This window comes from Mastacembelus armatus, chromosome 14, assembly GCF_900324485.2.
Source record: "Mastacembelus armatus chromosome 14, fMasArm1.2, whole genome shotgun sequence".
NCBI classification, from domain to species: Eukaryota; Metazoa; Chordata; class Actinopteri; order Synbranchiformes; family Mastacembelidae; genus Mastacembelus; species Mastacembelus armatus.
The window spans coordinates 4762488-4871615 of NC_046646.1; the positions used below are offsets into that span (position 1 = coordinate 4762488).

General features: G+C 40.5%; 1 protein-coding gene across 3 annotated transcripts; it reads left to right on the plus strand.

The window, feature by feature from the left end:
- The first annotated feature begins 34802 nt into the window (after positions 1–34802).
- On the plus strand, positions 34803–108631 carry dscama (Down syndrome cell adhesion molecule a). 3 transcript variants are annotated; one of them, XM_026328335.1, is made up of 35 exons: positions 34803–34822; positions 37144–37158; positions 37866–37873; positions 43605–43922; positions 44045–44194; positions 75105–75251; positions 76406–76684; positions 76835–77110; positions 77858–78154; positions 79358–79633; positions 80815–81093; positions 81375–81494; positions 82520–82699; positions 94496–94692; positions 95281–95377; positions 95483–95611; positions 96181–96348; positions 97339–97409; positions 98509–98752; positions 99127–99273; positions 100643–100798; positions 101242–101375; positions 102543–102696; positions 103122–103239; positions 103398–103561; positions 103776–103874; positions 103966–104154; positions 104327–104617; positions 105493–105669; positions 105768–105798; positions 105917–106032; positions 106130–106288; positions 107020–107217; positions 107371–107673; positions 108252–108631. In XM_026328335.1, exons 1-35 carry the CDS (start codon positions 34803–34805, stop codon positions 108629–108631), a joined length of 6087 nt encoding a protein of 2028 aa, XP_026184120.1. The 3 variants fall into 3 exon arrangements, with proteins under 3 accessions (XP_026184120.1, XP_033181436.1, XP_033181435.1); XM_033325545.1 differs by lacking the exons at positions 34803–34822; positions 37144–37158; positions 37866–37873; positions 43605–43922 and having other exon boundaries at positions 44074–44194; positions 106130–106279; positions 107371–107700; positions 108357–108631; XM_033325544.1 differs by lacking the exons at positions 34803–34822; positions 37144–37158; positions 37866–37873; positions 43605–43922 and having other exon boundaries at positions 44074–44194; positions 106130–106279; positions 107371–107678; positions 108260–108631.
- The last annotated feature ends 497 nt before the right edge of the window (positions 108632–109128 follow it).

Here is a 109128-nt window from a genome sequence, read left to right on the forward strand (position 1 = left end):
ATGCACTCTCAGATCAGCATGAGTCTTTACAACACACCAGGGTCCTGCGGTTCTCTTGCTCGTTTTGTAGGTCAACCAGTATTCAGCTACGGGTGCAGTCCAGCTTATAACACATGTACTGGTGTGCATTGCTTTCATTCACAGAGCAAAGGTCATACAGGATTTTATTTCAAAAGTCCAGATTATTGGCTGTGTGGTGCATAAAAATGTCTGACTAATAGAGTCTAGTTTCTCTAATTTTGTTATAATCAGATAATCAGCACCTTTACTCTTGGAATACAGTTCACTGACCTTTTGCAGGGTGACATAACATATATAACATACCATGACATAAACTCTATGCTTCTTAAAAGATAATTTGTTAGCATTGTCTTATGATTATCACTGGATACAAATTAGTTTATGCACATTTGTATTTACCATATTTACATTTACACCTTGCATACATTAAAATACAAAATTGTCTTTAGCATACACTGCCAGGGAAGGATGACGTATTGAAATCTTTTCTTGAGTAACAGTATAGAAACAGCATTATGTTCTTATTTTACTGACTGAATGAACCAAAGCTTATTTGAGCTACTGCTGGGTAGTCTGAAACGGTGTGTCATATTTAATAAGCTGACAATGTAGTTTGTAGAGCTCAGTCCATTGATTGCCAGAAAAGCATTTGCCAGTTATTGTGATAATTATTTATTCATCATAATCATAATAGTTTTTTAAAAAAATGTGCAAACTCCTGCTTGTCTGTGATAAATAGCTTTGTAAAACTGAGTTCTTTGTTTTTTTTTTGTTGCAGTTCTCATATTATAAAGAATAAAATATTGTGCCGTTTCTCAAAAAGGAGGCTACAGTGACTTTGGTGAACAGTACAGAGGCTACTGTCAGCTGGAGCCAACTCCAAAAACACAACACCAGAGAGATAGTAGAACATTCCCACACCCCAAAACCGAGATCTCTCCCTCCCACTGTGGCGGAGGATATTTTTTGTGTATGTAATGTTCAAATGTCTTTGATGTCTTCACATTATTCAATACATGCTCAAGATTACTTTTACAGTTTTGTTCATCCTTTAGAGAAGACAGACAGTCACTAAGAATTTCTTACAAAATTGCAGTCAATAATAATAACTCTTCAAACTCGAACCACTCAAACAGCTTTGCAAAGGTAGTGTAGGCTATGAAAGCTGTTTTAATATAAAAATATTGCTAATATTACAACAGTAAAGTTCATACAGTATATGACAATGAATTACCAGAGTTTGTGTCCAGTCTCCCTGCCTATATTTAAGAATCTAAAGTTATGGTGTAAATATTCTAAATCACATGTCATCAGAACATATCAGTGAAGGCAAGACTGGGTCCTCCCAAGATTATCCATTGTAAAGAATGTAAAAGAACCATAAACATACAGCTTGATGTTTTCAATCTTTACTTTGTACTCCACCAGCAACACCGGCCCTGACCACATGGTGGCATCACCCTCACTGACTCAGCTGAATGTAGAAATATCCCCTTTACTGGAAGGGTCATAATTTAATCTTAGCAATCTCTTTTTATCCTTAATGTAAAAACCATATATCAATAAACAATAAGGCAAAAACATCTGTCTGAACCCCTTAGACAAGTAAACCAGAGGAACAACAAAGTTATTTACATGTGAGGCAGCCAGTTACTTAAAATCTGATCTTTTATATTAATGTGTTCCACTTATTTACTGAGGATGGATGACATGTGCTTTGCATGTAGTTTCATGCAACATTAGTTTGTGTACTGGTCCTTCAAAGTCACATATTTGTCCTGTGAAACAGCCTTTGGACACTCCCAGGTGAGGTATCTTAACTGAAGTTGTCTTTGCAGCATTAAATGTTTATTTCCTCAGTGTTCTCTTTTGGTCGGTCAGTGTAGGCTTTCTGTTGACAATTTTGTATTTAGGTCAGTGTGGCCCCCTCAGGGTCTGACAAACCACTTTCTTCCCGAGTCCCCATGATTGACGTATTTTCTTATAGCAAATGAAGCCTTACTCCTGCGGTTCTAAATTCTTGATGAGTAACATGTTATAAATACAACACTAAATGCTGCTGCACTCTATTTCAGATAACACTTAATGCCATTTTTTTTATCCCCTGGATACCACTGATAATAGGCTATTATCAATGAGTATGTAACTCTGTCTGCATATTGTTTCTTATGTGAATGTAATCCCATCACTTTGCTGTATACTGCAAAGAGACGTGTGTCCCTTCTGGGTGTTGAAGATGTTATTTTGCATGGACTGCAGCACCATGTGACCCAGCGGATACGGCTACCTGTTGTCTTCTGCACTGCTGCTCATTCTCTCCATTTCTAAACAACAAGGCAGTAATCACCAGCATGGCAAAAGCCAGAATTACCAGGACATCCTCTAAGAACATAATGCCTGTCTTAGACACTGGGCATCTGTTGGCATTTACTGGCGTAGCAATACGCTATATACGGGAGGGGGTGAAGTTGGGAGGTGGAGCTCCAGGCTGGGATTAGGGGGGGAGCTGTGAAGGACATGAGGGGAGAGAAGGGGACGCAATGACCTGACCACATGCTTCATCCGTAAAGCAGTTTTCTTCAATTCTGGCCCTCTGCCCTGGACAGTAAGTCCAGGTCACACCCAGAGCCCCCACTGAGCAATGTCCCATTCTGCAGTCAACAGCCATTGTGATCTGTCATCTCTTCTGCGCCAGAATCTCCAGTCTAATGTGAAGGTCTTTAGAGGTCTGCAGCTTAACTCCTTGCTCAGTGCTAAAACATTGTTGGTGTGTCAAAGAGGGCAGAAGATTAACCCAGGAGCATGCTCTACATCACTTACTGTAGAGTACCACTACACTTTCAGTCATATCTTCTTCTTTAAACATATTCAGACATGTGGTGCTTCGCTATCTTCATGAACTTCATGATATACTTCATACTGGTTTATTAGCTTGATACTTGATGGCTTAATATAGGGAGAATTTCATGTTTTTGGACTGATAACATGTTTCACTACAGATCACTACAGAAAATGAGCTGAATATTTCCGTTGTCAAACATGGTTAAATTGAATGAATTCACATATGCTCTTTATGTGTTTAATATGTTTACACAGCTCCATTGGGGCTGGCTTGAGCTCTACATCTGTTATGCACACTACTGATCTTTTTACATTCTACAATGTGTGACACATTTTCCACAAAACTGTGTTTGTTTGCAGGAACTTGGTGCACACCATGAAGGTGTCAGCAATTTAGAAGAATCATGGTTCTTCGATCAAGCTGGACTGCTTTATACATTTATATAGGTGTTTTACTATCTAGCTTATATTGTATTTATAACTGCACCTTAAGTCTTAGCAGTGACTGCTACGCATGACGACATGCTACATTTTCTTTGGCTTCTGCCTCAAAATTTGCTAAACACAGCTAATTAGGTTAAACTCTCATGGTTACTGTGAGATTGTAACACATAAACTGACCAGAATTAGGCTAACAATATGAGTAACTCTGCCATCAGATCATTTAGCTATTTCCCATTCGCTTCCTTCCACTCTGTGGGCTACAACATTTCATTTCCCCCCACCCAGTCTCAACGTTTTGCACAAGGTGACTTCTAACTCCTGACAGGCTTTCTGTCGAGTAAACATTGAAGATGCCCCAGGGCAGATTGCCAGTACCAAGTACAGATGGGAGCCCCAGTGTCTACCTGCCAACCCTCCTGCCCCTACCCTGTGCCAGTCCCCTGACACCCTCTCCTACCATCTGGGCCAACCTGCCCCTAGCTGTCTCCAGTGCACAAGTGGTTTGTGGCATTCCTGCCTGTGTGGCAGCTGACAACCCAGCTGTGCATATGTTGGCAGGGCGGAAAGATGCAATGGTGGCGATGGCAAGCTTAACATCTGTGCTCCCTGTGGGAACAACAGAGCAGCACTTTGCAGGAAAGCAGATCTCTCTGATATTGTGTCAGTGAGCTGACAGACATGATGCCGACTTGGGCTGATGAGCCCACTCATGTTTCTCAAAGTCTCATCAGCTCTGCTCTTGGCTTCTAAAGGCCTTCAAAAACCCTGGATTGCTGTACACAGGGACAACACATTACTTTTGTCCTATAAAGTTCTCTGAATGAAAGTAGATTAAGACACACTAAACTTGACTGATTTACCTCAACTAAGTAGTGATGTGTTATTGAAAGACCAGGGCCTGTTTTTATCAAGCCTCTCAGAACAGGCAATCACTTCTAACTGGCAAATGACAGAATGACACATTTTTAAATCCTATTGCTAGGAGTAGAAGAGCAATTTATCAACATTTGACAGACTCCATGGGAATCCACTAACAGGTAATGACATTACGCTCTTGGAAACATACAGTATGGACAAAAATTGAGTAGTTTATTGACAGATTTTGTGCAGGAACTCCATGAAGAACACATGATGTCACGATACAAACAACTTTAGAAAATGTAATTATTATTAATAGGATGAGACATAGCCTTACAAAATTCAGGATTTGTTACAACTAACAATTTGAGCATTCTCACAGCTCTACAGGCAATGCACAGCTTTCTTTGCCATGCTGTGTCATCAAAATTTAAAGAAAGCTGCTTTCACACATTCAAATCATCACCCTGAGAATTGAAGGCACTAACATTAACACTCATGTGACTAAGGATTAGAACTACTGTACATTATCTTTTAGTGGCCACATTGTCCAGATCCACACACATCAAGGATCCCTAAAGACAGCTGAGTTAAACTTTTTTTAAAATTTTATTTATTTAGTTATTTTTGAAGTAATTATGTTCCCACTGGACAGAGCGCTTTAGGCATTTAAAAAAAAAATTTACTGATGAGGATCATTACACAGCAGAGTCACATAACAGGTGGTTTCTCCAGGAAGAGAATTGGTATAAACCAATAAACCATATTACTAAAATCTTTAATGATCGCATCTTCACTTAGTTATTTTGGCATTTCAGTTTTCCTACTGTCAAAAACTATAAACCTTCCCTGTCAGAAATAGTACAACACATCTATAATATACTTTGCACACCTTAGGGTCCTAAACAGTGATGTTGCTCTTAGGTGTAGGATTTCACCCTGCTGTTCTACTGTGAGGTAGTGTTTTTAGTCTAAGGTCACTTTCAGCTTGATTCCTGTTTCTGATAGCCCTTAAAGAGCCCCGGACTCCATCATGACCTCCCACAGGATGTCATGATGGACGCGGTCAAATGACTTCTCCAAGTCCACAAAACACATGTGAACTGGTTGGGAAAACTCCTACGAACCCTGAAGAGGGTATAGAGCTGGTCCAGTGTTCCACGACCAGGGCAAAAAGCACATTGTTCTTCCTGTATCCGAGGTTCTACCATCGGCATCCTCCTCTCCAGCACCAGGCACTGTTAAAAAACGGTAAATGACTGGTAGCTACGGCTGCCAAACAAAAACCATAAAATGAAAGTAGAATATCCTAATTTAAATAATGCGCAAAAACAATAAATTTACAAAAATGGGCGATTAGGCGACGCACCACCAAAGGGTTAAAGAGAGGATTTTTACAAAAATTACATTAAGATTTTTAATCACATTAACATTATCTGTCACTGTTGTAGAAAGTTAATCCTGCCTGTCTCTGAATATGGTCCAATCAGCGTCAAGGCTTGTTCTGTGGAGTGCTGCTCCCACCCCATTTGGGCCGATTTCAGTCTGGGTGAAAATCGCCCAGATAGTTCTCATAGACTGTCATATTAATTCTTTTTTTCAAACTTTAGACGCTGCAATGTGTTCTGTATGGATTCCGGAAGGGCTTGCACTAATGTGCTTTCGTCATATGTAACCTGGTGTTACAATTCGCGGGAGAGGCAAGCTAGCGGGATTCACGCTCAACATGGCTAACATTACCTCAACTCAGAGCAAATCAAATCTTAAGAGAAATACCATTCAGTCGTCGTAGTAATCAGGATAAATTGGCAACTAAAGAATCAGGAACACCCTGACCAAATTTAAACATAAAACAAGTATCTACAAAGGGGGGGGGGTATAATTGGGGTTTTTCGCAGAGCTGGTATGAGCGGAAAACATGGCTAGCGGGCTGTGTGAAGTAGCTAACACTTTGTTTTGCTACCCCTGCATTCTGTTTCATCCTGATGGAGGCACCGGCATGGACACCACATGGACAACGACAGGTGTCACCGACATGCTTCATCTTTCAGAGAAGGTGAAAAAGCATGAAACATCTAAGATGCATTTGGACAGTTGCCTTAAACTTTCAGCTTTTGGGCGGGTCAACATTGCCACACAGTTGGATGAGAGCTACAGGCTAGCTGTGCGCCGTCACAATGATGATGTGAGCAAGAACCGTCACATTCTAGAACCGTCTTATTGACTGTGTGAAGTTTTGTGGCGTGTTCGAGTTAGCCTTCAGAGGCAGTGAAAACAGAATTTTAAAAATGTTGCAAATTAATTATATAAACATGTCTCTGAGGGTGAACCAATAAATGTCAACCCACTGCTGATGATCACTGGTATGTTCATTCATTGTAGAGCCGAATTATTATTCAAGATATTGACAGTGAACTCCAGGATGTAGCTGTCCACAAATACTGTAGATTTGATGGAGAAAATTTTGGGTTGATTTCTTCTAGCGGTTACTCTGGTTGTATTCATATATGCAGGGATCAGAAAAAACAAATTGTTCAATGCAGTGTGACAATGTCTAGTTTGCTAGCTGTTCATTTACCCATTTAATGGTTCACCCTAGCCATAGGGTGACCCAGCCCAGACCCAGCCCCCCCCCCCGAGAGATTTGTCAGGAGCCGCCACTGATGAATACCTTCAAATAAGTGAAAATGCTCAAAGTATTACTGAAAACTGTCAGGTTTCAGGGTTTTATTATTAAAGTTAGGACCAATGATTCACCCACTCTGGTACTCAGGTGCAAAGGGAAGCTTTATTCAAGAACCAAGGTAAAACAGAAACAAGAAAACAGGGTGAGACATGAAGTCTATGGCTTGACACTGGTGGACTAAACAGGAAACTAGGGGACATGGGCACATGAACAAAAGGGAAAAAGACATGAGGGTCTGGGTCACATGCACACTAGGGGACTCACCAGACCACAAGGGAAACATGAACAAAGGAACAAGCATGAAGCCTGGGTCACACACGCAATCAGGGACTCACCAGACTACAAAGGAACAAGCATGAAAGCCTGGGTCACACATGCATTCGAGGACTCACCAGACTACAAGGGAACATGAACATGGGAATAAGGCTTGAAGGTCTGGGTCACACACACATTAGGGGACTCACCAGACCACAGGGAAACATGAACAAGAAAAGATGAGTTGGGAAAAACATGAACTAGGGGAACAAGACATATCCACTTGGAAACAGGGAAACATGAACACAAGACAGGGTGAGGGATCTAGAGAACACACACAAAGAAAAACAGCTACTTAGCTTAGCCTAACGAAAACAAGGCAGTCCATGAACAAAAAAGGGAACTCCAATAGCATGGGGAAGAACAAAAACAAACTTGGAATCTCTTGGCAGGCATTTGAGTCAGACAACCTGGCAGCTTGTCTATGGCAGACTCAGGGTATATAAACACGAAACAAAAATGAGGCACAGGTGAAAAACAATTAACTAATCAGGTCAAACTAAAAGGGGACAAAACAGAACAAAACTAGATCCTATATGATCCACCAAAGTAAAAGCACAACCGGAAGTCCAAATGTGGATCATGACAGAAAACTATCAATTATTACTTAATTTTACAGATTTTTATTAAAATAACACAAACACCTTCAAATAAGTGACAATGCTAAAGGTTCTTTTAAAGGTTATTTTACTAATTTTTCCTAAAGTACTACAATCAAGCACCTTCAATAAAGTGACACTGCCAAGAGGTCTACAGGAAAACACCACCATTTTTCAGATAATTCCTAAATTATTGTAATCAAACACCTTCAATAAACATTAAAAAACCATTTAGGTTATTTCAAATTCTCATAAAATAAAACCTAACCAAGATTAATGTGAAATATCCTCAGCTAACTTCCATCCATCCATTTTCTATACCCGCTTATTCCTTAACCAGGGTCACAGGGATCTGCTGGAGCCTATCCCAGCTGTCTTTGGGTGTGGAAGGCAGGGGTACACCCTGGACAAGTCACCAGTCCATCACAGGGCCACATAGAGACAACCAACCTCACACACTCACACTCACTCCTATGGGCAATTTAGAGTCACCAATCAACCTGACATACATGTTTTTGGACTTTGGGAGGAAACCAGAGTACCTGGAGAAAACGCACACAAGCACAGGGAGAAAATGCAAACTCCACATAGAAAGGCCGGGTTGCAAACCCAAAACCTTCTTGCTGTGAGGCAACAGTGCTAACCACTCATCCACTGTGCTGCCCTCAACTAACTTTAAAACACAAAATAGATTGATTGCTTCAATTAAAGTGGAGTGTGGAACTTGATACTTACAAATTACACACCACTACTGATTCTAAAATCATTAAATTTAATGTATTCAGATGTATATTAACAATGTTGTCATGTTTGAAACCATTTAAATTTCTTGCATAAGACATGTGTTACTGTCAGTTTTTAGAGTGCTAGTTTGTATAAACATGCAACTTAAGCAGGTCTTAGCACTGCCATCAGAAAAATGTGGAAGAAAATGGGAAGGCAAAAAAGGAAGGCATATATTCACAACATGTTTCACCAATGTATCAGAGCAAAGTAATCAAAGTTACCTGTAGAATATCATCTGCAGGATTAGCACACAGCTGGGGCTTGGTGGGGAGTTTGTATGTTCTTTCTCTGTATTCACATGGGTTGCCTCCACCAAAGGGTAATTGTAAGTTCTTGGGAAAACAAATAACAATTAAACATGTTGACAAACTGGCAGAATTATGGCCAACACAGTGCAACTGTGCATATTATCCATTAATTAATGTATTTATAATGTATTTATATCAGGATAACATTAATACTTGTATATATAAACAATATACTGTATATAATATAATGTTAATATATGTAATCGAGAACTATGAACTGTAGTGACGGGCTTTTATTTTGAGAAAATGCTATAAAAAGTCTTTTATTTTGGAAGGACAAAGTGCTGCAGGAGACTCATGGGACCTTACACTAGAATCTGGACTTTATTGTGAATATTCCTTATACTTTACAAAAATGTAATATCTTTCTATAAATAACTGTAGACTTTTATTGTGAAAGTCTTGACCATGTCCTGGTAGCAGAAACCATGGCTGACATTAAAAATGGCCTCAATTGGTGCCTGAAGCTGTATGCCAATAGCCAATGTACATTTTAAAATCGTGGTGCTGTTTCAGGGCTTTTATTTTGAGAAAATGCTATTTCTGGGCTTTTAGCTTGAAAGGACAAAGTGCTGCAGGAGACACATGGGATATTATTATAGAATTTGGACTTTATTGTGAATGTTCCTTATACATACATGGAATATCTTCCTATAAATGACTGTACACTTTTAAGGTGAAAGTCTGAACCTTGCCTGCTGGGAGACGACACCATGGCTGACATTTAAAACAGCCTGAGTCGGCGCCTAAAGCTGTATGCCAATAGTCAAAGTTTATTTTACGCTCTTTTTATTATGTCTTGGCTGTTATTTTGAAAGAATCCTAAAGAAAGGCTTTTATTTTGAAACATGCTGCGTGGCATTGAGATGCCCCTCTGGGGTTTGAGGGGGTTTTGGGGCCCTGGACAAGTTTTGACATGCCCTGACATTTGTGCTTTTTTCAGTTGCTTTTAAACATATTAATGGCTAAATACTGTAATCAGCACAAAATGGGCTACAATAATATGTGAGCAGCAAGTTTATACATGATTGTGTTTTTGAGAAAACAGTGTATATGCATGGTTAGTGAAAACAGGTTAGAGAAAATTTTTAAGTTATAAGTTTTAAGTTACTGAAATAAGGCCATACAACATATACAGAACATTGGTTCCATAAGACTTTTGAGAAATGCATCTCGTAGTGTAAATTTTTGCTTCACAATGATGTGAAAGTCATCTTGTTCACTCATTCACAGAAAACAATACACTGATTTAAATTTTCTAAGACATTTTTTGTTTAGAAGGGGCATATGCAGGAAGGTGTGTCTCACCATAAATAGTCATGTGATTTACCTGAGAAGACAAAAGGCGCACTCAAAGACCCGCACAAAGACCTGCATAATGAGCCTTTCAGTCAATTTGGCTGAGAGGGAATTAGTGCAATACAATACAATACAATGCGGAGCCAAACGTTCGTCATTTGAGTCATGTTTTTCCTCTGAGAAGAAAGTAAACTCTTCATCTCTGTGTGGAACATACGAAGTGCTTCTTCACCTGCATAGCGTGCCATCATCCAAACGCACAGAAAAAGTGTGTAAATTCTATGATGAAGTTTAACATTTTATGTAATTTCTCTGAGGAACAGTGAAGAACAGTGCACTCAGCGCGAGGCGGAATCACATTAGCTTCATTTCAAAGAAAACATTTCAAGCTTTCTGGACATATATTGCTTATTTTTATAAGACAAGTATTCGCTGAGATACTGATTGTTTTATTTACGTGTCTGTGAAGAGATATGAAGAGATTTATTTTACAAAAGCACAGTGTTTTGTTGTTGTTATGCGGGTATACAACTAGAACTAGACCCTTTACAGATTCGAATGATATATTGCTTTTAACTGTACTATCAAAATTTACGGAGTAACTTAAGTTTGTTTCGGCGTTATCAGGAGAAGATGCCACAAAATGCGCCAGCGCATTCGTCAACCCCTGAGGGTTAAAGCTAAGTCTTAAGTTTAAATAGTCACTTTGGAATGGTATTTGAGTGTTCATTATACTTTAGAAAGGTGCAGTCACTTGCTTCAAATAACTGTAGAATCTTATTGTGAAAGTGCTGTCATGTCCTGCTTGGAGAAGACAACATGGTCCACACTGAGAATGGTCCCTATGTATAACAGCAGTGGACATTAGGCAGCCAGTCAGTCTAATTACCAACCACAGGCAGCTGTGGTCCCTGCTACTGCTGTGTGAGCTGTTGCTATGGTGACCTGAGCCCAGAGTGGGAGGGGGAGTGGCAGTGACACAGCACTTTAAGCAGGCACAGTACAGGAGAAGCTGAGAAAATGTCTCCTCACAAAATGGAGGACTACAGAAAACTATAAGACCTATCAAAATAATTCCTTCACTAACAGAGCCAGGAGGTTTCAACAAAGAGATTGGACAATTTGTGAAGATATTCCAAAAGATGAAGGATTGCTGGCGAGTTAGAAACAGCCTTCATTTGTGTTTTTCACCAGAACTCCTGGACCTCCTGGACCTATTTTATAATGGGAGTGAATGAGAGATTGAGCAGTCACTCTTTGTGGGTTTGACCACCTGGTGGAAAAACCATAGGTCCTATCAAAATGAGAATAGCTTTACCTGAAAGAAGACAAAAATCTCTACTACTTTTGAGAAAATGGTGTATGAAGAGGCAAAATTGCGGCAGTGACGTCAAGTTAGAGAGAAAATTTTTCAATAAACTTAACAGCTTCTCCCACTCCAGCTGATGATGTCACCAGTCTAGGTGTGAACATTCCGCTCCCATAGACACCAATGTAAAATTCACAAAAGGCCTAACAACACTATAAAATGTAAATGCTGTGATTAATGAAAAACCATAAAAAATATCAAAAAGCTGAATACAACGCTAATAGATTAATGCCTTCTGACCGAATGGTGCTTCTAGCTGAAAGTATACTGGCACAGTTAAAGCTAAAAGAGGACAAAGTTGAAGAGGATTTGAATGTTCTCACCATTCATTTCTATGGGAAAATTTTCCGACAAAACCTGGAATATCTCAGAAAATATAAAAGATATCGCCAAATAAAGTTGAAGCAACACTCTCGTCATCGAGCTGAACACGGCGGTGCTTGAATGACGTTTCTACGTCCAACGGTGTAGGAGGAGATAGGTGCCAAAAAATGGCGGAATAATAATAAAGAGACCCTGATTCGGCTGCTGCCCCCGCAACCCGCTTATCCGGGGCCGGGTCATGGGGGCAGTAGCCGAATCAGGGATACCCAGACTTCCTTCTCCCTGGACACTTCCTCCAGCTCTTCCGGGGGGACACCGAGGCGTTCCCAGGCCAGCCGGGAGACATAGTCCCTCCAGCGTGTCCTGGGTCTTCCCCGGGGCCTCCTCCCGGTGGGACATGCCCGGAACACCTCCCCAGGAAGGCGCCCAGGAGGCATCCGAAACAGATGCCCGAGCCACCTCAACTGACTCCTCTCGATGTGGAGGAGCAGTCACTCCTTCCGGGTGACCGAGCCCCTCACCCTATTTCGAAGGGAGCGCCCGGCCTCCCTGCGGAGGAAGCTCATTTCAGCCGCTTGTATCCACGATCTTGTTCTTTTGGTCATGACCCAGAGCTCATGACCATAGGTGAGAGTAGGAACGTAGATTGACCGGTAAATCCTTCTTCACCATGACGGACCGGTACACCGACCGCATTACTGCTGCCGATGCCCCGATCCGTCTGTCAATCTCTCGTTCCGTCCTTCCCTCACTCGTGAACAAGATCCCGAGATACTTAAACTCCTGGCCTGGAGATGGCAGGCCACCTTTTTCCGGTTGAGTACCATGGCCTCGGACTTGGAGGTGCTGATTCTCATCCCAGCCGCTTCACACTCGGTTGCAAACCGCCCCAGCGCACGCTGGAGATCCTGGCTCGATGGAGCCAACAGGACAACATCATCTGCAAAAAGCAGAGATGAACTCCTGTCCTGTGGTCCCCGAACTGGACTCCCTCCGGGCCCCTGGCTGCGCCTAGAAATTCTGTCCATAAAAGTAATGAACAGAACAAAGGGCAGCCCTGCCGGAGTCCAACGTGCACTGGGAATAGGTCTGACTTACTACCGGCAATGCGAACCAAGCTCCTTCTCCGTTTGTACAGAGACCGTATAGCCCTCAGCAAAGGGCCCCGGACCCCATACTCCTGGAGCACCTCCCACAGGATGTCACAAGGGACCCGGTCAAATGCCTTCTCCAAGTCCACAAAACACATGTGGACTGGTTGGGCAAACTCCCATGAACCCTCGAGCACCCTTGAGAGTGTGTAGAGCTGGTCCAGTGTTCCACGCCCAGTACGGAAACCGCATTGTTCCTCCTGGATCCGAGGTTCAACCACCGGCCGAATCCTCCTCTCCAGCACCCTGGCATAGACCTTCCTCGGGAGGCTGAGGAGTGTGATCCCTCTGTAGTTGGAACACACCCTCTGGTCCCCCTTCTAAAAAAGAGGAACCACCACCCCGGTCTGCCATTCCAGGGGTACTGTCACCGAACGCCACGCGATGTTGCACAGGCGTGTCAGCCATGACAGCCCAACAACATCCAGAGACTTGAGGTACTCGGGACAGATCTCATCCACCCCCGGTGCTTTGCCACTGAGGAGCTGCCGAACTACCTCAGTGACTTCAGCTTGGGTGATGGATGGATCAGCCTCCGAATCCCGAGCCCCTGCTTCCCTTATGGAAGACGTGTTGACGGGATTGAGGAGATCCTCAAAGTATTTCTTCCACCGTCCGACAATATCCCCAGTCGAGGTCAGCAGCTCCCCACTTCCACTGTAAACAGTGTTGGTAGAGCACTGCTTCCCCCTCCTGAGGCGCTGGACGGTTTGCCAGAATTTCTTCGGGGCCGACAGGTAGTCCTTCTCCATGGCCTCACCGAACTCCTCCCATACCCGAGTTTTTGCCGCCGTCACCGCCTGGGCTGCAGCACGCTTGGCCCTGCGGTACCTGTCAGCTGCTTCGGGAGTCCCACAAGCCAACCAAGCTCAGTAGGACTCCTTCTTCAGCTTGACGGCATCCCTTACCTCCGGTGTCCACCACCGGGTTCGGGGATTGCCGCCACAAAAGGGCACCCGAAACCTTACGGCCACAGCTCCTAGCTGCCGCGTTAACAATGGATTTGGAACATGGTCCATTCGGACTCAATGTCCCCAGCCTCCCCCAGGATCTGGTAGAAGCTCTCTCGGAGGTGTGAGTTAAAGACCTCTCTGACAGTGGGTTCGGCCAAACATTCCCAACAGACCCTCACAGTACGTTTGGGCCTGCCAAGTCTGTCCCACTTCCTCCTCCGCCAGTGGATCCAACTCACCACCAGGTTATGATCAGTTGACAGCTCTGCCCCTCTCTTCACCCGAGTGTCCAAGACATAAGGCCGAAGGTCAGATAACACGACTACAAAGTCGATCATTGACCTCCGACCTAGGGTGTCCTGGTGCCATGTGCACTGATGGACACCCTTATGCTTGAACATGGTGTTCGTTATGGACAAACTGTGACTAGCACAGAAGTCCAGCAACAGAACACTACTCGGGTTCGTATCGGGGAGGCCGTTCCTCCCAATCACGCCCCTCCAGGTTTCACTGTCGCTGTCCACGTGAGCATTGAAGTCCCCCAATAGAATTATGGAGTCCCCGGTAGGAGCACCTTTCAGCACCCCCCCCCCCCCCCGAGAGACTCCAAAAAGGCCGGGTACTCTGCACTGCTGTTCGGCCCATAGGCCAAAACAACAGTGAGAAACCTATCCCCGACCCAAAGGCGCAGGGAAACGACCCTTTCACTCTGGGGGGAAAACTCCAACACGTGGCGGCTGAGCTGGGGAGCTATGAGCAAGCCCACATCAGCTCGCTGCTGCTCACCACGAACAACTCCAGAGTAGAAGAGAGTTCAGCCCCACTCAAGGCGCTGGGTTCCAGAGCCCAGGCTGTGCGTGGAGGTGAGCCCGACTATCTCTAGTCGGTACCACTCGACCACCCGCACAAGCTCAGGCTCCTTCCCCCCCAGTGAGGTGACATTCCATGTCCCTAGAACCAGTTTCAGCATCCAGGGATCGGGTCGCCGAGGTCCCCGTCCTCGACCACTGCCCGATCCACTATGCACCGGCCCCTTATGGATCCTCCGGCGGGTGGTGGGTCCACAGAAGGGTGGCCCCACGTCGCTCTTCCGGGCTTTGCCCGGCTGGGCCCCATGGGGGGAGACCCAGCCACCAGGCGCTCGCCTACGGGCCCGAACCCCAGGCCTGGCTCCAGGGTGGGGCCCCCGCTTCGCCATGCCGGGCGACGTCACGGTCCTCAATTGTCGCTCCATAAGAGGTCACTGAACCGCTCTTAGTCTGGTCTGTCACCTAGGACCTGTTTGCCTTGGGAGACCCTGCCAGGGGCATATAGCCCCAGACAACATAGCTCCTAGGATCATACGGGCACTCAAACCCCTCCACCACGATAAGGTGGCGGTTCAAGGAGGGGTCAACATTCAATTAGGAGTTAGTATAAAGAGCACTGAGCACACTGACTGTATGACACATGACAAAATAATCTGATTTATGAAAAAATATATATTAATTGTTTTTTAATGGTAAAAATGATACGATAAAGTGTATGAATTGGTGAAGAGTAATCAATATTAATCTCTTTTCTGTTCTTTCGCCTAAAATAAAAAACATAAATTGGGCTAAAAGAATTCTACCCTGCTTGACTAGTGTAAGCCTCAAAATGATTGGCATCATTTTTCACACACTCTTCCTCAGGGGATCGATGTGTTGTATCCATGTTTGTGTATAGAATCTAAATACATAATTACAAACACATACTGAAAGTTTGCTGTATCTGACCCGTGCTCCCCCTGACCTGTTTGGGTTGTCAGGGAGTTTAGGTGGACTTATGTCATCAACATGGCGACTGCTGTAAGCCATCTCATGCAGTGCAAAATTATACAGATACTCAAATATAAATAAAAAATGAATAACAAAAAACTATAGAGAAAAATAAATATCAAATTAATGAAATTTACCTTAAAATTACAGAGAAAACCTTTAGATTGTTAGTGTCAAATACTGAATTACGGTTTCAATGTAAAATTACACATGAATGTGAAATAAATGAGATTTACCTTACAGAAAACAACTTTGGATGTTTAGTATGGATATGAACTGTTATATAATGTCCAGCATATTTAATTACCGTTAATCATCTTAATTTTACATACATTTTTCTGTAATTCAAGAAAATGGAAAATATGATATAAAATAAATATAGTAAATTTATTGTTAAAAAACTTGACTTAACTTTTTTTGTCATTATTGAATTAATACCTAAAATAAAATGTTGTTAATTTGCAGATAATATAAGGTAAATTAACAGTTTTGTATACTATTAAAAAAAAAAAAAAAAACAGAAAACTGCTGTAAAAATTTACACTCATTCACTGTAAAATTAGGATTTTTTTTGTGTGGTGTGGCATAGGCTGAAGAGTGTGATCCCTCTATAGTTGGAACACACCCTCAGGTCCCCATTCTTAAAAAGAAGGACCACCACCCTGGTCTGCCAATCCAGGGGTACAGAGTAGAAGAGAGTCCAGCCCCTCTCAAGGAGTTAGGTTCCAGAGCCCAGGCTGTGGAGGTGACCCCCACTATTTCTAGTCGGTACCACTCAATCTCCCGCACAAGCTCAGGCTCCTTCCCCCCCAGCGAGGAGACATTCCATGTCCCAAGAGCCCAGCCGCTTGTGGATCCTCCTGCGGGTGGTGGACCCACAGAATGGCGGCTCCACCGCGCCTTTTCGGGCTTTGTCCGGCTGGGCCCCATGGGGAGGGAGACCCAGCCACCAGGCACTCGCCTAAAAGCCCCAACCCCAGGCCTGGCTCCAGGGTGGGGCCACGGCTTCACCATACCGGCGACGTCACAGTCCTTGTTTTCTTCTTCATAAGGGGACAATTATATCAATGATATCTAAATTACATTTATGCACATAGTTCAATAACTGCAAGATCTGAGGATTTACAAAAATTAGAAAATCCCTTTTTAATGTTCAGTATTAATTAAACAAGTTGCTGCTTGTTAAAAAAAATGCAAAAGTATATTACATTCAGCATGTTAAAGTCAAATCCTCCTGAAAATTGTTGATGTTTTTGATTGTTTGTTTAACTTATTATACCTGAGAAATGAGAGGGGTTAAAGTATAAGTTAAATAAGTATAAGTTACATGAAAATTAGCTCAGGCACCTCCCATTTCTCTTGATCTTAGCTGAGATGTTTCTACACCTTGATTTGAGTCCACCTGTGGTAAATTAAATTGATTGGTATGAATTGGAAAGGCACACACCTCTCTATAGAAGGCATCACAGATGGCAGTGCATATCAGTCAAACTCAAACCATGAGGTCACAGGAACTGCCTACAGAGTTCAGAGACAGGATTGTTGATAGACAGAGATGGGGAAGCCTACAAAAAAAATTCTGCCGCACTGAAGGTTCCCAGGAGCTCAGTGGCCTCCATAATACTTTAATGGAAAAAGTTTGGCACAGCCAGGACTCTTCCAAGAGCTGGTTGCCTGATCAAACTGAGCAATCGTGGGAGAAGGAGCTTTACCTGTTAGGCCCTGGGTCATTTTTAAGACTACTGCTCAAAAGTGACAGAACCAAAATCATTGTTTATATTAAAACAACTTATGATCAGAAAACAGCAAAGGTAAGACAACATTCATAAACATGGCTTAATAGTTTGACATTTATTTCTGCAATTCCTTGGCTGGTCTTTCAGTGAGTTTTAGAGGGAGAGAAATAGGACTTGTATTGTTGGAATCTGCTTAGTGTTAGCTTTCGAACTGTGCATGTCTCATTAGCATGTGTTTTATGGGATTTTTCATGATATGTTTTAGGTCTTGCACCTTAAACTTATTTTTGACATGTGGCCATCTAACTGCTTGTTGTTTAAATTGTGTTTAGTTTTCCTAAAATCGGTTTTGATGAGCTTTTAGCGGACTTTCTGTTGATTATGTAGATGGATAGAATGTGTATTGCTAGAAACTGCTCGCTTCTAGTGTTGTAAAAACACAGACGCAACAGGTTAACAGGTTTTTAAATAAGAAAAGTGACCAAGAACCAGATGGTCATTCTGACTGAGCTCCATAGATCCTGTGTGGAGATGGGACAAAGTTACAGAAGTACAACCATCACTGCAGCCTTCTACCGATCTGGGCTTTATGGCAGAGTGGCTATAAGCCTCTCCTCGGTGCAAAACACATGAAAGCTGCTTGGAGTTTGCAAAAACACACCTGAAGGACTCTCAGATGCTGAGGAATTAGATTCTCTGGTCTGATGAAACCAAGATTGAACTGTGTGGCCTTAATTCTAAATGTTATGTCTGGAGGAAACCAGAAACCTCTCATCAGCTGCCCAATACCATCCCAAGAGTGAAGCATGGTGATGGCAGCATCTTGCTGTGGGGGTGTTTTTCAGCAGCAGGGACTGGGAGACTGGTCAGGGTTGAGGGAAACCTGAATGGAGGAAAGTACAGAAATATCCTCAGTGAAACCCTGCTCTCCAGCGCTCAGGACCTCAGACTGGGCTGAAGGTTCACCTTCCAACATGACAACGACCCCAAGCACACAGCCAAGACAACACGTGAGTGGCTTAGGGAAAACTCTTTGAATGTCCTAGAGTGGCCCAGCCAGAGCCCTGACTTCAACCCTGTCAAACATTTTTGGAGAGACTTGAAACCGACGGTCCCCATCCAACCAGACCAAGTTTAAGAGGATTTGCAAAGGGAATGGAAGAAAATCCTCCAGTCCAGGTATGCATCATACCCCAAAAAGATTTGAGGCTGTAATTGCTGCCAAAGGTGCTTCAACAAAGTTCTGAGTAAAGGGTCTGAATTCTTATGTAAATGTAGCTTCTTTTCAGTTTTTCCTTTTTAATAAATTTACAGACATTTCTAAAATTCTGTTTTCACTTTGTCATTATGTGGGACTGAGTGTATTAATGACAAACAAAAATGAATGTAAACAATTGTAGCATTAGGCTGCAACATAAAATTAAAAAAAGCAAAGAAGGTCTGAATACTTTCTGAATGCATTGTATATAGACAATGGGGGCCTAAGTGATACGCTAAAATATGTTTCTGGTGCATACTTAATCTGGTCTATATTGTGTGCTATCTGAACGTAGTCTGTCTGTAATCTATTTTGTCCAGGTCTCAACAGATGTGTCTTTTTGGGTTCTCATATTACAATATGCTGTTACATAAATAACGTACACCCTGTTATTCCAGTCAGCAACAGTAGATATTTCTCATGTCAGTCATGGATTTCTTACCAATCCACCAATAGTATTCTGAAACAATATTTATTCTTTCAAAAGTCTTTTAGCTACATTCTCTCAGTGATGAAAATAAGGTTGTTTTCCACTGTTTAAATATTTCCTCCTACTTAATTGATTTTGAAATAATTACCCTCCTGGTGGTCAGTTTAGTTAGTAACTTTTTCTTTTGGCATACCTTCAGATGACCCCTCTTTCAGCACCAGCTGTCATTGCATATGGTTTCATCTGAAGGAATGTTAAAAAGTAAAAGTACTATTAATTACCGTGTAACAACTTTGTTGCTCTACTTTTGAGAGCAGAATATTGTTTCTTGTTTAACCTGCAGTGGCAAGACTGTGGCACATAGCTTCTTTTCAAGCAGACACAGCACTTTCCTCCCTCTAATGGCAAGGAATTACTCTCAAAGGGAACACAGTTTCACCTGTTCTTTATTCTGCAGGCATGTCGACTCATTAAACTTGAATTGTGACTTTGTCGCATGTTCCGTTCAGAATTTATGGTCAGAGTGAAGGATTCAAAGATGATCTAATAAAATGAGGGTCTCAGGATGTACGTTAGACTACTGTTGCTACATTTCAAACCTCATAAGGTAGTCTGAATTATTCAGTGGTCTGACCCAGGCAGCATAGCACCCTTATTCCTTATGAGGTGCAGATTGAGATGTAGTTGCCATCATTAGACATTATCACATATATATTTTATTGGGCTGTTTGAATATAATCAAAGTACTTGAGAGTATTTTGTTAATAAGAACCATAAAAGTTTCCCTTGGGGATTGTGGCTCTTAAAGATGAATGGATATTGTTATTCCCCACTGCACATTGGCTTCTTTCTGATCTCATTTACATAAATGATGTTGTAAGTGGCAACATAAACGCAACACTGATGTAGAAATATCTTAATGTAACTTAATTATTAAAATCTATAATATATAAAGCTTTATTTGAGGAATTTAAATCTGCATCCCAACTACAGTTATACCAGTGGGAATAAGCTGTAGTGTTTTTGGTTGAGTCTGGATACTTACTATCACCAAGTGTTTGTCACAATACATGCTGTGGGATATTTTTAGGCCTTGGTCATTGTGTCCAAACTGCACAATGCTAATGTTTGGTGGGATCTGTAACATCCACTGATAATGCCCTCTTTTAGTGCAGTGTTTTTACATCTGGTGTGGCTGTGTATTCTAGACTGAAATAACTCAAGAACTGTTGACCTCATGCTAAGAAGTGTCCAACTCTGCAGCTTTGTCTTAATGTCCTGTCTGCGCTGGGCATGTGTAGACAGATGTGTCTCCATGTGTAGATGTACACCCTGGACAGGTCCCCAGTCCATCACAGGGCCACATAGAGACAGACAACCTCACACACTCACACTCACTCCTATGGGCAATTTAGAGTCACCAATCAACCTGACATACATGTTTTTGGACTGTGGGAGGAAACCAGAGTACCTGGAGAAAACCCACACAAGCACAGGGAGAACATGCTGACTCCACACAGAAAGGCCCCTGACAGGTTTTGAATAAGGAATCTTTGTGAGGCAACAATGCTAACCACTTACCCGCCGTGCTGGCCACGTTTCATCTCTATTCGAGCAATTATCATTGCAGTTTTATAATGTGAAATATAGAGACTGCATATGGCTCACTGAATGGATTGGTGTGGCATTTAGTACAGACATTTTTGGCCCACAGAAAATTAATCCTACTGACTTTGGTTTATGACCAAATATCAGCAAACTAATTACGTTCCCATCAGCCCCAGCTGTAACATTTGCTAATTATCTAGAACTCTAAACTAAGATGGGTATTATAGTAAGCATTACACCTACTAAATATCAGCATGCTTCCACTGTCATTATGAGCATGGTCGCAGATTGATATTCACATGCAATTAAAGCAATCCTGGTCCTAGGTACAACCTCACAGAGCTGCTACTGTAGCAGGCTGTATTTAATTCCCAATCTAATGTCCAGTGCTTATATGAAAAAGGAAGCAAACCAGAAAACAAGCAAAGGTCATGATTCAAATTCAGACTGACTGACTAGTTCTTCATACAAGAGACAAAAATTGTGCTCAGTAAACTGCAGCATCATAAGCACACGACGTCACCTAAATGCTTGGGTACACGCTCAATGACTGTTTGACACAGATTTTGTAGATGCCATTTGCAAACTTTTTACTTTTCTGTAGCATGAAAAACTTTTTGTTAGTGTTGTAGCAAAGTGCATTGCTTGATAAGTGCAAAGTCCCGGAGCTGTCAGTGCAGGTTACCATGTAAATAATGGAAAGGTTTAAAGAGGATAATACCTTCCATTACATAACCTCACAACCTATCATCGAGTTAACGCAGGGATTTTCAGAAATAGGGATTGAGCTCTTTATGACCATACAATCAATGATTTTAATAATGTACTCAAACAGTCCAGTGAGATGACACCATATGGTTGAATGACTGGACACTATCAGACAAAATAAAAAGAGAAAAAGGATAAAGGCAGTGCATCAACATGGCTGGTGAAGAAATGGGTCAGCTCCAAGTTAATTGGCACTGATGTTTAAGTGCATATCGTGTTTAAGTGCAACACCAAACAGTTGGGACTGGTTGCTTGGATTTTGGCGTGTCTCTATTAAATATGTGGATTTCGTTGATTTGTATTTTTCAACTAAAAACTAGATGAGATAAAGGAAAACTGTGACAATACAAGTGTACAAACAAGCATAAGAAATTCAAATATTTGTAGGTGTTGATGTGTTAGCCAGTTTATCCAAGGTGTTACCTTGTGTTTTGCAGACAGTCTAAATTGGTAACTGCCTCCAGCTGGAGCGTATGTACAGTATTCTAATACTAATCCATTTGAATAAGGTTAGTAAGGTGTTAAGAGTGACAGACTGTAGAGGAAATTGTACAGACTGCCTCTGTACAGACCAGTGCTGTACAGAGGCAGGTAGATTACAGTGAACACAACAACAGTAAACACAAAACCATAACTCGAAGAACAAATACACCCCCCCCCCCCCCTTTTTTTTTTTTTTTTTTTTTTTGCTGCTGGGAGCCAAGGACACTGACAGAGAGAGGGATTAGGCAAAATCAACACAAACAAAGACATACTTTGTATACAATGTGTCTGGAATAGCATGTTTTCCTCCCTGCCGTCTCAGTATGGGAGGTTGGAGTCAGGGATAATGATCTGCTTTATTTTGGGGATGCCTGGCTGGAGGCACAGGCTGGGCGGCGGTGACAGGTCCTGTATTCCTGGTGCAGAAAATGTTCATGTGCTGGTCTGATGTGGATGCTAAGTCTAAGAGACAGACACTGTGTCTGGGAGGAGGGCTACAGCCCGACTTGCCTGCTATTTGAACATAAATGGGCCACGCTAAATTCAAACAGTCACATGGCAGTGGATGCCACTGCAGTTATTCTGTCAGTACCTGCAAAATAATTTCAGATTCAATGTATAATACAAATGTTATCATAAGACTATACCTAAGAAACACCACATGGATGTTTGCTGACTAAAAAGATTAATTTTCTGTCTGTTCTCTTCCTGTCATTTCAAAAGTTGATATTTTCCATCCGTTTTTAGTCAAATTCATAATGTTCATTTTAGTATTGTATCATTAGTCACCTAATTATTTCACATAAAATATATTTACACTACCAAGGCTTCTTCTTCCATTAGCAGTGAAAGCTTTAGCTTCCACATATTAATCTACAGGCTCCTGTGTGGTTTGAATGGAGGTGTACTCATGCAGGGGGCTGGGGGCTGTGGATGTCTGACATGGCCGCCGTTTGATGCCCCCTGGTGCATTTTGGGGGGGTGGGGTCGCTGCCTATATTTGTCAAGGTCAATTAATGAATGCAGGGGTAAGGCAAGGGAAGTCCCCCCACCCCATACCCCCAGGACTCATAAATTATCCAGAAAACGTATTAAAAGACAGAGTCTGGTCTCCTTCAATTAAGATAATTTTACATTTCCTACAAATGTCCACATAGTATCCAGTCAGGTGTAGCCTACATCACAGCCTCTCCCAGCCTTCCTGCCTTCCTCCCTCCCTAGCATCCATCCTCCAGCCTGCTACAACCCAGCCTTGCCAGCAAAACAGAAGGATGTCTTGCATGGGCTAATTCACTTTTGCTTATGTTAATGCACAGTTCTCCCTGTCTGAGTGGGACACCTTGATCCGTCTTCTCAGTGGTAAAACAAAAGAAAGATGGGTTTTGATGCTCCTTCAGAGTCTCAGCTATGCCTCTCCCACCCTGCACCTTTAAGGCAATGGAGAGGGAGAAAAGCGACTACGGAGAAGGAGGCGAGGGTTTATTCCACAGTGCTCTGAGGTTATAAGCGCAGCGACCAGTGTGCGCAGTTTGTGTGTGCGGCTGCGGGGGGAAGATGCGTGTGCTTGTTGCTCATCGGACGGAGAGAGGTGGCGAAGAGAGAATGAGTTTTCAGCGCAGCTAACAATCAACTCCATGCGCTTTTTAATCCTCGAAAAGATCCAACTTTTACGCATTTTTTCCTCACACCTGAGATGACATGTCCTGTTCTTTTCCGTATATAGGTTTATAATTTATTTATTGATTGCTTGATTCTTTTCTTTTTTCGATTTTGGAGCCTTTTTGTTTTTGCTTTTGTATGTGTGTTTGAGTGTTTTGTTTGTTTGTTTTCGTTATTTCAATTGTTTAATCGTGGAGTTGGGTGTGCGCATAGGCAGTTTGTTCTATGCGTCTACAGCCTCTGACTCAGCAGCAGCAGCAGCGGCACAGCTCACCTGGACCGGAGCGCACCGAGCCGAGCTCCCTCATGTTCCAGGCAGAGCAGCGCTCCGACACGGCGGGACGGCTGAACTGAGGCCCGGCGCGGTGCGCTGCGGTCTGTCCGAAAAAGGAGGCAAACGCACAGTTGTGGATCTTATACCATCCTTCCCTGTACCAAGAGACAATCAGCAGGCAGGAAGAAGCTCAAACCTCCTCCTCTTCATCTTCCTCCCAACGTGAAGGATTGAGAGAGAGGGAGAGAGAGAGAGAGAGAGAGAGAGAGAGAGAGAGAGAGAGCGAGGGAGAAAGAGAGAGACAGAGAGAAGAGAGAGATTTGCAAGCTTCTTTTTCTTTCATTACAATTGACTTGTTGAAGAAATAAAAGGAAGGAATTACAAGAAGAAAGAGTGCGGAGAGAAGAAGAAAACGCATAAGCTTGGATATTGAACGGAGCGGGGCATGTGGATATTGGCTCTTATCTTTTCCCAGTGCATCTTGAATGGTAGGTGATGCATTAGTGCACGTTAAAATACAAGTTTATGATAATTTTTCCAGAAGACTGAGTGTACAAATAATAATCCTTAATAGCCTGCAAGCATTTAGTGAAGATATTGATTCCCTTTTTTTTCCTGGAAAATTGAACAGAGGAACAGGCTGTTGCTATGTCCTGACACAGGCGGTGCAATGGCTTTTTGGGGTTGGATACATTCACATTAACCTTTACCGAGATTAAAAACGTTTAACCAGTCATGCATTTTCAAGATTTTGCATTAACCTTTTCTCAAATACACATGGAGATACACATACACACACACACATAGAGAAAGAGAGAGAGGGCAGAAATAAAGGTTGAGTGAAAGGTGCAGCCTATAGCCTACTGCACTAGGAACAAGACAATATAATGTATTTTCAGTTTAGCTTTTGTACAGTTCATTTTTTTAGGGGATTTTAGGCCTAAAATAAAATCAAATAGTTATTCTGTTTCATTCTCAGCTGCTACTATAAATGATCATTTATTCTCTCTCATCAAACTGCACTGGGCCTTAGTCTGGGTGCATTTTCCTACCTCCTTCCTATTTGCTTAATGTGCATATTAACAGTATTCAATCATATTTTCTTGCATATAGCTTATGAAAAAAAAATCTTCTAGTAAATAATTTTGTTGTAACACATATGAATGTTTACCTGGTGTAGTCACCATCTGTTTAAATCTGAACCTAACTATAAATTACATTCAAACAGCACTATTCTTTACTTAATAAAACTGAAAATATTTCCTCATAGACATTATAGAAATTTTGAATTCAGATATCTTCTTATAGACCAAGATGTATTATGATGAAAGTATGGTGTATTTCGATACATGCTATAATTTAAGTAAAGATTTTTAAGTATTAAATAACCTGCAATTATGATGCGATGTTTGTATGCTTTCTGTTAGATCTATCAAATGTCCTCTAGAAAGGGATTAAATAGGTTGGCTGTGCTTTTTCTGGCATTGCACCCGCCATATTAGAGGCACAGACATGGAGTCATTTTGGATTTGAAAAAAAAAAAAAAAAATAGAGACAAGCCCTTATCACCCTTGCCCAAGTGTCAAAAAATGCATCCACATCCTTTTTGTGCACAGGAAATTCCTCAAAAAATAGGTTAAAGTGGCAATATTTTCTTTTTTTTTTTTTTGGTGGGGGTGGGCTGAGGGTGACTGATTTATACAGCGAATATAAGAAGGGCGTGTAAGGAAGGGGGATATGAGGAGGTAGGGGGTGGGATGAGTGCATGTTGGGGGGCAGAAAAAAGCTTAAAAGAAAATTGGGCTATTTTTGGGGGCATCTTTTGAAAGGTGTGTAGATGGAAAAGGGTTAAAAAATCAGAAGTGGACACAACGTGAACTGAGAGTGCACAGTGATGCGTCAAGCAAAGATGACAAGAAAACCATTTTGTGGCCATGCTATAGGGTTCAATGAAGGCAATGAAGGCAGTTGTTATTTATAGGAGAGGAGGTAATAAAAACAGTGAAGGTGGTGTGGCAAACACTATTTGGCTAGACAATTTCAAGGCACACAGAGGACACTGGTGTCCATTTCAAACCTCCTTCAATGATGTGATGAAATCTCTATTTGCTGAGAACGATCTATTGCTTTGCTTGTGAATAGCTTTTTCAGTCTCTTTGGTCCAGGCAACAGCGTTGCAAAATGGCTGCTGCTACAGAAATCTACATGGAAACTTTGAATGGCAGCAACAGCGCTTGTAATTGTGATGAATGCTACATCTATGCTTGCTACAGATGCAGTGCCATTCACAATGACAGACTTGGTTTCTTTGACACTGATCTTTTCTATTGATTCGAAGATTGAAATAATGGTTTTATGGAAATTAGAATTATCCAGAGGATAATGTCTTTGTGTTTGGTTTGCATGTGTACCATACTAAATTGACTGTAGGCAGAATAAAAAAGGTGTAATTGGTGATTTTAAATGTTATTCTTTTTGTTGCACATTTTTTACCTGAACAGACCTGCAAAGATTAGTCTTAATGAGCTGCTTCCATCAAAATCGTACATTTTGCACCTCTTTTGTACAGAGAGATGTAGCTTCCTGAAATAAAGGCTTTTAGGGCTCTGGTCCAGTACAGGCTGCTGAGGTTGTCTCTATGGAGACCTGCGTAATGAGTGCTGCTGCAGTGTGGGCTCTGGGCTTGAGCAAAACTGCACTTTGTTCAGGTGACCCTGGCAGTGCTTCCGGATAACAGTTACGAGAGGAACATTTGAATGTTGATTGTTCAAGCACTCAAATAGATTTTGGTTTAATTTACTATATCTTTTATAAATTCATGTAGATTTTGGAATATGCATTGTTTGTTAGTAGAAACTATATTTAAAAAAATATAACTTCAGTCCACCTATCTGCACTGCAGCTCTGGCTTGCAGTGGTCATTTATGAATTGTACTTACTGTACAAACTCCATTTTGCTCAGAATTGCTGTTTTCTAAATTGAGTACACATTTGCAAGCTCATCTTCAGTAGATATAAACAATTCACTGCTGTAGAGAGTAAAATCTGCTGTAGAGTTCACTTCAGTGATGCTTGAGCTTTTAAAGTGCTCTTGCAAAAGTGTCTATTAAAACCTAAATGGAATAGGAACAACATATTCCAGTTATGAAGAGGTGGAACTGGGGAAATGGCATAATGTTGTTTTTCCTCAGCCACGCCAGGGGGGGAAATCTGATACATGCTCAATTGGACACTAATAAGCTGTGTAAATATACAGCAAAGCACCTCAATTGGCTCTTACTATCACTCTGCGTGTGTGTATTTTTAGCTTTCAGTTTAGGATGACAAGAAGCTGCTGAAGGAAAAGTACCTGAGCTTATTTAAACATAAGCATTTTCAGTATGACTTAATCCAGACATCAAACATGATTAATGTAGAAGCAGAATTCAGTTTTCCTCTAGATTTTTTTCCCCTTCACATCAGGATGAGCACAGGAAACTGTCTCCCAGCTCCTTCATGCTGAGCAGCAATTTTGGAGGATTAAAGATATTTTGATCAGGAGTAGCTCACGTACAATATTCACCCTAAGGAGGACAGTGATTATTATTAACCAAGCTCAGAGACCTGGGTTTGCAATGAAGATAGTAAATATGTACACATCATTTAGTTATGTGTAGCATATCATTTGACCAATTAAGAGAAACTGATTTATCATTTTTAACACTATAGTGAGGAAATGCTTTAACTAAATGTATTTCTTACTCTTAGCTATAAATGTAAAATATCACTCACCAGGTTCTGTTTTCTTTATTTACTCTTTTAATGTACAAAATACAACAAATGTAACCAATGGTCAATGTCACTAATTTGTTAAGTAATTACCCTTCCTTAGTTTTTAGCCAAAGCCAAAAAAGAATGTGAGTTCATGCAAAGGAGAATAGTGTGTTCTGTTGATTAGTGAGATTATGTTCTTTACTTCTTTAATACTGTTTTAAATATTTTGTATTCTCACCTTAATTTTAGATGGGAGATTTGATCTTTATGTACATGGGTGACACCAGTCTTACATAAATCTGTAGAAAGATAATTCTGTCATTCTTCACAGATGATTTCTTTCAGCTGCACTTTACTGGATGGGTTTTGTGGCTCTTCCTTCAGCTTTAAAATATTCCAGAGGGGGGACAGTCTTGGTCAGATCACTGTTTTCACATCTGTCTTCTCGAGATGGGAGTCATCATTTCATCCAGTATTTGGATTCAAAATTGGGCCATCTATAAATGTCCTACACCTTTGCACTCATACAACCACACATCATCTTAATCCCACCACCATGTTTCACGTCCAGCACTATATGCAGTCACCATGGTAGTCCTGGTCAAGTCCTTACCAAACATGCTGGACCTCGTCTGATCCAAACTCATTTATTTTGGTTTATATGACTGAACAGTGTGGTTCCAGTATTCATCTGGCTTGAATTCATGTTCTTTGGCTTAGTTTGAAAATTGTACTTTGTAAATCCTGTCGTTTTGTGTGGATTTGGGAGCGATGGTTTTCTCCTTAGATGGTTCTCCATTGTTGATTTCATGCAACGTTCTTCAAACTGTGTAATCAATCAGTGAAGCATCAATTTCCTCACAAGTGTTCTGACTTCCTCTAAGTCAGAACACTTACCTGTAAAAAGTGAACTGTGCATGGCATTTCATGCACTTTTATTGCATGCTGCAGTATCTGCCTGTGGCAACTGCAGCAGGAGAAACATTTCTAGTGTAGCTGTTGTTTACTCACATAGTCAAAGATGGTTGTATAGTTAAATGTGCAAAAGCCAAAATTGACTTAATGCACAATAAAGCGCAAGTTTAGTCTACTGACCTTTAACCAAAACCATTAACTAAGTGCTTTTGTTGCCTATACTGACCACTGACCATGTGATTGTGGGTGTCCAGTTTCTTATGTCTACTCCAACCCCCTCACCACAAATTGCACTATTACAGTACAGTACTTCGTTCAGTCAAACATTTCAAACATTTATAGATATTCTATCCAGATGCAGCTTTTTACCATTTTTACCCACAAACTAGTGTCTCATTATCTTTCTTGATCCTAAAACATTTGGCCAGTCTTAACAAGCAGCTTAGAAATTTGATGTTGTATACTATGTTTGGTGCCAGTGCACTGTTTTGACAAATTATCAAAATAAAAAACAGTCAAAACAGTGTTGCTATAGAGGTCACATTAAGGTTAGTGGGAATGTAGGGCTGTGCAGGCGAGTGTCTTTTGGTATACATCTGTCACTTCACATAGGGTGAGAATGGGTTGACAGAGTCACAGCAACACACATCAGCAAACAACAACTGATTTCAGCTCCTCAGCTGTACATTATTATTAGCCCACCAGTCAACACAGTGTAGGCCACTGGGAATGTGTTTATGCTCTGATTATTCTTTGTGAGTATGATTTTAGTCCTGACATGTTTTAGAGCTGAACAGGGCTACAGTATTTACTGATGCTACAGTATAGTCGTCACATTAGGAGGTTTGACAGTGGTAGATTATTCATATTTATTTAACTCACATTTTTAAGATTTATGATAATTCTGTCATCACCATAATAGATGTACTATGCAATCATGAAAAGCAAATTTTAACTTGACTGAAACAAAATTGAAATCCAAATAAAATTGTTAATGTTCTATTCTTTTTCTGATCACTAAGCAATCTGTATTCCTGTGTCCTTGATTCCTTGATTCTTCTTTGACTCCACATTTTGGGGACCACTTAAAGGTGGGCAAGTCAGGTTTAGGAAAATTTTTTCATCAGTTGTTTTAATTATGTCTGATGCACAATATGAGAAGGTATTAGTGACAGGCTGTTTTGTGGATGCACTAATCACTTTGGCAGTGCCATCAGGTCAAGATTTTTGTGCCACTCCACCGTGTGTGCCCGCGCCTTAGCTTGGCTGTTCAGATGAGAATAGACTCAAGCATATGTTAATGGATGCACATTGAACTGTTAAAGGTTTCATTTAACCCAGACCAGAATCCTTAAAGAGTTGATAGTGTGTAGTGAGGCAGAAAAAGAGGAGGAAGAGAGTGGGGGAAGAGGCACACACAGTCAGTTTGTTTTATGTGGTATCTAAAACTCAGAGATTCCTTTTAAATTAGCCTGGTTTTCCAAGCAGAAACAGGGCTGTTTTAGGCACTTTGCCATATATCACATAGTTATATTGTTGGACACTGATGAAGGCAAACAATTCACTATATATTCAATAAGAAATAGACAAAGCATTCACTTTATCATTTTATTTAATTATAGTTCACAGTTTCTTGCATATCAATTGCCACATTTCACATTTATTGGTGTAAGTGATAAAAGATGCTTTATCCCTTTGTATGGTACAGTATGTTATAAATAATGTTAAAACAGTGCTCTCTACTATTGCTGGTGATATGTAGAACAGTGTGATGATTTATTAAATGTCAGCAAAATATGAAGTTGAATTTAATAAGGTCAAGGCAAATGTGGTAGAAAAATCATTAGAAAGCCAGATACTCCACCTGCTATTAATACATTTTCAAGCTTGCAAGGGTTTAATAAATAAAATGATCATTGTTACAGAATTAGTTTTATATTTTATTAATGGCTGTAGAATTATCTACATTATGTTGATATAACAAAGCTTATGACTAAAGTCCCTTTGAGATGCTATGTTTTGTTTTTTATAATGGCATTTAATGAATATATAATAGTACAATAAGACAGCAACACAGTATTGGTGGACCATAAGCTCCATTCTACAATTAGCTGTGTTGCTTGAGTCTGTAGGCTTCATTATAAAATAGGGCAGTAGGTTAATGCTGTGGCTACGCAGGTACAGTAAGATGCAAGCTAACTTGAGCTAAGGCTGTTATCTAAATGGAGGGCCTGACCTGTGCTCTTTGCTCTTTGTTTAAGATGCAGCAGACTATTTGGCTTAGTAAAACTAAAAAAATATATATAGGGTTACATGATATACACAATATATAGATGGTTACATGGTTCATTTCTATTCAGACCAAAACAGTTTGGGACTGACTGGCAGGTAGAACTCAGCTAATTGTTACCATTTACATGTTTCCCTGCTGTGATCATGGCCTTTTCAGCGATCAGGATAAATGCAGGAATGGACACAGCCTAATTATGTACAGTATGACTGCTGTCAGGTATGAAAATATTAAATGTGGGAAGAATGATGTGGCTCTTTTAAATGTTTTCCCCACATTCTATTCATTCAGGAATTTATGTTTAGCAGTTACATTTAATGAAATGCAGGATGACGTTCATAAAGTGCTGCATGATTTGGGTTCATTCTTATACTGGAGGTCAGTACTGACATTTAAATATTTAACCAAAAGCATAATTTTGTCTTTTGTCTTTGCCTAAAGCCATATCATGCTTTATCTGCCTCAGTGGGATTTTCTGGTAAATCTAAGTTACAGAGATGTTGGTGTGATGGCAGAGGGCGATGCTGAACCTTTTTGTCTTTTGAATATATGTGCAAAATACATCCACACTGCAATATAGGTAGCATTGTATTATACAACATATGTTTTTACTGTATTTGCATTATGAATGTTATTCTTAAGGGAAAAGGTAGGTTATTGTAGTGATGGAACTGTTGCCAAACAACCTGTGCATTGACTCTGCTTGTTGGGGATTCTTTGTGTCGTTGTTACACCTTTAATATATATTATTATATTTAATAGTATTTATGTGTATCCCTGAGAGGAAGAATGAATAAAGTTTGCTTACACAGACACAACCTTCATTTTCTTTATATACAACTACATTTAAATTAGCTAAAGACGGTATGTACAGTACCTGAGAAATAACTGTGTGAGCAGGTAAAAAGTATAGCTACCTTATGTACACTACAAACATTTGAAGCCAGTGATATCTCATTTTGTAGTGTTTCTCATATCCTGTACAGTGTGTGCTAGTGAGGCCAAAGTCAGACCCATATTCTTACTGGAGTCTGAATGTTTTAGCATGAATCAGAGAACCTGTGTGACTATTGTGGCAAGTCTCTTTTTATGCCAAATTCAAAACACATTAAAGGTGCAGTACAGTGGCTATAACAAAAGACAATTGCCTAGCCAGTATTTGATTTGTCCATTCTGGGCTACTGTAGAAACATTGCGGTACAACATGGCTGCCTCTTTCACAGGGGACCCACTACCTACAGAGATTTAAAAGGCTTATTCTGGGATTAAGATGCATGGGTTACTACTGGCATTCTTGAATTTCCCTTAATGGATTAATACCACTTATCTTATTATTTTCAGTTGTCACACACTAATATCAACATATTTAGGAACAGTATATTCAATTTCTGTTAATAGATTGCTCTAAATATTACACATTGAACGCCTAATGTGGTTTATGTTTCAGACTAAATTGTGGTATGCATTTGCATTTGTTAGATGAAAAATGTGAATATTTCATTATTGGTAAGGTTTCATATTGTCAGTTGAGCTGTTTACAATATTATTGTATCAAGAATGAAATGTGAATTCTATGTATAATAAACAAGAACGCAAAGCATCATTTAAGAATTGACAATCCAATTAATGAATGCACAGTACATTTTGAACCTGAAACTCTCAGGTGGTCATGTCCCTCTGCTACAGTCTTTTTAACAACATAGGTAGAAGTGACCTGGGACTGCTACTGTAACAAAACATTCCTTGAAATATCCATAATATGGTGCTCTACAGGAGAAGTTTGTGGCTTTTTATTACCTTTCAATGAATACAGTGGCTAGAGCAGGAGTTTTTTTTTTTAAATTAAAGCAGAAGAAATAAAAATAAAACTAAATATAATATTAATTTTACACTGTTTTAAAAATTATATTTATAATTATATATATTTTTTTAATTAATTATTTTAGAAATAAAATATTTTGCCATTGTATTGAATTCTAGTGACAAAAGACTGAATGTTAAATTGTAAAATACATTATCAACAATTACATCCCTTGTGGCAGACTACTGGACGTATTCATTAGGCATAACCAAACTGTGCTGATTAGCATTCAAAATCCAGCTCTGTTCCTGCAGCCCTGAAATGTGTAACATTTTCAAACATTCTGGTAAATGTTTCATTAAAATGTTTCTAGCACCCAGCTCCATTCTGCTTCAGTCCCCACTCTATCAGGCCTTCCCCAGAAGTGATTATGCTAATTGCTGTTTGATCAGATGATTAAATTATAATTTGATTAATCCCAGGCACTAAATGCTCTGAATACATTGATGTGTATTTTGCTGCCTGGCAGTGTTTGCAGAGCCCCTCTGTCACCAGGCAGGCAGTCTGATACTCATTATCCAGGTGGAGGACACAGTGAGCTATGCTGTGTGTAAGGCTGCATTGGGAGGATGGTAGAAGTAGTAGAACATGAATGAACACTACATTTGATGTACTGCACTGTGGTCTAGCAATCACAGAAAATGTGATGATTAATAAAGGATGGCTCTCCTCTGTGTATAGATTGAGTGCAGCTCTAATGCAGATAGCTGCCATTTTCTCAGCCATTGCCTGTGTCTGTTGCTCTCAATTGACCATGTATCCATCAAGGTGATTTATAACAGTGCTATATAGACAGCCTACTGCAGGGCTGAATGAGTGGTTCCTTTATTGTACACACGCTATTGGGTTCAATGCCACTCTTTCACAAGGTACACTTTTAAGAAGACCACTGCGTAACTTTTGTCTTGTTATAGTTCTCAATTAAAGGTAACGAGTTGAAGCAATGCAGTATACACCAAAACATCAAGCTATGCTGAGACATAGACACATACTTAACATATTGGTTTGCTATGTATTTGCAGGGTAGGAATAAGGGCGGTCTCTCTCCTTCAGTCGGGTTAGCGAAGATGAAATATTTCCCCTTTAAGGCAAATGGAGAGCTGTTGATGGGAGGAGAGGCAGGGGTGAGGGAGAGTGTGTTTGTGAGTGGATGGGGAGGGGGGGGAGTGGGACTTTGAGCAGAAAGGCAACAATGTCTAGTCATCTGACCCACAATCCCATTTAACCCTAGGACTTTGATTTGCCCTCCGCTGTCAACTGCCAGCTTATTTCACCTCTTTATTTCTCTCCTGCAAATGGCTTTCATTTTTACCACCCACAGAAAATGCCAAACAACATAGCTGTAAAATTTTGTCCTGATGCAGTTCATTAAAGAGAGAGAGAGAGACAGAAAACCATACTATGGTCTCTCTAATGTTTTATTGTGATAAGTAGTTCTACTAAATACTAAATATAAAATCCTTTTTATTTGGGTTTCTTTGCAAAGTGGCTTGAGATGATTTTATTGTGATTTGGTGCTACTCAAATAAACTGAATTAAATTTTTATCCATTTTGATGAAATTAAACCATATTTTTTTATTAATTGCTAATACATTGTATATTAAATACCATGATTAAGATGTAAGTAAATGTATTCTATGCAGTGAGAGTAACACAAAGGCAACACTTGCAAACGTATTATACACCTGTACAGCATCTCACTCAGCATCTTCCCTCATTATTGATGACTGACTAATCAAAAGAGGCCCAGGGAAGTGATATGTGTGTTTGTTACATAAGCAAATATATATGACACTGACTTGTATTAGTGGATCGGCTTTGCAAGACATGTTCAGTGAACCTATTGGTAAAACCACACTGATATAAGAAATGAGTGTAAACATTTGTTGTCTGTTTCCTTTGAGGTACCAAACTTGTATTGAACAAAACCGCAAAAATTTTTCTCTTACTGTGTTTGTTTTCACAGTGCAATATGAGAAAATATGTAGTGTGTTCTTATGAAGTGGATATGATATGTATATTCTGGCAATAATGTAGGCCCCTGTGCTGAGATAGTATAATACTGTATGAAGATGATCTTCAAGCTGTCAGCCTTCCTCCTTCAGCTAATCTTCTCATTCATCCCTTCCTGCTGGGTTTAATGTCCTCCCTCTCAGCTCACCTGAGATCCAGCCCTCTCTCCCACTCTCTTCTGTCTATCAGCTCAGGCAGAGTTACACTTGACAGTAAAGAAAGCAGAGGTGGGAAGAATTTTACTGAAATAGAAATAATGACACTTTCCCCCTTTCTTAAAAGCATGCACGGTGTGTACATCGTGCTTCAATATATGACATACAAATTTGAGTCAATTACTGTAGAACTGTTCAGGCAAGAAAGTCCATAACAACTCTAAATTTTTCTTACTAGAAATATACTGCAGCACTTTGGTTAATAAAGATGAGAACTAAAATTTGACATCACCAGTTTCAGCATGCTGGAGAGTCTACATTTTTGCTCCTGTTAACATTCTTGTGATGTGCAAGACAGTTAATCCATCAGTGACTGAGTGACTGATGCATTGAACTATAAATACAACTAAATGGAGAAGGGAGTGCTGACAAATTCTCAACTTAAAGGAATATTTCATCATTTCTTGAAATATCTCTTGAAATATTTCTTTCTAAGAGTCAGAAGAGTCCCTCTCATATCTTTCCTTTAAATGTAAAGTCATACATAGCAGCTGTTAATAACATAGCACAAAGACTGGAGTCAGAGGGTATGTGTCTGACTATTTCTTAGGTCCTGTCAAGACTGTGATGTTGCCAGGCAACCAGAGGAGTCTCTACGAAGTGTCTGTGTCTTATAGACCATGTCCAGCACATAACCTCCCATAATGCACTTGTTGCTTTTGCACTTTTTTTCTATGTATTAAAGAAACAAGATACAGCATTAATGAGCTTTAGATGTCCTGGTAGGCTGAGTCTATTCTCTCTTCCTACAAAGCTAGGCTAACTGTTTCCCTCTGTTTCTAAGCCAGCTTCAGTGGTATTGAGCTTATAATGTAACTTGAAGAAGGCAAATAAATAGAAATGTTTCCCACAACATTAAACTGTTTCTTCAGGATGCAGTTTTATGCAAACAGACAGTTCTCAAAGCTATAAATGTCTACAAATGCTAAAGGTGCCAGAGAAAAAGTCTAGAGATCACCAAAGTCAGTATGTTTCATCCTCTGGGGACTATGACTGTGTGGAAAAAAAACTTCATGGCAATCCAGTCAACAGAAATATTTGAGTCTGGAATATTTTAAAATGGTTGTAATCCATAGAGCCATGCTGTGAGTGCTGTATTTAGATTATGATTTAGAAAGTTGTTCTGGCCTAGAGTAATTAGAGAACATTTGGATTTTATGGCTAAAGTTTCTCACTTAATGTGAAGTTTCAGAGGACAGCCATACATGATGACTGCATGTTAGTTTTACTTTGTGATGCAGTATGTGAGATAACGTCTGTGGCTGCAGAGTTCTGGGAGGTAACCAGCATCTACACCAAACTCTGAGTCAAACTTGGATATTCATGTTGAATAATATTAGAAGCTGCTTCACTGGCTGCGTGCTGTCGTTTGAGTGTTGTGGGATTTAGGAAGGGTAATAGAGTATTATAAATTTCTCATATTGTTATTTTCACCTCCCTGTCTTCTTTCTCATGGTGCCTCTTTGCATATTAGCTTTAGTGGCAGCAGATATAACTTGTTTACTGACTCAGTTTCTCTTCTTTTTACTCCTTTAGCCCTGTCTCTTTTTTATTTCTCTCTCTCTCCCTCCATCTCAGTTGATTTTCAGTATTTGTCCATTTCCACCTTGGTGATGTAGCTGATTAAGGTCTTCATTGTACCCAGTACATGAGAACTCCCTCTTCTCCTGTGGCTACATATTTAAATGAGCATTCATATGCATCAGTTAACTCATTCCACAGTGTCTCCCAAGTTGCCCTCCAGAGAGTTGCCATCAGAGGAGGTATCAATGGTTTCAACATAGTGGCTGCATGGCACTAAGCACACCACTCAACATTATTCATGAAGGCAAATTGGGAGTCAGAGATTTAGGAGAGGGGACCCTGTTCTCCAATTTGTGTATCTCAACTCAATGCAGCACTTCTCTTTTCTACCGATTGTGTAAGCCCCTAGGGGAGGAGAGGAGGGGTGGAGGTTATAGGGGTGGGGGTTGATGCTTACTCACTGTCATCATGAGGCCCTGCTGTCCTCTACCCCTCCCTACACCTCCCCTTTTTCCGATCCCACAGCTCCCACTCTCCCCTCCCTAGGCAGTATTTGCAGAGCTGTGCCTTAATTACCTGCATTGCCTACCATGAGCTGTCAGTGTGGCTCAGTGCCTGTTTGCCCCAGTGGAGCTGCCCTAACGTCTAGATACCCTGGTGCCAACTGTAGCACCACAGAGCTCTCTGACCTGGTGACAGCCTCACTGTGGCTGAGCCAACTGGACTCTAACATTTAAATACATTACAGACTGGGGCTGTTGTTAATAACAAACTCTGTGTGGTAAAGTCATGAGAGAAAGGGTGAATATTAGACTCCTGTTGCAGAAAGCCAATTAATGAATAAGGATAACATGAAATAAAACAAAGCACCAACGTGTTTTCTGTCATTTCAACAAGAAAAGAAGAGGCCTTTGTGCACATTCATCTAAGGTTGATTAATGGTGTTTGGTTGAGGTAAACACAGGCCAAGCAAAAAGCCCCTGACACATCAGTGGGCTAATGCACAGGCCTATTTATGTTGTGTGTTACTGGGACCTGCATTGATCAGACATGTACTTAAATAAATTGCCTGGGTTATTTGGAAGGAACCACTGATGGGCATTGTCAGAGTGGAACTTCATGGCTCTTACTAGCACACATAACAGGGAAAATAAAAGGCTTGGTATGGTTTGCAATGGAGAAATATTGACAGAAGGAATATTCTACTCAAGCAAAATAACTACGTGCATTGAGTCCTCACTGTCTCACTGGTCAACCAAGCCCTCATTCTCCTCTGTATTCATGGACTCCCAGACATTAATGTGTGCACTCCCCTTGACCAAAGACTGTCTGGTGTACTTGAGCTCTAAACACAGTAGTAGGTTCTCCACAATCAGAGAACTGCATTAGAAGGGATGCACTTGACTAACCCAAAAGGATCCACCTCCTGCCTTAAAAAAAGAGAGAGAGAGAGAGAAAACAGAAAAAAAGAGAAAGTCCATTTATTATAGATGTGTGACATTCATAATTGAACAATATCACTTTTTCCTCTTTATGGTTTTGGTTCATGGAAAACTAATGTCGATTAAGATCTGGCACAGGCTAGCATATGGTGGCTCTAGTGAGAGTAATTGTGTGTGTGTGGGCATGATAGGCAGGGGAGTGGGTTGGTGTTCCTGCAACATAATATTGTAATGGCATGTGTGTGATGTTAAAGCCAAATATAGGAAATGGAGATAGAAATACTGTGGATTTGTAGAGTTTACTGAAGCAACCTAGGCTGAATCATTGACATGTTCCACACAGATATTTCCTCTTCCATGTCAAGATTCAGCCTTCTCTTGTTCTGACTCTTATGTTTCCAGTATTATCAATAGATCCTGAAAACTGTACCACGTCCCTCTGCATAACTTGTGTGTTACATATCTTTGAGATGTGCATTTGTATGTGTTACATCTTGCTATTTTATGACAGCTGGTAATGAGATTATTATTTAACGGCACTGTACACAAACACACTTGATGACAGCCAACAGCCACCCACATACTGTCTCCTTTGGTTGAAAGCAAACATTCTGATAAATTGGGATGGTTTGTCTTGAGGTATTAATTTACATTAAATATTCTAATAACCCCCCCCCCCTCCACCAGCCCCAAAACAGAAATTATGTTTATGTAATTTCTGCTTTATATCTGTTACTGAACAGTGATAGGGAATAAGTAGTAAAGAATGTATTGCGTTAACTTGATTCTGATGCATTTTAGGATGAGTAGTTCATTGTGTTTTTTTTAACCCAGGTGAACACAGCAGACTGAGTGTACGTATGTTCTACACTGTACATTTCCTACAGAACTTTGATTTTCTGCTGTGGGTTTTCCAGTTGCAGGGACTTGTGAAGGTCCAGTGGATGATAAATACAGATCAGGAGAGTCAGTGGACAGCTGGGTTCAGTGTGATCACACACTTTGTAGTCTCTGTCCTTGTACTTTTTTTTTTTTTGCACCTGTATCCTTGTGCAAAGGTGGAACAGGCCTGAATGTCTGAATGTGAGAGACAGGGTCAGAGCAGTGTGAAGGAGAGATGAAGGTTAGAGAGGAATATAAACAGACAAAGCAGAGCATGGAGAAGGAAGAATGCAGAACCAAAACAGAGATGGAGCATATGTTTGACCTGCAATGGCATTTCTCCTAATCTTCTCCCTTATCTTTACATTTTTCTTTCAGTCTCTCTCAATTGTCGCTATCTGAGTGCTTTCCCTCCTCCCCACTCAATCCCCATCCTCACTGTTCTCCTTGGCACGCTGCTGAAAAATAAATGCCCTCCTACAGGATCTATATGACCTGCTGGGATCAGGCAGTGTTTTGCAGAGTTCCCATCTTAAGAAATCAGCCACCATGAAGTAGGTTGTGGTCATAATATTTTATGAGTTGGTGCAAAGCAGATTGAGACAAAAACAGTTATGAGGCAATGTCTCTTCACATAGTCACCTTTCAAACACGCTCAACCCTGAGGCTGTTTGTTCTCATTCAGACCACTGCAGTGGCCATCACACTGCAGGAGTCACTGGTGGATTTTTACAGTAAAATGTAGCAGCTGCTCATAGTTCATGAGTCAGTACTGTAGTAGAGGTGTAAACAAATACAAGTACATTATCTGAATATGATCAGAGAACATGCTCTGAACAGACACAACACCATTCAAAGTCCAGGAACACATTTTTCACTCTGACTTATCACCAGACAACCACAATTTCCTACAAACATCATTCCACTTCATCTCAGAGTCATAACTCATTCACATTGAACATATGGACATCATACACACTATGGTATAATTGGCCAAACCAATGTTGGCAGGATTTCTGCTGTCAGGAAGAACAGACATCCATAAATCAGTTTAGTAATCAAATAAAAACTGTATAACTTCATGTCCTGGCTCCTCATCAGATTCAAAATGTAAAAACAGAAATGTAGATACTGGAACTTAAAGATTCATGCTCAGACATTTAGCAGGTCTGCAACATGTGATTAAAGTGATATACCTGAAAACTCGCAGATGCACGTGCATGAATGCCAAACAATGTGTTTGAGGCTGTGTTTAAAATAGGTGCCATGTACTGTATATTCTGAATAAACAGGGAGCGTGCACTTCACAGGTTTAAATTGTGCTCCACAGTCCCTTTCTTAAATCAGTGTTACAGTATAGTGCAGCGCATTGTAAATTACCTGAAACTACAAGGTGTCTAACACTAGCAGAGGTGTGTGTGTGTGTGTGTGTGTGTGTGTGTGCGTGCGTGCGTGCGTGTGTGTGCGTGCGTGCGTGCATGTGTGTGTGCGTGTGTGTGTGCGCATGCATGCGTGCGTGTGTACAATAAGGACTCTGATGTTTGGGAGATCATCATTAGAAATGTATTCAAATGATGAGAGCACGTGTTTCTGTTTTGCAGCCAAATTAAGTAAATTGTGGTGAAACAGTCACTCCACTGATCATTCACACACAGTAGCTCCCTGCTGTTCATAACAGATGCTGTGATTTTATGATCATCTTGATGACAGATTTTCCTACCTGTGAAAACCACTGACAAGCTGTTACTCTGGGTGATTACATGACTGTAAATTAACCCCTGAGAATTTTCCCCTTTATGACTATGGATACTATGGATAGAGAGCAATTTTGAATGAGTTATCATGCTACTTTGTTGTTTAGGTACTTGTGCTGTATTACTGAAGCAATTTTAAAGCCTTTTTTAAAGCAAACACAATGTCATATTATTTTGAGGCAATACAAAATGGCAATAAAAGCAGTGATATAATCTGTGTTTATTATGGGCTCATGCTTAATCTTTGCAGCAAGATTCTCTGTGAACACCAAACAATCAGTGATTTCCAGGTAATTAATGTTTATGTTTCAGGGAGTCTCTTAAAATGATCACAGAACTGTCTCATGTCATGGCTCCTCTGCCCTTTCTTGCCAGCTCTCGGATAAGAAACCGTAGTCGTGCAGCTGTTGACAGATAGAGCTATTCACTTTTTAACACCTGCTGGCCTGGCCCTCTGAGTCCTGAATGTGTGAAGTGAGTGTAGCTAGAAATGTGCAGAAACATGTGTACACCACAATGTTTGTTTGTCAGGTTGAACAACCAGTGGGTGGAAGTGGTCGGTGATTTGAGTGCGCTCATTAGGAATTTATGAAGCGCTAAAATGTTTGGTCTCCGGGGAGGGGGGATTGGCAGCTGTCGCACAGGCAAGCAGGCTGGCGACAGAAGGGGAAACCCACCTTTATGGAGACTACAGACTGTTGAGATACACTGTACAACACAGATGCCAGAAACATTTACAGTCTGTGACCCACAGTGGCTGTTCACACAATAGACAACTAAAGAGTGGCTTTATTCTCTGCTTCTTTTTGTTGCATATTGTTGTTCAGTGAATTATGAACTTTTGCATTTTGCCAACACTTTTTACTTGAAAAACACTTTTTTAGTTTTCCCTGGAGATATAGTTCATTTCAACTAAACAACTCTAGTTAACAGCCCTTACTTTGTTTATACATAACACTGTAGGTATTGCACATACTGCTGTTCAGCCCACTCAGCCACAGTTTGTAGTATTTCATCAGCTACCAGACAAAAATGTATTTCTAAAATGTGATTCCTTTGACTTGCCTCTTTTCTATTTTTACTGTAGTGCCAATCCACCATTATCCTTATAGGGCATGTAAAAGCTTAATGCATTTAGTGCAAATCCAAAAACATCTTCAATAGGTAACAGCACATATGCAGCCTAGAAAACAGTGTTTTGTCTCTTTGCTGTTTGTTTTGTTATGCTGCAGTCAAATAGAGTTTGTCTATTTGCATAATGTCTTCAGCTGCACTGTTAATTGTTACAGTATCATGACTAATACTCTTGGAAAACCTTACAAACATCATACACAGGTTGTAGAAATTAGGTCAGATCAGTAGTTTGCACAGACAGAAAATAAATAAATAAATTTATAAATAAATAAATTACCCTTCAGCAATGCAAGTGTTGTGTTACATTTAAGGTTCTGCTCAACATGAACATGTTTTTTTCTGTAAATGTGAGATTTTATTGAAAACCAATAAAAAGGTGACTTTAGCAAGTAGTAGATAGTGTTTGTCTAAATATATATATTAATGCATTGTTGACAGCCATGTTTGCACAACAATGAATAAATATATTTATTTAATTATTTTATTTAAAAAAAAAAAACAGAAACCTGTATTCTGCAGGTTCTTGTTTCCTCTGACAGTGCAGAGATAATCCAGATTATCCAGAAGGCAGATGCAGATATTAACTAAATTGTAAATGAAGCAGACAGAGAAGTGGTACTATAATGTATGATACGTATTTATTTATTTCCCCAGAAACTGCAGATTCTTAGAAAAGTGCTCCAAATGAGGTTCTACAGTTTTTCACGTTATGACTGTTTATTTTTTTCATAGTTAAATACGTCAAACTTTTAAAAGGCACAGGATGCATTAAACAGTCTTGCTTGGATTGCAGCCAGTATACATATCCTGGCTTCATGCCCACATTGTGGGTTGTCTATTACAGCAAAGAGTTTTATTCAGCAGAGTAACTTAGTACAATGGAAGTGCATCACATTACACTGACATGCTTCATTAATTAAGATGACTTGGAACCATCTTCTGCTGCACACTGTGTAGACAAACATGACAAACTGCCCATGTACAAGATTTTAGAGCTTTTTTGATTTTTTGTTTTTTTTTTTGCCAACACCTGAATTGTAACTGCACAGACTGATTTCTACTGACTGACACCCCATCAACAGTTTAGTTGTTATAGTGATAGATGTCTTATATACAACAAAGATGAAACAAAGCTGTTTTCATTTTAATTCTGATGAAAGCATGGAAGCAAAATCAATCAAAAGATGATATATGATTGTTTGCTTGCAAATACCAATATGATCTTCATCATCTTTGCTTACACAATAAATGTGATGTATGTATGTAGTGTTCAGCAGGTTACTAAGCTTTTCTTCTACGTAGTTATAAAGAAATGCTCCTATTTCCCCTGAAGGCACTGACAAATGAACAGTCTTGAGTTGTGTTTGCCTTTGAAGCTTGTTTAAAGTGGTTTGTGATAAAAAGGTATGTGTATTTCATTGGTGTATGTCATGTACACAGGTGTGCATGTTTTAGGTAAAGGGTGTGGCTACTGATGTGCATTTTCTGTAAGCAGGTGTGGTGACCTGCTGGCTTTGTTATTTCACATTCGCTGCTGCTCTACCAGAGCTTTGCCGCAATGTCTCTTTTTAGACAACAAGAGGCAGACTTCCTGCACTGCAGTGAACACAAACACAACTGCCATCCAGGGAAATACACACTTGGCCTAAATTAAAAGAAAAAAAAAAAAAAAAAACAGATGCATGATACATTCTTTTTAAAAAGAATTATTGTGTTACTGTACAAATATGCTGAGATTTAAGTGTAGAAGGGACAGTTTAATTAAAAACATGAGCAAGATTTTATAGGAAGTAAAAAAAACGGCAATCGTTTGTCTAAAACGTATGTTTGTAATCTCATTTCTCTCTGCAGTTTTCTGTGAAGATCTACGTTCCAGCTTATATTTTGTCAATGCATCTGTGCAAGAGGTAGTGTTTGCCAGCACCACAGGGACATCGGTGCCCTGTCCCGCCGCAGGTGTGCCCCCTGTCTCACTACGCTGGTATCTGGCCACAGGTGAGGAGATCTATGATGTGCCAGGGATCCGCCATGTGCACCCCAATGGCACCCTTCAGATCTTCCACATACCTCCTTCCAGCTTCAGCAAACTCATCCACGACAACACCTACTATTGCACAGCGGAGAACCCCTCAGGGAGAATCAGGAGCCAAGATGTTCACATTAAGGCTGGTCAGTTTCTCTGCTCATGAATGTCTACACTTCACAATCATGGTCTATTATCAGGATTAGCATGTTTTTGCTCAGTATTATCCATCTTATGCACAATCCACCTCTCTTTACCCTCGTCATAGTCCTACGAGAGCCCTACACTGTCCGGGTGGAGGACCAGAAAGCCATGAGGGGCAATGTGGCGGTCTTCAAGTGCATTATCCCTGCCTCAGTGGAGGCCTACATCACTGTTGTGTCCTGGGAGAAAGACACAATGTCAATCAACGCTGAAAGTAAGTCCTGGTGTCTTTCTTTACTGAAGGAAGTGTTACAGAATGTCTGAAATAGACACTATTTGACAGTTTCATACTTGGCATTAGTATTTACTTACTGATGAAGAGCTTGTTTTCCTCTTTGCTGAACTATTATTGTAAGATTCTCATTGCTTCTAAAGCTAATGGAATGAGAGACTATCCTAATAAACACAGTCTGAATGCTTAACACACATTTCTGCCACATTTACATATAAACAGGCTAGCAACAAATGAGACCAACTCACTGCTTGGTCAGGTAGAAACCTGCTGAATGGTTTTGAGGTACTAAATGGTCTCCTAGATGAACCCTTATATGGTGTTCAGGTTTCCATTTTTTCTTACATATGCAACATACACACAGTAACACTCCACCTCTCATGTGTTGTATAGGCTGGTATGAAAAGGCAGTGTGTCAGTTGGGCTAACGTGTTGTCTAGACTGACAAAAAAGGGCAAATATTAACCATATATGCTGTTTATATTGCTTGTAATTGGGATGAAGTAAACATCTCTTGAGTATTTTAACATACAGTGGGTACAGAAAGTATTCAGACCCCTTTAAATTTTTCACTGTTTGTGTCATTGCAGCCATTTGCCAAAATCAAAAAAGTTCATTTTATTTCTCATTAATGTACACTCAGCACCCCATCTTGACAGAAAAAAACAGAAATGTAGAAATTTTAGCAAATTTATTAAAAAAGAAAAACTGAAATATCACATGGTCATAAGTATTCAGACCCTGTGCTCAGTATTGAGTAGAAGCACCCTTTTGAGCTAGTACAGCCATGAGTCTTCTTGGGAATGATACAAGTTTTTCACACCTGGATTTGGGGATCCTCTGCCATTCTTCCTTGCAGATCCTCTCCAGTTCTGTCAGGTTGGATGGTGAACGTTGGTGGACAGCCATTTTCAGGTCTCTCCAGAGATGCTCAATTGGGTTTAGGTCAGGGCTCTGGCTGGGCCAGTCAAGAACGGTCACAGAGTTGTTCCGAAGCCACTCCTTTGTTATTTTAGCTGTGTGCTTAGGTTCACTGTCCTGTTGAAAGGTGAACCTTCGGCCCAGTCTGAGGTCCTGAGCACTCTGGAAGAGGTTTTCTTCCAGGATATCTCTGTACTTGGCCGCATTCATCTTTCCTTCAATTGCAACCAGTCGTCCTGTCCCTGCAGCTGAAAAACACCCCCACAACATGATGCTCCCACCACCATGTTTCACTGTAGGGATTGTATTGGGCAGGTGATGAGCAGTGCCTGGTTTTCTCCACACATACCGCTTAGAATTAACGCCAAAAAGTTCAATCTTGGTCTCATCAGACCAGAGAATCTTATTTCTCATAGTCTGGGAGTCCTTCATGTGTTTTTTGGCAAACTCTATGCGGGCTTTCATGTGTCTTGCACTGAGGAGAGGCTTCCGTCGGGCCCCTCTGCCATAAAGCCCAGACTGGTGGAGGGCTGCAGTGATAGTTGACTTTATGGAACTTTCTTCCATCTCCCTACTGCATCTCTGGAGCTCAGCCACAGTGATCTTTGGGTTCTTCTTTACCTCTCTCACCAAGGCTCTTCTCCCACGATCGCTCAGTTTGGCTGGACGGCCAGGTCTAGGAAGAGTTCTGGTCGTCCCAAACTTCTTCCATTTGAGGATTATGGAGGCCACTGTGCTCTAGGAACCTTCAGTGCTGCAGAAATTCTTTTGTAACCTTAGCCAGAGCTGTGCCTTGCCACAATTCTGTCTCTGAGCTCCTTGGGCAGTTCCTTCGACCTCATGATTCTCATTTGCTCTGACATGCACTGTGAGCTGTAAGGTCTTATATAGACAGGTGTGTGCCTTTCCTAATCAAGTCCAATCAGTTTAATTAAACACAGCTGGACTCCAATGAAGGAGCAGAACCATCTCAAGGAGGATCAGAAGAAATGGACAGCATGTGAGTTAAATATGAGTGTCACTGCAAAGGGTCTGAATACTTATGACCATGTGATATTTCAGTTTTTCTTTTTTAATAAATTTGCAAACATTTCTACATTTCTGTTTTTTTCTCTCAAGATGGGGTGCTGAGTGTACATTAATGAGAAATAAAATGAACTTTTTTGATTTTGGCAAATGGCTGCAATGACACAAAGAGTGAAAAATTTAAAGGGGTCTGAATACTTTCCGTACCCACTGTAAATTTGTTTGGCTGCGCTGAATTAAAATCCCAAAAATGAAGTGTATCCACCAGACCCTTGTACATTGGCTGAATAACAAAAATATAAACGCCACACAAGGGTTAAGCTTTCTTGCCCTGGTTACAGTGGAATTAGTGAAAAGCAGGTGGAAAAAAGAGAAACACATGAACCAGCCGTGGAAAGAAAGATGAGATAACGCTACATATTCTTTAGCTTAAAGGAACAAAACTACCTTAGTTACACCTTAACATTAGTTTATTATATTTGGATAAAGTGGCGTTGTCCTATGAGGAGCACAGTGTTTACTGTGCAAATCTTCTGACATGAGCCTAGACAAAAGGCCTAGCTTGTGCCAGCTAGCCAGGCTTACTCTGTGTGTGTGTGTGTGTGTGTGTGTGTGTATTCTCGTCTGTCTGACCCAGTGACTGAGGTCCTGCTCCTCTTCCTCTGCCTGGTCTTCCACGCAAGCTGCCAGCCGTGTCACTTAGTCTTAGTGTATTGACCCATTTCTCTGGCTGATAGGACACACTGCAGTGCTCTGATCATTCAAATCACTTAAATGGAACGCTTGCCTGCGTGATTGTTTCCCAGTCCTGGGGGGCAAATTCACTTTATGTGGGGCATTTAGCAAACTCAATAGACATGCGCTAATGTCATTTTGCTTTTGGATGGAGGGCAAATGCTGGCTAGCAACTTTTTTTTGACCTTTTACATTTATCTGGTGTGGTGAAATCAGCCATGTTGAAATATATTGCGATCTCTTAATTGTCTATAAGTGGATTTGCCCTAAGGATGCTATATGGTGCTGATGCAAGCTATACTGTAGGTTTTCTCATTCTGATTACATTTATATTTGGATTTTCTGAAGTTATCACCAACTCGTCAGATATGTTGGATTTTTTGAAATCCTGCAACTTTTTCACTTGTTATCTTTATAGAAAGAGGTTTTTGAACCTTTGCTGTCAAAGCAAAGTGTTTATCTTGAACCATAAAAATCATCATGTCTGTAGCTGTCAGCCATGTAAACACTGTCAGAAAAATCATCCAGCCACCAATTCACTACTCTTCTCCATGTTAAATAATGGATGACGGAAGCCTATGAATGCATGAGCAAATGGTCTTTATTCACATCTCAATGAACACACCCTACTGACACACCGTCCACCCCCCTTATCCTCTACTACACTCGTTTTAAGTGCACTTTGTGTGTGTGTGTGTGTATTTATCCACATCTGTGAGCCTATATGCAGACCAACTGACAGCTCAAAGAACGATGGCTCAACCCCTCTTCTAAATAACCAAGCTTCAATATTTTATTTTTAATGAATAAAAACAATATCAACACTTTAAGCAAAAATAAACTTTGTGAAATATAGGTTTTCTGTCTGCGACATGAATAATTGAAATGGTTTAGCAGATGTGCAGTTACCGTCAGACACGCCCACTCTAAGTCTCACTGGATGCAGACCTTTTCTGAGTTGTTGCAGGGTAGACTAACAAAACACCACTTAAAGAACCCTGGTGGCCCTTAGAATAGAATGAAAAATTATGATGAAAAATGCATTCAGTCTGAACATCCAACAAATGCAACAGTGCTCTGTGATATAGTGGTTTTATAGTGGCCTGGGTTTTAACAGAAGGGTTGCAGGAAATGTCCATCTCATGCTTCTGTCCTGACTTTTAAACTTAAACTCTTTTTACTTACTTGACCTTTTCACTTACTGTATATCAAGATTTATTTTTTTTTTCATTCTCATTCCACTTTAAAAGCATATCATTAAACTAAATCCCTTCCTGAAATAAGTCAGAAATCTGAGTTTACAAATGTTTTGTGTTTAAGCAGTGACCAGTTTTGCTGATCTATTACCAGTTTGACTTAGCTTAACCTTGACTGTGTGAAATTTGCTACTTGCAAATGGGTGTATCAATAAAACTTTGGGACTACAACCAAGGTTTCCTAACTAAGGGGATTTCAGTTATTGTTTACAAGGGAGAACCAATCAGGGCCAAGTCTGAATGTGATGGGTTTAATGGATTTTTATGATTTATGGCCATGGCCAAAAGTAGATATACAGCATATATTGCCAATATAAATTTGTTTCCATCAAAAGCATTCCATTGTGATAAATGTATTGTTTCTATGTGTGCTAGTACACAATATTTTTAAATCCACACACATTCAAATTGCATATTAACACAATAATTTCCTTACATTAATTATGCTGTGCACAGACCGTTGCCCTCTGCTTACCCAGCACAGATAATTCTTGTTAAGATGCCAAATAATCACAAGTTAGATAAGAAATGAAACAACAAGAGCTGGCTTGTTTTGCATGCATTTCACAACTGCATATAAAATTACATTGTCTTTTGAAACTTATGCTGTCTTTTACTCGTATCTAAATGCATTTATTCTTATCATTTGTAGTAATATAGTGTGACAGCCAATACAGTGGTACAAATGCAAATTTAAGGCAACAGTAAATGTATATTTATTGGTTGTGTAAAAAAGTAATATTAGTTGATGTATGAGTGTATGACTATATTAAAGTCAAATGTATTCATTTAGGCCTCAGAAATCCTGCACCAGTCAGACTACTAAAATACTGTGGCACTCTGCACATTAAAGTGACAAGTCAGATAAGAAGACCTCTTTGATTAGATTTTATATTTACATCACCAAGAAGCCATTAAAATATCACCTTAAATGCAAACTAAATCTTTGTACATTTGTTATGGACTGTATCTGCTTGACACATATAGTATGTACCTGTAGGGTTACCTTTTGTGATGTGTTGTGATGGTCTGTGTGTGGCTGCGGTTGTGTTGCTGTGCAGTGCCATTCCCCAGGTGCAGCCTGTGCTGCAGTCACTGAGGAGGCCTTGTAGTCATTTGCTGTGGCCTGATGCTGCGTGCTCTGCATTCAGTGCCAGTGAGGCCGAGAGGGGGCCGACCCCCCAGCGTTACTGCAGAGAGTCACTCACACGCACATTGGGGCTTTTTTTCATTCAGCACACGAGCTAAGCACAAGGTCTGTCTGCCATCACACCACAGATTCTCTACGCTTTGCTCCCTCATTTCTCCTCTGTTTCATTCTATACTTGTTTTACTCATTTTTCTTCTTGTCACTCTTTCCGTCACTACCTCATCCACACAAATGTGAACTATTATGTGTGTAATCAATACTTAGTTATTTCTTTCTGAACAACACAGAATGAGCACTATTTCATTCACACCATCACTGCTGAGTGCTGCTGAGATTGGTAGCATGTGGAGATGTTGGCTCTTTGCAGACTGGGCTAACACTTGCAGTCTGGCCTTTTGCTGAGCCATCTTGTATGTTTCACAGTTTCTTTCATGTTTGTTGACATTTGGGATGTGTGTTGGAGGTATTTCTGCAGCCAGCCTCCATCCCTACAGCCACTGCCTTGAGGAAGACGAGCCAGCCGCATTGTTGGTTTAATTGGCTGTGTATAATGGGCCTTTGAAATAAATATCAAGAGCTACTATCAAAAGGCTGCTGGATATTATCATGTGTTTCCACACTGCCCACTGTTTCTCCTCCACTTCTCCTCCTCTATTTTCAAACTGGGCTGGTGTGGAAGCATGCCAATTACAGTGAGTTTAGGGTTGCACCATTGATGGCAGCTGAATCAAACAAAACTAAGTTGACCTGTGTGTTTTTAACTTATCCTGGTCACTATGGATACACTCAGTTTAAACTTCAAGCCTGTGAGGGCTGTGTAGGCAGGTATGTTCAGACAGAGGATGTTAACACAGGTTACGCAAATGTATCATTAACATGTAAATATAGAATAAATGAAGATTAAAGGAAGCTGTGTAAAAAGTGTACACATTTTTAGAAGGATTGTGACTTGTCTGTACCACCGTTGTGCCACCCACTGCAGACATTTGTCCTGAGAGTGGAATGGGAGTTAATCATTTGCCATATACTGTGTAGCCTGCAGGTACCATGGTGTAATGAATGTCTTTTGTCAGAAGAAGCCGTGCTTGCTTGTTGTTGGTTTTCCCCTTCTCTTAAATGCTACATAGAAAGCGTAGCAACTGGCTCAGCACAACCTTGAGCTGGAGGCTGGGGTGGGTGGGTAATGGTCCCTGTGTGGTAGAGATGTAAAAGAAGGAGGGGAGAGAAGAAAGAGGAAAAGTCTCTCTATTTTTCCCTCTGTCGCTCTGTCGACAGGCAGGGTTGGGACACTGACGTGTGACAGGCTGGCTGTAGAGTCTTTCTCCAACATTCGTCATTCTATCTGCTCATGATTGGCTAGAGTATTCTTATTCACACACAAACAAACACACACACAAATGGGTTAGGTGGCCTGTGGAGAATGGAGAGAATGAACTGTTTGTATGGATGGACCGTTGCAAACATACATGCATATGTATACATGCATACCTATATGTGCATCCCACACAGAGCAGGATTATACTCTGCAGCAGAGCAGGGCTGTCAGATAAAAAACAGATAAATGAAAATAAATCCAGGTTATGTGGTAAGCATCTCTCATGTTGAATTCGCTGTGTCTTCTCTCTGGTTCTTTCCCTGCACCCTGTGGCAGGGGTTTAGCAAGATAAATAAAGGGCTGCACTGAAAAAAAAGCTGGGAAGAAAATCAATACCTGTGCATGAATCTGGCTGCAGCTGCCACAAAGAATTATGGGAACATGACGTGTAGATACACTTGGGCTGGGCAGTGTGCAGGCAGCATGATAAGCTAAAAGAGTAAAAAAAAAAAAAAAACAGAAACCCATGAAGACCTAAATAAGAAACAAGGCATTTGGTGCATAGACAGATACTGTAAGTAGACTGATAGTTAGATAGGCAGCTGCAGTAATGAATATAAATAATTATTCTCTCCTTTTTGTCTTATTGACTTTGTGGGACAGAATAGAAATTTTTATCTATATATACTTTATTAAAAATGCATGTGGTGCTTTTCTAAGGGACCAAAAATCAAGAAAATTTACCATATAAATTAAACTAAAAAAAGATAACACAAGATGTTATATTGTAGTCTTATTGGCAGTCTGTGCATGTGTAAAGATGAGAGTCAATTATGTAATATCTCAATATGCTTCATATTGTATGACGGTACCATGATTGTGTCAGAAATTACTAGGTTGCAGTGCTGTGGATTGATTGCATCATTACAGGTAGAAACTCTACCATATATTTGCAGTTCTAATAGCATTTCAGTCTGTTACAAATGTGTCATAAGAATCCAGTGGCACTGTGAAACATCACCATCAGATTACACTCTGTGTGCTCACTACATCCCTTGTCTGCAGCTCCAGTCTTAGCCTGAGACTGACAGAGATATTAATTAAATTGGCTAATGTCCTTTCTGTCTCTTTACTGCACTGGCGCTGCAATGATCACGCTCCCACCTCTGTACTGTGCTGTTTGCTCACCAATAACTGCAATTTGTTCTTTATTAAACTCTCGGGGCTGGGAACAATTAGGGTGTGAGCTGGAGGTGATGATGCGTATGTGTGTATATACGTGCGCATACATGCATATATTTTAGCACAGGCAAGAGGAGGAGGAGGGTCGAGGGAGAAATACTAAACCTGCTTAATCTTTGATAAACACTGAGGTCTCCTTTGTGCCGCTGCAGTTTGGCACATCTTCTCCAGGCTGCTCAGCGTTGTGCTGGGCTTTCTCATGGCTGCTGCCTCCACGCCTCCCAGACCTGGATGGATGCCAGGTCATGCGTGGCTTCTTGCCAAGATACAGATTAGCTATAAGCGCAACATGAACTAATCGTGGAAGGAACCACCAATTAATTGGCACTTAGACATTCTGTAGACTGTATGGATTTGAGGTTCAATGTTACCAGTAGATCAGAGTGATTGGCATGTATGTTACTGGCATTTTTATATATTAACATGACACATATATTGAATAAAATTCCATTTGTTGTCTAGGTTCATCTGTGTTAAATCTTTTTTATGCAAAGATGCTGAAGATCTAGTTGTATGTAAGACACAAGCCTTAAACTGTTTGTTGAACTGCTGAGAAGGTTGGGCTGGCAATCTGCCGGTTGTATATATTTGCGTGTGTGTTGCTTGGAGGGATATTATTCCACAGAGATCACTTCCTGTCTGGGTTGGACAAAGGGAACATGACATGGATGATGCATTCAGGCCTGGACATCTTGGGAATGCACGGTGACACTTGCAAGTCGCAATTTTGGTGCAGGATAATGAGCATCATAACCAGTTCACACACACTAGGCAGATAGCAGAACTTCAGCACACCAATAGTAATATATCATTAAGGGGCAATTTCATTTGTAAGTAACAACATCAGACAAAGTGAGATGAAAACATCTGACATCAGACTGACTGGTAGATGTGGACAGTTAGAGGATTGTCAGTCACAGTGTTCTGTCTGTGTTCTGTAGCTGTCTGCCAAGTGCTACGTGATTACTCTCTGTCAGCAATAAAAAAGAAATGTGCCCCCCCATCTTTGCATCTTATCCATGTTTAACCCTGCTGCATTTTGACATCACAGAGAAAATAGAACAAAATGATTTACAGGGAAGGCCTTTGACTGGCAACAAAGGGTACTCGAAATTTCAGCATCTGTGGAGGAAACTGTATAGAGGTTGATGTGCATGTAAACGTCTATATGTTTGTGTGTGTGGTTAGGGAGACAGAAAGAGAGGAGGAAATTGTGTTAGTGTGCGTGTTTGTGTGTAAGAGGAGAAAAAGGGGGAGCTAGCTGTCAATGGTTGCTCTTATCGCGTGCATGCAGCTGCTGCAGTGTCTCTGAAAGACAGAGGGGCCGTCCATGCATGGCACACACAGCCTCCCTCCCTCTATAGCCATCTCTCCCTCTCTCTGTCCGTGCCTGCAATGCATTTTATGGTAAGCGAGCAAAAAAAGAAAAGGGGAAAAATATCACGACTTGAGCCTCAATGAAGACTCATGACAGCAAGCCCTCAGTTTCACATCTTCTAATAATAACACACATGCAAGAAATTAAATGTCACTGGCCATCACCACCTCGCCCTAATGGATGTCATTGTTTCCAACTTCAGTTTTGTTTAAATAACTCATGTCATGTTTGTCATATTATTAAAAGGTGACCTGCAGCAAAAGGTGTTTTTAAGATGAGCTGCCATGGGAAATCACCTTGGTAGATAGACAGCTCAGGCAGCTGAAGATGTGATATCCTCAAATAATGCATGTTACATGCAAAGTTCATTATGTTGTCTGTAGACCCCCCCATCCCACCTTGTCTTTACCTGCAAGATCTGGGAGAACTGCAGAAAGATACTTCATGTGTTTATTCAGGTGATTTTGAAGCAGGTTTTTTTTGTTTGTTTTGTTTTTTATTTCTAACATGAATCCATTTCATTTAGTCACTAAACTACCTGAACAAATTAGGTGCTTTATGTTACATGATTTAGAAATAAAATGAAAACTGAATTATTGTTAAATAGATAATGATTTTTAAATAAACATCCTTAATATTTTTATTAATAAATAAATTATTGTATTAATAAATAATACAATAATAAAAACACATACATATTTATACAAAAAATATATAAAAAGCAATTTGTTACATATTCAAGACCAAGAAGGATTTCCACACCATTTTTTAATGGTACATAAATTACTTTTAGTGTGTAATGAACATTTGAATTTTTTGTTTACTAAAATAACCTGAAACAGGCACATTGGTATTTATTGTAACATTATTTAATGTAACAATAACTGTTACACTGTTTTTGAAATGCAAACTTTAAAATAATTGCAGCCTGCAGTATTTGGTTCAAGATACATTTATATGTTTGAACTGATTTGCTTGAAACAATTTTATTTTGTTTGCAAACTCTGTGTCGTGCAAACATTAAAACAAAACCAACCAACAGTTTACATTATCTTGTCTTAGGTGAGAAAACCAAATTTTTTTCGAAATGCTTGCATAATCCTTTAGTTCCACTTGGCGACTATAGAGAGAGCTACAATAGCGAGGGAGTCTGTAAAAATAATTCAGGGGACAAAGAAATTAACTGATATGTGAACACATGAAGGTCTTGTGCATAATCTGTGTTAATCCATAATGCAGAATTCAGAAAGAAGTCTAAAAATATCTGACTGCCTTCAGAAAGAAAATGAAAGATGTTGAATTGGCATGCTACATACTACTGCTTTTTCTGCAGCAGTTGATGACAATATGACTATTAGAGTTTTCCTTTAGCCTTGCATTGTCCCAAGGTTATTGACAATGAGTGCAGAAAAATGTGAAGCTGAATTGAAACACTTTCAGTACATTTTTGTATAAAGATGGGTCAATTTAATGTTTCTGTTTGTGTTATTTGTTGGCCAAGCAGTGATGAACCCCAAATAGATTTTCCTCTTGCATACAGTAAATAGTCATGTTGTTGCTGAGGGCCTGAATTGACGCTGCCAGCACCAGCTGATTGGCTGGAGCTTGCTGTGACTCATCATGGTTTTGGCCAATACGGTTTGCTCCAGCTCTGTCCCCCCCCCCCCCAAATAAACTGCCTGGAGAAATTGAACAAAAAATTAAAGAAAGGGAGAGGGCCTTTCATCTAATTGAGAAGCTCATATTAGCTGTGGTGGGAAGATAAGCTCTTCTCTCTCAGCAGCTATTAAGCTTATTGTATGTTAGCCAGATTCTTCCTTTTTCACTATAGCTGTCACGTCTTGTGTTAGTGAGGTGCAAGTTAAAAATTGTGTAGTGTGTCTCTGACAAACCTACTGCATCTATTCACACCATTCCAAATATCCAGATCATGTGAATAGACAAAAACACAATCAATCAACCATGAAATAAATAAATTCTGACATTGTTTTCTAAATAAAGAAAAGAATAATTATATAAAAGAAAAGAAAAAGAAAAAATTATAGACATGTGACTTTAAAATTCATTAAGTTTCAAAATGTGGGTGTGTTGTCTGCCTGAGTGACCGACACTCATTGTGTCCTACATCAATTAATGTGACCCACCATATGTTGTAATTGACATTGTGGATAAATCTGTACTTGGATTTATCTTGTGATCTGATTCTTGGGGTGTAGACATTCTTCCTGATTATACTGTCTTCTGGTGCCTTGATCCTTTCACCCTTCCATCCCCACCCCCCTCCACCAAACCAGGATTACATTTCCACAATGTAATCCTGGTTTTGGCGGCCTTTGGGGGACAGGGTCACACTGTGTTGTCTTGGTGTGATGATGATATGGTGGAAGTTGTGGGAGGGAAACCAATCGAGTGTTTTCTGGTGAGTTTTTTCTCAATAAGAGTGAGTAGGTAGAAGGACGTGTAAGAGGTTTGCTCTGTCTAGGCTGCTGCTGCTGCTCTGGCTTACTGCCTCTTTCAGTCCAAGGCAGCCATTTTGTGTCAGCCAGTCTGTGATGCTAGAACAGTGGTGGTTCTCAGTTCATGGTGAAAAGCTGTGATGAACTGAAAAGCATAGCCCAAATCTTTTACTTTTTGTGTGGTTTAAATTTCAATTTGTTTTTTGTTACATTATTGAGCCTGTATTTTGAGCAGGAACTGGAGATACATTACTCACGTCCCATCTCCATATACACACCCCACTATCCTCTCTAGTGGCAGGTGCACTGCTCTTCAGCCACAGTCTTTATCCTGAAGCGCAAATAATTCCTTATCTGTTTGGAAATAGCAGCGCTGTAGTAGGAGCATTGTGTGTCAGTGCAGGGCCTGAGCAAACACACAGTCTATGTAAGTGATCAGTCGGCCCATTATAAGAGGCCCCATAATGGCCGTCTTCTTGCAGTCTTGTTTGCTCTGTGTTTTGTGGTTTTGGCAGATGGGCCATCAGAGATTATACCTGGGATCGGGGGCATTACAGGCTATATTGTGACCATGCCATTAACAGTGCCACAGGTCCTCTTATTAAACGTCTTGTCCAACTGGATGTGATTGTTGGAGTTAACAGTGGGAACAGTTGAATTTTGGTCTTTGTCTGACAGAGTTTATTTATGGCTTACAGGCTGTTGAATGTAGAGCTCATAGCTTTTGTGATGGAAAGAACTTTCTTGTATTAGCAAATATCAACAAAATATTTTCCAAACTTCCAATAACACTTCTTAGAGTTATTACAGTAGTTTTATTTACTAAATGTACTTTATCTTGATCTATTGTGCATTTTAATATGTGTGTGGTTTCTTTTTTTTAATTTTTTTTATGGTCATTGAGGTTATGACTGGATATCCTGGGACCCACAGACCCATACTGGACACAGCACAATGACCAGCTCTTCCAGCATGATTACACAAGGCATATGTCCAGACAGGGTAGCCTAATCCTTTACACACAAACACACACACCCCACCCCTCGCTCATACACACGCACCCCTCAGCCCCCAAACCCCCCCCCCCCCATCCTGCAGCCTTTAACATATGGAGATAGGAAGGAATTAGTGCACTACAAGTAAATAAATGAGTTAAAGCGGCCAGCAGCTTAGATGCTGCAATATTTTTTCTTGGGTGACCCATCTGTGAGTTTCCTGGAAGTGATGCAGTCGTAGAAGAAAGCCTTCTTATTTTTTCTTCTTTCCCTTCAGGAACATGTAACAACAAAATGCAATGTTGTACATATAGGTGTACACTTTAGTGTGATCATGTCATTCATACAGTATAGAGACAGGCAGAGAGGTGTGGCTCCCTTTGTTTTATGGTACCTAATTTTTCAGCTCAAACCATCCACAAAGCCACAGCCTGACCCCAACGGGCTCCTTATGTGACCCCACCATCACGCCTCACCCCAGATTCAGCTCAGATCTTGTTAAATAGGATTATGTTGGCTACCTGCCATTCAGTGGCTTGGACACAACCTCTTATCTCCAGTCTTGATATGGCTGCCAAGAACAACATAATGCACAATGACCTACATTAAACAATGCCACATGCACGTTTTGTACTAGGTTTAAATCTTATGGGCAGTGTAGGTATTGTCTTACCTTAATGCTGATGTGCACGGCTAAGTGTAGGCTACCAAGCCACCTCCATGCTTAATTGAGATTTAATGAACAGTCTCATGCTAACAGCCATTCAGGCTCATGTAAATTAAATGTTTTGATGTGAGCCACGGCCCATCGTGTGGATGTAAGTTTGTGTGTGTAGATGGTTGATCTTGTTTGTGCCCTAAGCCCACAGAGCTGTGGGCATAGGGCACACCTATTCCTTCTGTTCCCCACCCTTGCCTTCCACCCATTACTCTAATACACAGGCTTTCTGTAAGAATCTAGCAGGATGCTATCCTCCAAAGCACATGTGAGATGTGTCAAGCATCCTCCCATACTCTCCCTCGAAGCAGGGACAGCAATTCAGTGGCCTAAGAGGCTTTGTGGTCAAATCCCCAGTTGATCTTCATAAAGTTTGTGTCTTACAATTAAGTACAGATGGTTTGCAGCTGGTTGTAAGGCTAGTAAATAACTTGTGCCTCTATTTTCGCGAGGGATTTGGTGGAGTAATCCCTCTCTCTGACAGTTTACCAGATTCAAATCAGTATAGGCTTTGCTTTTCTTCCTCCACTTCTTTAACCTTTTTTTTCTCTCCTCCTAGTGCCCTCATCCCATCAAAAGCTCCTTATCCTCATTTGAATACATGATCATATAGTGGGAGCACTCAGTTAACATGACTGTATCTACATGGATGTAGGGGATGCAAGGATCTTGCACACTTCCATTACTTACCCCTTTAATCAATCCAAGTGGTTGATAGTGTAGGTTGGAATCAGTGTTTATGGGACTTTGGACAGTGAGACAGCTTACATATACCAAATGTAAACTACATTATATAAACTGGTAATTAGCACATTTTTGACATTATTTCTTGCAAAGGCTGTGTGGCTGATTTTAGAGATTGTCTGTTAGTCACTGTTCACGCTCACTTTTAGCTGTAATTCTGTTCTTCCTCAGGAAGCCCAGTGTTTAGGCTAAAAAATGGAAATAGTTTCCTTCCTTACTTACAGGGGGTTGTATTCTTTATATTGATACCTTGGAAACTGCCTGTCTTGGAGTGTTCTGGTATTTCTGTATCCTAACACTGATATTGCCCGAGTGCAAAAGAACTCATTGGCATTATCAGTGTAGTTAATCATTCCCCTGTATCTTCATAGCTCATATAATGACTGTCAGTGAGTATAGAGGACACCTGTTAAGCGCATTGCTCTCCTGGGACAGAGTCGGGTCACACAGGAAGGAAAACCCTAATGAGGACATAGTTACGGCATTCACACATCCTGAAGGAGCTGTGATCAAATGGTAAAAAAGCAAAAGCTCCCTATGAAACAGCTTGACCCTGCTGCTCCTTGTTTCCCCATCCTGCCATTCCTATTATTCAAATATATTTGTATATTTATATTACTATGTATTCACAGTAAGTGGAAGGAGCTGGCGCAGCAGCACCTCATCTGCATAAGACTGCAGCTAACTGCCTCGGGATATGAACAGATGGGAGAGTTTAGCAACATCACCCATCTACCCCACTCCCACACCCTTCTCCTCCACTTCTTCTTCCCCACCTTCCCTCTACCCTTTATCTCCCTGTGCCCCCCTACTGCTTGCTACTCTACCCTCACCCCTGTCAGTTCTCATTGCCCAAAATTCAAGATGCCATATGCCTTGCTCTGACTTCTAACCCTCCGCTGTCGCCTTCATGGTGACATGAAAGTCCCCCTTGAAACACGAGGAAGTCTCTCCTCTGCTGTTTGATTCAAAATGCCTCAGCTGAGATCACAACGATCGCAGGCGTAGCTTGTCTTGTATAATAAAAGCAGTCACTTTGCATTACACAACACAGTAGGTGTACAGCATGGATGAAACTTTTGATGATCTACCTGAGTGAATACAACAAACAGCTCATGATGAAAATAATGCCATGCCATCCCCAGCTTGTAATCTGCATTGTCATGAAGGGTAAAAATGACTGATGCGTGCAGCATCCATCACAGAGCACATGTGATCTCATCAGCTGCTTAATGAGTGAATTTGAAAGCTGAGATTGACTGATTGTTAAAACGAGTGCACAATAAACCTCAACACCAAAAGAGCTTGTCCTCTATTATAACATCTACAGTAATGGGAGTCACTTCTGCAAGCTTTGGCAGTTCTGTCCAGTGAATTCCATGCCATTTGCCCTTGCACAGAGGGCAGCTCCCAGCAGGCCTGGCCAAAGTGACAGTTTGTTGTTGTTTATAAGGTCATCCCCACCATAGGGGGCAGCATATTCATTACACCCACCCCATGGCTCTGTTTGTCTCTAGCAGTCTGTTTCTCTGTGGGCTCCTGTCAGAGGGTCAGAGGGTACTTACGATCATCCTCTTGTCTTCACAACAGGCCAGAAAAGTCATAATGCCTCTGGAAAGAGTTGTAAGGTTAATTGGCCTCATTTAAACAAAAATAGTAACCTTTATATTTAGATACAAGGGTAACACCTCTTATAATCAAGTTGAGCTGCAATGTAACTTAATCATTTACTAGATCAGCAAAAAAAAATCAGCTGCTATATTAATAATACATTAATCACTCATTTAAAGTGATACTAAATAGTTTTAGATGGAAGAATAGTTGAATTGACAATAAATCAAATGCATCCTTTCTGAGTTCAGTGTATGGACCCCATACAGAAATTCAGTTATGCAAATATTACACTGTTTTAAGAATAATTCCACCATAACCATATTCTAATCATACTAGACTACATAAGACAGCAAAACCTTTGAACTTAATGAACTTATCTATGAATATTTCATCATTTCATATTTAACAGGCATTATGTTTTTTTCAAACATTATAGCCTTGTATTAAGTAATTTCTCATGCAAAAACACTAAATATATGATTGTTCCAGCCTCTCAGACTTGAGGATTTGCAGGGTTTTTTTTCTGTCTTAAAATTACAATAAACTGAGTAACTTTTTGGATGAAGCCACATTGGGTTGTTGCAAAATGTAAGGGTAATTTTCAGTTATCAGTTATGAAAATAAACATTGGTTGGAACCCTAATTGAAATTCTTTGCAATCAAGTCGTGAGGGTGAAGTATGTTTTGCATATTTTAATCCAGTGGTTGAACTTCAACAGCTACCATATATTTTCCAGTGGTAAAATTCAATCTGAGAATCACCTGCAATAGAATCAAGCATGTAGTCTAGAGAAACAGAGAGAGAGGCACAGAGTAAGGAAGTGCCTGGGAGTGGGAGCAGCAAGCTAAGTGAGGTTGTTAGGAGGAAGCGCTGACAGTCCAATCCAGCACAGAGACCATTCAAAAGACAGCTTCTTTTGTTTCTGCCTCGCTTTCTTCTGCCAGGGTAGAAAAAGAGGGTGAATCTCTCTGTGTGCAGTAACCCACTGACACCTCCCTCTGATCTGCCTCCTGCACTCTAACTCCTCCACCACCACCTCCCCTACCCTCCCCACCATCTACTACTTCTCCACACCAGCGCCCTCCACACACACACACACACACACACACACGCTCTCTCTCTCTCTTCTTCCCTATGCATATGCCATTGCCTAAGAGTCACTCTCCTGGTTGCCAGAGTAACCAGCTCACCTCTCTCTCCTCTCTCTCCATCTTTCTCTATCTCTCAAAATGCACTTAAATAGGAGAATCAGTCTGAGTCTGAGAGACAGAGAGAAGGGGAACTGGGGGGAGGCATATTTCAGAAAGATTGCTGTTGCACAATTGTCTTCCTTTATGTGGTTCTTATTTATGCACGCACCACAGGGCAGGCGAGGTAAGAGAAAAACAATGAGGGGGAAAAACAAACAGGAGGGAATAAAAAAGAAGTCTGAATAAGAATAGTGGAGTCCAAGCAGACCGAGACTGACAACCTTTTTTCCCCTTACATTTACAGCACCAGTAGCACCAACATTCCCCACCTGCTCCAGCCATGTTTCCCCATCCCCCTTCCTCCATATCAGTCCTCCCGCCTCCTTCATCCCCTCTCCATACAGCATTGTCTTTAGACAAGTCATTTAGCACTTGAGCACACTCCCTGTCTGCCTGTCTGTCTGTCTCCCTGTCTATCTATCTCTGTCTGTCACTGTCTCTCTGTCTCTAAATGTGCCCAGTAACACTATCCTTACCTTCTAATTACCTTGGACACAACAGCAACTGGTAGCACAATCACAGAGAGAGCACAATGTAAATCAGTTATATTCGTTCTGGCATTATTTGTGGGACTTTTTTTCCACTGGGTGGTGGCATGTTAACTGCTCCCCTGGTGATTGTGGTAATTTAGAGCAATATGGTAATAGGATGGTGCTGATGGCTATTTCTCCTCTCACCAGCCTCTGTTTTTGTCCTTTCATGAGCTGTTGTTGGTTAAATTACATTGAAGGTTTAATTGGGTATTTTAGATCACTGGCATCACAGTTGATGAATAATAAAAATCAGCTCAATGATCACTGATTATTACTTTTTACAGCATGCACCATAAATTAGACCCTCATGCTTATTTGTTCATATAAGCCAAATAGAATAGCAGGGCACAGTCTGTGAACTGTGTGCTATCACTGCCAAACTGATTGAATTTCTTTATTGTCTCTTTTCCTTTCTATTAGCTATGAAAAGGTCTCTGTTTGTAATTATAATCTTTGCTTTTAATAGCCTAATTATTAATCTTCATTTATAATTCAAACATATGAACTGCTACATATATGATGAAATATATTTATGTCATAAATGACATAAATATATTATGTCAATTCTGAGCCTTTAATGTTAGTTACAAAATTATGTCATCTGTACATAATAACTTAGGCCATGAAATGCAGGACAGTGTCTTCCTGTACATCTTTCTGTAGTCTCAGAAGACCTTCCTTTCTACGTACATTTATTTGACAGGTTTTTTATTAAAACAGTGCAGCCACTCCAGCCACATGTTAATGCTTTAATTGCACAGATGATCTTTTGCCAGACATTACTCTCTTCTTCGAAAAATACCTGGACAAGGACTCAATAGTCATTTTTGCCTGATGGTTCCATCTTTTTTTTTCATGGGTAACAAATACAAGCCGTAAATTGTTTACAAAAGTCAAACACAGGCACTTGTTCCTGTTTCTGTCATTGGTTTCATGTTACAAGAGAGGACACTTGTGCCAGGTTCCACAGATTCTCCAAAGTCCAAGTGGTAGTAGATTTGGGATTTCATAGTGCCAGTTATTTGTAATTGCAATATTTTAGCCATGTTGCATTAGATTTAGGTTCTCCTTTTCTGGAATATTGTCTGTGACAGTCCGTAGACATTATAGAGTTCTTAGTCTTGCTACAAGCATAGGGGAGGGATGTTCTGTCGGCCCAGCATTTTGGTCCAGTCTAAGATGTCTTGATCTCTATAGAATCTCTACTGTTTGTCCAGTTGCTGCAGCTATTCATGGTTCTCATGAGGATTTTTCTCAGCAGTAATATCTAAAAACCACTCAATTAATTGCAATGAAATTTGGTACAAATGTACATGATGGCCAGACAATGTTTCCTAATCACTTTGGTGCTTCTCACTTTCTCTGTTGTTTTATCATTAGGTCAGTTTTTCAATTTTTCCAGTACTTTGCATCAGAACACCATTTAGAGTTGTTCACATGGCTGTAGACCTAGTGTTGTTTAAGCGTTAGTGACAAGTGTGAGCAAAGTACAAAGGTTACATGGTTTACTGTAAAAGTATTGGTTCAAAAAGTCAACTGAGTCCAGAATACAATGATCCTCTTGAGTGTCTATTCATCTATGCAATCATTATCTCTCCTTCCTCCACCCATGCAGGCTGGTAGCTGCTGTTTATAGGCTTCTTCAGCAGGCGTGACTGTTTAACGAGGGCAGGGGGACAGCGTGGCTCTAATTGCTGTGTGTGATTTATACCAGGCTGGGACCAAGCAAGAACACAGGCAGACGATGGTACTCTGAGAGCAGCTGCTTTGCCCAATATTTACTTAACCCTCTGCTGGCGGCCCTGGCACTAGTGCCACTGACGATGTGTCTTTGGGGAGTCATTTCACTGTTTAGTATTATGTATAGCAGTAGTGCTGGGGCCATGACTGGAGACTGGCTCTAAGTGGTAGTGGGAGCCGTATAGGAAGGTAGAATAGAGCAATTAGAGGGAAGAATGTGATTGGTCTCCAGATAATTTCTAGGAAGAATTGTTGCTTGCTGATATAATCCCAAGTTATTTTCAAAATAGTAAAATTTATTTTTCTAAGAAATGTCAGCCTCTCGATTTAGAAAATATTATGTTATTTTAAAATTGTTTTTAGTAATGTTATTCTAGATACATATGAAATATAGAATAGATACTGTATAGACCAAAAATATTTTAGTTTTTTTTTCCTGCACAGACCAAGAGAGGAGTCCTTAATGGTGATTAGTAGCGCTTTGAGTGTGGTCCTATGTTAAGCAACATGATTTGTACAGTGCTCACTCTCCTGCCATGTGTTAGCGGTGATAGGCATTTCCATCACATGCCTGTCTGCCTGGTTCATCTCATCTCAAGTGATAGCCTGAGACATCTCGGGCCTTGGCTCTGCAACTCAATTAGTCACACCTCAAGGAAATTCGAAGCAAAAGTTGCCAGAGTATGCTGCTGTAACAGATCAGCTTAAGTTAAACATCTAAATCATTGCACTTTGTATGAACTTAATGATCATCACTCTGAAGAAACAAGCAACGACCAGTGGGTCACGTTCAGTCCATGAAAAGCCAAATGCAAAAGAGAAAGAAAGAAGGGAAGCTGATTCTGTCTCCACAGCAACATTGATTGATATTCTTCAGGTGGAGCAGCTGTCAAGCGGCCTGACCACTGCAAGCTAATGCTCTGCAGAGAGAGGGTGGCGGGAGGAAGAGGAGGGGGAGGAGGGAAGGGAAACACCAAGGAAAAGCAAGGAGACAGTGGGGACAATGTCACAAAAGGAGAAGGGGAAAGAGAGAGATGAAATTGAAAATCAGTGATATCAAAGAAAGGAGAGATACTTTTTTATTGTGATTTTGAGCCCTTGTTGGAAAGGTGGAGGCTGCTATGAGAATTTGATTACATGGTAGGCAAGTCATCTTTTAAGCGAGGGGTGTGTCTCCCTTTTTAGCACTGGAGATGTAAAGGGGAAAAATGGCGTGTGGAGTCAGGTTGTTAAAGTATTCTCACATCACGGATGTCTGTCAGCTGATATGAGTTCAGTATGTGCTCCTCTTTTTGAATATGGTTAAAGTGATGCAAATGATTAAACTGCATATAATGTAATAATGTCCTTGTGCCCTGTGATGGACTGGTGACCTGTCCAGGGTGTACCCCTGCCTTTCACCCAAACAGAGCTGGGATAGGCTCCAGCAGATCCCTGTGACCCTAATTAGGAATAAGCGAGTATAGATAATGGATGGATGGATGGATGGATGTCCTTGTGCTATAAATAATGATGGTTCCATTGAGCCTTCGGCCTAAATTGACTGTAATTTGACAAATGAGACAAAGTATACACATGCTCAACACAAAACATGATCTGCTCACAGCTTTTAACCAACACATATAGGTCACTGAATGCTAAAATGCTTCATATTGTAATCATGTGCAAATGTACCAGTGTGTCAGTGGGTAGATTCTTCTAATTGTGCAAAGTTTGTACTGGACTTATAAATGAAATGACATTGTAATCTAATTATGGATACAGCATATTATGAAACCTTAACAAGGAAGATGGTCAACATGGTTTTACCCTGCTGAAAGAGGATCTACCCACAGGCCTGCAGGAAACATTCCCCATCCTTTTCTTTGTGTCCATGGTGAAAACCCTTGTTTAGTGCCTTGTTTTCTGTCAACAATTGTTTACATCCAATACTGTGATTACTCCAATATGTGCAATAAAATATAATGTCCTGATAGATCCTCATAAACATTGTCCGCTTTTGCAGTTTCAGGTTTTATCTTCTTTAATTAGAAGCATGTTGAAGCAGGTAAAGCAGGCAGCAGTTTGGATAAACATCTTTAATAAGCTTGATAATCAGTGGTTACGATGTAGTGAGGGGATGCCTACTTAGTACTCCTTCTTCTCTCTGTCTCTCCTCATCTTTTTCTCTCGTGTTTACAGTACATCACCATTCATTCTACCAAAATTATAGAAAACACACTTGTTTAGTTTTATACCAGCTTTACATTGATACAGGATTACGAGTTTTATCACTGTAAGTCTTTGTGTGTGAGTCAGTTACAAGTGTGTATCATGGTTCACCAGTGGTGGAATGTAAGTAAATATATTTACTTTAGTACTATAATTATTTAGTGTTCTGAAGTATTTTACTTGAGAATTTTAATGTCCTGTTACTGAATGTTTGTTTCTGTTGTATATACATACAGACATATACACACACATATACATACACATATACACATATATAATTTATTTATTTATATATGTCATTTCTGCAGTTTTCTGGATGCAGTGTGTAGCTCTGGGTCATGATCAGACAGTGTGACTCATTAGACAGCTGCACTCTGTCTCTTCACTTCCTTCAACATACCCACTTTGTCTGGTTTTCAGGCTTTTCATTTGCAGACTTTCATACTCATAGCATGGTATAGTAGCTTTAACCTGTCAGGATTACTTTGTTAAATTTTAGTTTACTTCCATTAGTAAATAAAAGTACAATTTGAGCCATTAATACATTAGTACTGCCAGGCTGATAGAGAGTAGGAATGAATTGCGCTTTAAACAACTGGTGTTTAATAAACAGTCTATAGTTCTAAATTTAAATCACTTTCATTAAGAGTAAAAGCCCTGTTTTCCACTGAGAGATGGGTTTTATGGTGGAAATAAATCCAAATGTTTTATGTTATTTTATATATTTATTTATTTTGTCTGCAGTTCAGGACCATGGAGAGCTCCACTCACAATCTCCTTCATGCTCAAACTAAAACCAAAACCATGTCCTTTACTCTTTGACAATGCAACTTGATTAACACTTTTTTCCTGCACAGTGCAGTACCCTAACTTTCAATGCTACTATTGGAGTTGTTGTTCCTTGTGATATTCATATTTGATATTTTGGCTATGTCTATAGCATTTGTTATTTGTTTTACAATTTACATTCTTGTTTTACATTTGTCTTTTTTCTGGCTGATGCGTTTTGCACTATTATGTACTGTTAAATGTTTATGCTGCTCTAATGACTTAATTTCAATATAGTCTTATTTTACATTATCTTATTTATATACATTGTTTCAAATGCTAAATAGGGAACTTAAATTAAATGATAACTTGTCATTCACAAACTAACAGATATTATATGTAGCCTATAAATAATGTCAATATCGTAATGACACATACTATAAAACCTTCTGATCTACATTTGAACAGGGGGGAGTGTGAGTGATGGTAATTATGACTATACACGTTACTGATGTCAAAGATGATTTTTGCTGTTATAAATACAACCTGATATCCATCATCTTTTGTTTGTTCATTTCTGGAGGTATTTGTTTTTATATGTCAAAATAAAAATGCTGATTGACAACTTGCTATTCCATGAATTCTAATACATATACAATATATATTTCTATTACATCCTTTATCAAGCAGTGAACAATATGTCTCATCTTTCCATGACTTCCTACTCTTTCTCTCAATCCTCTCCTGCTGCCCCTTCCTCTCCTCCCCTGCACAGTGTGGGTCCTGAATATTTAATAAGCCTGAATTACTGAGGCCCTCAACAGTAATGACAGGAAAATCAGACAATTAAAGTAGAAGGGCTCCAGCTTTAAGTCTCACCTCCCCCAGAGGAGCCAGAGATTATTTAAAGTGGCACACTGTTTGATTATCTAATCCTCCTCTTGCCCCCTCTGCTTTACTCACAGAGCAGCATTGCCTGCTCCACTTGCCACCGCAAATTACCATGAAACACCAATGAGCACTGTATTTAAGTCCTTTTCCATAAGCAGGAATATGGGGCCATGAAGTCTCAGGGGAACTCTTTCAGGTTATCACAGTTTAGCAAGGGGTTGGAGGGTCATCATGTTGTTACTTAGGAGATGTAATTAATAACCGTGTTGTTGAAATGTGCACATTTACACAATTCCACATTGCGGCACTTTGTTTTTAAAAATGTTTCTTGTGCTCAAATATATTGTGATTGTGATTTGAAGGGAATGTTATTGGTTGCAGTTGATATGTCTCTTCCTCAGGTGGCAATAAGTGTATTGAAGCTTTTCCTTTTTTTCTTCAGAGCTGAGCTTTCATCAAGCATGAGTGAAAAGGGAGTGAGAAGACATTGTGTGGAACCCACTGAGATAACCCTGACCTGGTGCATTTCTCTTTGTAGTGAAAAGCTACAGGACTGGAAAGAGGCTCTGTGCTTTCTAGCTCCCAAAACAAAGCCTGTTCTGTTGGGGCTTTGGGGATAAGTAGAATTGTTGTCAGCTTGACTTATTATCCAGACAAAGTGACGGATTGTGATTGAGTAGATAGTAATAGCTTCCCTAATGCCCGTCCATGCAGCACACACAGAGGTTCTCACAGACAGACAGATGAATATTCATGATTATACAGCTGAGGCTCGACACTGGCTCATTTAGTGTTGGCCAGAGAGAGGCCAATGATAGCATTGTAAACACACAATCATCAGGGATTTAATAGCTCGGCTCCAATACTGGCTAATTATGGCACACACACAGCCACACACACACATACATCCTCACTGCAAATAGAAACACACAGGCACAGATTTGAAAACTATTGTGTTGAGATTTCCCTTCTCAGTTTTGACTTCAGCAGACAAACATTTGTCTGATAGAAAAAAAGTGCTCACGCAGCTGCCTCAAAACAGTCTGCTGGAGAATAGAGACATCCTGTCATAGTATGTCAGTGTCTGCCAAATGAATCCTGCACAGATAAGCTCCATTCTTACATGGCACATTGTTTGTATTTGATGAGATAGAATTTCATTGGTCTGTCTATATAGACAGTTGTGCCTGCATTTAGATGAGCATGTTAGCTGTGGTTTATTAAGGACAAATGGCTGCCACTGTTGCACTTTGGGTTGAAATGATGGGTCTTCTGTGATGGACTGGTGACCTGTCCAGGGTGTACCCCTGTCTTTCACCCAAAGAGAGCTGGGACAGGCTCCAGCAGATCCCTGTGAGCCTAAATATGCTCTTACACTCATATACAATATATTCACAATAACAACAAACCAAAAAAATTACCAGTGGCAGGTGAAGTCCCGAGATCCTTTATAAGCAAAAGTACAAATACCAGAGTGTAAAAACTCTGTTACAAGTAAAGGTCTGCATTCAAAATTTTAATTAAGTACAAAAGTATTACCAGTCTTGAAATATCAAAAATAAAACCACTCAATAGCACATCTCACATTAATGTACTTCATTTTATTGGATAACATTTATTGATGCTTTGTTGTGTTCATCACTTTAATCTTGCAGCTGGTAAAGGTGAAGCTAATGTTAACATATATTCTTATCATTTGAAGTACTCTACTTTACATACTGCTGGGTAACTTGTGAATTTAGTTTTATTAAAAGTTTTATTATTATAATACTATATTTAGTTTTATATATCTGATTCTAGTAAATAATGCTTTAAAATAAATATAGTGGAGTAAAAGTACAATATTATCCTCTTAATTGTAGTAGCAGAAAATCAAAATGTTCAAGTAAAATGTAAATACCTCTAAAATATACTCAAGTACAGTACTTTAATAAAAGTGCTTAGTGCACTGCAAATTACTAATACTGTTCAGAATATCTGCAACATTAACAGTTGCTATCTCAACTATTATAACATGATATTTCACCAGATTACTGCAGCTGTCTTGTGGAACATCACTCTGAACACAGGCAAAATCTAAAATCTCTCTTCCTTCTAACACAACGAAGGAATGTGGGGCAATGACGAGCCCAGGCGCCTCAGGGTTTAAGCTTTCCCATCGCCTCCTGATTTGAATATCGCTCAACGTCCATTTGCATCTAGACTTAATAGCAGTTTATTCAGTCAAGCAGAAGATGACATCTTTATCTGTGGTTGACATATGAGGCGTTTGCCTCAGGCTAGCATGTGTCTAGTTAATGAGCAGAGGGAAGCTGCTACTGATTAGAAGCGGCAATAAAAGGATCAGCCTCCCACTCTGACTTAACTCTGTAGCAAGCAGATACTGTTGGTTCTAGCCAAATTAGGCTACACAAAGTTTGTAGTCTACAGTGTGAGGAGAAATCCATACAGGTGCTTGGTCTGTGTGCATGTGTTCCTGTACTCTTGTACTTCTGTACCTATAAAGGCCAAATCCACTTCAAACTCTTTATAAAAGCGAGAGATTTAATCTTTGTACTAATTAAATTAAACCAATTTATGTATACTTTTTACACAGATATGCAGATTCTACAGTATCATAGTCTGGTTTGGCTCATTTCTTGAATTAAGTCAGTAGTAGCTTGTCACAAAAGCAGAGATACACACCTTCAGATCATTGTTTTTATATGTGGGGAAAAAAATCCATGCTGATGTCTTCAAAGCCAAGGATATTCAGATTACTAACAAATAAAACAAAGGAAAACAAGAATTACTTACATGTGAAAAGCCAGGGCCAAATGATGTTTGGCATTTTTGCCTTTAACTCCTGAAAGAAACCCTTTAATGGGAAAAAAAGGAAGAAAGTTCAAAAACAGAGAAAAGGTTCCTCTTCCAGGATGGAGATATATACAGTATGTTGTGTGTCCAGGGAAGACAGAAAGAGCAATAGAAAAAAATCTAAATAATTATAAAACAGCTGGGTAGGTAGATTCCATAAGTGAAGTGAGACATGATGATGAGGTTTGAGATTATGTGCTGTACTGTCTGATATTCTTGCATATGTCTGAGCATTGAAATACGAAACATTTGACTGGATATGTGTGTCTGTGTATGTATGTGTGTTACCATCTCTCCACCATTTACAGTACTGGGAATATTGCTTGCTAAGCGAATGGTGGCCAGTGTGTTGCTATAGCAACCCCAGCAGCTGTCAGCGTGCCTCCTGTAAGAATGACAAATAATTTTTATTAGGTGGGCTCTAAAGCGGTGGGATCCCCATCGCACAATGAGATGCTTATCCCAGCCTGATCAAACCGGAGCCACTCTGCCAATAACTCTGACCAGGCCTAATTACAACACAGGCCCTCCCGGACTCATCATACACTCATTATTACTCAGACTAGACCAACAATTCTGGCGCCAGTCACATTCTCATAGTGGAAAACAATGTGGTATCATACTGCCATATTACATATGGCAGTATGATGGCTGCAGTTTCAGGTTATTAAAAACACTCTTATTTTACTCATTTTAGGGATGATTTACTTAAGAATTAAATTTACCATAGTTTTTCTTGTCATTGGAGAGATGAGTGTTACATTTTTTACACAAACTAAACAAAAAATATCATCTACTAGTCAAAATTATTTGTGTTTCTCTATGTGGCATATTTGTTTTTCTGCAAATTACAGTGGATTTTTTTTGTTGGATTGTGTGTGCAAACACAAAATGTATGTTAATAATTTGTTTGCTGTCTTGCAGGAAATGCACCTGTGCAACATCTTTGGTTAAATGTACATTCAATTACCTCAGCAACAACATTCTCCAGAACAGTCTCTTGTTTAATTACAGCTCTCCATCATATAAAAGCTTTTTAAACATTTTCAGAAAGAACATATTTGACATGAACAAAATCAAAAAGATTTTTCCTAACCCTAGATATAGATGGTTGATGGTTTGTTAGTGTGCAACTGCAGCCTGGATTTTTATTTATTTATTTATTTTTGTCAAGCTGCATAACTTTGAATGGTCAAGGTTACAGTGACACGAAGGCTCCAGCTGTCTCCAGGGACCAGGCTCCACTCACTAATACACTCTAAGACAGTTGCACAGTGGGAGACACTGCCAGCAGAGTGATGAGGAAGCAGTTTTTAGCTGCATTGTTTAGCTGACTCCATGGCTCTCCCAGACTGTTGGTGTTGAGAAGTTAGACCATTCAGAGTCAGAGGACTGCAGGTTCAGGTGTTCAAGGACATGGGAAAAAATTATCTTTCAGCTGGTGATGAATAAATTCTTTATTGCTAAAATTGTGTACTTCTGCTGTACTATATCTGTCCATGTATACATGTGTATATAAAGATAGATAGATAGATAGATAGATAGATAGATAGATAGATAGATAGATAGATAGATAGATAGATAGATAGATGGATAGATGGATAGATAGATAGATAGATAGATAGATAGATAGATAATATGCTAATAAGCTAGATTTTGATTTGAAGGCAGACAGAGGGACTGGGCTCCTCCTCCTCTGTCAGACAGAGCTGACATTTTTTTGATAACTGCTCTGCTTTGCCATAATCTGAATTAGCATATGAAAGTTGTGCCTTTTTTTTCCTTCACTGGGAGCGCATAGCTGTAAGCTAATTTGTAAGTCATTTTAGATGACAGAGAATGGTTGTATCCCAGAGGTGCTCTTTCCTTCTTGATCTTTGATTCTTTTTTCTCTCATGTTTGCTCTCTCTATCTGTTCTCCCTCTCTTCCCATCTCATCTTTCCTCCACTCATGTCTCAATTATAGACTATTGAAATGACTCAGTGAGCCAGACTAACTTCAGTTAAAGCACATTTTTTGGGGCAGGTGGTTTCCCAGCAAGCATAGGTCACAGTGCTCATTGCGTTCCACCTTACTGGAAATCCTTCTCTTTTAGGCCTTGTCACATGTTAACTTGTGATGACACATTCACGCTGGAGCAAACTTGGTGTGATAACAACATTCTAACAAGAGTTTGTCTCAGCAGTTTCTCACTCTTTCTGTCATGTCTCACAAGCAGTTTCAGTGAAAAACTGCAAAGCCTTTCATACTGAATGAACAAAGGGTCAGTGTAGCTTATTTGGCAATTAAGTGAGTCTATTGAGTGTGGATCCACAGAAAGGGGTCTGTGTTTGTGGCACCGTTTTTGCCAAAGCAGCTGGACGATCCAAGAAGGGGAAGAGGAGATGGCTGATAGTCCAGCAAGCCACCTGGGGTGAAGTGAAGCCATAGTTTTAGAAAAATATAGCCAGGGCTCAAGCACATGGTCATATGTCCAGCAACGCTCACACACACACCGCAAGATCAGTGGAGGTTGTCTCTCAGAGGCTTAGTAGGCAGCAGGTGAAGTAGAGAGGAGCAGAAAAAGGTGTAATAAAGTATTATTACTGACCATTTCTTCTTACAGCTGTATGCTGCATAAACACATTCATACTCACTGGAATGTACACATGCACAGAAACACAAATGTTCACATGCAAAGATGTAATATACAGACACACAAGCCAGTGGGTTAGGGTGTGTGATAACTGTAGTGGTACATATTCACAGAGATGCCCTCAGCTAACAAGGACATGCACAGACAATACAGTACTGTTGGCCTGCAGCATGTTGCAGTCAGCTGTGTTTGTTGGGAGTCAAACTGGGGCTGAAGTAAGAAATGAAATCTAACCATCTGGAAAATCTTTGAAATAACAAAAGACATCAGGATAGCTCTTTTTAAAACCTAGTCACTGGAGTCACTGGATATTTTGGAAAAATGTACATTCTCTGATGTTTTGCTTTAGATAAGAAGATTGATACCATTCTCATATCTTTATGTACAAATTGTGTTTTGAGTTTGATCAGGTGGGCATATTTAAGCTAACCATATCCTGGCTCCAAGTTTAACTTAAAGTTTTAGGAGAAACACTGTCTTCTCATCTAACGTCCAACAAGGAAGGCAATTAGCACAACTCTTAAAATGTCTATTTTTTAAAGCACATTACTCAGGTGTACATGTAAGATGTGAGAATAACAATCATTCAGAGCTGATTTGTTTCACCACACTTGTTCACACTTGAAAACACAAGTGAGAGTGTGTGTGTATGTGTGTGTCTGTTTTAACATGCGTTTAAAACACAGACATACTCCCCTCTTCTAGGCCCAGCCTTTTGTTACAGTCTGTTGCAGTCTGTTCTGATGAAAACTTCTCTCATTCATAAGAATGCCTTGTCTACTTTTGATGCCAGACAACCTTTAGAAGGAAAGGGAAGGAGAATAAAGAGGAGAAGAAAGACACCCTGCGTTTTGATTTTCTTCTGAAGTGTTTCTTTCTATGAAAGTCAACCACAACCAGCAAAACTCAGATTTGATTTGGTGGCTTGTCTCTGTGGTTAAGTGATCAGGAACTACAGGCATACACCTATGAATGTCTGCTACATCTCCTGCCCACATCATTTTTGCCTTTAGTTGTCTGTCCCACATGGGAGTATCTCGACCACAAGCTACAAAAAAATCGTTCAAGATAATGAATCCATTGCCTCTGATTTCTAACTGGGTCAAAACTCACAATAGCATCCAAGATACCCTCCTCTGAGTATTCCTTCCTCTCCTTGTATGTTTTCAGCCCCTTATTTTTCTTGTCTTCACAGTCATTCCTTTTTTATTGGACCATTTCTGTAATCTGTAAACATGTGAGAAGTAATTCCCTCCTTTCACTTTCTGTAATGTGAAATGCTACAGAAAATGTTTTTGTCTCTAAAGTGAAAAGTCATATTTCTTGTCATATTAAAAGCACTAATAAATGCACTTTAACATCTCTTTCCATTATTTTAACATGCCTACACAAGCAGACTTAATCTATTATAAACTGTTATGACAGGACTAAGTGAGAGTGATTCAGCACTCCATAAAGTGTGCCTTATGGTATCTCTATTGACAGAATCCAACTCTGCACAGCAGGCCAATTTGATCCCCATCTCAGATAAGCTTTTCCATCGTCAATGTCATGAAATACCCTGGCAGCCACCAGCTACAGCACACATTACCCCTCATAAACACTGACTACCTCTCTCTTCTTCCATGTGTTCACACAATTTAGCATAACATTAACATGATATTAGCACATCTGACTTCCGCAGCCATGCTTTATCAAAGTGCTCTGTGATCCTGCCTCCCTGCGCTTTAGTCTGGAGCTGAGAAAGAAACTGAGAGACAGAGAGTTCCCCCTGAGAGAGAGAGAGAGAGACAGAGAGAGAGAGAGGAGAGCGATGAGGTACATGATAACGAGCTTTTTTACATTGCTCCACAACACACAGCCTTGTCACAGCGCCTCAGAGCTCTTCTGAGCTAAATGGGCTGCAGCAGATGTTTGGTGACTACAATCACACAGCGCTGCGTACCTCACTTGACTTGCAAATATTTGCTAAGAGACTTCAATATTGAAAGTTCTGTATTTTTTTTCCTTTAGAATGTGTAAGGTAGTGATTCAAGTGCATAGCAATCATAGCAAGGAACACACATGGTTCTTCCCCACATCATATTATTTCCTGTGATGAAATCCAAAGAATATTTATCCTTTGTTTTAATGTGTCATAGGCAGTGTTTGAGACACCACCAGTTAGATTTGGAGTAAACATAAATAAACTGTGCATTTCATCATGTAGATGTTTCCTACAAGGATTTGTTGCAGAGGCTGTTTCATTCTTTTTTATCTTCAGAGTGTGTATCGTGCTGGTAATTCTGTTGTATAAAAGTAAATATTCACATTGCACTTTACCATTTTTTATGTGAAACTGTTGTTGCTCCACACAATTGACCAGAGTATTATAGAATCCTGAGGATTCTGTGATGGCTCCTGCACTCCGTTTAAAGCAGTGACTTAATATTTTTTATTTATCTTTTTATTTCCAGTGTCTCGGTTTCTCATCACATCCACGGGAGCCCTGTATATCCTAGATGTACAAATGGAAGACGGGCTGTATAACTACAGATGTATGACACGTCATCGGTACACAGGAGAGACCCGACAGAGCAATAGCGCCCGCCTCATTGTCTCAGGTGAGGAGAACACCAAAATATCCAGTATTATAATTATATAAATACTTATAATAATACAACAGATCTGGTGTGGGCTTGCATGTGGTATTACATGGACTTGTATGTGGGCTTGTATCTTGTCATATAGTGTAGCTATTCATCAGTTTATGAAACTAAAGTTATTGAAGTTATACTGTATACTTAAATGACATGATGCAGGTAAACTAATGCAAAAACTAAAAGGGCATCTATTTATTTATTTTCTATCTACAATCTCTGTCTGCAAAACCAATCACAGTAAGTAGAGTACTGTACATGGAACCTTGTTCTCTTCTTCTCTATCATTTTATTTATACAAAAATGTGCAAAATGGGAGGACCACATGGAAATATTTTTTTCCTTGCAAAAAAAAAGGATCTAGATGATGTGAAGAGAATAGACAGTGACAAGAAAAGACGTGAATTAAAGAGGGAGAGAATGACTGGTGATAAAGGTCATCAGAACTGGGCCAACCCAGTCTGGAAAGGGGTTTTAGGATATGAAATGCCTCCCCTTACCCTTAACATTACAGTATCATTTGCCTCACCATTTAAAGGGATGCACCAGGTTCACACATGAAGATCAGTTTACCAGCCTACTACTGATTACTATGATAAATAGCTACTGAGCTGCATTATGGGAGGTGCAGGATCCATTATTTTGGGATCTTTGAACCATAATAAGGACAAAAAGTCAAGAAATCAGCCTCTGCAGTTTAAATTGTAACAGACTTTTTGTACAGTGTAAAATTTTAGGAGTTCTCCCTTCACAACAGCTGATTTGTCTGATTTTGTGTTTTGCACAGTTAAGTCTTTGATCAAAATTAGAATTGATTCACAATTCAGCTAATCTAAGGGTACACTTTTCATTGTCATGGTTTCCAGGTTACCATGCACAGCCATGAAACACATCAAAACTCACAAAAATTGTATCCACCTCAATCATCAATATAACAGCGAAACATAAGGCACACACTTAGACACATGGTATTAACCTTTAGCCATAAAGGGGATAAACAAATGAATAGACTTAAATCCTCATAATGATCCTGTGGTCTTTGTTACACGATATGTATCAGAACACAATTGGAAATAATTTAAACCTCTATAATCTATTTAAACTATGCCTTCTTCCAGACCCAACCAACTCAGCACCCCATATCTTGGACAGCTTTGAACGTCGTGAGGTGATGTCATCTCATCGAGTGGAGTTGCCCTGCAAGGCCTCTGGTCATCCTGCACCCAAATATCGCTGGCTAAAGGACAACCGGCCGCTGGAGCCTGACACACGCTTCAGACAGAGTGTGACAGGCCTGCTGATAGAGAGAGCCCAACCCAGTGATACAGGGACATATGTGTGTGAGGTGTGGAATGGCTATGGCAATGCTGAGGTGGTTGGCAGGCTGCTGGTAAAAGGTCAGTGCCAATGGGCAGGTTCTAAGACACTGCGGTTGATATTTAACCTGTCACTGGCAGACTCATTTTTATTCCTTCATAAAAAAAATAAGAGAAAATTCAATTTTCTGCTTAAAGCACTCACTGAACCTATAAATCCTTAACCTACAGAGCCCTTGAAGGTCATGGTGAGCCCACGGAAGGTGAAAGGTAGCGTGGGAAGCCAAGTTTCACTGACCTGCAGTGTAACTGGTTCTGAGGAGTACCAACTGTCCTGGTACCGCAATGGAGAGCTCATCTACCCAAGTAACAGTGTCCGCATGACAGGTCAGAACAGAGAGAACCTGGTCATGGCTGGTATGGCCAAAAGCGACGGAGGAGCCTATCAGTGTTTCGCCAGACATGGAAAGATGTCTGCCCAGGACTTTGTTCAAGTCATACTGGAAGGTCAGCAATCACCCTGTCCTAAGTGGAATCACAAAGTATTTCAAAAGGATAAGTAGCCAAATTAACATGTTATCTGTTTTCGTTTTGCATGTACAGGTGTGCATACACCTCAATGTGAATATGTGTCTGTACACTCATGCGCTTATCTAGATTGTGCATGTGTTATTGAGTGCTTCAGTGCAGCTGAGGCCCAGCTCATTTTATTAGATTTTCTGAAAGAGTATTGCATACTGTTACATGAGCTGGAGTTGCCGCAGTATTCGTTTCATGAAAACACCAACATAAGAAAAATATTGATAATCAGTGATGCTGTGGATCCAGATAAAGGATCTGTATCAACATGTTTTTTATGCTGATTCTGCAGATCAGATTCACGTCACAGTGAAGACAAATCAGTCTGGATACAGTAGCCTTTAATAATTATATATCATATATATGATAAGGCCAATGATAGGCTGTCTTTGTGAATCCCACACGATGCTAAAATCAAAAATGAATTTCATTTACTCCACACATTTTGTGGGGAACAATAACGTCAGCAGTTCGGTTCACTGGTGTGTTTTTAATAGTGGAGGTCTATCTAACAATGGAGGTCAATGACAGTGGAATAAGCTAACCCATGGTCAGTGAGGACCCAAATTCATTGATAGATTTAATGGGTAGATGGGATTAGTGGACAATAGAGACTAATATGTTTAGAATAATAAAATGTACCTTGCCATGTGTGAATCTCCCTCCACTGTCCAGATGGCACCCCAAAGATTCTGGCTTCATTCAGCGAGAAGGTCTACAACATCAACGAGTTTGTGTCGTTGTCATGTACGGTAAAGGGAACACCAGAGCCCCGGGTAACATGGACTCTTGATGATGAGCCCGTGGTACGAGATAGCCGCCACCGTATCTCCCACTACACCAACACTGAAGGTCATGTGGTCAGCCACCTCAACATCAGCCACACCCAAGTGCCGGACGGAGGGGTATATCGCTGCATCTGCAACAACTCGGCCGGAACTGTTTCCTACCAGGCGCGAATAAACGTAAGAGGTGCTTGTCAGATCAACTCTTCCAATCATCACATATACACATCGACATGTCTTGATTCATTCTCCTTTGATACATTTTCATTTGACTGTGTTTAAACTGCATGGATGTGTAGTTGCCTAAGTTTATCAAAAGATCTGAAATCTCTTACACTTTGATACCTGATAGTGCAGTGTTAGTCCATTTTTTTGCACAGAATAGGAAGGGCACTTCTAAAGCATCCTATCATTAGTCAGTGGTGTCAGCCTTAACTTTTCTAATGCCTCCGCTTCCTACTCAACACCTGCTCATAGCTTTATACTGGGACACTATTACGATGACTTACTGTTACCTCCAGTCTATGACTCTAGTGCTATCTGTTATCCATAGGGACATGGTTGCTGGATTGCTGCTGTCATACAGTGGTAATATTGGGGCACTCAAGCATTTTGTGCTTGGTGCAAAACCATTAGTATTGCTTTATTGCATAGAGAGAAGGGTCATTTCTGTATACTGATTGGTTTAATTTGATTGTGTTCATTCTTGCATGTTGTGGGGCTAAACAGAGCAATCCTGTAGCCCTTAAGTGAGGGTCCATGGATGCTGAATGCAGCCAAGCAATGAAGATAACTCTCCGCAGGTGCCATAGCAGAGAAAGTGTAATGACTGTTTCTCACGTCGTTGGCTCCTTAATCGTGCTAAAGAGAGTAGCAACCCAGAATATGCTTACGCTCAAAGTACACTACAGAGCCTACTTAAACTGTCTTCTTTGGTGGCTTAAAGAGAAGCCTAATAGTCCATTTACCTCATAGACACAGAGCTACAGAAGCCTGTTGGTTATTTTGTTGGTTTTCTCAAGTGTGTGTGAAAGCTGGCAACATGAGTAATGGTTTTGATAATAGCTTCACTCAGCAACATGAGTCTGGTTCTGACGAGGCAAAAGGCAGATTTGATATGAGGGAAAGATGGTAATGAGTCTGATTTGTTTTTTTGAGTTACCTGGATGCCTTTCTTTAACTTACTACAAGGATACATGTACTTATGCACTCCAGTACCCCCTTAATAAATCTTGATAATGTTTTTATTTATATCTAGAATGAATCAAGGCCTATAAATCTTGTGGTGTCTTGAAAATGCACACAACACAGTACAGCTATCCTTTATACCACCCCCCACCCTGCCTCAAAATCATTTTAAGAGAGTGGTCTCTCCAATGTGTCCTTCAAGGGCCTGCCAGCATCAGACCAATGAAAAACCTCACTGCCATCGCTGGGCGGGACATGTACATCCACTGTCGTGTCATTGGCTACCCATACTACTCGATCAAATGGTACAAGGACTCCAATTTGCTGCCTTACAACCACCGGCAGCGGGCCTTCGAGAACAACGGCACCCTGAAGCTGTTTGATGTGCAAAAGGATGTGGATGAAGGAGAATATACATGTAATGTGCTGGTGCAACCTCAGCTGTCCACACACCAGAGTGTCTATGTTACAGTGAAAGGTATGAGCTGTCTTCACTTACAGCATATGACTCAACACTGGATAGTAAACCTAGGCCTTTTGTTTCATTTTTTTTAGAAAAACAGCATGAGCTTTAGTTGCTGTAGCTGTGTGTAATCATAGGGATCTCCATCACGATCATTACCAATCTCAAGTGTCACATAAGCAGCTTAGGCCATTTGTTTTTGGTGGGGTGTAACACTTCATACTGCGTTTCAGTATTTATTGAAATACATTCATGGGTAGTCCATTATTCACTCAGTCAGTAAATAATAAGACTTAATGACTTTATCAGTCAGCACACTGACCCTGATGTTTCTGTCCATCTGGCATACATGCTGTATATCACATGTAAAATGCACATTAAATGATGACTTTAGTATCTACTTTTTCTTGCCACAGAAAGCCCAGATATGCAGAGGGATATTTGTATATCACAACCTATAAAAAAGTACTCACATCACTGATAGCACAGCACCATCTCCATCATCCTTCCCAGCGTATCCAAAGCTCATCTGAATATGCAGCTGCACCGAACTGAGCCAGATGATGATAACCTCAAATGGGTCTCTTTCTTCAATGACGCTGCATAATTTGAAATGTCGGATGGGCAAACGCTTCCCCTGCCCCCACCTCTCTCTCTGTGGCGGGTCTTGACGTGCTAACGAGTGTGTGAGGAAGAAATCACACAGCGTAGACAAAGCTATGCCACCATTCTGCCTCGGCTAATTTGCCTCTCAGCTGCTTAGCATTTCACTGCTGCACAGAGAGAATCCCCTGGAGCCTATTATGCCTATTTTGTTGTGAATTAAATAAGCGCTGAAGTGCCGCTTATTCCAATGTTATTTTAAATCATTAATTTCCCAAAGAATCTGGCTCTCATGATGACTATAGGCTCCCCAGAGAGCCTATAGTCAGTTTCTCGTTTCTGCAAAATCACAGCACAATATTATAATATGCAGAACAAGGTGACAAACACAGAAATGTGACTAATAAGTTGCTGTGGGATTTTCACTTCAGCCATGACATCTGAAGCCATTGTTACAGACTTGTTTGTTTAAATGTTTATAAATAGTGACTGAGCAATGATTTGCTGAAGTTAAAGCTAAATTATAGGAATGTAAGACATGGGCCTGCAGTAAAACTCCTGAGAAGAAATTTCATTTCATGTTTCTTCTGTAGTCCCACCAACCATCCACCCATTTGAGTTCCCTCGGTTTTCCATTGGCCAAAGGGTTTTTGTCCCCTGTGTGGTCATGTCTGGCGACCAGCCTGTCTTCATCACCTGGCAGAAGGATGGTCGGCCAATCCCAGCAAGCCTGGGGGTCACCATAGACAACATAGACTTTACCAGCTCCCTACGTATCTCTAACCTCACACTGATGCACAATGGCAACTACACCTGCATTGCACGCAATCAGGCTGCCGCCGTGGAGCACCAGAGCCAGCTCATTGTCCGAGGTAAGGGGGGGGGTTTCAAACAAGCAGGAGACTAAGGCAGAAATAGTTGAGTCTTCTCTCATTTGCCACCAAGTGTAAATGTTTTATAGAGAAGGAAGAAATGCTGATGATGGATAAGATATTGGTGATTGTCAGTGTCAGATTTCTGAATGACTAGAAGCTGTTCATCCACCTATTTTTTAAGGGAATACTGGTTCTGAATATGTACTTGCTTTTTCTGTCTGCATACAATAATACAGTATAACTGATGGCTATAACTATAATGGCTATTTAATGTGCAGTTCCTCCCAAGTTTGTGGTACAACCCAAGGACCAGGATGGGATTTATGGAAAGGCAGTGATACTAAACTGCTCAGCAGAGGGCTATCCTGTTCCTACCATCCAGTGGGAGTATTCGAAAGGTAACTTCACGACATGGTGCATATATGCATTTTCATCACATACAGACAGGTTTTCCAAACTTTTGAATCATTCTTTTTTGACAGTCCTGTCATTCTTTTTTTGACAATCCTGTCAAGATTTTGGGCAGCATGGTGGTTTAGTGGTTAGCCTCACAGCAAGAAGGTTCCTGGTTTGAAACCCAGCAGGGGCCTTTCTCTGTGGAGTTTGTATGTTCTCCCCGTGCTTGTGTGGGCTTACTCCAGTCCAAAAACATGTATGTCAGGTTGATTGGTGACTCTAAATTGCCCATAGGAGTGAGTGTGAGTGTGTGAGGTTGTTTGTCTCTATGTGGCCCTGTGATGGACTGGTGACCTGTCCAGGGTGTACCCCTGCCTTTCACCCAAAGAGAGCTGGGATAGGCTCCAGCTGATCCACGTGACCCTAAACAGGAATAAGCAGGTATAGATAATAGATGGTTGTCAAGATTTTTTTGTCCTACACCAAGCTCAACCTGCTGTAGATTTTTTTTTTTTTTTTTTTTTTTGTGAATGCCAACATAGCAATCATAATATTCACAGGCCTTGGGAATAAATGCATTAAAGCACCTACTTCAAGTCAAAACAAGCTCTCTGTGTTAATAAACATCAATGGTTCAAGGAAGAGCTTTTCATTCGATTTTACTCTACATTATGCCATTCTGGATGGACACAGCAGCAATATTTCTTGAAAACAAAAGACTGCTCTTAAAGTGAGGAGTCAGTTCTTGTCAGTACAAGCCCTGCTTACTACCCTACTTCCTGATACATGAGGCTCATGTGCAAGGACACTCTTGTTCGATTGATATACCCCACAATGACCTCTCTGGTAAGGTCATGAATTTTTTTATTGCTGACATATTAGGGTTTATATCTCAGTGATTGGATTAGGACTCACTTTAAACATTTCTTTGAAAAGGGAGTAAAAAAGTAGTGACTGTATTCTTTCTTGTATATTCCCTGCATATTGCTCTAACACTGATAAATACTTACAATGTGTTCTGTGACAGGTGCTGGGGTCCCTCAGTTTAGACCCATTGCCCTGAACTCAGGCTTTCGGATCGAGGTGCTGGTCAACGGCTCTCTGCTTATCAAGCATGTGTTGGAAGAAGACAGCGGCTTCTACCTGTGTAGAGTCAGCAACGATGTTGGTGCTGATGTCAGCAAGTCCATGTATCTCAATGTCAAAAGTAAGTCAAGGCAAATTTGAAACATGCATTTGAGTGTTGAAAGATGCTATAGATAATCATTCTAGATTAGATTGTCTCTGTATCTGGGATTATATATGTAGTATATTCTTGAATATTCTTTTGCCCCAATCAGCATCAGTCAAACTTCACCTTACGTGACCTACTCTATATTACACACTCTGTGCTGTTGGTAACATTAAAGTAAAACACTAACACTAAAGCACAAGTTGAGTTCAAATGGAGCTGGCTTTGTCTGTGACAGGCCACTAGCAAGATGCCGTTATGATGCATGTTCTGTGCTTCTGCTTGAATGAATCCCACTAAAGCAATGCATGCAGCATTCAACACTGTATGTCTTGGAGAAAGTACATCATTTATCTGCTGTGTGGCCAAAGAGTCAGCTTCCCTCCATTAAGCCTTGAATTCTGGATGCAGCCAGGAGCTGCCATGTGCAGAAAAGGGCTGAGGGATGGAAGAGAAGTGAAAAAGGAATATGTCTGGTCCCCTTGTCCCTGTGTCCACCTGTCTTCTCTCTTTACATTAAACTTTCACCTACAACTTCACTAACTTGGCGGAAGGTGTATCGTCACATGTAGAATCAAGATGGCTGCTGGGCACACACACAGTTGGCCAGGTGCTGTGTGCTCCATCTATTTAATGCAGCCATCTAAATGCCTTATACCAAGCTGGGCTATAATATTCTATATTGCGACACTATCAATTTCATGTGTGAAGCATTGTTTTCTGCTGGAGAACTACAATTGCTTATACACCCAAGCTGATAGGAGCCATCACTTTCTTTATTCCAAACTCAACAATGGATTTCTCAAAATACCACCCAATACGCAATGGAAATCTTTACCGACCAACACCAATGCGACTTCTACTCAGTTGGTGCTCGTGCTACTTTCTGCTGGAGAGAAGTCCCTCTACAGATCACATTACAGATGGCAATGCAGCCATCAAACTCCTGATCATCAGCAGACTTAGTCTCCCCTGCTAACAGGTGCCTTGACAAAGCGTCAGCTGCTGGTTTTTCTGCCTGGGCGATACTGAACATCAAAATCAAAAGCAGCCAACTGGGCCACCCATCATTGCTCAATAGCTCCAAGGTGGACACTCCTGAGATGACACAAGGGGTTATTATCAGTGATTACTGTAAATTTTGAGCGAAGTAAGTAACGCCTAAACTTCTCAACAATAGCCCATTCGAGTGCTAGCAGCTCTAATTTCATGCTACTATAATTTTGGTTGTTCCTCTCTGAACTTCTGAGTCGTCTGCTTGCATAGGCAATCACTTGCTTTTTGTCACCTTGCTGCTTGTACAGTATAGCTCCTAAACCCTGACCACTCACATCAGTTTCCAGAATGAAAGGGTGGGTGAAGTCTGCATACCCTAAAACTGGCAAGCATTTTGGCAACTAGCATCCCACAAGTTGCTCATCTTCTGGCTCATTTTGACAGAACTTCTAGGACCATGACACTGATTTACTACGTCATGCAAGGGGGCTGCAATTTTCGAAAATCCTTCCACATACCTTCTATAATAGCTACACAGGAATTATGTCCTTTTGCAGGAGATTGGAGATGTGTTCTTGTACCTCTTTGTATGGGCTAGGTGGTATACAATGGTATGGTTGCGTGACAAGGTACATCATCAGCACATTGATTTCATACTTTACTTTGTCTGTGAACACCTCAATGTATCGAGCTAACAATGCACATAATGCGGCTTTCTCTTCTCTTTGTCCAACTTGTCTAAAATGGCTTGAACTTTATTGTCTACTTGCTTAGTATCAACAGTCATCTGCTCAACATCTGCAGATATGCATTGAAACTTCACTTCACAAACCCAGTCACTATTCACACTCTCAACATTTATGATTACACCAAGCCTGGTTCTCAGGCATACCCACACATCTTCCTGAGAGAAATTGACAACCTGCACTGGGATGACATGACTTTTATTTTGCAACAGTGTAGGGATGACAGCTAAGCCTGGTGGAAGACTTGTGGTCACTGGTGCAATTAGCAGCTGCATGTTTTTATCTGGCCCTACAATGTGTCCTTTAAACCATGACTGTTGAGACTGAGACTGCTGGGACCTGCACTTTGCCTCTCCCTGCAACCCTGGCCATGGTTTTCCTCTCCACGCTACAGACCTGCATCTGTGGGAAGGCTACCCTCCACCCTGAATCCATGGTCACTGCGAATGACATTCATACCAATGACACAGGGTTCTGAAAAGGCTGAACTTTCTGTGGGATTTAAAGCTAAAAAAACAGTGTGGGATTGTCAGGCCCATTGTCTCAACATCAAGTTCCACGTAAACTTGATAGGGTATGTCAAGTGAATCTGCAGCATTTATTTTCTAGACTAGCGGTAGCTAGCATAGCGTCATCATCACCACATAGGTGCTTCCCGAAAAACTCATTTGTGATGGTTCTGGCATGCTGCTAAGCTTTAGATTGACTACTGGACATTTACCAATAATTTGCTCATGTGTGGTTTCAGGTTTTGAGTCTTTGTCTGCGCCTGCATTGCCCGACTCACAGCAACCAGGGCCTCTCGTTTCCCTGCCGAAACGAGTTCCCGGGAACTGTAGACTTTTCAGCGTTTTTAGGTCTTTTCTGAGGACACTGTTTAGCAACATGACTTTGCCTTGCTTTGTAAAAGCTTTCATAACATCTTCCAGACACAAGTTTTCAAGTCCAGTTTTCATAAGCTGCGACTGCTGTACATTGCGCATCTGCAGTCACATAACTACATGTTTTGACTTTACCCCTAACACTTGTAACTCCTGGGTTGTTTGGTGTTTGTGTCCTTTATCTTTGTTTGTTGCAATGCATTGTCATGCTCATTAACAGTGTATTGAAGCTTTTATTGAGCTTTACACACAGTAATGGTCTCACTGTGGTATTGTAATTTCCTTTGACATTGAAATGCACCTTAAACACGATTCTCACCAAAAATTGTAATTCAGTATGACAGTAAATGCATCATGGATAGAATGTTCTTGTGTACAACATTATCACTGGCCAGACGTTGCGCTGTTGTTCGCTATGAGGAAAAACTAGACTTTTTACAGATTCGACTGATATATTGTTCTTATCTGTACGATCAAAACTGGTGGAGAAATTTAAGTTTGTTTTGGCGTTATCAGGAGAAGATGCCACAAAACGCGTCGGCATCGACCCCTGAGGATTAATGTCCCTTCGACATAAAAATGTGCTTGCATCAGAGGGTTTATCAAAGATAGACTGTTACACAGAAAGGCCACTAGAACAACAGGCCACGAGATCCTTCAACTTGTCCTGCCAGTACAGACCACAAGTACTCAAGGCTCTGCACGATGAGTCTGGGGATCAAACGTATGGTAGAGCTGGTGAAAGACGGGTTTTACTGGCCCAAGATGGTCGGTGAGATTACCGACTACATCACGAATTGTGATAGGTGTATTGCCCGCAAGACCCTACCTCACTGGGCTGCACCACTGAACCACATCACAAGCAATGTTCCTCTCAGCCTCATTGCATATAGACTTTTTGTCTATTGAGCCTGATTCAAAAAGAGTGGCCAATGTCCTCATAGTCACAGACCACTTTACCCACTACACCCAGGCCTTCACCACAAAAGATCGATGAGCCTCAACTGTAGCCAAGGTCCTCCTTGAGAAATTTTTTCGTGCACTATTGTCTGCCCGCCAGAATCCATTCTGATCAAGGGCGTGATTTTGAAAGATATAGTAGACCATCAACTCCTGTCTAAACTCAAGGTCAAGGTCAAGGTCATTTTTATTTATATGGCACCTTTAAACAACATTAATGCTGACCAAGGTGCTTCACAGTAACATAGTACAATGATAAAAAGTACAAATATTAAAACACCTTAACTCATGAAACCAAATAAAATCAAAAAATAAAACTCACTAAGATCAACATATCCAACAATTATAAACACTGTAGGCCTGAGAAAAGAGATATGTTTTCAATGGCAATTTGAATGCAAATAAAGAAGATGATAACCAGACAGATTGAGGTAACGAATTCCAAAGCTTAGGGGCTAATACAGAAAAGGCTTTATCACCTTTAGAGTTCAATGGGATGGCTAATAAATTATCTGAGGATGATCTAAGTAATCTCCCGGGTGAGCATGGACAAATAAGGTTTGAGATGTAGACTGGAGCCAGACCATGCAAGGCTTCAAATTACTAATGTTATAACCTTGTACTTAATCCTAAATTTAACTGTTAACCAATGTAAATGTGCTAGGCTAGGGGTGACATGCTCCCTCTATTTCTTCCGCATTAAGAAGCGGGCTGCAGCATTTTTAACCAGTTGCACACATGAAAGGGAAAACTGGTTTAAACCAGCTTATAGAGCATTACAATAATCAAGCCATGTTGCAGGGGTTCCACAAGGCTCTACTCTGGGACATGCATACATACATAAATGACCTGCCAAATGTGTGTCAAAATGTCCACTTTCAAATGTATGCCGATGATGCTGTAATTTTTACATCTGCTTATAGCACACAAGAAGCATCTTCCATCCTTACAGTAGCCCTGAAAAACATACAGTAATGGCTTATTAAATCATGCCTAACAAGCAAATAAAAACTGGGTCTATGATATTTACAAAAAACCCACAAAACTCGATCGGTCCAATGTGTTCCTGGGAGAAGTGGAACTTGACCTTGTGGAGGAGTTCAAGTATCTGGGGGTCACACTGGATCCAACACTTCCCTTTAACAAACACATCAACCTCACAGCCAATAAAATTCATTTGAATGTACAAAATTTTAAACAAATCAGACCAACTATGACAACAAATTCTGCTAAAATGTTTTTACACTCAATGATATTTTAATTAGATTATTCCATCACAACTTGGTCACTTAGTGGAGATAAAAATAGAAAGCCTATAGAAACACTCTTCAAAAAATCTATAAAAACTCTTCATCAAAAACTGTTGTCATTCCATCAGTGCAACATTTTGGAAAAATATAATATGCTTATATGCAACTTCAAAAATTGTACCCATTTTAAAAATAGTTGCTTAATATAAAAAAATTCTATATAAAATTTCCCTGCCTCCACTTTCTTAATAGAAAGACTGACAGAGGCTTTGGCACCAGATCCTGATCCAGAGGAGACACTGAGATCCCACACAGAAAAACAAAATTTGGAGAAGCTGTACTGTCAATCAGGGGAAGTCAGTTTTAGAAGATAAATCAGTCAGACCCCCCCCAACTAATTTTAAATTGTCTTGGTGTGTCTGTGTGTTTTATGTATGTAAATGTGTACTGTTCCTTTGTATTGTTCTGTTTTACCTGCCTTGGGACTACAGACTACAGACTACAGAAAATTAGGAACTATACTAGAATCTGGCTTAGTCTGTACACATGTATATGATTGTTCATTAATGCACATTGTCCCGAAAAAATAAATAAAAAGAAAAAAAAAGAAAACTTGGTGACTACACCAAAGCTACAAGCGTCTTCTGATTAAATATTTATTTAATACGTCAGATTTCATGTCTAGCTTCATTACCTAATTTTTGCATTTTAAATTATAATATGTCTATAATGTCTATGCTATTTGAAAATTAATTGTTATTTATTAACTTATTTAAATGCTGACAATCATCTAAGTCATTTTAAAGCCAAAACCTTTTAAAATCAAACATTTTGTGGTTAATGCACTCTGGGGTGTACTAATAAAAATAAGTGTTAGTTGCAGACTTACGTATTGTGTATTTTATGTTTATTTTATGATATCTCATCTCAGCTATGTACATTTCAGACATTATAGTGATCCTCTGTTTTTGTCATAATTGGTTTCAGTGTCCTTTCACATGTAGACTACTACAAAGACTTCAATAATGGCAACAAAATATATGTAACCTGTTCTGTTATATAGACAATATTTGTCACATACATTTTTTTCACCACTTTTAAGTTTACTTACTCAGTAGGGTCAGCTGCTTCTGCAGTTTAATCAGCACCTTACAGAATATAGGTGCTGCCACAGACTTCTGTATTATCCAGATCACAGACATGTGACCCTAGAAAAAGGCATCTGTGTTTGTGAATATCAGTGGCCCCTTAGGTGCAGTCTGCTAGTGTAAGGCTGCTGTTGTGATTGTGTTCTGTCCTGATTTGTGTTTCTTCTTTGTAGCAAACCCAGTCTCCCTCGGCACAATGGGAACCACACTCATGCTGTCTCCACTGTGTTTGCGTCAGTGCAGACAATGAGCTCATTAACCCTTAAAGTTTCTCTATGTGCTTAATAGGTTCAGTGTTGAGCCAGTACAGTCCATTATAACACATGACGCTCTAATGTTGGGTAATGTCAGACACTGTGATGTCCTGTACACTCTGCTCTGTTTTATGCTGTTTATCCAGGCCAGCCTTTACCACTTGAGCAGTTGTGGCTACTTAAGAGGCTTAGGAGCCAATTAGGAGACAGACAAGCTGACGCATGGCAAATGATGAATAGCATAATCTTTGCTGTTTATTGGCTGTCCAAGTGTGGTTTAATATTTCAGTAAACAAAAATCAGTTGATGTACAGTATTGTATTTTGTAGATGCTATCAGTTCAAATATGTGATACAGGTGAGCAAACAAGTTCATAAACACATGCAAAGACTGACATTTGCACATAAAAGAGTGCACACATTAATGCAAAGTCATAATGTAAAGGAACAGATACAGTGCAGTACAGTGGAGCCATTACAAAAGAATAATGGGCCAGGCGGTTAATGCAGCGGTTTAGAGAGATCCCACTCTGCCAGACTATTGTGGTGGACTCCCTGGGAAATGAATTGCAGCTATTGTGATGTCCTAGCTTGGCACATTCATTGTTATGAGTGTCGGTGCACAGGCTAATGTCTCGTCATAATACGCCATGCATCATCCTGATCACTGCCACTGCGCTAAGAGCCAGTAGACACTGCTTACACTTACTGCACCAGATTTGGCAGGCATGCCTTCATGTGTGCAGAGATGCACTTGTGTTTATTTTTATGTTTGTTTCATATTTGCCTTTAAAGGTGCAGTAATCTGTTTTTCTTCCTTTTTTTGTCTTGATACTAACTGCTGGCAGATGCTTAAACAAATTATTTTTATTCAATTTCTCTCCAAAACAGATGCAATTCATTACCAATCCACAGCGGATGTTATCAGAATCAGTCAACAGCCACTCAGTGTTTATCAGGGCCAATTAAGACCAATCAAGCCTATTAGACATCATAATGTTGGCAGATACAGTGCTGACATCAGAGAATGTAAAGAGGCTTTGTTGCAAAGAAGTGGTAAATGGCCCTGTGGTCACTGAACAGTTGCCCAAGCACAACATTGTTCAGATAACAATTAGGAAGCCACTTCTTTATTTACTCCTGTCTTTTTAACCCCCATTCCCCATTCCACCTCTGCAGAGAAATCCACCCAGTCTGCAGACGTTCATTTGGTATCATGCTCCATGTCCAAGCCAATTGTGCAGCTAAAGGAATTATTTCAGTACATTGCAGGCGGCCAGTGAACCAGTCATCTTTGTGCGATTGCCACAATGCTCTTCCCTCCCCTTTCCAGACCTTCTCCTCCCCAGCACCCACTTACAGTGTGCCTCCAGGGCAGGGAGCTATATGCATCTCAGCTTGTCTTCTCTTGTCTGGTCCTCATGGCCCCACTGAGCTGCAGTAACTGCTGAAGTAAAAAGATAAGCGGCAGAAAATGGATGGATGCATGGATGGATGGGCAGCACTCCTTTTGATTGAAACAAAGCACAAATATTTTGGGCTACAGCTCTTCTACAGTGTGCAAAATGAACAACAGTGTGACTTTGTCAGGCACAGATGATTTATATCACATGATCCAGTAGTGACCAATCGCTTAATGCAGGCCATTCATGATCAGGTTGAAATTCAAAAAATGGCTATGACCAGTGTTTTATGAGCAAATCAGAGACATGAAATATACACGAGTGTGCACAATCTTTTTGCAAAATCCAAAATGCGAACAAAGGATCTGCATTACATATATGTTGGTAACCTAACAGCTGCCTATAAGGTAAATTTGTTTTACTCAGAAGGATGGTAACCGCTATGATATAAAAATGTATGGAAAAATGAACTGTCAGCATACTGCCAATAATATTTGATATAGTCTGAAAGTATTTGTTGTGCTAAATATGATCATATTCAAATTAACCCCTAAATAAATGTCCATAATTTTCAGCTCCAGGAGAACTCATTAGTATCTATAATTTTTTAATGAGAATCATTCTGAACCCAAAAAATATTTCTGGTTCAGAATGATTCTCATTAAAACTCTAACAAAAAAATCAGTGGGAAGATTGATGATCCAAAGTCAGATCATTAGTTTCAACCTGAAAATCCCACAAATTATTGCCTTGTCGTTCAAGGTGATTTTCCCATGTCCTCCTTCAAAGTTAAATCTCTGCCATAAGGTCTAATTGTTTTCATTTTCTGTCACCAACAACGTCAACTCCACAGAGCACTTTGTTTCAGTTGTTTCAAAATTCAGGATGTCCCCTTCCAAGTGTAGGTTCATTTTAAAGGATCATGGCCTGAAACATTTGACCACTGTTTCAATAAAGAGAAGAGCTTTTAACTTCATTATATAATTCATACCAATCATCAAGCTTAATGAGTCCAAGAAAATTCACTGGTGGATAAGAGGTAAAATGTTACAGCAGCAGCAGTAGTTTATTTGTAATTAAATTTGTAATTGTCACCTCCAGTCTTTTAAATAAGAAAATAAAATGTAATAATGTAGAAAAATAATGTAAAAAAAATAATGTAAAATAATGTAGATATTTTATGGACATAATTATAGCACAGGTTTCATTTGGCAAAAGGTATTTTGTGTTTCGGTTATTTTGTTGCTAAGAAAAATTAAAGCAACTCAATTTATGCTGAAATAAATGTGTAATCCCTTTGCATTATTTGTCACATGCCCTGAAGCTCTGATATGGTCTCATTGTGTTCTTTGTTCACAGAGGACCAGCCTCACACTGAAGTAGCCATTCTGATATAACTATGTGTTATTATTATTCTCCTGGCTCCTCCATTTGGCTAATTCTGTCGTCCACACCACCATTTACTGACATTAGAAACATTTTCCTTTTGTATCTTTTTTTCCCCTGCATTGCGACATTCAGGGCATGATTGTGTAATCATCATACTCCTGCGAAAATCAATGGCAGGTCCGTGTTCTATTCCTGGGTACTAGAAATGGCCCATTTTTAAGAGTAGAGACTGGAGGGAGAGAGAGGAAGGAGGAGAGGAGGAGGGAGGCGAGCTATGGAGAGGAGAGGAGAGACTGTCCGATGTTGGTTGGCATGGTAACCTGGCCAGGTGAAAAGGAGCCTGGGAGATGGAGTGGGGTGGGGGGTGGGGGGACTTTTGTCTCACGGGAGTAGCCTATCAGCAGCCAGCCTATTCCCCACAATCCCCTGCAGGCTTCAGTGTATCATCACTGCCCTCTGGGTTGCTGTGGAAGAACAGGGCTCTCCTCACCTCCACATAAAAGCCACATTGTACTGTGCAGTAAACATATACTACACACAGTGTTGTGGTTCTGTTATTTTTTCAGACTAATGTAACTACAGATACAGTAACAAATTTTTAGGATGAATTCTAAAAAACTGGCACACACTTCTCGTTATTGTCCTCATAAAGAGAAGGGTTTTTCTTGTGTCTGTGAATGTGTGTGATGGACAGTGAGCTCTGCTTCGTCATCTGTTTGTGTTTCATTGAGCATGTCAGATTTATGCTCCCACTCTTTCCAGACATGTACCTGTGCAGAGTATTAAAACTGTGAGATTCACCTGAATATAATAAACAAATAATATCAGTTGTAAGAAGAAATTATTTAAAGCGGTTGTGTTTAAGGCTGAATTAGATATCAGAAAAGATGACGCCTAATGAGATTCCCTTTTTCCTCCATGTCATTCGCTTTTACACCATTTTTTCATCCCTCTCTCTTACTCCTCCTTTATAATTTACCATAATTCCACTCTTGTGTAAAAGAAATATATCAACACCACAATTACAAGGCCACAAAACGTGCCTCAGCATATTATCTGCAGAACTGCAGCCTGACTCACACATTAAAATAAATGACTTTGGCAGTTTGATCAGAGAAGTAGGTAAAATAACCTTCAAATGATTTCCCATGTGCTGTTGTCAGTAAATAATTCCAAAAAAAGTGATAATGATTAATGATGTTAAAAGGGATAGACAGTCCATTAGAGGATCCATTTTATCAGAGCAGTTTTCAAACACCACTTCTGGAAATGTTGGTTGTGAATGTTTGTGTAGTGCTATTTGATCTTTTCGATGCATTCATCTGGTCTTAAAAACACGAAAAAAGCCCTGTTGTGTCCATGTATATGTCTATTGTCATCACACTTTTCATTATTTATAGGATGAACTTTAGCATCCAATGTACTGATGGGCTCAAAAGTGTATTTTTTCCCATTTTTTTCCCATCTGTAAAACGTGAGGACCAGAAAAATGTCCTCACTTTAATAGAAATATGCTCAAAATGGTATTCTGCACACAGATACTCATTATTTTGTTTTGTTTTATTTTAGAAAATATTTTAGTCTAATCACCAGTAATATTTCCAGGAATATTTTGTGATTATTGTTGCATTGCATTACTTCTGAAATTTTAGCAATTACTTTAGATATAATCCTCCCTCAAACCAGTGTTTCAGTATGTCAATAAATACTATCTGCTGAGCTGTAATATACAAAAGATATATGAACTATAAAACAAAAAATTTGACATGTTCTAATGTCAAATGTTTCCTTTCCAGATTATGAAATGTCTTTAAAATTTATAATATAGACACTTCCCACCTTTCACCATCCTCTTATATTGTCACCCAGCGCAGTATCCCACTCTGTCAGTGTGAGCGTCAGCAACATCACCCTGCATCACCTTTGAGCCACTTACACAGCAAAATGAAAGTAACTGTGCTCTAAAATGCAAATGTTTAGATACAGCCAGAGAAGTAATCTTTTGGTCTCAGTTTTCCAAAAGTGTCTCACGAAAGTGTCTCACAAAAAATTCAGAGTCGTCATGCAAAATAAATCAGCATTTTTTTCTTCATCCGAGCCCCAAATGGCTGCAGAGTGAATAAGAAATGAGGCTTAAATGTTTGCAACCTCTTGCCTGACGCTCCTCATCACATCACTGGAGTCATGCTTTGTGTGTGTGTGTATGTGGCCAGGGACAAGAAGCAAGAGCAGGTTTGTGTGGAGGTGGGGGAGAGGGAGGGTGTTGCATCTGGGAGCTGGGGGTTGTTATACACTCTGCTGTGGGTGTAATGAGGCATGTATGTCGTTAGTGTGTTTTAAGTGTGGTGTCTTCAGAGTGTTGTTAGAGCATCACTGTACCATTTAGGACCCTCAGATACAAGAGACCAAGGCTGTTTTTTCCTCCTACATTAAAGCGATGCTCTATATTCAGTCACAGTTTTGTTAACAATACTCACAGTACTTTTTGTGCATAATCCATAATAATACTGCTTTCAGTCCTTTTAAAACATGTCAAAATATTCCATTTAAATTTTATATGTGACAAATAAAGGATTTTTGAGTAACGCCTGACATATGTGATTAATCAGTAGTTATCTTGATATATAATTTTCTATATCATTTCCCTTTGCTGAAGCTGTAGCAGCATATGGTTCATCTGTAAAATGAAACTAACTAGAAAACTTCTTTTCTTCTTTCTTTCCACTTTGTTTTCACACACACACAGTCCCTGCCATGATCACATCTTACCCCAATACCACACTGGCCACGCAGGGTGAGGAGAAAAAAATGAGCTGCACGGCCCATGGTGAGAAGCCCATCATGGTGCGCTGGGAGAAGGAGGAACGCATCATCAACCCAGAGACCAGCCGCTATGTGGTTTCTGTCAAGGAGGTGGGCGATGAAGTCATCTCCACCCTGCAGGTAGGAGGCTGTGCTAGTGTGAAGTGTAAAATTTGAGTTGGGGAAATAGTATTGTGTTTCTGGTATTTATTTTAAATAAAAGGCCACAACACACTGGAGTTATGTGATCTAATTTCCTACATGAGGGTCCATGGGAAACAAGGTGAATTTGAGGGATCTGCAATTAGTTAGGTAATGACAGAAAAAGCAGAAAATCTTTTTATGGTACACGAGTACTTTTATCTTTTCTGAAATACAGTGTACTTTCACTTCCCCAGGCTGCTAAAAATCCTTCATATGAAACAGACTGAGAAGAATATATCACTCTTTGGTTGAGCGGTTCACATCACTTGTCTACAGTATAACCATGTAATGACAATCACAGGTAGACACATTCAGAGGATCACAAGCCAAAAAGGCTGGGATTGATTTATGATGTGACAGAGATTTTCCTTCTCAGCCGACACAGCCATGCTAAGACAATCTTTTTGAAAATGTAAATATGTCCAGTATTATTGGCAACATCGATATATTTTAACAGCAATGGATATACAAGTATAAATATCCAAGTATCATCTTTTACATTTTCAACCTCATCTTATCCATCAGATCATGCCCACAGTGAGGGAGGACTCTGGCTTCTTTTCCTGCCATGCCATCAATTCATTTGGTGAAGACCGAGGAATCATACAGCTCACTGTACAAGGTATGACTGCACCACCTAAACTGAACTTTTCAACCCTCACTTAAATTGCAGATAATAACAACATGAATGAAATAACACCGCCCTTGTCAACTTTGTGCCTTGTAGAGCCCCCAGACCCTCCAGAGGTGGAAATCAGAGAAGTGAAGGACCGAACCATTGCCTTGCGTTGGACTATGGGTTTTGATGGCAACAGCCCAATCACAGGCTTCGATATTGAAAGCAAGAACAAATCAGGTACAAGAAAATGCATTTATAATTGTAATTAGGGGGAGCATGGTGATTGGTGGTCAGCACTGTTGCCTCACAAGAAGAAGGTTCATGGTTTTGCAACCCACTTCCTGTGTGGTTTGCATGTTCTCCCTGTGCTTGTGTGGGTTTTCTCCAGGTACTCTGGTTTCCTCCCACAGTCCAAAAACATGTATGTCAGGTTGATTGGTGACTCTAAATTGCCCATAGGAGTGAGTGTGAGTGTGTGAGGTTGTTTGTCTCTATGTGGCCCTGTGATGGACTGGTGACCTGTCCAGGGTGTACCCCTGCCTTCCACCCACAGAGAGCTGGGATAGGCTCCAGCAGATCCCTGGGACCCAAAAGAGATCCCTGATTAGATCATATGATCATACCGAACACAAATTATTTCCAATAATGTAAATTAAAATCTGTAAGCTTGTAGAGCATCCAGTGTTTTAATACATGATGTCTGCATTTCCTTTATCTCAGCACTATCATTTAATACAGTATAGCCTGTCCTAATGCATGTGTGACCTGTCATGTGACTTCAGCACCTCATACTGTCTCCTTCAAAGCCTCCTGGGATACTGCTCAGAAGACCAAAGATGTTTCACCTCAGCTCAACCAGGCCACCATCATCGACCTGCACCCTTCTTCCACGTACAACATCCGCATGTTCGCCAAGAACCTGATCGGCAAGAGTGAGGCCAGCAACGAGCTCACCATTACCACTGATGAAGCAGGTAAGAGTGAACCAACTGTCCCTGCAGCTGCATCCGGTGGCTTCAGAAAATCTTCAGATCCCTTCACCTTTTGCTGATTTAATTTAGAACGGCCGTTTCTATCCTGACGTGCAGCATGAATAGGGGGACATTTTATACACAATGTGCCTTTCTAAACTATGTCCACTTCAGTTCAGTTTACCTCAGTTGGATCCCAGTCAGGTTGTAGACACTGCTCAGGGAGAATTAAAGCAAACAGGATGCATTTAACCCCAGTTTGGAGTGCAATAGCAAAGGATCTGAATATTTTTCAAAATGAGAAATTTAGGTTTTTGATTTATATTAAATTAGCAAAACTTTCACATTCACAAAATCTGTGAAATGTATTATTTTAAAATGAAATGTACAAATAATACTAATAATCCATGTGCAAAAACTGAATAGACTGGAATATTTTCTGAAGTCTGTTCTGTACAGCACAAAAAAAAAAAAAATACACAAAATGTTACACTTGTTTGTAACACTTATTTTGAAGAACACAAATATGCAACCAACAAATCAGGGAAATTCAAAGTGAGGGAGAAAGAGGACAGTGAGTGCAGGTGTTGAGTGAAAGAGGTAAAGAGCACACTGAGTCAATTCAGTAACAGCATACTGACATCAGCTCCATTGGCTCTGTTGCATTATTGAACACCCGCTGACCACACACTAAAAGCAGAACTTTTCAATTAGTGGCCTCAGTAGTAAATGTCACACTATGGTCAATAGACTGAGGCTGGACCCCTTTTGCAAATTACCCCTCTATGCCTTCATCTAGACCCTCTGCCACCCCCCACAGAGCTCTTCTCCTCATCGTCAGCAGTCCTTCATAAAGACAACCATCATTTTCATTTTTAATGAAAATTTTTAACGATTTTGTTAAAAGAGCTACATCCAGGGACACTCATTCTAATCTTTGCTGTTGGATATGTAAAGTTTTATCAGCTGTATGTATTGCTGATCTGTTCTCAGCTCCAGATGGACCCCCCCAGGAAGTACAGCTTGAAGCCCTCTCCTCTCAGAGCATCCGAGTGACTTGGAGGGTAAGTTACTCCAACCCCACAGGTTAAAAAATGTTTGAATTGAGTGTGTAGCTGTGTCCACTCAGAGTTGACAGCACTGAGGTTTGGTTTGTGACTAAGGATGGCTATTTCAAAGCAGCAAAAAAATCAGTAATGTTGTCTCCTCTATATGAGTGAGTCTATATGAGTTTGACCTGCTGCTGCTCAGTGGCAAACTGTAGAAGACTGACCTTGTGCTGATAAAACTCCCAGGTGTGACTTTAGTTTACTTTATGAATGTAAAGCTGGATATTGCAGTCAAACGGCATGGTCACTCAGTTCAGGGTTACTGAGTAAATATGGGTGTTACAAGTATTGTGTGTGTGTGTGTGTCTGTCTGTCTGTGTGTGTGTGTGCATGCGTGCGCGTGTGTGTGTGCGTGTGTGTATGTGTATGTGTGCATGTGTGTGTGTGAGCAGCTACAGTATTTGTGTGATTTGTCAGTCTTCTCATTTATTGAATTAAGACATTTTTACAAATTGTCCATCATATGCAGAGCTAATTATACTCCCCAGCCACTTTATTTCAATATGGTAGTAAGTGATGCTGAACAGAAACAGGTGCACATTTTCCCTCAGCCCCCTCTCTACAGCTAAAGGAGAATATTGCATTGGCTGCTGTAAAGTATGTGGTGCTTCATTTTAGGTACCAACTCTGATACCTAAAATGATGAATAAGCTGTTGCCTAACTGACGAAAAAGCTGTTTTGGACAGGATTATAATGTAACAGTATTACCATGCTGTATTATAAGTGATAATTTTGCTTTTCCTTGGGCATTGTCTGTAAATTATTTGTATTCACACAACAATATATACAGTATGTGGTCCCATGTTTCCCCCCAAACACTTCTGTATGCTACAGTTTTTACCAGTGGGATGAGATGAAACAAACTTTATTAATCCCCAAAGGGAAATTCAAGAGTATATGTAATACAAGCAGGTGTGTAAAGCTTATTTATTCATGTAATATAGTCAGTACCAGCAATTATTGCCATAAGTGCTTAAACATGTCTTATAAAGAATATAAAACAAGGACATCCATGTTCACTGTCTCAAAAAAACCCTGTAATTCCCCTGCCAGCCACCCAAGAAGCACCTCCAGAATGGAGCCATCCGAGGCTATCAGGTGGGTTACAGGGAGTACAGCTCCGGTGGAAACTACCAGTTCAGTGTGATCAGTGTGGAAACCACAGGGGACAATGCAGAAAGTTTGATACTGGACAACCTGAAGAAGTTCACCCAGTACGGAGTCGTGGTGCAAGCCAGCAACAGTGCTGGGACGGGGCCCTCATCCACCGAGGTGGCTGCTACCACACTGGAGGACGGTGAGACAGGAGAGAGTGGTGGCTAGAATAGGTTCTTAAGACCAGTAAACTCAAGAGGTCAACATTAAAAGCAGAATATTCTGGATAACATAATTACAATAAACAAATTACTTAAACCAAATATCTGATAAAATAATATGAAAAGTCTGAAAATAATATATTTATTTTGATTTTCTTTTTATCTGTGTCTGTTCCTAAATATAACACAGCAGAGAATCTACTGTTCTCTGAGAAGCAGACAGCTGAGTTTTATTCTAAAGAGACTTTTTAGGATATATCACAGCCTAGTGGAGCTCAGACGGTACTGCCAAGTGTTTTCAGTCCTACAGCACCTACTGAGAGTCATGGTCTCTCTCCTGATTTTTCCCTTTCAGTACCAAGTCGTCCCCCAGAGAATGTCCAGGCCATAGCCACGTCTCCAGAGATTATCTCTCTGTCCTGGCTGACCCCTCCCAAAGATGCTCTGAATGGCAACCTGCTGGGCTTTAGGGTCATCTACTGGGCCAATCTGCCTGACGGAGGTAAACACTCATATCTCTTCAGTTCTCTCGAACTGTTAGGCCTAAACACAGGTTCGTGCATAAAGAAGTCCAATGTGTATGCAGGACAGCTCACATTAGCATTTTGCATAAGCAGATATAAATGTCACAGTCCCCTAGAATCTACAGTTGTCAACAAAATATTCTAGGAAAATTTAAAAGATGTTTGATTTCCTTTCAAACGGAATTGAAAAAATCAATACCTTCAATAAATATAATTTAAACAGAGCAGCATTTTGTTTAAACAGAGGTCTTCATCAGACATTGTCAAATTAAATAATAATAATATGGTACTTTTGGTTTTCTGATCAGCAGTCTCCCAGCACTTCTGACCAGCAATTCAGATATTACCAATAATTCCCAAGTAGGACAAACTGAGACGTGATGTCTGTTAATGATGAAGTAATAACATAATATTTGCATTTGATGCTAATGAGTAAACTTAGCACCTCACCCAGGTGCATTCTGTCTAATCTCTGCCATAAATCTTTGTGGTTTGGGGAAGTGAGACAGCGCGGCATGCCACTGTCACATGCCAGGTTTGTTTCAGTAGGATTGGTTGTGACAGCATGATTACCTTTGACCCTTGCATTGTCACATCATGTTGGCCTGCCTATAGAACATGAACACTCCAGATGTGACAGCCAGGACTATTTTGCATGGTAACAGTCTGGAGCTCAGTGGGTAAATGCTCAAACTGGAATATCAGTGCTTTAGCCAATAAATGGTTTGTTTGTGTAAAAGCACACACATATGTCTTTTTCATTCATTTAAATTATATTAGTGTGAGTAGAATGATCATAAATGCAGAATGCTTTGCCACAAAGCAAAGCCACTGATTTGCAGAAATACCATTTATGTTACAAATGTGAAAGGCTTATTGCTGCAACTAATCGGTTTTCATTACTACTAAAATGTTCTTTTGATTGTCTTATTCCTTCAGATTAAGAAGTATGTTTTCGTTTTGTGTCTGAATGATTCACTGAAGAGAAATCAAAATAGGGGAGGAAGATAAAGACAGTGAAAGAAGCACATGGTCAAACTTTATGAAGTGAAGGTAGTAGCTTGCCAGTCAAGGCCTCTCCTTACAGAGGACCCTGGATCCACGGGTGTTTAAACTTTCTGATTGAGTATGACATTATACCGAGGGCTGTGCTATGACACCCTGGGTCCAGACATCTACTTTTATGTATGTGAGCTGTTGTATAAAATATGTTTGGGCCTGTGTCAGTTTGCACTGTCACTGGATTATTTATAAGAGAGTCACATTGGATGGGGCCTTTAACCTGACGTGTCCTCACTAAATTTTACTTTATCTCCCCACTGTCCTCTCCTGGTTTCTATCCATCAGAGCTTGGAGAGATTCGGAACGTGACAACCTCTAAGCCCTCTCTGGAGCTTGATGGCCTGGAGAAGTACACCAACTACAGCATCCAGGTTCTGGCCTTCACCAGAGCTGGAGACGGTGTTCGCAGTGAACAGATCTACACACGCACCAAGGAGGATGGTAAGAAAATGAAATCAACTCTTCAAATAAAAGGCACAGGGGCAACTGTCAGACTGCATTTATCAAGCTGAGGATGTGTCTCATTCAAACTGTTGTGTACTTGAAGTGTAAGTTTAACTCACTGTTTAAGAGCCCCTAGGCATAACATTATGCCTGCTCTTTACGTTAAATGGGGAAATGTCAGATTTACTAAAATGAGAATATTTTACAACCATAAATGAACCCCTGTGGTAAAAATGAGGCAATGAGCAGCAGAGTCCTAAATAATCTTATCATCTGAATAAATGTAACTCTTACATGTAGCAGGTAGTCCCACAGAATATGACATTTGTGCACATGTGATCTTGCTTTAGGGTCTGCATAAAAGCACCATAAAAATCTTCCAAGTAATAATATTAGGTTTATGTGAGAAATGTATCACATAGATCTTCTTCTCCTTTTAGTTCCTGGTCCTCCAGCGGGTGTGAAGGCAGCAGCTGCCTCCAACTCAGTGGTGTTTGTGTCCTGGCTTCCTCCTGTCAAAGTGAATGGCATCATCAGAAAATACACAGTTTTTTGCTCCAACCCACATCCCACGGTAAAGCAATGAAATATTAATTTAAAATGAACATTTTTAACATAAGCTCAGCTCAACTTCAAGACTTTTTGCTATTGTAAGTATTTTCCTAATACATGCAGTCTATTATGGCCTTTAATAATCATTGATTAAATGTCATTTTAAGCAGTTGTAATCAATATATAAGCAGCCAAAAACCCTGGTATTTTTACTTAGGAGTTGGTAGAGACCAAAAACAGAGCTAACAGGAGGGTGACTAGCATGACTTCAAATGAATGCTAATGTTGCTCCTGTTGGATGTGTAAATAAACAATTGTATGCTAACAAGTTCAACATCAGTTTTAAAGCTGCAACAGGACAGTGTACAGTAGACACAGGGTTGACCAAAAAATAAAGCATATAACTCCTGGATGTGTAAGCAACAATTAACAGTTTGTGGCCACAGTGGAGCTCTGGAGCACAGAGCAATATGGATTTATAGACAATACTTTCATGGGATTTGTTGAACATCCCCAGACATACATCAGTCTGCCATAACAATTTGAGCACCTGCCTCACACTGTGTACACAGGAGTCAATGCAGCAGTGGGTTGGCACTTGTGTCACTCTGCAACTCACTGTGCACCTTCTGTGAATCTGTGTGCTTTCATAGTTCTACTGTCAGGAAGAGAAACACATTTCAAGGGTTTATCAAACGGAGAGAAAACTGCGATCATGAAGACAGGGGATTTCTATAAATGATTACAAATGATTATATAAATTAAATTTGAAAGTTTAATTGACAGTAGGTTAACCTCGTCATCAGTGAGCTCTGGACACCCATTACCCTGTTTGTTCACTGCTGGTCCCTCCTTAGACAACTTTTGGTCAGTACTGCAGGCCGGGAATACCCAAAAGATCTATAGTTTGGGAGATGCTCTGACCCAGTCATCTAGCCACCACACTTTGGCCCCTGTCAGAGCCACTCACATGCTTACACTTGGCTGTTTTTCCTGCTTTCAACACATCAACTTTGATGACTTATTGTGGCAGGTGCCACAGAAACAAGACAAGCAGTGTCATTCTCTTTGTCAGTGGTCATAATGTTATGGCTGATCAGTGTATGTTTGACATTAAGGCATGATGGAAAATGATGGATTGCTCTGCAGCAGCACATGAAGACATTCTTGTATATTTTTACTCTCCCAGGTGAGCAGTGAGTTCGAGGCAGCCCCAGATGTGTTCTTTTACCGCATCCCTAACCTGAGCAGGAACCGGCAGTACAGTATCTGGGTGGTTGCTGTCACTGCTGCAGGTCGGGGAAATGCCAGCGAAATCATCACGGTCAAACCCATGGCTGAGGGTAGGTAAAGTTTGATAATTAGTGCCTAGTTAGTGTGGTAGGTGGGCATACTGAAGGCTTTTCAGGATGCATATACAGACTTTAAGTTAGAATGATGACAAAATCTCTCGAGGTAATACCTCACACCTTTACCCCTGCTCTCCTCACCCATAAGAATGGGTGCAAATGCACTCTAGCTTTTTCTTAGTACCTTTATATAAAGACAGTCAGGGGAACATCAGCTGATTGTAAATAACAGCATTAACATGTTTGTTGATAGCTGATAAGCTGATTGCATATGATGATAGGCCTTGTGGTGTCTTAACTCTGTGCCTTTGTGCAGTCAGGTTAGGGATTAGAGTGTAGAAGAAAGGATAACAAATAAAAAACATGCATTTGTGGATACATCTGCTCTGCGAGCTCATGAAATGTGTGTCTTTTTCTAGCTCCAGCTCGGATTCTGACCTTTAACAGGACAGTAACCACCCCCTGGATGAGGGACATTGTGCTGCCTTGCAAAGCAGTGGGTGATCCATCTCCAACCATCAAGTGGCTTAAGGAAATGTTAGTACAGATACCCAAGTCTCTGATAGTGGTTTAAATATTATTTGAATCCTTTCTATCTGTTAATTCAAAGTAACTTCTGACAGTGAAAACATGAAGCTGATTTTACTTAACATATTCTCAGTCATCTTCTAAATCTTCTAACATCTGTGTTGCAGCAATGGTACCCCAGCACCTGTTGTTATTGACAGCAGACGCAGTGTCCATGGTAATGGCAGCCTTGTTATCCGCACAGTGAAAGCAGAGGATTCTGGGAACTACACATGTGTGGCCAGTAACAGCTTTGGATCTGATAAGATTGTCCTCAACCTGCAGGTTCAAGGTAAATAAATACAAGGCAGAAAAAGGACAGCTCTCAGAATTAGGTGTCCACACTAGGATGATGTTTACTTTGCACATGTGGGTTTATTTTAATGTATCTACACAACTTGTTGCTCTTTGTGGTATGCTGTGTGATTCACTTTTTTTGTCCTGAGAGCTGATCCTATTAATCAAAATCAGTCATTTCAGAGTTTTGTGTATTTCCATTCCTGTAGTTCCACCAGACCAGCCTCGTCTCACAGTAACCAAGACAACAACTACTTCTATTACGCTGTCCTGGATTCCAGGAGACAACGGAGGCAGCTCCATAAGAGGTCAGACACACATCTTGTTATTATTTTTTTATTTTTCTGTTTTAAATTCCATTATAATTCACCATTATCTCCCACCTGTGTTCTTCTCCAGGCTACATTCTGCAGTACTCTGAGGATAACAGTGAGCAGTGGGGTAACTTTCCCATCAGTCCCAGTGAGCGCTCATATCGGCTGGAAAACCTCAAGTGTGGCACCTGGTATAAATTTACCCTCACTGCCCAGAATGCAGTGGGGCCTGGACGCATCAGTGAGATAATTGAAGCCAAAACTCATGGAAAAGGTACATTTTTTTTAATTTTAGAGACAATTTTTTGAATTGCAGTAAGTGCAAAATAAAAGTATGTTATTTATCTACACTGTCATTTACCATAAAGAAGGACTTCTTTGATTTACAGCTTTAGGGTTATTTACTGTCTTAAAACATTGAGACTTTCCTCCCCCTCCCAAAACAGAACCTCAGTACTCTAAGGAACAGGAGCTCTTCAGTAGCATCAATGCCACTCGGGTCAAGCTAAACCTAAATGGCTGGAATAACGGTGGATGCCCTATCACTTCTTTCACCCTGGAGTATCGGCCGGTAGACTCACCCACATGGACCACGGCACAGCGCACATCTCTCACCAAGAGCTACATCCTCTATGACCTGCAAGAGGCCACCTGGTACGAGCTGCAGATGAAGGTCTACAACAGCGCCGGCTATGCTGAGAAGAGAGTCAAGTTTTCAACACTCAGCTATGATGGCAGTGAGTTAATACAACAGCAGGGGATGATACCATTGCCCACTCATTTCTTTCTAGGGAACAAAGCCACTGAAATATCTGTCACAACCCATTGAAACTGGCAGGGAACTGTACCTGTATGATTCACCAGCCTCTCCAGAGGTAGTATAATGTGAACACTGTCACAGACTCTTGTGCAAGTAGAGAGTAGATAAAACGCCTAAGTTTCAGTAGCTACTAAGTGGTAGTTTGAGACAAAGAGGATGAATCACTTTTTCTGTTAATGGCAGAACTTGAGCCTTGGGGAGAATGAGGCTCCCTTGATGAATTGGGCAATTAAAAACACATTTCATGCTGATTCCAGTGGCTGTGGTCAGTTCGTGTGCTGCTGCTTATGACACCACCATCGCAAGCCTACTGAATGCCACTGCTTCAGTTAAATCATTTCCCAATCTCCTTTGAGGTGAAGGATGGTAGAACTGCCGGCTCATATTGCACCCAGAGACCGGCCACCTTGTTACATCCTTCGCTTACATCCTGGACCTGCTCAAGAAAATTCAGGCTGAGCATTTAGCTACAGTATGAAGGATGAGTTAATTCTTGTTAAGTACTGCATGGCAGAATGAGAACCAGGTGATACTGCAGACGCTGAAGGACAATTGCTATATTAATAAAGCACAGCAACTTGTGGTGAAACACTGTATAGTATGTGATTGTTTGAAATATGTGTTAAAGTCTTAAGCTTTGAGCACCTAATGGTCTTCATCAGCCTTGACAAAATATGTTATTCAGCATTTGTAATTCAAGGATTTTTGAGGACTAGTACAGCACTGACAGCTAACTTACAGCCCGCCTAGCCGAGCACCAGCCTCTTAACGTAATGTATGATTTCTCCACAGGCACCATCGCACCCTTGGTGAAGGCACCTAATGTGAGTGAAAACAACCCTGCAAGTGGTGAAGGTTTGAAGATGATGGTGACCATTTCTTGCGTGCTGGTAGGCATCATTGTAATCTTCATTGGGTTGCTGGTGCTGAGGAGGAGGAGGAGGGAACAGAGGCTCAAGAGGCTCAGAGGTGAGATGGGCTTAACTTGTGAATATCTCACATATGAATAGATGTTTCCATCTGGTGTCTCATATCAAATTGTCTGTTTTTGTCTGTTTGTTTCCTAGATGCAAAAAGTCTGGCTGAGATGCTCATGAGGTAAGAATGCACAGCCACATCACTGCTTAGCCATTATGAATACAGCACTGTCATCTGAACAGAGTTAATTATTGTAAGATTTTCTGATAACTTATACATTTTTCATTGTTTTGCCCAGCAAAAACACTCGTCCAGCAGAGCCAATTAACAAACAGCAACAGACGCTCCGCATGCACATTGACATCCCCAGAGCCCAGCTTCTGATTGAGGAGAGAGACACCATGGAGACTGTTGGTAAGGACATCATCAACATTTTTGTTCTGCTACCATACAGGAAGCTGCATTTTTTTTTATCATAGAGTAATGTGTATATTTTGCTCCTGTACCACAGATGACAGGTCCACTGTGCTACTGACTGATAATGACTTCGGGGAGACCCAAAAACAGAAGTCATCCACAGTCACCCACACTGTTCACTACCAGTCCTTGTCCCAGGCCACTGGCCCACTGGTTGATGTATCTGATGCCAGACCAGGAACCAGTAAGTCCAGTACGGACTGTTTTTTTTAAACTTCATAACACATAAAATGTACATGAGTTTTTCTGTTTTCCTTCCTTTTCCATGCAGTTTTTCCTTTTGTTTTTTAATCATTCCTTCATGCTTTGGTGACTATAGTGAAATCTGTCAGCTAGTTCAGGCAGTCAGCTAAAGTCGTCACTACACTCAAGGCATACACATATGCAGTGCATGCTGCCTCAAACCCTCAAATGAAACCTCTGCTGCCTCTTGCTTCTTGTGTTCATAAAGCCATTTCATTAGCTCTAACCTCCAGCCCTGCTCCCTGCTGCGTTCAGCTAGTTCAGAAGTCAGAGCTACAGCATCAGATCTGTACATTCACGCAATCATTATTTCCACTTGAGTTGATTCGCTGAACTGCTGATTCACTGTATTCATTGTTCATGTATAATTTAGAATAAAAAACATATTGTGACGTTTTCAATAATGGTAGGTATGATATGAGAATTTTTCAATGGTTTATATTCCTGCTATATTCCTCACATGCTAATATGTGTCAAAGCTATGACATTGCATATGTTTCATTTTCTCAGGCAAATTCTACATTTGTGGCTAGAATTGACTTGCAGGCTTTGGAAAACTTAGCAGTCACTAACGCTGCATGAAAGGGTTCTGTTTCTGTTACCACTGCAACATTAATCACATCATAAACTTTGCTTCCTTTGACTTGTGTAAACACGCTGCATTCTCCCTTTCACTGTCAGACCCCACAGCCCGCCGCACAGCCAAAGCTGGTCCAGCTGCCCGCAACCGCTATGCCAGCCAATGGACCCTGAACCGCCCACATCCCCCTGTCTCCTCCCACACTCTCAGCACCGATTGGAGGCTGCCCACTCCCAGAGTCGCAGGTTCTGTTGACAAGGAGAGTGACAGCTACAGCGTCAGCCCATCTCAGGACACAGGTAAACAGCAAATCTGGATACAGCTGCACTATAACAGAAATATACTACCTTTCATCTCTAACAACAAACCACTATCAGCTGCATTACAACTTTAACAAAGTTACATTCCTATAATTCTGCCACTAACCTGCTCTAACTGTGGTCTGTGACCAGACCGAGCACGAAGCAGTATGGTATCAACAGAGAGTGCCTCCTCCACCTATGAGGAGCTAGCCAGAGCCTATGAACACGCCAAGATGGAGGAGCAGCTGCGCCACGCCAAATTCACCATCACCGAATGCTTCATCTCTGACACTTCCTCAGAGCAGATGACAGCAGGCACCAACGATTACACTGACAGCCTGACCTCCAGCACACCATCTGAGTCAGGCATCTGCCGCTTCACTGCTTCCCCGCCCAAGCCTCAGGATGTCAGCCGTGTCATGAACATGGCTGTACCCAAGGCCCACAGACCGGGTGAGGCCATGCTGTCCAAAGACCACAGTTCAGTGTCTGCAAAAGCAGGCTTCATGCTAACCTTTTTTTGCAACTAGCCTCATTACAATGCTTATAAGACTAATCAGTAAATACTGTCATCACAACCATTAACTCCAATTCTAATACAGATGGTAAATCCAAATAAGGATTTAAAAATGATGACAAGTTGATGATTGTCTTGGTTAAGTTTGACTTACTTAGGAGCCAATAAATCAAATTTCGATCTGAGTTTTCTCAGTTACACAATTATTATTTCAAACCACAAAAATTCATAAGAGGAAGTAATGATCTTACAAAATTCAGTACAGAAGGTGGGAAAGTATGTCTGCTCTTTTGAAACTGTACAAGTAAGACAGTGTTTCATAAGAATGCTAACAGCTTTAAATCAGGGAAAATCATCTTAATACAGGACAATAATATCTACTGTCAGTATATCACAAATAAAATAAAGATATTTTTATTACATTTGAGACTGACCATAAATAAACTAATGAGAAGAGCTCAGGTGATTTTGGTCATGTGTTTTCTCCCATGTGTAACTCCAATCTGTCCTTCAGGGGGCGAGCTGGTTCATCTTCCTCCATACCTGCGCATGGACTTCCTGTTGAACCGAGGCATGACCTGCTCGGGGTCATCCAGGGGGACAGCTAGTGGGGAGAGAGCTGCCATGGGTCAGGCATGTCTGGAGCCCCAGAAAAGTCGCTCTCTGAAGCGGCCTTCTCGAATGGCACCCCCAACGCCCACAGAGGCACCTCAGGCCAGCAGGGACCCAGTGGCCCAGTGGCAGCCTGGCACTGCAGCCACACTCCCCCACAGAGAGGGCTCAGAGCTGGCACAGGCCGCCAAGCTCAGCACCTCCCAAGAATCCCTGCTGGACTCGCGAGGACATCTCAAACAGAGCAGCAACCCATACGCAAAGTCCTACACGCTGGTATAACAGCAGGGGCACCTAGGGCAGGACTTGAACTCACTCTAACACTGGACTTAACACTCAAGTGCAGTAAACTGACTTTCACCACGCAGTTCTGTATATACGTCACCTCCCTCCAAGGGTGGGGTCACTTTTACTAATCTCCTTATATTTATTTTAGCGATTTCTTTATTTTCTCTTTTTTTTTCATGAGAAAAAAATTCACTCACAGAATGACTCCAACCAGAGGTTTGCCAAACTAATTGAGTAACAAGGGAGCATTATTTATTCTTGATTCTTGTTAATTCTTTAGAATTAATCAGTGATTATTAATTGTTAGTTGTCAGCATTTAATGACCATTAATTATTGATTACCAAATGATCTATTATCACCATTACTACAGCGTTTTCCAGATCACGGACATCTTTTTTTCTGGAGTGGAAGATGACGGTTTGAAGTCATTTTTTCCTATGGAATATCCTGAAACACTGAAACTTGGGCAAAATATTGGAATGAATGCAAT

Bases quoted from the DNA above. Each gene is read 5' to 3' on its own strand.
- dscama (XM_026328335.1), top strand. From the start codon at position 34,803: ATGTATATTCTGGCAATAAT. The intron at 95,612-96,180 runs GTACAAGAAAAT...TCTCCTTCAAAG, and splicing joins TGAAAGCAAGAACAAATCAG to CCTCCTGGGATACTGCTCAG. The intron at 104,155-104,326 runs GTACATTTTTTT...CTCCCAAAACAG, and splicing joins AGCCAAAACTCATGGAAAAG to AACCTCAGTACTCTAAGGAA.